This window comes from Cervus elaphus, chromosome 2, assembly GCF_910594005.1.
Source record: "Cervus elaphus chromosome 2, mCerEla1.1, whole genome shotgun sequence".
Taxonomy (NCBI): domain Eukaryota; kingdom Metazoa; phylum Chordata; class Mammalia; order Artiodactyla; family Cervidae; genus Cervus; species Cervus elaphus.
The window spans coordinates 22,368,377-22,512,555 of record NC_057816.1 but is presented as its reverse complement, the minus strand read 5'-3'; the positions used below and the strand labels follow the sequence as shown (position 1 = coordinate 22,512,555).

Genomic DNA, 144,179 nt, shown 5'->3' with positions numbered 1-144,179 from the left:
GTTGCTGAGCAAGTGAGTCAGTGTCTTTTCATGCTGCACAACAAACCAGGTTACAAACCAACATGTATAGTATGCTCATTTTTACTAAAAAAAAGAAACATATATTAATGCACATATATGTTAATGCATATATGCATAGAAAAATATCTAGTGGAACATACCTAGCAATTTTAGATTTTCAGTCATTAGAATAAATGAGTTGATTTTGCTTATCTGTATGTTTATTTTCTACAGTACAGATATATTGCTTTTCTAATTAAAAAAAATTCTGGAAATATAGCAATAAGATCCCTCCTTGACCTTAATGTACTAAATTAAGTTTACTTAAAATATGAAGTGCCACAAGGACATAAGTTACAGCAAGACAGCTGGAAATCAAAATAAACAGACGGTCACAACTCCTGGGTTCTGGGATCAATTCTACTTTTCACTTGTATGACCTTGGGTGAATTGTGCAACTTGAGTCATGTTTCCTAGAGCAGGGGTTTGCAAGAGTTTACAGGAAGGATGAGATAGTAAATATTTCTTAGGATCTCTGTGGTCACTTCTCAGCTCTGTCATTCTACCACAAAAGCAACATTAATGAAGCATAAAGGAATGAATATGGCTTCACTCCAATGAAACTTTATCCCCAGAGGGATGGGATGGGGAGGGAGGTGGGAGGGGGTTCAGGATGGGGAACACATGTAAATCCATGGCTGATTCATGTCAATGTATGGCAAAAACCACTACTGCAAAGTAATTAGTCTCCAACTAATAAAAATAAATGGAAAAAAAAAAAAAACAGGTAGTGAGCTGGATTTGACTGTTTTCTGAAGCCTGTCCTGGAGAGTATTTAATATTATGTAGCATCTCTCTCCCTTGTTTTTCCTATGCTCTCCTCATACTCAGAAATGAAGAGTAAACCTCAGTAGTTTGCAGCTGCAACATTGCCACAGACCTGCAATTGTATGGATTTTTATAAGCTTACAGACCAAGGGAGAGGAAAGGGCATACAGATTTTAAAACAGCAGAACTAGGTTCAAGTTTCAAGTCACCACGGGTAAGTTTTGGGACCCTGGGGGAAGCCTTAAAACTTCTGCACATCAACCTGGAGCTAATACAGTATGTGTTAGTCACTCAGGTGTTTCCAACTCTTTGCAACCCCGTGGACTGTAGCCCACCAGGCTCCTCTGGCCACGGAATTCTCCAGGCAAGAATACTGGAATAGGTAGCCATTCCCTTCTCTCTTAATGAGAATCTACTGTTTTTTCCGGGGAACTCTACTCAACAGTCTGTGGTGACGTAAATGGGAAGGAAATATTAAAAAGAGTGAATATATGTGTACAAATAACTGATTCACTTTGTTCTATGGCAGAACTAACAACACTTTAAAGCAGCTATACTCCAATAAAAATGTATTTCAAAAAAATGAATGGTACCTCAGTTCCACTGAAATCCAGCAGGACCCAATTCTAGGAAAAACTCATTAAGTGACTATGTTCATTGCTCCTGAAAGTTGATGCTTCCTTGTAAGATAAGTGCATTATCTCTGTCCTTCCATGAGTTTTACTTTCAAATGCTCCAGAAAGTGTTTCTTCCTTTCCTTCTCTATTCTGCAATCAGCCCTCATAATTTGTTGTAAGAATTCAAATTGTACCTAACACAATCTGTATTATTGTTTTACTGTTCAGAGAGAAATAATTGACTATTTTGAGTATTTAAAAAAAGAATATTTGAAAGTAAAATGTTTACATAATTTGCTTCAGATCACATAGTGACAGTCAAAGCTGGAATTTAACCTCACTGTGTATGACTTTTGAGTCTATAGCTACTACCACACTAAATGTCAAACATAATATTTTAACACAATTATGCCCTTTATATAAAAATACAATCCATAATATATTAATTCCACTAGTAAAAACCATAAGGGAAGACAGTATATTAATCATTTTTTTAAAGTAATGCACCACATAGTTTAAAATTCAAATGCTACTAAAAGAGTAGTCAAGAAAACTAATGGTTACCTTCCCCAAGCAGCCCCACATCCACTCTGCTATCCAGAGGAAACCCCTTTAAAGTATGTTTCCTCTGGTATTCACTTCTGTTTCCCCATTATATGCTTATCATACACTTTGAGGATTTTATTATATTAGACATTATTCATGGCAGCAGCAGCAGCATAATGTGTGCTAAGTCACTTTAGTCGTGTCCAATTCTTTGCTACCCTATGGACTGTAGCTTGCCAGGCTCTTCTGTCCATGGGATCTCCAGACAAGAATCCCTGAGCGGGTTGCCACGCCTTCCTCCAGGGGATCTTTCCAACCCAGGGATCAAACTCACATCTCTTACTACATCTCCTGCGTTGGAAAACAAGTTAGTTACCACTAGCACCACCTGGGAAGCCCCTAAGTCATAATAGTTATTAAAAAATATTTCTTGAATGCATTACCTCCACTTAATGTAGATGCAGAATTATCTAACACTCCCCCACCTCAGTACCCCTCCCTATTCTTCCAAAACACTTATAATATAATTTTTGGTTCTCAGTACTTCATGCCTACAAGATTAGAACTATGATAATGCAGACTTCATTATCATACTTAATTCTGTAGAGAATCATCACTGCAGAGACAAATGTTTACTTTGGATTGTGTTTCCTTATTTGTACTACTTGTAAGTTTTCTGGAATCGTAATAATTGCCCAATAATAAGTACCTCTCCTTTATATTTTCACATCCTCCATAGTATCTAAGTACTCATTACTATTATTTTCCAAATGTCCCAACATTTGAGACAATCCACCAACTTCATTTCTCTACTGAAGGCCTCCACACTCTGTTCTTTCTGGACTTGCTCTCCTAGAGTTCCCTTTGCAGCTCTCTTGTGGTGAGTCCCCTCTATCCCAGGTCCCTGTCTTCACACTGAGATGTCTCATCTCATATTTGCTTTTTGTATTTTGTTTATGACTCTCTCCTTTCTCTTCTCTCTCTCTCTCTCTGGCTAGACATTTTTTCCTTTATTGATATTTTCAGACTGTTTTTCATTTCATTTATTTCTTTCTTCTGTTTATCAGTTTCCTTGATTTATATGTTTATTTTTTCCTTAATTGTGATTATTTTGTAGCTTATTAGAGTGGAAACCTAGATTAATGATTTTAGAATTTTCTTTTGTTCTAAAGTGTCACTTAATGACAAGTTCCACTATTAGAATTGTTTTATTTTATTTTTTTGTATTATACTATTTTATTTTATTTTTTGTGTGTTCTTTTTATTTTTATTCTTTTTTTCCATTTATTTTTATTCATTGGAGGCTAATTACTTTACAATATTGTAGTGGTTTTTGCCATACATTGACATGAATCAGCCATGGATTCACATGTGTTCCCCATCCCGATCCCCCCTCCCGCCTCCCTCTCCATCCCATCCCTCTGGGTCTTCCCAGTGCTCCAGCCCTGAGCACCCATCTCATGCATCCAACCTGGGCTGGTGCAGCATTCCAAAATTTTTTATTGATTTTTCTTCTTGTTCATTCAGTTCAAAATGTTATTTTCTAATTTAATTTATGATTTCTTCTTTGACCCATGTTTAATTTTCAAGTATATGATAATTTTCTAGATATCTCACCATAAAGTATTCGTAGTTTGTTTTGATAAAGGTACATACTGTGTATGATTTCAACTTTTTAAGGGTACTGGGGTTTGTCTTAAGGCTTCCCAGGTAGCTCAGCAGTAAAGAATCTAAATGCCAATGCAGGAGACCAGGGTTTGATCCCTGGATCAAGAAGATCCCCTGAAGAAGGAAAAGGCAACCCACTCCAGTGTTCTTGCCTGGAGAATCCCATGGACAGAGGAGCCTGGTGGGCTACAGTCCATGGGTTCACAAAGAGTCAGACAGGACTGAGCACACACATGCGTGTGGTTTGATTACTCAGAATAGGCTTTATCCTGAAAAGTGCTCCATGTGTACCTGAAAGATTGTGTATTCTGGGTGCAGAATACAAAATGTCAATTTGTGAGTGGTTTTTGTGTTGTTACTTATTTTTCTACTAGTTCTATCAATTAATTTTTTTTAAAAAAAGAGTATTGCAATCTTGAACTAACAATGGACTTTATACTCTCCTTTCAGTTCTGTCATTTGGGTTCATGTGTTTTGAAACACTGTTAAAAGGTAAAATTCTTTGTGAGTTTTATGTCACCTTAATGAATTAACTTCTTTATCATTATGAAATGCCCCTCATTATTGCTAGTAATATTTCTTGCTTTGAGATCTGCTTTGATTAATGCTGATATAGTCAGTCTGGATTTCTTTTGATTGATATTTGCATTGTATATTTCTTCCATACTTAAAGTTTTAACTATTGGTATGGCTTCCCTAGTAGCTCAGTTGGTAAAGAATCTGCCTGCAATGCAGGAGACCCAGGTTCAATCCCTGGGTCAGAAAGATCCCCTGGAGAAGGAAATGGCAACCCACTCCAGTACTCTTGCCTGGAGAATTCCATGGACAGAGAAGCCTGGCAGGCTACAGTCCATGGGATCACAAAGAGTCAGACATGACTGTACAACTATGTCCATCTATATTTAAAGTAGGTTTCTTGGTAAAGAGTATAATTGGGTAATACCTTTTATCTAGTCTAACAAAAATTTGCATTTTAATTAGAACATTGAAGGTCTTTCCATTTAATTCAGTCATCAATGTGGTTGAGATTAGGTCTACCATCTTGCTACTGGTTTTCTACTTCTACCAATTGCCCTTTATGACAATTTTTCTTTGACTCTTCTGTACTAATTGAGTGTTTTGATGGTTATATTTTATCTACACTATTGGATTATTAGCTGTAACTCTCCCTTTTACTATTACTTAGATGTTGTTCTAGGTGTTAACAATATTTATTCTTTCTGGGTTTGTCCAACTGGAGGGTAGCATGAAATATTTCTACAGGCAATTCCTACAGGTAAGCTGATGTAGTCACTGGGATCATGATGTATTTTTCCCTCCTCTAAGGAATCATTTGTGTGCTGCCTGTGTTCAAGTGTCTGGAAATAGTTGTCTCATATATCTTGTCTGATCTTCTAGTTGTTTATGGTGTAAATACAGTTCCTGTATGAGTTCACCGTTTGTGGCAGGAAGTGAAAGTCCACACATTAACTTTTTTTTAAACAACAAAGCCAGCTCTAGATCCAGATCACCTGGTTCCTATTTCAACTCTCTTCTCATGATAGATACCTTGTCTAAGCTTTAAATTCATTCATTTCCAATTCATTATAATGAATAATACAATGAAAATGTCTTTATTCTCACAAAATTTATACTACAGTGAACATCAACCCAATATGTTCCCTACCCATGTATAAATTATATTCTCTCTTGTCACACATATATCACATCTTTATCCATTCATCTGTCAATGAACTTTTAGATTTATCCCATGTCTTAGCTATTATAAATACTGCTGCTATAAATATTGGGTTGCATGTATTTTTTAATTAAATTTTCCTCCACATATATGCCTAGGAGTGGAATTGCAGGCCATATGGTGGCTCTGATTTTAGTCTTTAAGGAACCTCCATACTGTTTTCCATAGTGGTTGTACCAATCTACATTCCACCAACAGAGTAGCATGGTTCCCATTTCTCCAGTGTGTATTATTTATAGACTTTTTGATGAAGGCCATTCTGATGGGTATGAGGTGATATCTCTTTGTAGTTTTGACTTGCATTTCTCTAATGATTAGCAATGTTGAGCATCTTTTCATGTGCTAGTTGGGCATCTATATGTCTTCTCTGGAGAACTGATTATTTAGATCTTCTGCCCATTTTTTTTTATTGGGTTGTTTGTTTTTTTCAATATTGAGGTATATAAATATATATATTTATATATTTTGGAAATTAAGCCCTTGTTAGTTGCTTTATTTGCAGACTTTTTTCTCTTGTTCTGTAGTTTATCTTTTCATTTTATTTGGTTTCCTTTCTTGTACAAAAATGTTTAAATTTTTTTTCCATTTATTTTTATTAGTTGGAGGCTAATTACTTTACAATATTGTAGTGGTTTTTGTCATACATTGACATGAATCAGCTAGTCCCATTTATTCATTTTTCCTTCTGTTTTCATTACTCTGGGGGACAGATCTAAAAAGATATTGCTGTGATTTAGGTCAAAGAGTGCTCTGCCTTCCTCTAGGAGTTTTATAGTATCCAGTCTTACATCTAGATCTTTAACCCATTTTGAGTTTATTTTTGCGTATGGAGATAGTGTTCCAATTTCATTTTTCACATTTAGCTGTCCAGTTTTCCCAGCACCAATAGTTGGAGAATCTATCTTTTAAAACTCCATTGTATAGTTTTGCATCCTTTGACATAAGTTAACTGACCATTAGTGCACTGGTGTATTTCTGAGCTTTCTATTTTATTTTGTTCCTTTGATCTCTGTCTCTTTTTTTGTGCCAGTACCATGCTGTTTTGATTATTTTGTAGTATAGTTTGAAGTCAGAGAGTGTGATTTCTCCAACTCCATTCTTCCTTCTCAGGATTGTTTTGGATAGTTGGGGCCTTTCAGTTTAGTTCAGTTCAATCTCTCAGTCGTGTCTGACTCTTTGCGACCCCATGAATCGCAGCACGCCAGGCCTCCCTGTCCATCACCAACTCCCAGAGTTTACTCAAACTCATGTCCATCGAGTTGGTGATGCCATCCAGCCATCTCATCCTCTGTCGTCCCCTTCTCCTTCTGCCCCGAGTCCCTCCCAGCATCAGGGTCTTTTCCAATGAGTCCTTTGGGTTTCCATAAAAATTTTAAAATTCCGTGTTCTATTTTTGTGAAAAATGTCATTGACAGTTTGATAGAGTTTGCATTGAGTCTGTAGATAGCCTTGAGTAGTATGGTCATTTTGACAATACTGATTCTTCCAACCCAAGAATATGATATATCTTTCCATTTTTGTCTTAAGCTTCTTTCATCAATGTCTTACAGGTCTTTTGCCTCCTTAGGCAGACTTATTCCTAGGTATTTCACTCTTTTTTATGTTATGGTAAATGGGATTGTTTCCTTACTTTCTCTTTCTGATCTTTTGTTGGTGGTGCATAGAAATGCAACAGATTTCTGTATATCAATTTTGTATCCTGAAACCTTAATGAACTCATTCAAGAGCTCCAATAGTTTTTTGGTAACATCTTCAGGATTTTCTAAGTATAGTATAATGTTATCTGCAAACTGAGCATAAATAAATGAAATAGAGGTTAAAAACAATAGAAAAGATTAGTGAAATGAAAAACTGGCTCTTTGAAAAGGTAATCAAAATAGATAAAACATTAACCAGATTCATCAAGAGAAAAAAAAAGGACTCATTCTATGAGTTCACGCTCACCCTGATACCAAAAGCAAACAAAGATACCACAAAAAAGAAAACTACAAGTCAATATCACTGATAAACATAGATACAAAACTCAACAAAATACCAGCAAACCAAATCCAACAATGCATTAAAAGATCATACAACATGACCAAGTAAGATTTATCCCAGGGAATCAAGGATGGTTCAGTACTCACAAATCAATCAATGTGATATACCATGTTAACAAATTGAAATAAAAATCTTCTTGTCATATCAACAGAAGAAAAAATAGCTGTTTACAAAGTTCATCATCCATTCTTTATGTTGATAATGTATTTCAACATAATAAATACCATATATGACAAACCCACAGATCACATCACACTTAATGGTGAAAAGCTGAAAGCTTTACCTCTAATATAAGGAACAAGACAAAGATGTCCACGCTTTTATTCAAAAGAGTGACTTTTATTCAACACAGTTTTGAAAGTCCTAACTGCAGTAGACAGAAAAGAAAAAAATAAAAAGAATTCAAATTGGAAAAGAAGAAATAAAACTATCACTGTTGGCAGGACTTGCTTAAGACAAACTTTAAACTGCCATTTTGACTTAGATATACCAAGATTCCTTCCAGGAAGTCTCTTAGGCATCTATATATTATTAACATCAGCTAAAAATCTTCTCTATACTGATTAGATTGACTCTAAAGATGGACAAACAGTAAGTATTAATCTAGAAATAACAACATAGAAAGAGAAAAATGATGAAGCAACAGGAGAGACAGTGAATATTCTAGAGGATATACTCGATGTGAGGAGAAAAAGTGACCAAGAGCATCTGACAAATAGGGACCCCAAGATTTAAGGATAAGCAAAGAAAGGAATAAGAGAAAAGGTACACACCCCATTGAAATAATGTTGCTCTTGATCTGTTAGTTGTACTATATTCTGTTTCTATGTCCACCTACTTCTAAGCCTGGCCCAACCTGAATTTTTCCTGAGTCCTTTCAACACAGTGGAGAGCAGTCTCAAACTCTTCCTCAGGAGCTTCATTTAATGCAGTATAAACTGCTTTCCATGCCAAAATTTCAAGCTACAAAGGCATTCTGGTTACAATAAGAACAAAACTTAATTATTAAAAACCTTTACTGCCATTAGTTGAATTTTGCCACCTGCCCAGAAATATCAGTTCAGTTCAGTCCCTCAGTTGTGTCTGACTCTTTGCGACCCCATGGACCACAGCACGCCAGGCTTCCCTGTCCATCACAACTCCCAGGGCTTGCTCAAATTCATGTCCATTGAGTCGGTGATGCCATCCAACCATCTCATCCCCTGTCGTCCCCTTCTCCTCCTGCCTTCAAGCTTACCAGCATCAGGATCTTTTCAAATTGATTCAGTTCTTCTCCTCAGGTGGCCAAAGTATTGGAGTTTCAGCTTCAGCATCAGTCCTTCCAATGAATATTCAGGAATGATTTCCTTTAGAATGGACTGGTTGGATCTCCTTGCAGTCCAAGGGGCTCTCAAGAGGCTTCTCCAACACCACAGGTCAAAAGCATCAATTCTTTGGTGCTCAGCTTTCTTTATAGTCCAACTCTCACGTCCATGCATGACTACTAGAAAAACCATAGCTTTGACTAGAAGGACCTTTGTTGGCAAAGTAATGTCTCTGCTTTTTAGTATACTGTCTAGATTGGTCATAGCTTTTCTTCCAAGGAAAGTCTTTTAATTTCATGGCTGCAATCACCATCTACAGTGATTCTGGAGCCAAAAAAATTAAGTCTGACACTGTTATCATTGTTTCCCCATCTGTTTGCCATGAAGTGATGGGACCAGATGCCATGATCTTAGTTTTCTGAATGTTGAGTTTTAAGCCAGATTTTCACTCTCTTCTTTCACTTTCGTCAAGAAAGCTCTTTAGTTCTTCTTTGCTTTCTGCCATAAGGGTGGTGTCATCTGCATATCTGAGCTTATTGATATATCTCCCAGCAATCTTGATTCCAGCTTGTGCTTCATCCAGCCCAGCATTTCACATGTTGTACTCTGCATATAAGTTAAATAAGAGGGTGACAATATCCAGCCTTGAGGTACTCCTTTTCCGATTTAGAACTAGGCTACTGTTCCACGTCTGGTTCTAACTGTTGTTTCTTGACCTGCATACTGATTTCTCAGAGGCAGATCAGGTGGTCTGGTATTCCCATCTCTTGAAGAATTTTCCAGTTTGTTGTGATCGACACAGTCAAAGGCTTTAGCATAGTCAATAAAGCAAAAGTAGATGTTTTTCTAGAACTCTCTTGATTTTTCATTGATCCAATGGCTGTTGCCAATTTGATCTCTGGTTCCTCTGCTTTTCAAAAACCAGCTTAAACATCTGGAATTTCATGGTTCACGTACTGTTGAAGCCTGGCTTGGAGAATTTCGAGCCTTACTTTGCTATCATGTGAGATGAGTGCAATTGTGCAGTAGTTTGAACATCCTTTGTCATTGCCTTTCAGAAACATAGCACTCAATAAGCAGAAAATCACAGTAAATTAAAATTAATGTAAGTAGAAGCCTGACATCATTCTTTTTTAAATCTCATCAGGTGATATATATGTGTAACCAGAACTAAGAATAACTGTCCTAAGACCTCAGGTTCAGTGAAAAATTATGACAAATTCCAGAGGTCTAATGAAAATGTACAATTGTATAGCAACAATATTTGGAAAATATTGAGTTGGCAAATAGTTTGTTTGGGTTTTCCACAACATCTTACAGAAAACCCTGAACAAACATTTTAGCCAACCCAATATTTCATGTATATTTTTCCATTATATTTTTAACTTTGGAAATTGATATTGTAACTCCATATAGTCTCAAATGTGGAAACTGATTTGTCATTCAGTAATTGGAAGGGCTCTATCATCCCACACTATCTGGATTTGAGGTAAGGTGACCTCGTGCTTTCATTTCCTGGGGAGTATTTTGGGATTGCAGAGATGGTAAGGGACTTTCTCTTTCTGGAGCAAAATTCAACTCTGGACTCATAAATAAAACACACTTGTAGTTACCTACAGGGTACTTGGATAACATGAGAGTGGAAAGGCTCTATAGGGGCCCCTATTTTCTCCAACTTCATATTCTTCAAACCATGCCATAATTGTAGGAATCCTAGAAAACATTAGAAGGGTGGAAGAGACAAAAAATCAGAAAAAAAAATGAGTTCAAGATCACTCACTCAGGAACAGAAGCTGACACCCAGCCACACCAGAAAGGTTCATACATGGTTTTTTCTAAGTATCTTCAGGGGCTGCTGCACCAATGCTCAGCATCCTTAAATAAAATGACTTGGTATTATGAAGTCTGTCAGCCCTCTATGTCCTGGATCCATGGCTGATTGAATCCTGGGATGTGTAACTGGTTGATACCAAGGGCTGACTGTATATACATTTTCATAAGTTCTTATTTCTTTTCTCCACAGAGCTCCCAACCAGAGGAGAATGGCTGCACAAAACCACTCCACAGTGACAGAGTTCATTCTTGGAGGTTTAACAAATCAGCCAGAGCTCCAGCTACCCTTCTTCTTCCTCTTCCTTGGGATCTACTCAGTCACCATGATAGGGAACCTGAGTGTGATAACACTGATTTGTCTGAATGCTCAGCTTCATACACCCATGTACTATTTTCTCAGCAGTCTGTCACTATTAGATCTCTGTTACTCCTCTGTCATTACCCCTAAGATGCTGGTGAACTTTGTGTCAGAGAAGAACATCATCTCCTATGCAGGGTGCATGTCCCAGCTCTACTTCTTCCTGGTGTTTGTCATTGCTGAGAGTTACACACTGACCGTGATGGCCTATGACCGCTATGTTGCCATCTGCAGACCTCTGCTTTACAACATCATCATGTCTCATCGAGTCTGCTCCCTCCTGGTGGCTGCAGTCTATACCATGGGGCTCATTGGCTCAACCATAGAAACTGGCCTCATGTTAAAACTATCTTATTGTGAGCACCTCATCAGTTATTACTTCTGTGATATTGTCGCACTCGTGAAGCTCTCCTGCTCCAGCACCCATCATATTGAGATAACAACTTTCTTTTTGGCTGGATTTAACATCATATTCACCAGCTTAACAATCTTTGTTTCCTATGCTTTTATTCTCTCCAGCATCCTCCATATCCACTCCACAGAGGGAAGGTCCAAAGCCTTCAGTACATGCAGCTCCCATCTTGCAGCTGTGGGATTATTTTATGGATCTACCACATTCTTGTACTTAAAACCCTCCACAGGCAGTTCCCTGGCCCAGGAGAATGTGGTCTCCCTGTTCTACACCACAGGGATACCAATGCTGAACCCCCTAATCTACAGCTTAAGAAATAAGGAAGTGAAGGCTGCCATGCAGAAAACACTAAGGAGAAAACTCTTTGGGTGCAAATGTAATTATTCTTTTTCAGGTTGAAAATTTGTTAGAGAAATATAGAGGAGAAGCCCTGTAAAAACTTACATACATATAATGGAAGAACAATCACTTGTCAACATAACTCATTGAATGTATTTGCTAACTTTTTCCTATTTGCTTTGTCCCTCTCACATCTCTCATGTCTCACCTGGCTTGAATCTTTCTGGTTTCAAGTGGTGTTCTGTTTTTGTTTTATTTTGTTTTGCTTTGTTTTGTTGAGACCAGTTATTTGGTTGGTTGGTTTATTTATGATTTCAGTTCAGTTCAGTGGCTCAGTCGTGTCCAACTGTTTGCAACCCCATGAATCTCAACATGCCAAGCCTCGCTGTCCGTCACTAGCTCCCAGAGTTTACTCAAACTCATGTCCATAGAGTCGGTGATGCCATCCAGCTATCTCATCCTCTGTCATCCCCTTCTCCTCCTACCCCCAATCCCTCCCAGCATCAGGGTCTTTTCCAATAAGTCAACTCTTCGCAGGAGGTGGCCAAAGTATTGGAGTTTCAGCTTCAACATCAGTCCTTCCAATGAACACCCAGGACTGATCTCCTTTAGAATGGAGTGGTTGGATCTCCTTGCAGTCCAAGGGACTCTTCAAGAGTCTTCTCCAACACCACAGTTCAAAAGCATCAATTCTTCAGCACTCAGCTTTCTTCACAGTCCAACTCTCACATCCATACATGACCACTGAAAAAACCATAGCCTTGACTAGATGGACCTTTGTTGGCAAAGTAACATCTCTGCTTTTTAATATGCTGTCTAGGTTGGTCATAACTTTCCTTCCAAGGAGTAAACGTCTTTTAATTTCATAGCTGCAATCACCATCTGCAATGATTTTGAAGCCCAAAAAAATAAAGTCTGACACTGTTTCCACTGTTTCCCCATCTGTTTGCCATGAAGTGATGGGACCAGATGCCATGATCTTAGTTTTCTGAATGTTGAGCTTTAAGCCAACTCTTTCACTCTCCTCTTTCACTTTCATCAAGAAGCTTTTTAGTTCTTCTTCACTTTCTGCCATAAGGGTGGTGTCGTCTGCATATCTGAGGTTACTGATATTTCTCCTAGCAGTCTTGATTCCAGCTTGTGCTTCTTCCAGCCCAGTGTTTCTCATGATGTACTCTGCATATAAGTTAAATAAGCAGGGTGACAATATACAGCCTTGACATACTGTTTTTCCTATTTGGAACCAGTCTGGTGTTACATGTCCAGTTCTAACTTTTGTTCCTGACCTGCATACAGATTTCTCAAGAGTCAGGTAAGGTGGTCTGGTATTCCCATATCTTTCAGAATTTTCCACAGTTTATTGTGATCCTCACAGTCAAAGGCTTTGGTGTAGTCAATAAGCAGAAATAGATGTTTTTCTGGAAGTCTCTTGCTTTTTCAATGATCCAGCATATGTTGACAATTTGATTTCTGGTTCCTCTGCCTTTTCTAAAGCCAGCTTGAACATCTGGAAGTTCATGGTTCACGTATTGCTGAAGCCTGGCTTGGAGAATTTTGAGCATTATTTTACTAGCGTGTGAGATGAGTGCAACTGTGTGGTAGTTCAAGCATTCTTTGGCATTACCTTTCTTTGGGACTGGAATGAAAACTGACCTTTTCCAGTCCTGTGGCCACTACTGAGTTTTCCAAATTTGCTGGCATTTTGAGTGCAGAACTTTCACAGCATCATCTTTCAGGATTTGAAATAGCTCTACTGGAATTCCATCACCTCCACTAGCTTTGTTCATAGTGATGGTTCCTAACGCCCACTTGACTTCACATTCCAGAATGTCTGGATCTAGGTGAGTGATCACACCATCATGAGTATCTGGGCTGTGAAGATCTTTTTTGTACAGTTCTTCTGTGTATTCTTGCCACCTCTTCTTAATATCTTCTGCTTCTATTAGGTCCATACCATTTCTGTCCCTTATCGAACCCATTTTTGCATGAAATATTTCCTTGGTGTCTCTAATTTTCTTGAATAGATCTCTAGTCTTTCCCATTCTATTGTTTTCCTCTATTTCCTTGCATTGATCACTGAGGAAGGCTTTCTTATCTCTCCTTGCTATACTTTGGAACTCTGCATTCAAATGGGAATATCTTTCCTTTCTTCCTTTGCTTTTCGCTTCTCTTCTTTTCACAGCTATTTGTAAGACCTCCTCAGACAGCCATTTTGCTTTTTTGCATTTATGCTTTGCTCTCTGGTAAACATGTATCTTGACTATTGCATAAGTTTAGAACATCTAGCAATGAGTTCCATACTGTTCATGGGGGTCTCATGACAAGAACACTGGAGTGATTTGCCATTCCCTTCTCCAGTGGACCACGTTTTGTCAGAGAGCTATCCATTGATTTATCCACGACTAATGTTGGGAGAGATTGGGGGCAGGAGGAGAAGGGGACAACAGAGGATGAGATGGCTGGATGGCATCACCGACTCAATGGACATGAGTTTGGCTAAACTCCAAGAGTTGGTGTTGGGCAGGGAGGCCTGGTGTGCTGTGGTTCATGGGGTCGCAAAGAGTCAGACACGACTGAGCAACTGAACTGAACTGAAGCCCTTGAGAGTACACAGACAAATAGAGATGAATTCAGAAGTCATAAGAAATAGCAAATAGTCTCTTTCTCACCCAGATTTATCCCACTTTTTTCTTTTATTGTACTTTTATTGTGTCCTTATACCTGCCACAATTATTGTTTTCCTAAAATGTCCTTCAGCTGAAAATTTATTTCCCCTCCTTTTCCTCTGTAGAGGCAAAACCTTAATGGATTGTCTTTTGCTGCAAAGCTTAATATGACAGTTAATACACAGAAAAGGTAACCAAGTACCCTTGACCCATGTGTCTGATCTCCATTTCTGCCATGATTATTTAAATGGTCCCTTCACCCATTTATTACTATCACCATCAGGATCATCACTGAATTATCACCATCACATCTCATAGTCATCGATGCCAGGCTAACATCTAAGTGTTTCATGGAATTAAGTTCATTTTAAATTAAGTTCATTTCTCAGATGAGGAAACTTTAAGTTAAGTAATCTCAGATAACATAGCTGCTAAACAATTAACACTGAGATTCACACTGATAGATCATCATCCCCCCTCTCTTGACCAACAGTATCTCTGTGTATCCTACTATTTTTAACATAATTTTAAACTTTCAATGTCTAACTTTTCCTTCCATTATCTTCCCACAGCTTCCAGACATCAAAGGAATATTAGACATCCTTGTAGTCTTTTCTCCACACTAAATAACATTCTGCAATCTCTGCCTATATGACTTAGTAAACCAGTTGCCCTGGTACAAAATGTCTTTCAGCATTTGACTGAAACAATGAGTTATTTGCCTTGCACTGCAAATATTTGAGGGCATTTTTTTTCATTGTCATTCATAATTTTTTAAATAATACTAAGCTAATTATAAGTCCTTTGTCATTTTAATTATTTTAGATACAATATTTCATAACTTAGATGCAGAAAAATGAACAATTCTAAATTTCTTAAGCAGAAAGGATTTAACACAGGAAACTAAATGTTCAGATATTTTTCTTGCTATTTTTAACAGCTTTTTTAAGAAAAGTCTAAAGTGCACAGCAAAAGTGAGCAGATGGCATGTACTTCCCATATATTCTCTGCCCGCCATTCATGCATACTCTCCTGCATTGACAACAGCCCCCATGCGAGTGGTACAGTTTTCACAATTGGTGGACCTACATTGTCACTTCATCATCACCCAATGCCCATAATACATGTTGAGTCAGTATTGTCATTTTATACATTTGGACAAATGTATAATAATGTATATCCATTATTTCCATGACCATTATAGTATCATACAGTGTAGTTTCACTATCCTAATACTCCTCTCTGCTATACCTACCCAATCTTTTCTCCCCCAGAACTCTGGCCACCACTGACCTCCCTGCTGATCCATACTTTAGCCCTTTCAAAACTGTGACAGAGTTGGTTTCTTTCACTTAGTAAAATGGATTTAAATTTTCTCTATGTCTTTTCATGTCTTAACAGTTCTTTTCTTTTTAGCCCTGAATAATATTCCATTGTCTGGATTTATCATAGTTTATTTATCCATTTCTCACCTGAAGGCTATGTTGGTTACTTCCAAGTTGGGGCAATTATGAATACAGATGCCATAAACACCTGTGTGCAGGTTTTGTGTGGACATAGGTTTCAACTCTTTTATAAAAATACCAAGAACCCCAGTTTCTGAATTGTGTATTATAACAATATGTTTAGGTTTGTAAGAAACTGCCAAACTGTCCAAAGTGGTTATACCATTTTCCATTCTAACCAGCAATGAATAAGTGTTCCAGTTACTCTGCATTCTTGCCAGCCACATGGTATTTTCAGTGTTCTTCATTTTGGTTATTCTAATAAGTATGTAATGGTATCTCATTATAGTTTTAATTTGCAGTTTACTGATGGTGAGTGATATGGGGCATCACTTCATATGCTTATTTGCAACCTGTATATCTTCTTTTTTTAATTTATTTCATTTTAATTGAATGATAATTGCTTTACAGAATTTTCTTGTTTACTGTCAAACCTCAACATGAATCAGCCATAGGTATACATATATCCCCTCCCTTTTGAACCTCCCTCCCATCTCCCTCCCCATCCACCCCTCTAAGTTTATACAGAGCCCCTGTTTGAGTTTCCTGAGCCATACAGCAAATTCCCATTGGCTATCTATTTTACATACGGTAATGTAACTTTCCATGTTACTCTTTCGATCCATCTCACCCTCCCCCCCCCTCCCCATGTCCATAAGTCTATTCTCTATGTCTGTTTCTCCATTGTACCCTGTAAGTAAATTCTTCATACCATGTTCTAAATTTCATATATATGCATCAGAATATGATATTTATCTTTCTCCTTCTGACTTATTTCACTCTGTATAATAGGTTCTAGGTTCATCCACTTCACTAGAACTGACTCAAAGATGTTCCTTTTTTGATTGAGTAATAGTCCATTGTGTATATGTACAACTTCTTTATCCATTCATCTGTCAATGGACATCTATATTGCTTCCATGTTCTAGCTATTGTAAATAGTGCTGCAATGAACAATGGGATACATGTGTCTTTTTCAATTTTAGTTTCCTCATATGCCTAGGGGTGTTATTGCTCTGTCATATGGTGGTTTTATTCCTAGTTTTTTAAGGAATCTCAATATCATCTTTCATAGTGGCTTTATCACTTTACATTCCCAAAAAGAGTGCAGGAGCATTCCCTTTTCTCCACCCCTCTCCAGCATTTACTGTTTGAAGATGGCCATTCTGACTGGTGTGATGTGATATTTCAATGTAGTTTTGATTTGCATTTCTCTAATAATGAGCGATGTTGACTATCTTTTCATGTGCTTGGTAGCCATCTGTATGTCTTCTTTGGAGAAATGTCTGCTTAGGTTTTTTACCCACTTTTTGATTGGGTTGTTTGTTTTTCTGGCATTGAGTTGTATGAGCTGCTTGTATATTTTGGAAATTAATCCTTTGTCAGTTGTTTCATTTGCTATTATTTTCTCCCATTCTGAGGATTCTCTTTTCACCTTGCTATTAATTTCCTTTGCTGTGCAAAAGCTTTTAAGTTTAATCAGATCCCACATGTTTACTTTTGTTTTATTTCCATTACTCTAGGAGGTGTGTCATAGAGGATCTTGCTTTGATTTATGCCATCGAGTGTTCTGCCTATGTTTGCCTCTAAGAGCTTTATACTGTCTGGTCTTACATTTAGGTCTTCAATCCATTTTGAGTTTATCATTGTATATGGTATCAGGAAGTGTTCTAATTTCATTCTTTTATATGTAGCTGTCCAGTTTTCCCAGCACCATTTATTGAAGAGGCTCTCTTTGCCCACATCATACATTTTTGCCTCCTTTGTCAAAAATACGGTACCCATAGGTGCATGTGTTTATTTCTAGGCTTTCTGTCTTGTTCACTTGGTCTATATTTGTGTTTTTGTGTCAGTACCATACTGTCTTGATGACTGTAGCTTTGTAATATAATCTGAAGTCAGGAAGGTTGATTCCTCCAGCTTCATTCTTCTTTCTCAAGACTGCTATTGGCTATTCAGGCTATTGGCTATTCAGGATCTTTTGTGTTTCCATATGAATTGTGAAATTTTTTGTTCTAGTTCTGTGAAAAATGCCATTGGTAATTTGATAGGGATCACACTGAATCTGTATATTGCATTTGGTAGTATAGTCATTTTTACAATATTGATTCTTCCTACCCAGGAACATGGAATATCTCTCCATCTGTTTATGTCATCTTTGACTTCTTACATTAGTGTCTTATAATTTTCTGTCTACAGTTCTTTATCTCCTTAGGTAGGTTTATTCCTAGATATTTAATTTTTTTGTTGAAATGGTGAATGGGATAGATTCCTTAATTTCTCTTTCTGACTTTTCATTGTTAGTATATAGAAATGCAAGTGATTTCTGTGTATTGATTTTGTATCCTGCAACTTTGCTAAATTCACTGATTAGCTCTAGTAAATTTCTGATACTATATTTAGGGTTTTCTATGTACAGTAACATGTCATCTGCAAACAATGAGAGCTTTACATCTTCTTTTCCAATCTGGATTCCTTTTATTTCTTTTTCTTCTCTGATTGCTGTAGCTAGGACTTCCAGAGCTATGTTGAATAATAGAAGCAAAAGTGGACACCCTTTTCTTGTTCCTGATCTTAAGGAGAATGCTTTCAGTTTTTCACCATTGAGAATAATGTTTGCTGTAGGCTTATCATATATGGCCTTTCCTAAGTTGAGGTAGATTCCTTCTATGCCCATTTTTTGAAGAGTTTTAAGCATAAATGGATGCTGAATTTTGTCAAGGGCTTTTTCTGCATTGATTGAGATTATCATATGGTTTTTATCTTTCAGTTTGTTAATATGCCCTTTTACAGCAGCACGGGGGAATCCCATAGCTTACCCAATTGATTCTCAGCTGTAGTAACTTCGGAACCATTCTGAGGGTAACAGGCAGGAAGTTTTTACAAAAAATTACAGGTTTTTTTTCTTGTAATTGATATCTACTCTCATAGCATTGTGATCAGAGAAGATGCTTGATACGATTGCAATTTTCTTAAATTTACTGAGTTTTGATTTGTGACCCAAGATGTGGTCTATCCTGGAGAATGTTCCATGTGCACTTGAAAAGAAGGTATATTCTGCATTTGAATGGAATGTTCAAAGATATCAATGAGATCCATCTCATCTAATGTATCATTTAAGACTTGTGTTTCCTTATTAATTTTCTGTTTTGATTATCTGTCCATTGGTTTGAGTGGGGTGTTAAAGTCTCCTACTATTATTGTGTTATTTTCCATTTCTCCTTTTATGTCTGTTAGTGTTTGTCTTATGTATTGAGGTACTCCTATGTTGGGTACATAGATATTTACATTTTTTTAATTTATTTATTTTAATTGGAGGCTAATTCCTACTTTACAATATTGTAGTGGTTTTTGCCATACATTGATATTTACAATTGTTATGTCTTCCTCTTGGATTGATCCCTTGATCATTATGTACTGTCCTTCCTTATCTCTTTTAATCTTCTTTATTTTAAGATCTATCCTGTCTGATATGAGGATTGCTCCTCCAGATTTCTTTTGATTTCCATTTGCATGGAATATATTTTTCCATTCTCTCACTTTCAGTCTATTTGTGTCTTTAGGTCTGAAGTGGGTTTCTTGTAGACAGCATATGTGTATGGGTCTTGTTTTTATATCCATTCAGCCAGTCTGTGTCTTTTGGTTGGAGCAGTTTACAAAACCCACTTACATTTAAAGTAATTACTGATATGTATGTTCCTATTGCCATTTTTTTAATTGTCTGGGGTTGATATTGAGATCTTTTTTCTTCTCTTGTATTTCTGGACTATATAAGTCCCTTTAACATTTGTTGTGAAGCTGGTTTGGTGGTACTGAATTCTCTTAACTTTTGTTTGTCTGAAAACCTTTTTATTTCTCCATCAATTTTAAATGAGATCCTTGCCGGGTACAGTAATCTTGGTTGTAGATTATTCCCTTTCAATACTTTAAATATACCCTGCAATTCCCTTCTGGCCTGCAGATTCTGCTGAAAGATCAGCTGTTAAGCATATATGGTTTCCCTTGTATGTTACCTGTTGCTTCTCTCAGGCTTCTTTTAATATTCTTTCTTTGTGTTTAGTCTTTGTTAGTTTGATTAGTATGTATCTCAGCATGTTTCTCCTTGGGTTTCTCCTGTATGGGACTCTTCGTGCCTCTTAGACTTGATTGACTATTTCCTTTTCCATGTTGGGGAAATTTTCAACTATTATCTCTTCAAAAATTTCCCCATACCCTTTCTTTTTCTCTTCTTCTTCTGGGACCCCTATAATTTGAAGGTTGGTGCATTTGATATTGTCTCAGAGGTCTCTGAGACTATCCTCAGTTCCTTTCATTCTTTTTACTTTATTCTGCTCTTCATAAGTTACTTCTACCATTTTATCTTCCAGCTCACTGACTTGTTCTTCTGCTTTAGATATTCTGCTATTGATTCCTTCTAGGGTATTTTTAATTTCAGTAATTGTGCTGTTTGTCTCTGTATGTTTATTCTTTAATTCTTCTAGGTCTTTATTAATTGATTCTTGCATTTTCTCCATTTTGTTTTCAAGGTTTTTGATCATCTTTACTATCACTATTCTAAATTATTTCTCAGGTAGTTTGCCATTTCCTCTTTATTTATTTGGTCTTCTGTGTTTCTAGTTTGTTCCTTCATTTGTGTAGTATCTCTCTGTCTTTTCACTATTTTTTTAACTTATTGTGTTTGAGGTCTCCTTTTCCCAGGCTTCAAGGCAGGTTGAATTCTTTCCTTGAAGAAAATTGAATTCTTTCTTCCTTTTGGTTTCTGCCCTCCTAAGGTTGGTCCAGGTTTCTGTAAGCTTCATATAGGGTGATATTTGTGCTGAGTTTTTGTTTGTTTTTCCTCTGATGGGCAAGGCTGAGTGAGGTTGTAATCCTGTCTGCTGATGATTGGGTTTGCATTTTTGCTTTGTTTGTTGTTTAGATGAGGCATTCTGCATAGGGTGCTACTGGTGGTTGGCTGATGCTGGATCTTGCATTCAAGTAGTTTCCTTTGTCTGAGTTCTCACTATTTGATACTCCCTAGGGTTAGTTCTCTGGTAATCTAGGGTCTTGAAGTCAGTGCTCCTACTACAAAGGCTCAGGGCTTCATCTCTGGTCACAAGTGATTTGCTAAGGCATTAAGTGAGATTAAAACAAATACACAAAAACCAAAGATGAAACCCAGGCAAATGGCAGTTACAAAATCAGGCAAATAATAATTAAAATAATGGAATATACACATAAACAGGTACACCCATAAGCAAAGTCAAAACAGTCCAACTTAAAAAAAGTATAGTAGATTGACCCAGCAAACAAAGGAAATCAAAAATTATATTTAGAAGTTAGAACAAAACTAACTAAAGCAAAAACTGGAAAACAAAACTAAAACAAGGTGCCAAATGGAGAATAAAGCAATGAAAACAAAACTAACAGATATGTTGAGAGGAAAGGAAAGAAAGAAAGAATAGATATGCAAAGTTAAATAGAGGTAGATGAAGAAGATTAATATACATTAAAGATTAACTGCAAGAACAGTTAAGGAAAAGAACAGTAAGAAAGGTGAACAAAGGAATACAGGTAGAAAAAATGTAATAGGCTTAAAAAATTAAAATTATTTTAAAAAAAGAAGAAAGAAAAAAGGAGGAAAAAAGGAAAACTCCACAGAAGTGCAAAAGCCCAATGTAGAGGCAGAGTTTTATAACAGAAGAAAAAGTGTGATTGAATATACACATATACATATATACCCATAGGCAAACTCAAAACAGTCCAACAAAAATATAGTACAATAGATTGACCTGGCTAATAAAGGAAACCAAATTTATATCTACCAGAATAAAACACTAACTAAATAAAGCACAGAACTAAAGCACAAACTGAAAAAGAAAACAAATGCAAGGTGCCAATTTGGGAATAAAGCAATGAAAATAAAGCATATGTTGAGAGGAAAGGAGAAAAATAAAAGAAAGAAAGATTATCTAGATATGCAAAGTTTAATAGAGGTAGATAAAGATTTATATATATTAAAGATTAACTGCAAGGGGAAAAGAATAGTAGGAAAAGCAAAAAAAAAAAAAATAGGAATAAATGTAGAAAAAATAATAGGTTTTAAAAACTAAAATTAATAAAAGAGAAAAAAAAAGAGGAAAACTCCATAGAACTGCAAAAACCCAATGTAGAGGCAGAGATTTATAACAATAAAAAATGTGACTGAGAAAAAAATTTTTAAAGCTCAAAAGCATAATTGGATTTCATACTGCCTATAAAATCAGAGGGAGGGGATGGAGAGGGAGGTGGGAGGGGGGTTCAGGATGGGGAACACATGTAAATCTATGGCTGATTCATGTCAATGTATGGCAAAAACCACTACAATATTGTAAAATAATTAGCCTCCAACTAATAAAAATAAATGAAAAAAAAATCAACAAATACAACAGGGGGTGGGGGAAGGGAAAAAAAAGAAAAAAAATCCAGAAGGTTCTACAGAACAAGTCAAAAAATAAGAATAATAAATGTTTTTCTTGAGTCACTGCTGCCAGAGTCCTTTCCATTGCTTGGAGTCACAGTCCCCTCTCCAGGATGCCCTCCAACACTCTGCTGATCTCTGGACCTGCTGTGGGGGCAGCTCAGAGTCTAATCTGGTCCTAATCCTGTGTGTTCTTGCCTCCAATGTCCACAGCCATCAGAACTAGTGCGTTTTCTTTCATGGGAGCTCTCAGTGACCTTTTATATATTCCATAGACACAGGGTCTGTCTAGTTGATCGTGTGGATTTAATCTGCAGCTTGTACAGCTGGTGAGAAGGCTTGGGGTCTTCTTCCTTAGCCACACTGCCCCTGGGTTTCAACTGTGGTTTTATTTCCACCCCAACATGTGGGTCGTCCACTGGGGTTTGCTCCTGAGGCTGCCCTGGAGGACTTGGGTTTGCCTCTGTGAGGGCCAGGTGTGGAGGTGATGCAGCTGCTTCGGTCACAGGGGTTCTGACAGCACCAGGTCCTCAGAGGCATTGGCAGCTAGGGCAGCAGGAGATATAATGCTCTGGAAGGGTATGGCAACCAATATTGGCCAATACGCTCCAGTATTCTTGTCTGGAGAACCCCCCTCCCTGAGAAGCCTGGCAGGCCACAGTCTACAGGGTCGCAAAGAGTCAGACATGACCGAAGCGACCCTGCGTGCATAGACACAAGACTTTTTTTGCTGTGGCAGCTCTGCCCCAGTGAAAGTTGAGCGTGAAGGTGACACAGCTGCTTGGCTTTCAGGGACCCTGGTGGCGCCAAGTGTGCAGAGACACAGACTGCCTCCCCTGCAGGAGTTATGGCCCTATCCGGGTCTTTTCGAGCCTCTTGTAGCTGGTGATCAGAAGGCCTCTTTGGCTAGTCTTTCTCTGTAGCTCCACCCTCATGCACTTAGAGGGTTCCCTTCCCTGGGATCCTTTCTCTGTTGTTTGGCACCTCAGGCATATACAGGGGCCCCCCTGACCGGGGTTCTACTCTAGATTGGTGCATAATGCACTTAAAGGGGCACCTGGGTGGGGTCCTACTCTGTAGTTCAGTGCCTCAGGCATCTGATGGGCCAGCCTCTCCATTGTTCAGCTGCTGATGCTGGTGTGTGGGGGAAGAGAGGCTATGGTGATGGCTCCACCCCTTACATGTGACTCAGCAGTATTGCCTTGCTTCCAAGGCCGCCTGGCTTTCCTCCACAGGCATTTCCCACCACAATTTCCTCCTTCACATCCCCTCAATCCGTCTCTCTGCAGTCAACAGCACCTCTCGCCCTGGGATTGCTCCACACTCCCTAAACTCCAGATCCCAGCCGCTGCACCTTCCAGAAGACCAGCGTCCCTGTCCATGTTATGTATGGCTGCATCAAAGACAGTCTGATTCTCATTCTATTTAGGCTTCCACAGATCAGCTGTTTCACTCTCAGCCTTAAATGTTTCTCCTCTGCCTCAGACAATTGCCCCAGTGTGGGGACTGGACCCCTGCTTCAGTTCCCCCACCCACTGAGGGCAGGTCCAGTCTTACTAACACTCCTGTTTTTCCCCCAGTTCCTTCATCCTACTGAGTTTTGCCTGGTTCTATATATTCTTTCCCACTGGTCGGGTACTCCTGTCCGCTGTCAGCTAGTGTTCTGCATGCGCTTCTGAAGGTGTATTCCTGATGTATCCATGGAGAGAGATGTACTCCATGTCCACCTACTCCTCCGCCATCTTGTTCTCCTTCTGGATATCTTCTTTGATGATATATCTTCCAAGGTCTGAGAGATGAGTCTTTGCCAAGACTCTGGGGAATAGCAGGATGGACAGGTAGAACACAAGAGTATTTTTAGGACAGTGAAACAACTTTGTATGTCACTATAAATGTTTATATATGTATCACTATACATTTGTCAAAATCCACAAAATGCACAATGCCAAGAGTGCCCTAATGTAATCTATGGACTTGGGTGGTGATGATGTATCAATGTGGGTTCATAAATTATAACAAATGTGCAACTCTGATGAGGGATGCTGATAATGGGAGAGGCTATGCCTATGAAGAGGCAAGAGATATGTGGGAACTCTCTGTACGTTCAGTTCAATTTTGCTTTGAGCCAAAAACTGCTCCAAAGAAAAATAATGTCTTTTTTTGAAAATGGTTTTTATATTCACAGTTACCAAGAGAAGAAAGCATGCCATACCATGACAGCTAAACACAGAAGCACAGGATTGGTCAGGAAGCAAAAAGAGATGAGGTAACTGGACAAGAGACTTTACTGTGTTTTCCACATGGAATAATGAGCAGGGCAGACTAAGCAGGTTTAGGATTGGCTAGTTTGAGTAATTTCAGCTGGTTCTCGAACACAAGGGCTGTCCCCAGTTGTCTAAAAACTGAATTTGGCTTAATTAGGGCAGATGGATAGTGGCCCAGAGTTTGAGAGCACAGTAAATGGGGTTGTTGGGTGTATGGGTCCAGCAGTGGTTGGTTTGAATTTGAAGCTACACTCATAAATGAAGGAATTCATCACAACTATGCCTGCTTCATAAGAAATGCTAAAAAAAAAAAAAAGAAAAAAAATGCTAAGAAGCATTCTTCAAGCTGATGAAAAGGCACTAATTAATAACATGAAAATGTTCAAAAATACACAAGGTAATTGTAAATGTAAGTATATAGTCAAACTTAGAATACTATTATGATATAATATGGTGGTACCCAAGCCACTAAACTCTAGTATAAAGGTTAAAGGACAAAATTATTAAAATAACTATAGCTACAATATTGTGTTAATGGATTATTGTTGTTGTTCAATCTGTAAGTAGTGTCTGACTCTTTACAACCCAATGGACTGCAACCTGCCAGGCTTTCCTGTCCTTCATTATCTCCCTGAGTTTGTTCAAATTCATGTCCATTGAGTCAATGATATTAATAACCATCTCATCCTCTGTCACTCCTTTCTCCTTTTGCCTTCAATCTTTCCCAGCATCAGGGTCTTTTCCATTGAGTCAGCTCTTCACATCAGGTGGCCAGAGTATTGGAGTTTCAGCTTCAGCATCAGTCCTTCCAATGAATATTCAAGGTTGATTTCCTTTAGGATTCATTGGTTTGATCTCCTTGCAGCCCAAGGCATTCTCAAGAGTCTTCTCCAGCACCACAGTTTGAAAGCATCAGTTCTTCAGCACTCTGCCTTCTTTGTGGTCCAACTCTCACAACTGTACATGACTACTGGAAAAACCATAGCTTCAATCATATGGACTTTGGCAGGAAGCTGATGTCTCTGCTTTTTAATATGTTATCTAGGTTTGTCATAGCTTTCCTTCCAAGAAGCAAACATCTTTTAATTTCATCTTACTGATATACAATATGCTAATTGATATGAAAAGAACTAAGCTGTGACAGCAGGGGAGCGAGTAAAAGGGTAAAGTTTGTGTGCACACTTGAACTTAAGTTGCTGTCAGCATAAAACAGACTGCTATATCTATAAAATGTTTTATGAATGCCTCATGTAACCGCAAAGCAAAAAAACTAAGAGATACACAAAAGATAAAGTGAAGGAAGTCAAAGTACACCAGTATGGAAAATTATTCAAAAAGGAAAGTAGCCAGAGAGGAGAAAAGGTGCAAAAGAGCTACAAAATAGTCAGAAAATGATGATACCGTTAGTAAGTTGTTACCTATCAACTATTACTCTTAATGTAAATGAATTAAATTCCCCTATCAAAAGGCATAGAGTAACTGGATGGATAAAAAAAAAAAAAAAACTCAACTATATGATTCCTGTAAGGACTCACTTCAGGTTTACTGACACACATGGAGTCAAAGTGAAAGGAAGGGAAAAGATACTTTATGCAAGTGAAAAACAAAAGGGCAATGGTAGCTATACTCATATCTGACAAAGTGAAAGTGAAGTCGCTCAGTCGTGTCCGACTCTTCGCGACCCCATGGACTGCAGCCCACCAGGCTCTTCTGTCCATGGGATTTTCCAGGCAAGAGTACTGGAGTGGGTTGCCATTGCCTTCTCTGCAATATCTGACAAAGTACACATCAAATTTAAAATGACCACAAGGGACATAAAATTGTCATTATATAATGACAAGGGGATAATTCATCAAGAGAATATAATAACTATAAATTATATGCACTAAATATCCAAGCATCTAAATATATTAATCAGATACTAACAGATCTGAAGGGAGACATTGACAACAATACATGGTTATGACATCCCACTGCCAATAATGGATAGATCACCCAGACAAAAAAGTAAAAAGGAAATGTCAAACTTGACCTATGCTTTAGATTAAATTGTCCTAACGGACATCTACAGAATATACCATCCCACAGCAGTGGAATACTTGTCAAATGCACACAGAACATATTCTAGGATATATCACATGATAGTTCATAAAGAAGCCCTAGGAAATTTTAAAAGACTGAAATCATACAAAGCATCTCTTTTATCCACATTTGAATGAAACTAGAAATCACTAACATGAGGAAAGCCATAAAATTCACAAATATGTGGAAATTAAACAGCATACTCCTGAAATACCAGTGAGTCGAAGAATAATCTTGTTTAAATCTTGAGATAAACTGAATGGAAATACAACATACCAAATCTTATTGGCTATAACAAAAGCAGTTCTAAGAGTGAAATTTTTTCCTGTTTATTTTTATTGAAGTAGAGTTGATTTACAATCTTGTGTTAGTTTCTGGTGTACAACAAAGTAATTCAGATGGATGTATAGATAAATATAGATTGTGTGTGTGCTCAGTAGCTTTAGTCTTGTCCGACTCTTTGCAACCCTATCGACTGTAGACTGCCAGGCTCCTCCGTTCATAGGATTTTCCGAGTAAGAATACTGATGTGGGTTGCCATTTCCTTCTCCAGAGGATCTTCCCGACCCAGGAATTAAACCTGAATCTCCTGTGTCTCCTGCATTGCAGGTGGGTTCTTTACTGCTGAGTCACTTGGAAAACCATAAATATGGCTTTCTCAGATTTGTCTTGATTATGTCTTATTACAGTATATTGAATGTAGTTCCCTGTGCTATATAGTAGGACCTTCTGATTTATCTATTTAAATATAGGAGTTTTTGTGTGCTAATCCTAAACTCTTAATTTATCCCTCCCCTCTTACCCCTTGGTGACCATAGGTTTGTTTCTATGTCTGTGAGTCTCTACCTTTTTGTAAGTGAATTTATTTGTATTATATTTAAGATTCCATATATAAATGATATCCTATGATATTTATCTTTCAATTTGACTTGCTTCACTTGTAAGATAATCTCTAGGTCCATCAATGTTGCTGCAAATGGCATTATTTCATTATTTGTAATGGCCGAGAAATATTCCATTGTCTCTCCTGAGGAAATAATCAGAAATCTAGACAAAATTTTAACACAAACTAATAATTATAGCATTATTTATAATAATAAAACATTGGAGTGCCTGACACAATTTTAATTTTTAACAATAGGAGAAAGATTTTTTAATGACATATTTACATGATGAAACCCTTGAAAAAGTATGATTCAAAAGTATTTATTGATAAGTAAATGCTCCCATAATGAGAAATCCAACTGTATTTTATAACATGACATACATACAGAACATGATCACACTGGAAGAAAATGTTATACTCCAGATAAGATCCTCATTTCCTGGTCTCTGAATGGTGGAGTGTGTCAGTTAGCTATTGCTATATGAGTCTCAGAAAGTCTCATTGGTGTACAGCAATGAATATTTGTTGCTCACATGTCTACAAGATCATTGTGGTGGTGCATCTTGTCTGGTATATGTGCCTATATGTATATATGTATATTGTATATATAAATGTACAAAGATATATGTTTGAATATAGACATATTCATAAGGAATAGCAACAACTGTTGCTTCTAAGGAGAATTCAGGGATGGAATAACTAGAGGGGAAGCAGACATGTCTTCACTGCATAACCTCCACTTGTGTTGTTTAATTGTTTACCATGTGCAAGAATGACTTGGTCAAAATGTTTTCAGTGTATTTTAATAATATTTAATATAAGAAAGAGCAACCCACTTCAGTATTCTTGCCTGGAAAACTTCATGGACAGAGGAGTCTGGCAGGCTACAGTCTAGGGAGTTGCAAAGAGTCGGACGCAACTGAACAACTAAGCATGTACACAAAATATAATTTTAAAATGAAAATTAGAAAAGACTCAATTTTTCTCATGAATAAGGAAGTTCTTGAAAGGTGAAGTGATATGCTTCATGCAAAAAGCAAAGGAAGTGCTGATAACTAGATGAAAGAGTTCCAGCAGGAAAGGAACTAAGATTTATTAAGTGCCTGCCGTTTAATTCTCTCAAAACCTCACAAAGTCAAAACCTCACTTTTAAAAACAGAGAAATTAATATTTAAACACATTAAGTAATTTTCTCAAAGTCACACAACTATCAGCTGAGCTTACCAGACTATTACAAAACCAACTCCATTACAAGGCTCACAAATTGATGCTTCTCCCTCTGGTATCTTTTGAAAGGGTCTTAGTCACTTCATCCACTAGGCACATAAACCACACATTCAAAAGTTCTCCTGAATTCAATTCTCATTCCCTGTTGCACACTGAGTTAAGCAAAACCTTCCCCCAGCACTCTCAGTTTTATAACTTTGATCTAAATGGCAAACTAACCACACATTCAAAGTTCCCTTTTTCCCAAAGGAAGAGAACCTTCCCAAGGAAAAGCTCATATGACAAAATGCCTCTTCAGCATTTAACATGTTAATAATACTTTTCCAAAGAACTTTCCTTTATTACTAATTAATCATTGAGACCCAAGGTGTTCTGATGTATTCTATACCACTTTACCCAGTGTTTTAGGTGTATAAAACAGTCGAAGTGAATTATCTCTTTCCGATACATGACTGCATGAGAAGATTAGTGCAATCTGTAGTGCCTTAAAATCCTGTGGAAATGACCTCTTCTAATAATCAGCTGCTTAGTACTTCCATGATAACTAACTAAATCCCCAAATTATTTACTCCTCTTTTATAACTTACAGACTCTAAGTAGTCTATCCCGAGCCACAGACTCTTTCCATCAGAGCTAAATACCCAAACTAACCCTTAAATGACTCTAAATTCTGACTCTCTTAGTCTTGAAATAATCTAAGAAATTTTCCAATCAAGCATCTTTATAACCCTTAAACTAACAGAAATTCTAATTCACTAGCCTGGGTCCCTCAGCTTCTACACATAACCACAGGCGTTACCATGCTTCACCTGCTATCTGGGACCTACACACTTGATACCCACACACCACATTTTTAAGACAATTCTGTTGTCATTTGGCCAGGATCAAGTTTAGCAAACATTTGTTTCCTACTCTTGTGAAAAAATATAATATTCAAAACTTATATACTGATAATTTATATTAAATAACTGTAACTACAGTCAGATTTTAATATACTTATATATCATACTTTCAAAATGAAATCTGCAAGGGCAACAAGGAAATGACACAAGAACACAGGGCACAGAGGGAAACGAAGTAGATTGAAATTCAGGCCTGGATTCCAGTCCCAGCTATGGCACCAGCTCTGTGGCCCTGGAAAACATCTGTAATATTTCTAAGTCTCCAAGTTTGTTAAATGAGGAGACTAGATTAAATGGTTTATAAGACCCATTCAAGATTAAAAGATCTATGATTGTAGAGCATATGCATAAGATGATATTAGAATATTCAGGGTGGGTCATGGGACAGGGGAAATAGATCTGAACCAAACCCTCAGTGCTCACTCACTTCAGTTGTGTCCAATTCTTTGCAACCCTGTGGTCTGCAGCCCAACAGGCTCCTCTGTCCATGGGATTCTCCAGGAAAGAACACTGGAGTGAGAATTATCAGAGAAATGCAAATCAAAACCATAAAGAGGTATCATCTCATGCTGGTCAGAATGGATACTAACAAAAAGTCTACAAACAATGAATGCTGGAGAGGGTGTGGAGAAAAGGGAGCCCTCCTACACTCTTGATGGGAATGCAAACTAACACAGCCACTATGGAGAACAGTGTGGCAATTCCTTAAAAAACTGGAAATAAAACTGCCATATGACCCAGCAATCCCACTGCTGGGCATACACCCCAAAGAAGTCAGAATTTAAAGAGACACACGTACCCTAATGTTCATCGCAGCACTGTTTACAATAGCTGGGACATGGAAGCAACCTAGATATCCATCAGCAGACGAATGGATAAGAAAGCCGTGGTACATATACACAATGGAGTATTACTTAGCCATTAAACAGACGCATTTGAGTCAGTTCTAATGAGGTGGATGAAATTGGAGCTTATTATACAGAGTGAAGTAAGCCAGAAAGAAAAACACCAATACAATATATTAATGCATATATGTGGAATTTAGAAAGATAGTAACAATGACCCTATATGTGAGACAGCAAAAGAGACAAAGATATAAAGAACAGACTTTTGGACTCTGGGAGAAGGCAAGGGAGGGATGATTTGAGAAAATAGCATTGATACATGTATATTACCATGTGTGAAATAGACGACCAGTCCAAGTTTGATGCATGAAACATGGCACTCAAAGTCGGTCTACTGGGAAAACCCAGAGGGATGGGATGGGGAGTGTGGGAGGGGGGCTCAAGATGGGGGGACACATGTGCACCCATGGCTGATTCATGTCAATGTATGGCAAAAACCCACCACAATATTGTAAAGTAGTTAACCTCAAATTAGTTCTTTACCACTAGTGCCACCTGGGAAGCCCAAAGTGAAAGTGAAAGTGTTAGTTGCACATCCAGACACAAAGACTTAAAATTTTCTGTACAAGAGAGGGAAAAAAATGGAATTTACATCCTTCATTGAAAACACACACAAGCTAAAAAACAAAACATTTTATCTACTTCTTCAAATACTACTCCTTACTCAAGAAATTAATTTTCCCCAAGGTTTTCCTCAGGGCAACTTTGACGTCCTTGTTCCTCAAACTGTAGACCAGTGGGTTTAACATGGGCACCACAATGGTGTAGAACAGGGAGGACACTTTCCCTTGGTCAAGGGGCAAAACAGAAGGTGGTTTGAGATACACAAAAGCCCCAGAACCAAAGAAAAGGAAAACCACAATTATGTGGGAGCTGCATGTACTGAAAGCTTTGGACCTGCCCTCAGTGGAGTGAATGAGGAGGATGCTGGAGAGGATTAGAGCATAAGAGATGGAGATGGTGACAGTGACCATTCCAATAACAGTGGTCACAACTATGAAGACCACCAGTTCGTGCACATAAGAGCTGTTGCAAGCTAGCTCAAGGAGAGGAGGGATATCACACATGAAATGATTGATGAGGTTGTCAGCACAGAAGATCAGGCTTGCTATGCTTCCTGTGTGGGCCATGGCCCCTGAAAACCCCATCACATACACACCCAACAAAAGGAGTAAGCAGACCTTAGGAGACATGGTGACTGTGTACACCAGTGGCTTACAGATGGCAACATAGCGGTCATACGCCATCGCTGACAGAACGAAGGACTCAGAGATGACAAAGAAGCAGAAGAAACACAGTTGAGTCAAACACCCTGCATGCAAGATGGTGTTCTTCTTTGAGACAAAACTCATCAGCATTTTGGGAGTGATGGTAGTGGAGTAACAGAAGTCTATGAAGGAGAGGTTGAAGAGGAAGAAGTACATGGGGGTGTGCAGGCGAGAGTTCAACCCAATCAGCGTTATCAAGCCCAGGTTCCCCACTACGGTGACCATGTAGAAACCTAGACACAGGAAGAAGAGGGGGATCTGGAGTCCTGGCTGGTCTGTTAAGCCTGTGAGGATGAATTCTGTCACCGAAGAGTTCTCAGCTGCCATTCTCCCCTGGGGAAAAGGTGGTCCATGGGGAAAAGAAAAGAGAACCATTTTGAGAGAAACACCACTACCACCCTCCCAGTACCCACCTCACATTCTTGAGAATGAAATCCACAGAGACATTTGAGCTTTAGTGTGGAAGGAAGGTTTTTACTGTTTGCTATGGAGCTACTTTAATAGCTAAGGGACTTGAAATTCCAGAGAACAAGAGGTTAGACTTTGCCTCCAGAGTGACCACATGGCACTTCTAGAAGAAGCAGAAACATATTCATATTCCAGTTCATTCAAAAATAAGAGATGTCTTTTAGATCTTTAAGTCAGTCCATTTTCTGTGCCCTCTCTCTCCTACTTCTGTTTGACACTGGGGACTTTCCCTTGACTGGCAGAAGACACTGTGACTTCTCAGAGCTCCCATCTCTGGGTCAATGTTGACAAATAAAGAAGGAGAGCTCATATTTTTCCAGGATCTCCTGTCTCTAATGGCTTTAGGTTTAATGATAATTTTTCAAGCTAACATTTATTTCAGTGGCTACTGTGTGAAGCTGTGTACTAAGAGCTATGTGACAATGCTATTATCCACATTTTGCAGATGAGAAAGCTGAGTTAAGTAACTCACCCAAAACTCAGCCCTAAAACTACTGAGTAGCTGCCAGAAGGTGAACTTGGGCAGTCTGACTCACAGTTTGCACTGGTAACCACCGTGTTACATGACTGACCAGTGCCAAACACGTACTCACCTTCCTTTAGATTAGAGCTGTAATGCCATACCCCACTGTCTCTTGTCCACAACTGTCCTGGGAAAGAAAATGACCATAGTGAATTGAAGATGGCTGCTTTGAGCTCAGAACTCTCTCCTCACAGTCTGGTCCTAAGAATCAGAATCTCTGATTTATCTTGTATCTCATTCTGCTTTGAAGAGCATGTTTCCAATTACTGGTTTGCTCAAAACCCCTCCAGCTACGAGGAAGGAGACAGCGCCTTTGTTTTATTAGGATTGTGGATCTCAGTGACTTGATTATTCAGAGATTCCCTCAAGACCATTTCCTGAGAGATTACTTTCCCAGGGATAAAAATGTTTGCTTATACCCTTGATATTACTTGCTTTGGTTTTTAAAGACAGTTTCTTTCAGCAAACAGTTATCTGGGAAAAAAATCATTGTGAAAAATGACCATTTCCTGAATATCCATTACTGTGCCTGACAAAGACCTTTTACACTTTCTGGCTGCCAAGATTGAAAACATCATGCACATATATTCTATTTCTCATAATAATGATATTCATTTTAAAGGTAAGTTGCTCACAGAGACAATGTTTTTCCAGGCCACGTGCCTGGGTCTGTCTAAATTTAGGACCCTATATATAATCACTATAACTTCCTCTTGTTAAGGGTCACTGGAATCCTTAAAGCAGGGTCCCTGCCTTCTGAAATCTGGCAATTTTGGGGAAAGTAACAAATAAATATGAAATGACTTCAATAAAAACAAGAAGTGAATATGTCAAGAAACAATTAACGCTAAGGGTTATCTATTATAATTTTTTTTTTTGGAAGGTGTGTTTGTTTATTTTTCCCCCATTTATTTTTATTAATTGGAGGCTAATTACTTTACAATATTTTAGTGGTTTTTGCCACACATTGACATGAATCAGCCATGGAGTTACATGTGCTCCCCATCCCAATCCCCCTCCCACCTCCCTCTCTACCCAATCCCTCTGGGTCTTCCCAGTGCACCAGGCCCGAGCACTTGTCTCATGCATCCAACCTGGGCTGGTGATCTGTTTCACCCTTGATAATATACATGTTTCAATGCTGTTCTCTCAAAACTTCCCACTCTCGCCTTCTCCCACAGAGTCCAAAAGTCTGTTCTGTACATCTTTGTCTCTTTTTCTGTTTTGCATATATGGTTATTGTTACCATCTTTCTAAATTCCATATATATGCGTTAGTATACTGTATTGGTGTTTATCTTTCTGGCTTACTTCACTCTGTATAATGGGCTCCAGTTTCATCCATCTCATTAAAACTGATTCAAATGAATTCTTTTGAATGGCTGAGTAATATTCCATGGTGTATATATACCACAGCTTCCTTATCCATTCGTCTGTTGATGGGCATCTAGGTTGCTTCCATGTCCTGGCTGTTATAATTTACAGTAAGGTACGCTTCCCAGGTGGCTCAGACAGTGAAGAGTCTGCCTGTGATGCAGGAAAATCAGATTCAGTCCCTTGGTCAGGAAAATCTCTGGGAGAAGGAAACCCACTCCAATATTCCCACCTGGTAAATCCTGTGGACAGAGAAGCCTAAAGGGCTACATTCCCTGTGGTTGCAAAGAGTCAGACAAAACTGTGCAACTAACACTTTCACTGTTCACTTTCATTCAATAGTGTCTTCATATTTCATTCATTCTAGGAATAACTGCACTGTCCAGCAAACAAGAAGATTTCTCTGATTCTCTGCCCTTATCTTCTCATAGGGTGTAAGTCTAGTAGTAGCAAAGGTTCTCTATCAAGTACTTCGTCTTAGCATCTGTCAGAAGCAGCTTTTCTCTCAATTAAAACTCCCTTTGGCTGTCCCTACCTTCCACCCACTTTTAATCGAGTGCTCCTCTCTATTGACTTTCTAGCTTCTCAAGTTCTCAGGCTGAATCCTCGTAGATCAGATTCCCAATCCAGGGATATCTCCAGATTTGTTCTTCCTCTTTGGTTTGCTTTTCTGTCTTGTGTCTTCTACTTCTCAACATAAACTTCTGCCTTGTCAAAAATTGTCATTAGATTAAAGCCTCAATGCACTAGTGTTGTTGTTTTACTGAATGATGTCAGATGATGCATGACTGTAGGTGAGATTTTCAAAGTTGAGGTGCTTGTGGAAGAAATTATATATGGAAATTGATACAGTCACTATGAAGGACGTTATGGAGATTCCTCAAGTAGGAGTAAAACTATCCTATGACCCAGTAGTCCCACTACTGGGCATATTCCCTGTGAAGACCATAATTCACAATACACAGTGGAAACAGTGGCAGACTTTATTTTTGAGGACTCCAAAATCACTGCAGATGGTGACTGCAGCCATGAAATTAAAAGACACTTGCTCCTTGGAAGAAAAGCTACGACCAACCTAGACAGCATATTAAAAGGCAGAGGCATTACTTTGCCAAGAAAGGTCTGTCTAGTCAAAGCTATGGTTTTTCCAGTAGTCATGTATGGATGTGAGAGTTGGACTATAAAGAAAGCTGAGCGACAAAGAATTGATGCTTTTGAACTGCGGTGTTGGAGAAGACTCTTGAGAGTCCCTTAGACTGCAAGGAGATCTATCCAGTCCATCCTAAAGGAAATCGGTCCTGCATATTCATTGAAAGGACTGATGCTGAAGTTGAAACTCCAATAGTTTGGCCACCTGATGCGAAGAACTGACTCACTGGAAAAGACCCGGATGCTGGGAAAGATTGAAGATGGGAGGAGAGGGGGACGAAAGAGGATGAGATGGTTGGATGGCATCACTGACTCAATGGACATGAGTTTGAGTAATCTCCAGGATTTGGCGATGGACAGGGAGGCCTGGCGTGCTTCAGTCCATGGGGTCGCAAAGAGTCAGACACACCTGAGCAACTGAACTGAACTGAACTGAACCCCAGTGTTCATTGCTGCAGTCTCCCCTGTCCTTTACTATCTCCAGGAGTCTGCTCATACCCATATTCGTTGAGTCAGTGATGTCATCCAACCATCTCATCCTCTGCTGCTCCCTTCTCCTCTTGCCCTCAATATTTTCCAGCAATAAAGTGTTTTCCAATGAGTTGATTCTTCACATAAGATGGCCAAAGTATTAGAGCTTCAGCTTCAACATCAGTCCTTCCAATGAATATTCAGGGTTGATTTCCTTTAGGATTGACTGGCTTGATCTCCTTGCTGTCCAAGAGACTCTCAAGAGTCTTCCCCAGCACCACAGTTCAGAAGCATGAATCCTTCAGCTCTCAGCCTTCTTTATGGTCCACCTCTGACACCTATACATGACTACTGGAAAAACCATAGCTTTGACTAGACACACCTTTGTTGGCAAAGTCATGTCTCTGCTTTTTAATATACTGTCTATGTTTGTCATAGTTTTTCTTCCAAGGAGTAAGTGTCTTTTAATTTCAAGGCTGCAGTCACCATCTCAGTGATTTTGGAGGCCAAGAAAATAAAGTCTGTCACTGTTTCCATTGTTTCTCAAGCTATTTGCCATGAAGGGATGGGACCGGATGCCGATTACTCAGCTATAAAAAGAAACAAAATTGTCTGTTGTAGTGATGTGGATGAACCTAGAGTTTGTCAAACAGAGTGAAGTAAGTCAAAAAGAGAAAAATATATATTAATGCATATGTATATATGGAGTCTAGGAAAATGGTACTATCTGCAGGGCAAGAATAGATACAGATGTAGAGCATGGACTTGTTGAACAGTGAGGGAAGGAGAGGGTGGGATGGGATGAGCTGAGAGAGTGGGACTGACATGTGTACCCTACTGTGTGTAAACAGACCGCTGGTGGGAGGCTCCTGCAGGGCACAAGGGGCTCAGCTCAGTGCTCTGTGATGACCTAGAGGCGCGGGGTGGGGGATGCGGGAGGGAGCCCATTGGGTGGGGATATATGTATATATATGGCTGACTCATGTTGTTGTATAGCAGGAATTAACACAGCATTGTAAAGCAATTACCCTTCAATTAAAAATTAAAAAAAAAAAACATTTTAAAGAAACTTACCACAGAAATAATGAAAGAATTTGGTTATGGAGCTTCCTCAGGGCTCATCTTTGTTACTAGTAACACCTCAAAGGTCTTCAAAACAAATTTTTATCTTAAGCTTTACATTTCAGGAACAAATGTACTATTTTAAAAAGAAAATCTGCCTGTACAAGGCTATAAAATCTACAATTTCCCAAGGATGAAAGATAAATCAAGATTATGAGGTGAACTGACATAAAAGGGGATTAATCAGGGAAAAAACTAACATCATCTCAAGTCCAAACTGTGTGGCTTAATATGTTGGAGCAGGGAGATGATTCTTAACACAATAAAACATCTCCATGGACAAGAAAAAGTGTTTCTGAAAACAGAAGTATTAGACAAATAGAAAACAAAGATTGAAGGGATTAAATGCAATTTATAGACCTTTACTGAAAATGAAAACCACATACTTTCTCTAAAAAGTGTTTCAGAACTTTACAAAGCCTTTTCCTAACAACTTCATTTAAGTGTCTAGCTCACATCTGGAAGGGATGTGTTACTGTGGAAGGAGCCAAATCTAATTGTACTGATTATACTGCCTTGAACCAATCCTGACTGTACTTCCTTGTACAAGATGCTAAGTTCTCTTTGCTGGTGTTCCCCCCTTTACAGCATGGCAACATTTAAAACTGATTTGTCTGTGTCACAATATTGTTCATGAATTACATCAGATGTTTTAAACCAAGTGGATATTCTGATGTCCTGTTTACTTGATACCATTGACAACTTCATTTTCTTTTTTTTTTTTTTTTTATTATTTTTTTTTCCAGTAGGTTTTGTCATACATTGATATGAATCAGCCATGGATTTACATGTATTCCCAATCCCGATCCCCCCTCCCACCTCCCTCTCCACCCGATTCCTCTGGGTCTTCCCAGTGCACCAGGCCCGAGCACTTGTCTCATGCATCCCACCTGGGCTGGTGATCTGTTTCACCATAGATAGTATATATGCTGTTCTTTTGAAATATCCCACCCTCACATTCTCCCACAAAGTTCAAAAGTCTGTTCTGTATTTCTGTGTCTCTTTTTCTGTTTTGCATATAGACAACTTCATTTTCAAGACACCTTAACTTTCCACCTTTCCTCCAACTTCTGGCCACTTATTTTCATTCTCCTTCAAGATTCCTTATTCTACCTGTCCATAAGTGTTAATAACAACAGATCCTCAACTTCTTTCCTCTTGTCCTACTCACTTTTTCTGAGCCATCTCATCTACTTGCTCACACTGAATAAATTGAAAGTACAATCTATATTTCTAGGTGGGATTTTACACCTATAACACCAGCAACCCACTGCACATCTCCACCTGAATGCCCCATAGACACCTACAACTCAATACACTGAAAACTTATTATTTTCCCTCTAAAGTGGCTCCTGCTACACTACCCTGATCAGAATATGGTGCCATTTTTCTGCTTGCTTCCTCCTCTCCATCATAATTAAATCATTATAAGTCGATTATGTCTTTTAAATGATTTATGCCAGTGGCCTGAAAATCAGTTACTGAAAATAATTCACCAACTGGACAGTTTGCTGAGAGCTAATTCACTGAATAGCCAGTATGTAAAATGGCCAATTTAGTATGTTTAGTTTTACTTTCAGGTTTTTTTATGCAATAGGTATTCATTTCATAAAATTAGAAACTATAGGTAAAGTGAAAGTTTAAATTACTGTAAGCTGTTATCTTTTTTAAACAGCTTAAAAGAAGAAAACACTGTTTATAATAGCCAGTACATGGAAGCAACCTAGATGCCCATCAGCAGATGAATGGATAAGGAAGCTGTGGTACATATACACCATGGAATATTACTCAGCCGTTAAAAAGAATTCATTTGAATCAGTCCTAATGAGATGGATGAAACTGGAGCCCATTATTCAGAGTGAAGTAAGCCAGAAAGATAAAGAACATTACAGCATACTAACACATATATATGGAATTTAGAAAGATGGTAACGATAACCCTATATGCAAAACAGAAAAAGAGACACAGAAATACAGAACAGACTTTTGAACTCTGTGGGAGAAGATGAGGGTGGGATGTTTCAAAAGAGCAGCATGTATACTATCTATGGTGAAATAGATCACCAGCCCAGGTGGGATGCATGAGACAAGTGCTCGGGCCTGGTGCACTGGGAAGACCCAGAGGAATCGGCTGGAGAGGGAGGTGGGAGGGGGGATCGGGATGGGGAATACGTGTAAATCTATGGCTGATTCACATCAATGTACGACAAAACCCACTGAAATGTTGTGAAGTAATTAGCCTCCAACTAATAAAAAGAAAAAAAAATAAAATAAAATCTAAAAAAAAAAAAAAGAAGAAGAAAACAAGCTTTTTTATATTTAAACACATATTTACTATTCCCAACAATCTTCATTCCTTTGCGTATACTCAAATATCCATCTGGGGTCATTTTCCTTTAACATTTCTTATAGGGAAGACATGACAGCAATGAATTCTCTAAGCTCTTACTTTTCTGAAGGAAAATAAAATTTACTTCACTTTAATTTTGAAGAATATTTTCTCTGTATATAGTTCTGGATAGACAGGTTTTTATTTTAGCATTTTAAACATATTGTCTCGTTGTCCTTTGGTGTGTATTCTTTATGACAAGAAGTCAACAATAATCTTCATTTTTGGTCCTCTATGAAATTTGTCTTTATAAGCTGGTTGGTATAATATTTTTTTTAAAAAACACTGATTCTAAGCAATTTGATTATGGTGATATTTGATGTTGTTTTCTTTGTGTTTATTCAGCTTGAGCTTCATTGAGCCTATCCTGCGGGTTTATAGTTTTCTTCAAAGTTGGAAATTTTCAGCCATCTTTGATTCTAATATTTTCTCTAACCCATGCCAGTCTTTGGGTCCAGTTAAGCTACATTGGATCACTTGATACAGTACCACAAGGCACTGAGTCTGTTTATTTTTGAATCCTTTCTCTCTCTCTCTCTTTCAGCACTGTCTCTTGCCAGATATTCAAGTTTTTAAATTATTTCTTCCATAGTGTCTACTGTTCTGTTAAGGTCATCTACCAAATTTTCTTTTCACATGAAGCATTTTCAGTTATTCGTGTTCCATTCGGTTTTCTTTTGTAGTTTCCATTTTTTCACTCTGTTACATTCTTATTTTCCTTAACACCCTTGAGTGTGTGTATAAGGCCTTTTTAAAGTTCTTGTTGACTAATTCCAATATTTGTATAATTTCTGGTATGTTTCTACTGGCTGACTTTTGCCCTGGTTGTGATTTGCTTTCTTTTTTTTTTTTTTTTTTTTGCTTTTTGTACTGATTTTTATTGGATTCTAAACATTATGACTATAACATTGTTGAACTTCTAAATTATCTTGCTCTCCTTTACAAATTTTAATGGCTTATTTTATGACCATTAAGTCAAGCATATAAGCTTAATCTTTTTGAAGTTTCTAAGATTTTTAAAAGAAGGTCTAATTTAGAGTTAGACAAATTTAGTACTACTCCTAAACTATTATCTTTCATGGGCCTGTACTGAATTTTCCTTCAGGTTTCAGTAAGCTGGATGGTGCAAGTTCAGATATCTCCAGGCTTTCTGTGAGTTCTGGGAATCATTCAGCTTCCAAATCAGCAGTAGTTATTATTAACTTGGCCTCATGGAACTTCACCCTATACATTCACAGTTTAGTATTAGCTGAAGAAAAAAGAGGACTGTTTTCATGTTTCATGGCTATTCTACCCAAAGCAGTCTATAGATTCAATGCAATCCCTATCAAGCTACCAACGGTATTTTTCACAGAACTAGACCAAAGAATTTCACAATTTGTATGGAAATACAAAAAACCTCGAATAGCCAAAATAATCTTGAGAAAGAAGAATGGAACTGGAGGAATCAACCTGCCTGACTTCAGACTCTACTACAAAGCCACAGTCATCAAGACAGTATGGTACTGGCACAAAGACAGAAATATAGATCAATGGAACAGAATAGAAAGCCCAGAGATAAATCCACGAACCTATGGACACCTTATCTTTGACAAAGGAGGCAAGGATATACAATGGAAAAAAGACAACCTCTTTAACAAGTGGTGCTGGGAAAACTGGTCAACCACTTGTAAAAGAATGAAACTAGAACACTTTCTAACACCATACACAAAAATAAACTCAAAATGGAGCTCTTTCTTTACCTAGTTCGTGTCCTCTTCCTCATAAGTTTGAAGTGACTAAGCCTCCTGTGTTCTGATCTCTGATTCTACAACTAGTAGCAATTTTGTGCTTTGCTTGGGCAACCCCTCTGGTGGCAGAGTCTGACTAGACTGCCAAAATGAAAGCTTGGGCAATTATAAGACTTACCTGATTTGTTTTCCTTCCATCACAGATACCAGCCCAGAGATGCCTGTTGTCAGACATCTAAAGAATGATATCTACTTTTCCAGTCTGGTTTTACAGTAGGAAGGTGAGTCTGGTATGAGTTACTCAGTCATGGCTGCATGAAGACTTCATTTAGTTTTGACTGGATTTTAGTGACTACTAAATATTGGGGACAAACAAAAATACCAAGCAGTCAAAGAAAAATATGTGCATGAGAAGATATGCCTGCAACAGAGTAGGCACTCGGTATTATGAATACTTAAATAATATATTTAATGTAGTAATCTACTTCTTGAATGTATTTTTCCTGGGTGTATACATAAGAATATATGTGTGTATGAAGAAACAAACTCAAAATTAATTAAAGATCTAAATGTAAGACAATAAACTATAAAACCCCTAGAGGAAAACATAGGCAAAACACTCTCTGACATACATCACAGCAAGATCCTCTATGAACCACTTCCCAGAATAATGGAGATAAAAGAAAAATAAACAAATGGGACCTAATTAAACTTAAAAGCTTTTGCACAATGGAGGAAACTGTAAGCAAGGTGAAAAGACATCCTTCAGAATGGGAGAAAATAATAGCAAATGAAGCAACTGACAAGCAATTAATCTCAAAAATACACAAGCAGCTCATGCATCTCAATACCAGAAAAATAAACGACTCAATCAAAAAATGGCCCAAAGATCTAAACAGACATTTCTCCAAAGAAGACATACAGATGGCTAACAAATGCATGAAGAGATGCTCAACACCACTCATTATCAGAGAAATGCAAATGAAAACCACAATAAGGTACCATCTCATGCCATTCAGAATGGCTGCTATCAAAAAGTCTACAAACAATAAATGCTGGAGAGGGTGTGGAGAAAAGGTAACCTCTTACACTGTTGGTGGGAATGCAAACTAGTACAGCCACTATGGAGAAAGGTGTGGAGATTCCTTTAAAAACTGGAAAAAGAACAGCCATATGACCCAGCAATCCCACTGCTGAGCATACACGCTGAGGAAACCAGAATTAAAAGAAACATGTGTACCCCAGTGTTCATCACAACACTGTTTACAATAGCTAGGACATGGAAGCAACCTAGATATCCATCAGCAGATGAATGGATAACAAAGCTGTGGTATATATATGCAATGGAATATTACTCAGCTATTAAAAAGAATGCAGTTCTAATGAGGTGGATGAAACTGGAGCCTATTACAGAGTGAAGTAAGTCAGAAAGAAAAACACCAATATAGTATATTAACACATATATATGGAATTTAGAAAGATGGTAATGACAACACTATATGTGAGACAGCAAAAGAGACAAAGATATAAAGAACAGACTTCAATACTCTGTGGGAGAAGACAAGGATGGGATGATTTGAGAAAATATCATTGAAACATGTATATTACCATATGTGAAATAGATGACCAGTCGAAGTTTCATGCATGAAACAAGGCACTCAAAGCCAGTGTACTGGGACAATCCAGAGGGATGGGATGCGGAGAGAGGCTAACAGGGTTCTGGATGGGGGACGCATGTACACCCATGGCTGATTCATGTCAATGTATGGCAAAAACTACCACAATACTGTAAAGTAAGTAGCCTCCAATTAAAATAAATAAACCAGTTTAAAAATTAAAACAAAAAAAAAGAAATTATATGTGGAAACTTACAGTGGTAATAATGAAAAATATTTTGATTGTGCCGCTCCCTCAGGACTCATCCTTGTTACAAGTATACCCTCAAAGCTCTTGAAACAAATTTTTATCTTAAGCATTACATTTCAGGAACATGTGTCCTATTTCATAAAGGAAATATCCCTGTGCAAAACTATAAAATCTATAATTTCCCAAGAATGAAAGATAAATCAAGATTGTGAGGTGGATTGAAATATTTTTAAAAAGATTAATAAAGATTAAAAGTAATATCATCTTCAAGTCCAAGGTGTGTGGTTAAATTATTGGAGAAGGGAGAGGATAACACAATAAACACATCTCCATGACAAGAAGATGTCCCAAAGAAAGGCAATGCCAAAGAATGCTCAAACTACCACACAATTGCACTCATTTCACATGCTAGTAAATTAATGCTCAAAATTCTCCAAGCCAGGCTTCAACAGTACGTGAACCATGAACTTCCAGATGTTCAAGTTGAATTTAGAAAAGGCTGAGGACCCAGAGATTAAATTGACAACATCTACTGGATCATCGAATAAGCAAGAGTTCCAGAAAAATATCTATTTCTGCTTTACTGACTATGCCAAAGCCTTTGACTGTGTGGATCACCACAAACTGTGGAAAATTCTGAAAGAGATGGGAATACCAGGCCACCTGACCTGCCTCTTGAGAAATCTGTGTGCAGATCAGGAAGCAACAGTTAGAACTGGACATAGAAAAACAGACTGGTTCCAAGTCAGGAAAGGAGTATGTCAAGGCTGTATATTGTCACCCTGCTTATTTAACTTTTATGCAGAGTACATCTTGAGAAACACCAGGCTGGATGAAGCATCAGCTGGAATCAAGATTGCCAGGAGAAATATCAATAACCTCATATATGCAGATGACACCACCCTTATGGCAGAAAGTGGAGAGGAACTAAAGAGCCTCTTGATGAAAATGAGAGAGAAGAGTGAAAAAGTTGGCTTAAAATTCAACATTCAGAAAACTAAGATCATGGCATCTGGTCCCATCACTTCATGGCAAATAGATGTGGAAACAGTGGAAACAGTGTCAGACTTTATTTTGGGGGGCTCCAAAATCACTGCAGATGGTGATTGCAGCCTTGAAATTAAAAGATGCTTACTCCTTGGAAGAAAAGTTATAACCAACCTAGACAGCATATTAAAAAGCAGAGACATTACTTTGCCAAGAAAGGTCCATCTAGTCAAAGCTATGGTTTTTCCAGTAGTCATGTATGGATGTGAGAGTTGGACTATAAAGAAAGCTGAGCGACAAAGAATTGATGCTTTTGAACTGTGATGTTGGAGAAGACTCTTGAGAGTCCCCTGGACTGCAAGGAGATCCATCCAGTCCATCCTAAAGGAGATCAGTCCTGAATATTCATTGGAAGGACTGATGCTGAAGCTGAAATTCCAATGCTTTGGCCACCTGATGCAAAGAACTGACTCTTTTGTTTTCTATGAAAGTCTATAAATTGCAAATAACCTCTTCAATCTTTGTTTTTTATTTGTCTAATACTTTTGCTTTAAAAAACATTTCTTCTTGTCATCAGTTCAGTTCAGTCGCTCATTCGTGTCTGACTCTTTGAGACCCCATGGGCTGCAGCCCACCAGGCCTCCCTGTCCATCACCAACTCCCAGAGATTACTCAAACTCATGTCCATGGAGTCAGTGATGCCATCCAACCATCTCATCCTCTGTTGTCCCCTTCTCCTCCCATCTTCAATCTTTCCCAGCATCCGGGTCTTTTCCAATCAATCAGTTCTTCGCATCAAGTGGCCCAACTATTGGAGTTTCAACTTCAGCATCAGTCCTTCCAATGAATATGCAGGACTGATTTCCTTTAGGATGGACCGGATAGATCTCCTTGCAGTCCAGGGGACTCTCAAGAGTCTTCTCCAACACCGCAGTTCAAAAGCATCAATTCTTTGTCGCTCAGCTTTCTTTATAGTCCAACTCTCACATCCATACATGACTACTGGAAAAACCATAGCTTTGACTAGACAGACCTTTCTTGGCAAAGTAATGCCTCTGCCTTTTAATATGCTGTCTAGGTTGGTCGTAGCTTTTCTTCCAAGGAGCAAGTGTCTTTTAATTTCATGGCTGAAGTCACCATCTGCAGTGATTTTGGAGTCCTCAAAAATAAAGTCTGCCACTGTTTCCACTGTGTATTGTGAATTATGGTCTTCACAGGGAATATGCCCAGTAGTGGGACTACTGGGTCATAGGATAGTTTTACTCCTACTTGAGGAATCTCCATAACGTCCTTCATAGTGACTGTATCAATTTCCATATATAATTTCTTCCACAAGCACCTCAACTTTGAAAATCTCACCTACAGTCATGCATCATCTGACATCATTCAGTAAAACAACAACACTAGTGCATTGAGGCTTTAATCTAATGACAATTTTTGACAAGGCAGAAGTTTATGTTGAGAAGTAGAAGACACAAGACAGAAAAGCAAACCAAAGAGGAAGAACAAATCTGGAGATATCCCTGGATTGGGAATCTGATCTACGAGGATTCAGCCTGAGAACTTGAGAAGCTAGAAAGTCAATAGAGAGGAGCACGCGATTAAAAGTGGGTGGAAGGTAGGGACGGCCAGAGGGAGTTTTGGGGTTTTTTTTGGTTTTTGTGTTTTTTTTGGTTTTTTTTGTTTTTTTATTAGTTGGAGGCTAATTACTTCACAACATTTCAGTGGGTTTTGTCATACATTGATATGAATCAGCCATAGATTTACACGTATTCCCCATCCCGATCCCCCCTCCCACCTCCTTCTCCACCCGATCCTCTGGGTCTTCCCAAAAGGGAGTTTTAATTGAGAGAAAAGCTGCTTCTCACAGATGCTAAGACGAAGTACTTGATAGAGAACCTTTGCTACCACTAGACTTACACCCTATGAGAAGATAAGGGCAGAGAATCAGAGAAATCTTCTTGTTTGCTGGACAGTGCAGTTATTCCTAGAATGAATGAAATATGAAGACACTATTGAATGAAAGTGAACAGTGAAAGTGTTAGTTGCACAGTTTTGTCTGACTCTTTGCAACCACAGGGAATGTAGCCCTTTAGGCTTCTCTGTCCACAGGATTTACCAGGTGGGAATATTGGAGTGGGTTTCCTTCTCCCAGAGATTTTCCTGACCAAGGGACTGAATCTGATTTTCCTGCATCACAGGCAGACTCTTCACTGTCTGAGCCACCTGGGAAGCGTACCTTACTGTAAATTATAACAGCCAGGACATGGAAGCAACCTAGATGCCCATCAACAGACGAATGGATAAGGAAGCTGTGGTACATATACACCATGGAATATTACTCAGCCATTCAAAAGAATTCATTTGAATCAGTTTTAATGAGATGGATGAAACTGGAGACCATTATACAGAGTGAAGTAAGCCAGAAAGATAAACACCAATACAGTATACTAATGCATATATATGGAATTTAGAAAGATGGTAACAATAACCATATATGCAAAACATGAAAAAGAGACACAGATGTACAGAACAGACTTTTGGAGTCTCTGGGAGAAGGTGAGGGTGGGATGTTTTGAGAGGACAGCATCAAAACATGTATATTATCAAGGGTGAAACAGATCACCAGCCCAGGTTGGATGCATGAGATAAGTGCTCGAGCCTGGTGCACTGGGAAGACCCAGAGGGATTGGGTAGAGAGGGAGGTGGGAGGGGGATTGGGATGGGGAGCACATGTAAATCCATGGCTGATTCATGTCAATGTATGGCAAAAACCACTACAATATTTTAAAGTAATTAGCCTCCAATTAATAAAAATAAATGGGGGAAAAAATAAACAAACACACCCTCCAAAAAAAAAAATTATAATAGATAACCCTTAGCGTTAATTGTTTCTTGACATATTCACTTCTTGTTTTTATTGAAGTCATTTCATATTTATTTGTTACTTTCCCCAAAATTGCCAGATTTCAGAAGGCTTTAAGGATTCCAGTGATCCTCAACAAGAGGAAGTTTAATCTAGTGATTATATATAGGGTCCTAAATTTAGACAGACCCAGGCACATGCGCTCTGAAACACATTGTGAACAACTCACCTTTAAAATGAATATCATTATTATGAGAAATAGAATATATGTGCATGATGTTTTCAGTCTTGGCAGCCAGAAAGTGTAAAAGGTCTTTGTCAGGCACAGTAATGGATATTCAGGAAATGGTCATTTTTCACAATGATTTTTTTCCCAGATAACTGTTTGCTGAAAGAAACTGTCTTTAAAAACCAAAGCAAGTAATATCAAGGGTATAAGCAAACATTTTTATCCCTGGGAAAGTAATCTCTCAGGAAATGGTCTTGAGGGAGTCTCTGAATAATCAAGTCACTGAGATCCACAATCCTAATAAAACAAAGGCGCTGTCTCCTTCCTCGTAGCTGGAGGGGTTTTGAGCAAACCAGTAATTGGAAACATGCTCTTCAAAGCAGAATGAGATACAAGATAAATCAGAGATTCTGATTCTTAGGACCAGACTGTGAGGAGAGAGTTCTGAGCTCAAAGCAGCCATCTTCAATTCACTATGGTCATTTTCTTTCCCAGGACAGTTGTGGACAAGAGACAATGGGGTATGGCATTACAGCTCTAATCTAAAGGAAGGTGAGTACGTGTTTGGCACTGGTCAGTCATGTAACACGGTGGTTACCAGTGCAAACTGTGAGTCAGACTGCCCAAGCTCACCTTCTGGCAGCTACTCAGTAGTTTTAGGGCTGAGTTTTGGGTGAGTTACTTAACTCAGCTTTCTCATCTGCAAAATGTGGATAATAGTATTGTCACGTAGCTCTTAGTACACAGCTTCACATAGTAGCCACTTAAATTTAAGTGCCAGCTTGAAAAATTATCATTAAACCTAAAGCCACTAGAGACAGGAGATCCTGGAAAAATATGAGCTCTCCTTCTTTATTTGTCAACATTGGCCCAGAGATGGGAGCTCTGAGAAGTCACAGTGTCTTCTGCCAGTCAAGTGAAAGTCCCCAATGTCAAACAGAAGTAGGAGAGAGAGGGCACAGAAAATGGACTGACTTAAAGATCTAAAAGATATCTCTTATTTTTGAATGAACTGGAATATGAATAAATTTCTGTTTCTTCTAGAAGTGCCATGTGGTCACTCTGGAGGCAAAGTCTAACCCCTTGTTCTCTGGAATTTCGAGTCACTTAGCTATTAAAGTAGCTCCATGGCAAACAGTAAAAACCTTCCTTCCACACTAAAGCTCAAATGTCTTTGTGGATTCCATTCTCAAGAATATGAGGTGGGTACTGGGAGGGTGGTAGTGGTGTTTCTCTCAAAATGGTTCTCTTTTCTTTTCCCCATGGACCACCTTTTCCCCAGGGGAGAATGGCAGCTGAGTACTCTTCGGTGACAGAATTCACCCTCACAGGCTTAACAGACCAGCCAGGACTCCAGATCCCCCTCTTCTTCCTGTGTCTAGGTTTCTACATGGTCACCGTAGTGGGGAACCTGGGCTTGATAACGCTGATTGGGTTGAACTCTCGCCTGCACACCCCCATGTACTTCTTCCTCTTCAACCTCTCCTTCATAGACTTCTGTTACTCCACTACCATCACTCCCAAAATGCTGATGAGTTTTGTCTCAAAGAAGAACACCATCTTGCATGCAGGGTGTTTGACTCAACTGTGTTTCTTCTGCTTCTTTGTCATCTCTGAGTCCTTCGTCCTATCAGCGATGGCGTATGACCGCTATGTTGCCATCTGTAAGCCACTGGTGTACACAGTCACCATGTCTCCTAAGGTCTGCTTACTCCTTTTGTTGGGTGTGTATGTGATGGGGTTTTCAGGGGCCATGGCCCACACAGGAAGCATAGCAAGCCTGATCTTCTGTGCTGACAACCTCATCAATCATTTCATGTGTGATATCCCTCCTATCCTTGAGCTAGCTTGCAATAGGTCTTATGTGCATGAGCTGGTGGTCTTCATATGTGTGGCTATTGACATTGGAATGCCCATTGTCACCATCTCCATCTCTTATGCTCTAATCCTCTCCAGCATTCTCCGCATTCACTCCACTGAGGGCAGGTCCAAAGCTTTCAGTACATGCAGCTCCCACATAATTGTGGTTTTCCTTTTCTTTGGTTCTGGGGCTTTTGTGTATCTCAAACCACCTTCTGTTTTGCCCCTTGACCAAGGGAAAGTGTCCTCCCTGTTCTACACCATTGTGGTGCCCATGTTAAACCCACTGATCTACAGTTTGAGGAACAAGGATGTCAAAGTTGCCCTGAGGAAAATCTTGGGGAAAATTAATTTCTTGAGAAAGGAGTAATATTTGAAGAAAAAGATGCAATGCTTTGTTTATCAGTGTTTTCAATGATGAATGCAAATTCCAGTTTTTTTCCCTTTTATATATAGAGAGAACTTTAAGTCCTTACATTTAGATCAATGTTTAGTACAGACCTATTTTCCATGTCCCTTAACCCACCTTTAGTGTTCCAAGACTATTTTATGAAAATTTTCTACAAGCATTGATAATTTAATTGTGAATGGGTTAAATTATATGTAACCCATTAGATCTATAATTTATACATACTTTAACCTAATCTCCTCAATAGCAGATGTTGGAGACTTAGAAGTATTATATATGTTTTCCAGGCCCATACAGCTAACTGGTGCCACAGTTGGGACTGGAATCAAGTCCCTTGAATTCTAATTTACTTTGTTTTCCTTTATGCTATGCTTTCTTGCTTCATTTTGTTGCTGCCCTTGCAGATTTCATTTTTAAGTATGATATATCAGCATATTAAAGTCTGATTCTGCTTATAGTAATTTACTTTACTTCACAACATGTCATTTTTGAATATTGCATTTTGACCAATGACAGTAGAGCTATGTTAAAATTGTGGTGTGGGGGTGGCAAGTATGTAAGTCTGAGATACTAGGTGAAGCATGGTAATTCCTGGTTATGCATGGCAGCTGCAGGAACTGGCCTAGTGATTATGAACTTCTGTAGGTTTAAGGGTTAGAAAGATGCAAGATAGTAACAATAACCCTATATGCAAGACAGAAAGACACAGATGTATAGAACAGACTTTTGGACTCTGTGGGAGAAAGCAAGGCTGGGATGACCTGAGAGAATAGCTTTGAAACACGTATATTATCTGTGGTGAAACAGATCACCAGTCCAGGTTAGATGCATGAGACAAGTGTTCAGGGCTGGTGCACTAGGATGACCCAGAGGGATGGGATGGGGAGGGAGGTGGGAGGGGATTTCAGAATGGGGAACACATGTAAATCCATGACTGATTCATATCAATGTATGGCAAAAACCACTACAATATTGTAAAGTAATTAACCTCCAACTAATATAAATAAATGACAAAAAAAAGGAAAAAAAAAAAGAAAGATGCTGAGTGGAAAATTTCAGACATCATTTCAAGACTAAGAGAGTCAGATTTCATAATTTTTTCCTAAGAATTATTTTGGGTGTTTTAGCTATGATGGAAAACTGTGGCTCAAGATACTCAGCTAAGTGTAAGTACTAATAAAGAAGTAAATAATTTGGGGATCTAATTAGTTATCAAGGTAGTACTGAAAGTATCTGATTATTAGAAGAGGCCATTTCCACAGAATTTTAAAGCACTATAGATTACACTGATCTTTTCATGCAGGCATGTGTGGGAAATAGAGTCTTCCTCTAGACTGGTTTATGAATCTACAACATTGAGCAAAGGTGTCCAGAATGCATCAGAACACTTTGATCTCAATGACTTATTAGTGATAAAGGAAGGTTTTTTGGAAAAGTGCCAACATGTTAACAGCTGAGGAGTCACTGTCCTGTGAGTTTTTCTTTGGAAAGAGTCTCTTTTGGGAAAAAGGCAACTTTGGATGAGTGACAGAGTTTGCCATTTAGTTGACACAGATCAAGGGTGGTAAAGTTATAAAACTGAGAATGCTGAAACACTAATTATGGGACCTGAGCACCTGAAGATTTTGTTATCCAAGGTGGGTCCTGAGACCAATCTTCTGCAGGTGCTGAGGGATGACTATGCTTCAGTGTGGAAGTTTGCATTATTGGTCAGAATTCTCTCACTCAGTTAGTAGTATTATGGATCTATATCTTGCCATGGTTTCATTTTAGGTAGCATATATTTCTGTGCCTCACTGATGGTCAGCTAGGACACGTGAGCCATTTTGGTCAATCAGATATTAGCAGATGTGCTGTAAGCAGGTGCAAGGATGCGTGAGCAAGGGATGCGTTTGCCAGGTGGGACTTGGCCTCTCATGCTTCTGTCTTGAGAAGAGCCTCTCTTAGGCAATTGCTACTGCTTCTAACTGATTCTCACAGCAAACACATGTGGAGTAGTTTTTTTTTCCCATTTAGTGACTTTAATATAATCACAGTTGTGTAATTATTACACAAAGATTTTATTTTATTTTACTTTTTGTATTAATAGAAAATCAGTTTAATTTTTAATTTTAATTTTATATTGGAGTAGAGATGATTAACAGTGTTGTGTTAATTTCAGGTGTAGAGCAAAGTGACTCAGTAACATGTACACATCTATCTATTCTTTTTCAAATTCTTTATCTGTTTAGACTGTTACAGAGCATTGAGGAGAGTTCCCTGTGCTATATAGTAGTTTCTTGTTGGCTATCTATTTTATTTAGTTTTATAATTAATTTTTATTGTAGTATACTTGCTTTCCAATGTTGTGTTAGTTTCTATTGTACAGCAAAGTGAATCAGCTATACATATACGTATATCCTCCTTCTCTTAGGAGTTTCCTCCCAGCTAGGTCACCACAGAGCACTGAGTTCCCTGTACTACACAATCAGTTCTCCTTTGTTATGTATTTACACAGAGCATTGATCGTGTATATGTGACGTTTCCAATCTCTCAATTCCTCCCATCGCCACCTTCCTCCTTGGTATCAATATGTCATTTTCTACATCTGTGTCTTCACTTCTGCTTTGCAACTATGATCACCTGTACCATTTTTCTAGATTCCACATGTGCTTTAACGTATGATATTTGTTTTTCTCTTTCTGATTTACTTCACTCTGTGTGACAGTTCATAGGTCCATCTACGTCTTCTCAAATGACCCAATTTCATTCCTTTTTATGGCTGAATAATATTCCATTGTGTATATGTACCACATCTTCTTTATCTGTTCCTCTTTTGAAGGGGATTTAGGTTGTTTCCAAGCTATTGTATTTTGCTATAGCAACTGCAATGAACTAAGATAGACTTGAGTAGATATTTTTCAAAAAATAACATATAAATGGTCAACAAGCAACTGAAAAACTGCTCAATATTACTAAACACCAGACAATGTAAGTTGAAAGTAAGTCACAATGAGGTATAACCTCACACTTATTATGATGGCTACTGTTAGAAAAGAATCCAGAAAACAGCAAGTGTTAGTGAAGATACAGAAAAATTGGAACCCTTGTCTGTTACTGGTGAGTCTGTAAAATGGAGTAACCACTATGGAAAACAGTATGGAGGTTCCTAAAAAAATAAAGAATAGAAGTACAATAGGATCCAGTATCCGACTTCTGCAATGTATCTAAGAGAGTTGAAAGTAGGATTTGCATACCAACGTACATGCAGCTGTATGCGCAACAGCCAAGAGTTGGGAGCAACCCATATGTGCATCAGTGGTGAATGAATAACAAAATTTGATGCATACACACAACAAAATAAACATTCATCTTTTAAAAGTAAGGAAATCCTGCTATAATGCTACAATATGGGAGAACTTGAGAATATTATGCTAAGTGAAATAAGCCAGCCACAAAAAGACAAATTTTGTATGATTCCACTTATATAAGCTATTTGAAATAGTCAAATTCATAGGAAGAGAAGTAGAACGGTGGTTACCAGGGGCTGCAGGGAGGAAGAAAAGGAGAATTGTTGTATAATGGGAATAGAGTTTCAAGCTCACAAGATGAAAAATTTCCAGAGATCTTTTTCACAACAATGTACATATAGTTAACACTGCTAAACTGAACTATGCACTTAAAATAGTGAAGGTAGAAAATATTATGTTATGTGTGTTTTTTTAACCACAATAAAAAATAAATAAAAAATAAACCTAATATGGTGTTAAATAAATTATGTTCTCATTTCCTACCTGGACAAACTACTTCAACAACCTTGGAAGGCCTGATTAGAATCCTAGGAGACTTTGAAGTCCCAAGCCAAAAGGCAGTTGCTCAGGGACAGCCACCCTATTCTAGGCACCTGCCCATGGGCCACAGCTTACTCTTGCTGCTCCTCATTTCCACTTCTTTTAAAATGTGAGGGGGTGACACATACACAGCATAAACACCTCCAGTCCACGTGCCCAGTTCTCGTCCTCATCCCCTGCATACAGTTTCTGCCTGATCTCCCCTTGGAGTGAACACATCCACAGTATAGTTGTGTCTGCTGCTGGGAGAATGGACTCATAATACAGGCCTGAATAGATCCTTGAAGCTGAGGAGTCATGCTCCAAGCAAATATCTATGTGTGATCTTTTGAACCAGAGCATAAGCGATACAAGAGTTTTCCTTGCAGGCCTGGCAGGCCACAGGGGAACGCTCCAGCTGGGTTTAGCCTTCCAAGTAGAGAAAAGGAAATACCCTACTCCAGTCTATTCTGGCTGCTTCCCTGGTGGCTCAGATGGTAAAGAATCTGCCTGCAATGCCAGAGACCTGAGTTCAATCCCAGGGTTGGGAAGATCCCCTAGAAAAGGAAATGGCTACCCACTCTAGTATTCTTGCCTAGAGAATCTCATGGACAGAGGAGCCTGGCAGGCTGCAGTCCATGAGGTCACAGGGAATTGGACATGACTGAGCAACTAAGCACCTTAGGACCAGCCCACTCTAGCCATCCTGTCCAGGTTTACATTATGTTCAGTGGCGAATTCTAGCAAATATTTTAAAAAGAAATAATATGCATTTTGTAAAATTTTTCTTGGATGATATAACCAGAGGAATTACTTCCAAGAACATTCTATAATGTCAACATTACCTTACATCTAAAAGTAGACAAAGACAGTATATAAGAAAAACTAACAAAAACTATAGACTAATCTCTCTTATAAACACAGATATAAAAATCTTCAACAAAATATCAGCAAATAGAATCTAACAGTATAGAAAAAAATTATACACCTTGACTAAGTGGTATTTTTTCCAGTTATGCAAGATTGTTTCAACATTTAAAAATCAGTTGATGTAACTCAACCGATAAATGGTTTAAGGAAGAAAAATCACATGATCACACCAATGGGTGCAGAAAAGGCATTTGATAAAGTCCAAAACTCATGCATGATAAAACCTCTCTGTAAACTAACAGTAAAGAGGAACTTTCTCTGCTTGAAAAAGAAAACCTACACAAAACCTAAAGTTAACATCATACTTAATGATGAAAAACTTGAAGCTTCCCCACTAAGATTAGGAGCAAGGCAAGGATGTCACTCTCATGACTGCTTTTCAATATAGTATTGGCCCTCGGTAATCAGTAAGACAAGAAAAGGAAATAAAATGTATACAGATCGGGAAGAGAGAAATAAAACTGTCTTTGTTCATAGATGGCATAATTGTCATGCAGAAAATCTAAAAGAATCAACAAGAAAACTCCTGAAACCAAAAGTGATTATAACAAGGTGGAAGGATGTAAGTTAACATAGAAAACTCAATTGCTTTCCTGTATCAGCAAAGACCATGTGAAATTTAAAGTTACAAACACAATCCCATTTACATTAAGTTCAGTTCAGTTCAGTCACTCAGTCATGTCCGACTCTTCACGACCCCATGAATCGAAGCACGCCAGGCCTCCCTGTCCATCACCAACTTCCGGAGTTTAATCAAACTCACGTCCATCGAGTCAGTGATGCCATCCATTTACATTAGCACCCCACAAAATGAAATGCTTCAGAATAAATCTAGCAAGATATGTGCAAAATCTTTATGAGGAAGACCACAAAATGCTGATGAAATAACTGAAAGCATAACAAAATTGATGGAGTTACTCCATGTGTGTGAACCTGAAGACTCAATATTTTCATGATTTCACTTCTTCTGAACTTGATCTATAGATTCTATACAATTCCAGTCAAAGTCCCAGTAGGTTATTTGTGGATAATGACAACCTGATTACAAATTTTATACAGAGAGACAAAAGACAGAATTTCCAACTCACACTGAAGAAGTAGAACTGAATTAAAAGTTGGATGACTGACACTACTCAATATCATGACTTACTATTGATCTAAAGTGATAGTAATCGTGTATAGTAGGCAGGTTAGACAAAGAAATCAATGGAATAGAGATCCTAGAAATAGACACACATGAATATAGACAACTGATCATTGACAATTGACCTTTGTAAAGAAAAACAAACAAACAAACAATTGAGCCAAGATAGTGTTATTAAAGAATGGTTCTGTACAACATGTAAGAAAATGAATCACACAAGAGTTTGCATTGCTTACAAAAACTAACTTAAAATATCCCAAGCTTAAATGTAAAATAAAAAACTGTAAAATTCCTAGAAGGTAACTGGATAAATCTAGGTGACCTTGGGTGTGGCAATGACTTTTTAGGTACAAGACGAAAAGAATGATTTATAAAACAAGGAATTGAGAAGCTGGACTGCAATAAAATTAAAAATTTCTACTCTACAGAAGGACATTGTCAAGAGGATGAAAAGACAGGCTATAGTTTACATGAAAATATTTGCAAAAGATATATCTGATAAAGAGCTGTTATCTAAAATATTTAATACAAAGATTGGATGAACTTTGAGTATATGATGCTAAATAATGTAAGTCAGCCAAAGAAAAACAAATACTGCATATCACTTACAGATGGAATCTGAAAACATCAAACTTGTAGAAGTAAAATGGTGGTTACTTGGAGGGTGGTAAGGATATAAGACAGATGTTTAAGGCACAAACTTGCAATAAGTAGTAAGTAAGTCCTAGAGATATGATGTACAACACAGTGAAAATAGTCAACAATGTTGTATTACAGTCCTCAAACTTGCTAAGAGACTAAAACTCAATCATTTAAACCACTAAAATGAATTGATAACTATCTAATGTATTGCTGTTATTGTTCAGTCACTCAGTGATGTCTGACTGTGACCCAATGAACTGTAGCACACCAGGCTTCCTTGAGAGAGGTGTTAATTATTGCTATAATGGCAATCATATAAAAATATATCAGACTAACATGTGTACACTTTAAATTCACACAATGTTATATGTCAAATATATTTCAACAAAAATATGGAAAATAAAGAAACAACCTGATTAAAAAATGGGCCAAAGACTTTAGGAGACACCTAACACAGAAGATATACAGATGGCAAACAAGCATATGAAAAGATACTCCACAACACTTGTCATCAGGAAATGCAAGTTGAAACAGGAGTCACATACTACTACACACCTATTAGAATGTGCTGGTAAGGATGCAGAGTAACATGAATTCATCCACTGCTGGTGAGAATGAAAAATGGCACAGTCACTTTGGAAGACAGTTTGGCAGTTTCTTATCAAACTAAACATACTCTTATCACACAATCCAAAAACTGTGCTCTTCAAAGACAAAAATATGGATCAATGGAACAGAATAGAAAGCCCAGAGATAAATCCACGAACCTATGGACACCTTATCTTTGACAAAGGAGGCAAGGATATACAATGGAAAAAAGACAACCTCTTCAACAAGTGGTGCTGGGAAAACTGGTCAACCACTTGTAAAAGAATGAAACTAGAACACTTTCTAACACCATACACAAAAATAAACTCAAAATGGATTAAAGATCTAAATGTAAGACCAGAAACTATAAAACTCCTAGAGGAGTTTTATGTCAGAGAGCAAAACACTCTCCGACATAAATCACAGCAAGATCCTCTATGACCCACTCCCAGAATATTGGAAATAAAAGCAAAAATAAACAAATGGGACCTAATGAAACTTAAAAGCTTTTGCACTACAAAGGAAACTATAAGTAAGGTGAAAAGACAGCCCTCAGATTGGGAGAAAATAATAGCAAATGAAGAAACAGACAAAGGATTAATCTCAAAAATATATAAGCAACTCCTGAAGCTCAATTCCAGAAAAATAAATGACCCAGTCAAAAAAATGGGCCAAAGAACTAAACAGACATTTCTCCAAAGAAGACATACAGATGGCTAACAAACACATGAAAAGATGCTCAACATCACTCATTATTAGAGAAATGCAAATCAAAACCACAATGAGGTACCATTACACACCAGTCAGGATGGCTGCTATCCAAAAGTCTACAAGCAATAAATGCTGGAGAGGGTGCAGAGAAAAGGGAACCCTCTTACACTGTTGGTGGGAATGCAAACTAGTTCAGCCGCTATGGAAAACAGTGTGGAGATTTCTTAAAAAACTGGAAATAGAACTGCCATATGACCCAGTAATCCCACTTCTGGGCATACACACTGAGGAAACCAGATCTGAAAGAGACACATGCACCCCAATGTTCATCGCAGCACTGTTTATAATAGCCAGGACATGGAAGCAACCTAGATGCCCATCAGCAGATGAATGGATAAGGAAGCTGTGGTACATATACACCATGGAATATTACTCAGCCATTAAAGAGAATTCATTTGAACCAGTCCTAATGAGATGGATGAAACTGGAGCCCATTATACAGAGTGAAGTAAGCCAGAAAGATAAAGAACATTACAGCATACTAACACATATATATGGAATTTAGAAAGATGATAACGATAACCCTATATGCAAAACAGAAAAAGAGACACAGAAATACAGAACAGACTTTTGAACTCTGTGGGAGAATGTGAGGGTGGGATATTTCAAAAGAACAGCATGTATACTATCTATGGTGAAACAGATCACCAGCCCAGGTGGGATGCATGAGACAAGTGCTCGGGCCTGGTGCACTGGGAAGACCCAGAGGAATCGGGTGGAGAGGGAGGTGGGAGGGGGGATCGGGATTGGGAATACATGTAAATCCATGGCTGATTCATATCAATGTATGACGAAACCCACTGGAAAAAATAATAATAATAATAAAAAAAAAAAACGGAGACATTACTTTGTCAACAAAGGAAAAAAAAAAAAAGAATTCATTTGAATCAGTTCTAATGAGATGGATGAAACTGGAGCCCATTATACAGAGTGAAGTAAGCCAGAAAGATAAAGAACATTACAGCACACTAACACATATATATGGAATTTAGAAAGGTGATAACGATAACCCTATATGCAAAACAGAAAAAGAGACACAGAAGTACAGAACAGACTTTTGAACTCTGTGGGAGAAGGTGAGGGTGGGATGTTTCGAAAGAACAGCATGTATACTATCTATGGTGAAACAGATCACCAGCCCAGGTGGGATGCATGAGACAAGTGCTCGGGCCTGGTGCACTGGGAAGACCCAGAGGAATCGGGTGGAGAGGGAGGTGGGAGGGGGGATCGGGATGAGGAATACGTGTAACTCTATGGCTGATTCATATCAATGTACGACAAAACCCACTGAAATGTTGTGAAGTAATTAGCCTCCAACTAATAAAAAAAAAAAAAAAAAAAACCTGTGCTCTTTGGTATTTAACCAAAGGAGCTGAAACCTATGTCTGCACAATTATCTCCTCATGCTGTGTTCTTAATTGTCAAAACTTGGAAACAATCAAGATGTCCTTCAGTTGGTAAATGGAAAATAAACTGTGGTATATCCAGGCAATAAAATATTACTCAGTGCTCAAAAGAAATAAGCTATCAAGCCATAAAAAGACACGGAGGAAACTTAAATGCATAGTACAAAGTGATATAAGTCAAATCTACAGCAATCTGGAGGAGGCAAAACCAAGGAACCAAGGAAACAGTAAAGAGATCAAAGGTTGTCATGAATTTTGCGGGAGGGAGGGATGAACAGGTAGAGCACAAGAGAGTTTTTAGAATAGTGAAACTATAGTAATGACCAGTATATAATGTTCATACATATAATGACTATATGTCATTACATAGTTGTCCAAACTCACAATGTACAACACCAAGAGTGAACCCTAATGTAAACTATGGTCTTTGGATGATAATGATGCACCAATGTGTGTTCATCTATTGTAACAAATATACTGCTCTCATGGAGGATGTTGTTAAAGGAAGAAGCTGTGCATGCATGGGGTCAGAGAGTATATGGGAAATCTCTGTATCATTTGCTCAGTTTTTCTGTGCACCTAATATAGAAACTCTATTAAACAAAGCACAAAAAAATTACTATGAGCATTTAAATCTCAGAGTGTTAAATCTCAGAGAAACTCAGAATTATTCATTTTTCCATGTCTGAGTGAGGACTGAGGTATTGCACCTAAAATAAAATGACAAAAAACTAATCACCATTTTACTATTATTTTAAAATAATTATGAATTACAATTAAAAGAATGCCCACAAATATTTTGCTGTGCAAAAGAATTAATTCTTTAACATGAATCCTTGATATTGCTTTGATCAAATGATGGAAGACATTTTATCTAGTGCTGATTGGACTTACTGAGTCAGCTTGACTGGTATCACAGAATGTCAGTTATTGAGGAAGGATAAACACTGCAGGAATGTCGAATATTCCTTGGTTGTCTGGGAAATGTGGGAAAATAATGGCAAAAAAAGGTATTGTCAGGAAAAGTTTGAAACTGAGAGGTTATGATTATGCCAAGACTGATAGGCTGAATAGAGAGACCTTTGGCCAAGAGAAGGGGTCGGGGGGCGGGGGGTATGATGAGTTGTGGGTTTGAATATCAGTGTTAATTGTTTACCAACTGTGTCATCTGGAGAAAGTTATTTAACCTCTCTAAAGCTAAGTTTCCTCATCTGAGTAAATGAGATAATTTAGCAAAACACTCAAACAATTGACTAGCATCCAAAAGTGTTAGATATGGTGATGATGATACTTTGCTTATGATGGTGATTATGGCATTAATTGAATGAAGGAATATTTAAGTAACCTTGGCAGTAATAAGTAGACAGTAACAGCGTAATAAGAGAGAAAATGGAGAAATCTGGTTGAGAAAGACTATTTGCTACTTCTTGGTGACTTTCAAATTCCTCTCCATTTGTCATGTGTACTACAAGTTTAAATTAGTATTAGTTTGGATAACATATTCTTTATAGAAGAGGATAAATCAATGACCAACCCTCTTAAACTCATTGCTGAAAGTTCTAATTTATGTTATGTTCCAGTCAAGATGGATACATATTTGTCAGAGGGCCAAGGACAAGCAAAAGGAAAAAAAAACAAAAATTAAAATATCCCTAAGGGAAGAAAATGTGAACTCAAAACCAGCAAGCAGACACAAGAGACATGAGAGATGTGAAAGGGAGAAAGGAAAGATGGAAAAAATTCAATCAGTCATGTTGAGATGCGGCTGGTCTCCATTCACGTGTGTGTGAATTTTAGAGGATTACTCCCCTATATTTCTATTCCACTCCCAACCTGAGGAATAATGACATTTGCATTCAAAGTGTTTTCACCTCAGAGTTTTCTGGATGGCAGCCTGTACCTCCTTATTTCTCAAGCTGTAGATCAGGGGGTTCAGCATGGGGATCACTGTGGTGTAGAACACGGAGACCACGTTCTCCTGGGCCAGGGAACTGGCCGTGGAGGGTTTCAAGTACATGAAGGATGCAGACCCATAAAATAATCCCACAGCTGCAAGATGGGAGCTGCACGTGCTGAAGGCTTTGGATCGTCCCTCTGTGGAGGCAATATGGAGAATGCTGGAGAGGATGAAGGCATAGGAAACAAGGACTGTTAAGCTGGTGACTACGATGTTGAATCCAGCCAAACAGAAAGTTGTCATCTCCATGTCATAGGTGCTAGAGCAAGAGAGCTTCAGGAGGGCGATGATGTCACAGAAGTAATGACTGATGAGAAAGTCACAATAGCGCAGCTTCAACATGAGGCCTGTCTCTATCGTTGATCCAATGAGTCCCATGGCATAAATCCAAGCCACCAACAGGGAGCAGACTCCTTGAGACATGATGATGTTGTAATGCAAAGGTCTGCAGATGGCAACATAGTGGTCATAGGCCATCACGGTCAGTGTGTAACTCTCAGCAACAATAAACACCAGGAAGAAGTAGAGCTGGGACATGCACCCTACATAGGAGATGATGTTCTTCTCTGACACAAAGTTTGCCAGCATCTTAGGGGTGATGACAGAGGAGTAGCAGAGATCCACGAAGGACAGATTACTGAGGAAATAGTACATGGGGGTGTGAAGCTGAGCATTCAGACAAATCAGAGTTATCATGCCCAGGTTCCCTACCATGGTGACAGAGTAGATCCCAAGGAAGAGGAAGAAGAGGGGGAGCTGGAGCTCTGGTCGACTTGTTAAACCTCCAAGAATGAACTCTGTCACTGTGGAGTGATTTTCTGCAGCCATTCTCCTCTGTTTGGGGGCCCTGTGGAGATAAGAAAGAAGAGCCTGTGAAAGGCTGTATAGAGTCAGCCCTTGGTACCAGTTGGATACACATCTGAGGATTCAATCAACAGCATCCAGGACTCGAAAGGCTGTCTTCATTGTATTGTGTCATTTAAAAAGTTTTTAAATGTTATATTGAAGTATAGTCAATTAACAATGCTGTGATAGTTTTAGGAGGACAGCAAAGGGGCCATACATATACATGTATCCGCTCTCCCCCAAACTTATAAGAATGTTGAGCATGGCAAAGCAGCTCCTGCAGATCCTGAGGAATGACTGTGTAGGAGACTTTCTGGTAAGGCAAGGTATCAGCTTCTGTTCCTCAGTGAGTGATCTTGAACTCACATTTTCCTAGTTGTTTATACCTTCACTCCTTCTTCCCTGGTGGCTCAGATGGTAAAGAATCTGCCTGCAGTGAAGGAGACGCAAGTTCCATCCTTGGGTCAGAAAGACTCCCTGGTGAAGAGAATGGCAACCCACTCCAGTATTCTTGCCTGGAGAATCCAATGGACAGAGGAGCCTGGTGGGCTACAGTCCATGGGGTTGCACACTGTTAGACATGACTGAGTGACTAACACTACTTACTCCTAATATTTTCTAGGGTTCAGATAATTTTTACATGGCTTGAAGAATATGAAGGTGGGGATAAAACGGCCACCCCTAGAAATTTTAACACCCTCCTGTTTCTCGTGTTTTATTTCTAGGTTTACAGTTGAATGTTACTCCAGAAAGAGAAAGTCTTTTGGCATCTATGTAATCTCAAAATAATGCCCATAAGATAAAAACATGTGGTTACCTTATCCTACACTGAGATAGTGTGGGCTGGTAGTTAGAGCCCTTTCAATCACTGAGTGACAAATGAGTTTCCACAGTTGAGAATTCAATGGAGTTACAATATCAATTTCCAAAATTAAAAAATGTGATGGAATAATATGCATGAAATATTTTCCAAATACTCAATTGTTACACAAATATAAAGTTTCATTAAGCATCTGAGTTTTCATTGAACCTGAGGTCCTAGGATAGTTATTTTTAGTTTTGGTTACACGTAAAAGTCACCTGATGAGATTTAAAAAATAGTATGTCAGGTTCTGACTTACAGTCATTCTGACCTACTGGCATTTTCTAGACACTGAGTCCTCTGTTTGTGGGCAGGTGGCAACGTTCACCTGAAGGCAGTAAAGATTTTTTCTTTAACTTTTTGTTTATTGCAACCAGGTGGTTTTGTAGCTTGAAATTGTGGCTCTGAAAGCAGTTTATCCTGAGTAACATAAAGCTCCTGAGGAAGAGGTTGAGATTGACTGCTCTCCCTTGCATTGAAAGACTCAGGAAAAATTCATGTTGGATCATGCTTAGGAGTCGATGGAAGTAGAAATAGAATACAGTGCACCTCGCAGATCAAGAGCAAAGTAATTTCAGTGGTACATGGACATTTTCCCTTGTCCCCATTTTTGCTAAATCCTGCTGTCCTTAGTGGCCAGCTGATCCGTGGCCACTTTCTTTCCTTATACCAAATGTATCCTCTAGAATAACCAGTCTCTCTTGTTGCTTCATCATTTTTCTATTCCTTGTGTTGATTTCAAAATGACTACTCATGGTTTTCTGTTTTTGGAGTCAACCTATGATCAATGGAGAGAAGATTTTTAGCCATGGCCATTATATGCAGATGCCCAAGAGGCTCCCTGGAAGGAATCTTGGTACATCTAAGTCAAAAAGGCAGTTTAAAATTGGTCTTGAGAAGCAGTTCCTGTCACTGGGTATCATATCTCCTTGTTATGGCTTTTCTTCAATTTTCCTTTTCACCCAATGAGAAAAAAACTGAAGGAAACATAATTTATAAGAGCATAGAGTACTTTTCTTCTGGTAAACTGACTTCTGGAAGTAATTTGGTAGATTCTATTGAGAAATTGTCAGTGGTAAATGAAAGCCCCTGGAAGATCACCTCTCTGACTCCAGTTAAAGTTTCCCAAATTCTAAATATAATTGGTCATTGGATGAAATAACCACTTAAAACTATCCATATCTTAGTTTTTGTTATTTCAATTTATGGGTGAGCAGGTGAGTGAAAATGATATATATTTTTTTAGTCTGAAAATTTCACAACATATTTAAAGTACTCAAAAATTAGTGAGTGGGCTTCTTACTTCCACCCATGAAGGGTGAACTCATACTGGAATTGTATTTACACCATAAACAACCAGAAAACCAGACAAGGCACAGTGAACAATCATTTCCTGACATCTGACAACAGGCAGTACCAAACTGATTCCTGAGAGGAGGGAAAAATATATAGTGAGCCCAATGATTGCACCAGTGATTCCACGCCACATTCCAGGTGAACAGATCCAGATAGAATGAATATTATAAAATGTAGGACAACAAGTAAATAATAAAAAATCTATAGCTAATAAGCTAATAATGGAGATAAAATATAACCATCAAAACTGTCAGTCTAAAAGAAGGGAAGGAAAAAGAAAAAGTGGAATAAAGGGCAGTTGCAAGATGGCAGATTTAAGCTCAAACATTTTGATGACTGATTTAAATACAAATAGTTTAAATAGTCTAAGGAAAATGCAGAGATTTTCACTGTGAATAAATGCCATTACCCAACTGTATGGTTTTCCAAGAAATCCACTTTGAATACAAAGAAAAAATATACCATGCAAATATCAAGGCAAAGAAAGCTAGAGTGACTATATCAGCAGTGAGCAAAGTAGATCTGAAAGCAGGAAATATTACTAGAAATAAGGAGTAACAATTCAGATTGATAAAGAAGCCAGTTGATTAAAGTGACATGAGACTTCTAAACGAGTTCACTTATCAACAGTGTTTCAAAACACATGAACCAAACTGACAGAAAGAAAGAATATACAGGTCCACCATTAGAGACTGCAATACTCTTTTAATTAGTTGACAGAACTAGTAGAAAGATTAGCAATGACAGAGAAAATACCCACAAACTGACATTTTTGGAACTCTCCGCACAGGAGCAGCAAAATACACAATCTTTTAGTTACATGTGGAAAAACCTATTCATAATAAAACCTATTCTGGGCACTAAAACCGCCATACCTTTGTAAAGCTGAAATCACATACACCATTTACCCATACCAAAACAAACTATAAATAATTTATAGAGTGATATCTAGAAAATCATCAGCTATTTGAAAATTAAGTGCTGAGATTTTCTTTTACTCATTTGATAAACTATAAATCTTAAGAACTGAGGTATTAGATAGCAAAGAGACAAGATTAAAATCAAACTGCCAAACCATGGCTGATTCATGTCAGTGTATGACAAAACCCACTACCATATTGTAAAATAATTAGCCTCCAACTAATACAAATAAATGAAAAAAAAAATCAAACTGCCTTTCTCTGACTTATTTATTTTTTTATTAACGTGTCATTGACCTACAGCACTATGTTAGACCAAGGTTGAACGGTTGAGATTTTAAGCCTTCCTTAAAAGTCACAGGGCGCTTCCCTGATGGCTCAGATGGTAAAGAATCCCCCTGCAATGTAGGAGACACAGGTGATGCAGGTTCGATTCCTGGGTTGGGAAGATGCCCTGGAGGAGAGCCTGGCAACCCATTCTTGCCTGGAGAGTCCCACGGACAGAGGAGCCTGGGGGGCTAGAGCCCATAGGGTGGCAAAGAGTTTGGTGTGACTGAGCATGCACACAAAGGCCACAAAACTGCTTTCCTGATAGAATGGCAGAAGTTGAGGAGTAGCAACAGAGATCTTATGGACTGCAGAGCCTAAAGTAGTTACTATCTGATCCTTTCTGGAATCATTAGCAAACTCCTGTTCTTGGAAACTGACACTCAAATTACACAATTCACCCAAAGTCATATGGCTATGACAAGTAGAACTGAACCCAGAACTCAGGAGTTGTAGCCATGAGTCTGTTTTGCTTTTACCATACTGTGCTGTCTGGCTATAACTTGTTTCTTTGTGAAACTTTATTTTTATATTTTAGGTAAACTTAATATAGTACATTAAGGCCAATGAAGGATCTTATTGCTATATCTCCAGAAACTTTTTTTAAGAGTACAAAAGTAATATATCTGCATTGTAGACAAGTAAAACACAGATGAAAATCAAATTGTCATATTCTATCAACTGAGAATCTAAAATTGCTATTTATGTTCGACTAGATCTTCTTCTATGCATATATGTATTTACAAATGTGTGCATTAATATACAGGTTTTTTCTTTTTTAGCCAAAGTGAGCATACTATACTGGTATAGTTTGTTGGTTTATACTGGTTGGCTATACTGGTATAGCAGGTTGGTTTGTAACCTGCTTTGTGCTGTAGCATTAAAAAACACTGACTGACTTGTTCAGCAACAGTAATATCACTTCTGTTCATTTTGGTACTGAAGATAAGGAAATCTGCATTATAATAAAATTTATACCTTAAATTATTGGCAGTAAGTTATTTAACTTTTCAATAATAGTAATAGAAGTTTGAATTGTGTTTCAATTTTTTGAAAAATGTATAAGTGATTTTCATCTAGATAATGACAACAGATTTAAAACATATCTTACATATCTTCTTCCCTCAAATCAGAATCTCCTAAAATGATATAGAACAGAAGATTCACAAACATCTCTGTACTAGCAATCAAAGTTCCAGAAAACAGAATATTGTTATGAAGTAAAGATTTTAATTCCTGTCTTTTGATGTAAACACCTTTTCTATTGAATACAAAATCATGGGCAACAGTGATATTATTTCTGTAATCTTCTAGCTAATTTATAAATGACCCCTAAATTTCTTGTTAGTTGCTAAAAATCTTACTAGTAGTTTTATCAGCTCGCCAGAAGCTAAGAACTTCTGCTAACGAAAGCAATCAGAATTATAAAGGCAAATATATTTCCTTTCCAAGTGAGGGGAAAAGTTCTGAGAAGGGAGACATATGATTGAAAATAGTGTGTATAAAAGGTCTGTAGTAGAAAAAGGAATTCATGGAAGATACCTTGTTCTCATCTTACACAACTGCCTTAAAACCATAACTGAAAATCCGTGTTGAGGAAAACTGAAACATTGTTACCTGGAAATCTTAAGAGGTACTTGGCTTTCCAGTGCTCAAGAAATAAATATCAGAAAATAGAAAGCTACAAGATTTACATCTATTTTCAGTTAATGGGACCAACCAGTCATAGAAATGGGTCACAGAGACTGGGGCACTGGGTATTTTTATGTGTAGGTAGACACTCTCCTGGAATGCCTGCTCCAGAGACTGGGTCCTCAATGAACAATTAGTGTGTGTTTCCACTTGCTCTATGAAAACTATGTTACCTCCCAGGTGTGTTAATTTTTCTTCCACTGGGAGAGTTATCCTGCCTGGTAAGTCTGGTACCTAATGCTAGAAGCTGGACATTTTTGGCTTCATTATCATTATCTTCACCATGACCACTTCAGTCATTACCATGAATATCATCATACTTTCACCAATATCATTGCCTTTGTCATTAGTCACTGCCATCCTGGTTTGGTATGCACCATTAGTTTTTCACCTACATGTACAATGAACTGTACTTATAGTCTTTATTATAAAAAAGCTTTATTTTATATCTTTTATATTTGACATTTCTCCACAAATTCCCTAAGTTTACTTTTAAAAAGAAAACCTGTTTAATTTTAGTTAACTGCTTTTTTTCATTGAAATGGAATAAATTTTATTTAGTTTTTAGTAACTAACCTTGATTACTTTGCTTTTATTTTCTATTTTTTAGCTTTACTACAATATGATTGACAAATAAAAATTACATATATCTCAGTTGCACATGTGATTTTTATAAGTATGTGATTTGACATACATACATATTGTGAAATGATTACTGCAATCAAAGTAATAAACATATCCCTCATCTCACATAGTTACCTTTTTGTGTGAGCCAAGAACACTTAAAATATACTCTCTTAGCAAATTTTAGGCATTCAATACAGTAGCGTTAACTATAGGCACCATATTGTACATTATATTCCACAGACTTATTGAGTTCTGTGGAACTGTACAAATTGGAAATTTGTACCCTTGACCAACATCTCCCCATTTCCCCCATGCCCAGTCCCTGGTGACCACCCTTCTTATATTTAAAGGTAAATCAATACTTAACGCTACCCATGTCTGGGCACTCAAAAGATCTTTTCATTTTTCTTAATGCCCAATAATTTTGCTAGAGTCTGGTTGGCAGGTTTTCATTCTGAGTCAGTATTCTTTGACATGGTGTGTTCCTTTTCAGAACAAGTTTCAGTCCTTTATTATTTTTTAACCTCAATGTCCATTGAGTCGGTGATGCCATCCAACCGTCTCATCCTCTGTCGTCCCCTTCTCCTTCCACCTTCAATCTTTCCCAGCATCAGGGTCTTTTCAAATGAGTCAGTTCTTCGCATCAGGTGGCCAAAGTATTGGAGTTTCAGCTTCAGCATCAGTTCTTCCAATGAATATTCAGGACTGATCTCCTTTAGGATGGACTGGATGGATCTCCTTGCTGTCTAGTGAACTCTCAAGAGTCTTCTAAAACATCACTGTTCAAAAGCATCAATTCTTTGGCACTCAGCTCTCTTTAGAGTCCAACTCTCACATGCATACATGACTACAGGAAAAATCAAAGGCTTAACTAGATGGACCTTTGTTGGCAAAGTAATGTCTCTGCTTTTTAATATTTGGTCATAACTTTTCTTCCAAGGAGTAAACATCTTTTAATTTCATGGCTGCAATCACCATCTGCAGTGATTTTGGAGCCCAGAAAAAATAAAGTCTGTGATTGTTTCCACTGTTTCCACATCTATTTGCCATGAAGTGATGGGACCAGATGCCATGATCTTAGTTTTCTGAATGTTGAGTTTTAAGCCAATTTTTTCACTCTCCTCTTTCATTTTCATCTAGAGGCTCTTAGTTCTTCTTCACTTTCTGCCATAAGAGTGGTGTCATATGTATATCTGAGGTTAATGATATTTCTCCCAGCAATCTTGATTCCAGCTTGTGCTTCATCCAGCCTGGCATTTCTCAAGATGTCCTCTGCATATAAGTTAAATAAACAGAGTGACAATATACAGCCTTGACGTACTTCTTCCTGATTTGGAACCATTCTGTTGTTCTATGTCTGGTTCTAACTGTTGCTTCCTGACCTGCAGACAGTTTCTCAAGAGGCAGGTCAGGAAGTCTGGTATTCCCATCTCTTTCAGAATTTTCCACAGTTTGTGGTGATCCACACAGTCAAAGGCTTTGGCATAGTCAATATAGCAGAAATAGATGTTTTTCTGGAACTCTCTTGATTTTTTGAGGATCCAACAGATGTCAATTTGATCACTGGTTCCTCTGCCTTTTCTAAAACCAGTTTGAACATCTGGAAGTTCACGGTTCATGTACTCTTTAAGCCTGGCTTGGAGAATTTTGAGCATTACTTTACTAGTGAAGCAAGTGAGAAGCCCTACTCTGAGGGGTGACGTCACATGTCTTACGGCAGAAACTCTGTCAGGGATTTATACCAACCCACCGATGGACTTCCCTGGTGGCTCAGATGGTAAAGTGCCTGCCTGCAATGCCAGAGACCCGGGTTCAATCCCTTTGTCGGGAAGATCTCCTGAAGAAGGAAATGGCAACCTGCTACAGTATTCTTGCTTGGAAAATCCCATGGACTGAGGAGCCTGGCAGGCTACAGTCTATGGGGTCACAAAGAGTCAGACAAGACTGAATGATTTCACTCTCACTTTCACTTTTACTACCGTGTGAGATGAGTGCAATTACGCAGTAGTTTGAGCATTCTTTGGCATTGCCTTTCTCTGGGATTGGAATGAAAACCGACCTTTTCCACTCCTCTGGCCACCGATGACTTTTCCAAATTTGCTGGCATATTGAGTGCAACACTTTCACAACATCCTCTTTTAGGATTTGAAATAGCTAGGCTGGAATTCCATCACCTCCACTAGTTTTGTTCATAGTAATGCTTCTTAAGGCCCACTTGACTTCACGTTCCAGAGTGTCTGGATCTAGGTGAGTGATCACACCATCGTGATTATTTGGGTCATGAAGATCTTTTTTGTACAGTTCTTCTGTGTATTCTTGCCACCTCTTCTTAATATCTTCTGTTCCTGTTAGGCCCATATCATTTCTCTCCTTTATTGAGCCCATCTTTGCATGAAATGTTCCCTTGGTATCTCTAATTTTCTTGAAGAGATCCCTAGTCTTTCCCATTCTATTGTTTTCCTCTATTTCTTTGCGCTGATCACTGAGGAAGACTTTCTTATCTCTCCTTGCTATTCTTTGGATTTTAGTGACTGCTAAAATATTAGAGACAGACAGAAAGAAAGACCAGTAGCAGTCAAGGAAAAATATGTGCATGAGAAATTGTCAGGGAATGTTTGACGGGAGGATTCCTACATGCTGTCTCTCATGAGTCCTTTGTCCCTCTTCAAGCGGAACAGCACGCTGCTCCCAGGGACTGAGGTCATTGTGTGAGGCAAGCATGAGTCTCCTTTAGTAAACATTCTCCTTAGGACAAAACAGCTTAATCTCCTTCCCCTTACTTGAGATATAGATTGTCTCCTGACCTTGTGACTAACATTACCCCTTGTTCCCTTGGTAACGGTGCTGTACATTTGGTTTCTGATCTCTATCATTCCCGAAAGAAGTTTCTTGTACTGCAGCCTATATATACTCATAAAAAAATCATTAAAGCACCTTTGCTCCATCAGAGCTTAGGTCCCCGGGTCTTTTTTGTTTCTCTCTCTCTCTCTTTCTCTCTTTCACTTTCTTATCGTCGACTCCGCACCACAAGATTCCGGTCCATTAAAGGACCCCAACAAGAAAATATATCTGAGATAGAGTAAGCACTAGGTATTATAAATAGTTAAAGAATATCTTTAATGTAGTCAAAATGTTAGAGAATACATACTTTAGGAATTTACTTTCTGAATGTATTTTTCATGTGTGTGTGTGTATGTGTGTGTGTGTGTGTGTGTATTGCTTTCATGCTTAGTTGCTAAGTCATGTCCAACTCTTTGGGGCTCCATAAACCATAACCTGGCAGGCTCCCCTGTTCATGGATTGCCCAGGCCAGAATACTGGAGTGAGTTGCCATTTCCTTTTTCAGGTGATTTTCCTGACCCAGGAATCGAATCCACATCTGCACTGGCAGGCGGATTCTTTACCAACGAGCCACCAGGGAAGCCAAAAATTGCTTACAGAGAAGCTTATCAGGTGATATTGAGAATAGCAGCAGAAACTGGGAGTAATTTAACTCACTCCAACAGCAGGTGAATTTAAGAGTGCTAAAATAATGTCTGAAGGGGGCGCATCATTCTGTGGATCTAGAATCTCAAATCTAATCACGTAGAACTCTTCTAAGGAACAAACAGCTATGTTGATAAGAAACAGATAACATCTTAACAGAAACCTATTTGGGAAAAGAGGGACAATTTAAAATCAAAAAGAAAAGAAAGACAATTCAAGAGAAATCTTTAACTTCAAAGCTAGACAAAAATGATCCAACATACACAGAAAAGAACAGAAACCCAGAAATATAATGAAAGCAAGGGAACAAAACAAATACTAAAATTTAGAGTTTATAAAACTTCTCATTAGGTTAAAAAATAATAAAGGACTGAAACTTGTTCTGAAAAGGAACACACCATGTCAAAGAATACTGACTCAGAATGAAAACCTGCCAACCAGACTCTAGCAAAATTATTGGGCATTAAGAAAAATGAAAAGATCTTTTGAGTGCCCAGACATGGGTAGCGTTAAGTATTGATTTACCTTTAAATAAAAGAAGGGTGGTCACCAGGGACTGGGCATGGGGGAAATGGGGAGATGTTGGTCAAGGGTACAAATTTCCAATTTGTACAGTTCCACAGAACTCAATAAGTCTGTGGAATATAATGTACAATATGGTGCCTATAGTTAACGCTACTGTATTGAATGCCTAAAATTTGCTAAGAGAGTATATTTTAAGTGTTCTTGGCTCACACAAAAAGGTAACTATGTGAGATGAGGGATATGTTTATTACTTTGATTGCAGTAATCATTTCACAATATGTATGTATGTCAAATCACATACTTATAAAAATCACATGTGCAACTGAGATATATGTAATTTTTATTTGTCAATCATATTGTAGTAAAGCTAAAAAATAGAAAATAAAAGCAAAGTAATCAAGGTTAATTACTAAAAACTAAATAAAATTTATTCCATTTCAATGAAAAAAAGCAGTTAACTAAAATTAAACAGGTTTTTTTTTTTTAAAAGTAAACTTAGGGAATTTGTGGAGAAATGTCAAATATAAAAGATATAAAATAAAGCTTTTTTATAATAAAGACTATAAGTACAGTTCATTGTACATGTAGGTGAAAAACTAATGGTGCATACCAAACCAGGATGGCAGTGACTAATGACAAAGGCAATGATATTGGTGAAAGTATGATGATATTCATGGTAATGACTGAAGTGGTCATGGTGAAGATAATGATAATGAAGCCAAAAATGTCCAGCTTCTAGCATTAGGTACCAGACTTACCAGGCAGGATAACTCTCCCAGTGGAAGAAAAATTAACACACCTGGGAGGTAACATAGTTTTCATAGAGCAAGTGGAAACACACACTAATTGTTCATTGAGGACCCAGTCTCTGGAGCAGGCATTCCAGGAGAGTGTCTACCTACACATAAAAATACCCAGTGCCCCAGTCTCTGTGACCCATTTCTATGACTGGTTGGTCCCATTAACTGAAAATAGATGTAAATCTTGTAGCTTTCTATTTTCTGATATTTATTTCTTGAGCACTGGAAAGCCAAGTACCTCTTAAGATTTCCAGGTAACAATGTTTCAGTTTTCCTCAACACGGATTTTCAGTTATGGTTTTAAGGCAGTTGTGTAAGATGAGAACAAGGTATCTTCCATGAATTCCTTTTTCTACTACAGACCTTTTATACACACTATTTTCAATCATATGTCTCCCTTCTCAGAACTTTTCCCCTCACTTGGAAAGGAAATATATTTGCCTTTATAATTCTGATTGCTTTCGTTAGCAGAAGTTCTTAGCTTCTGGCGAGCTGATAAAACTACTAGTAAGATTTTTAGCAACTAACAAGAAATTTAGGGGTCATTTATAAATTAGCTAGAAGATTACAGAAATAATATCACTGTTGCCCATGATTTTGTATTCAATAGAAAAGGTGTTTACATCAAAAGACAGGAATTAAAATCTTTACTTCATAACAATATTCTGTTTTCTGGAACTTTGATTGCTAGTACAGGGATGTTTGTGAATTTTCTGTTCTTTATCATTTTAGGAGATTCTGATTTGAGGGAAGAAGATATGTGAGATATGTTTTAAATCTGCTGTCATTATCTAGATGAAAATCACATATCTTTTTCAAAAATTGAAATACTGAATTTTGAAAAAATTCAAAATTCTGTTACTATTATTGAAAAGTTAAATACCTCACTGCCGATGATTTAAGGTATAAATTTTATTATAATGCAGATTTCCTTATCTTCAGTACCAAAATGAACAGAAGTGATATTCCTGTTGCTGAATAAGTCAGTCAGTGTCTTGTAATGCTACAGAACAAAGCAGGTTACAAACCAACATGTATAGTATGCTCACGTTGACTAAAAAATAAAAAACCTGTATATTAATGTACACATTTGTGAATACATATATGCATAGAAGAAGATCTAGTAGAACATACATAGCAATTTTAGATTTTCAGTTGATGGAATATGACAAATTGATTTTTGTCTGTGTGTTTACTTGTCTCCAATGCAGATATATTGCTTTTGTACTCTTAAAAAAAGTTTCTGGAGATATAGCAATAAGATCCTTCATTGGCCTTAATGTACTATTTTAAGTTTACCTAAAATATAAAAATAAAGTTTCACCATGGCTGATTCATGTCAATGTATGACAAAACCCACTACAATATTGTAAAGTAATTAGCCTCCAACTAATAAAAATAAATAAATAAAAAAATAAAGTTTCACAAAGAGACAAGTTATAGCCAGACAGCACAGTATGGTAAAGGCAAAACAGACTCATGGTTACAACTCCTGGGTTCTGGGTTCAGTTCTACTTGTCATAGCCATATGACTTTGGGTGAATTGTGTAATTTGAGTGTCAGTTTCCAAGAACAGGAGTTTGCTAATGATTCCAGAAAGGATCAGATAGTAACTACTTTAGGCTCTGCAGTCCATAAGATCTCTGTTGCTACTCCTCAACTTCTGCCATTCTATCAGGAAAGCAGTTTTGTGGCCTTTGTGTGCATGCTCAGTCACACCAAACTCTTTGCCACCCTATGGGCTCTAGCCCCCCAGGCTCCTCTGTCCGTGGGACTCTCCAGGCAAGAATGGGTTGCCAGGCTCTCCTCCAGGGCATCTTCCCAACCCAGGAATCGAACCTGCATCACCTGTGTCTCCTATATTACATGGGAATTCTTTACCATCTGGGCCATCAGGGAAGCCCCCTGTGACTTTTAAGGAAGGCTTAAAATCTCAACCTTCCAACCTCGGACTATCATAGTGCTGGAGGTCAATGATATGTTAGTAAAAAAATAAATAAGTCAGAGAAAAGTAGTTTGATTCTAATCTTGTCTCTTTGCTATCTAATACCTCAGTTCTTAGGATTTATAGTTTATCAAATGAGTAAAAGAAAATCTCAGCACTTAATTTTCAAATAGCTGATGATTTTCTAGATATCACTCTATAAATTATTTATAGTTTGTTTTGGTATGGGTAAATGGTGTATGTGATTTCAGCTTTACAAAGGTATGGCGGTTTTAGTGCCCAGAATAGGTTTTATTATGAATAGGTTTTTCCACATGTAACTAAAAGATTGTGTATTTTGCTGCTCCTATGCGGAGAGTTCCAAAAATGTCAGTTTGTGGGTATTTTCTCTGTCATTGCTAATCTTTCTACTAGTTCTGTCAATTAATTAAGAGTATTGCAGTCTCTAATGGTGGACCTGTATATTCTTTCTTTCTGTCAGTTTGGTTCATGTGTTTTGAAACACTGTTGATAAGTGAACTCGTTTAGAAGTCTCATGTCACCTTAATCAACTGGCTTCTTTATCATTCTGAAATGTCCTCCTTATTTCTAGTAATATTTCCTGCTTTGAGATCTACTTTGCTCGCTGCTGATATGGTCACTCTAGCTTTCTTTGCCTTGATATTTGCATGGTATATTTTTTTCTGTACTTATAATTTTAGCAATTAAAGTCTTTATGTTCAAAGTGGATTTCTTGGAAAACCATACAGTTGGGTTAGTGACATTTATTCACAGTGAAAATCTCTGCATTTTCCTTAGACTATTTAAACTATTTGTATTTAAATCAGTCATCAAAATGTTTGAGCTTAAATCTGCCATCTTGCAACTGCCCTTTATTCCACTTTTTCTTTTTCCTTCCCTTCTTTTAGACTGACAGTTTTGATGGTTATATTTTATCTCCATTATTAGCTTATTAGCTATAGATTTTTTATTATTTACTTGTTGTCCTACATTTTATAATATTCATTCTATCTGGATCTGTTCACCTGGAATGTGGCGTGGAATCACTGGTGCAATCATTGGGCTCACTATATATTTTTCCCTCCTCTCAGGAATCAGTTTGGTACTGCCTGTTGTCAGATGTCAGGAAATGATTGTTCACTGTGCCTTGTCTGGTTTTCTGGTTGTTTATGGTGTAAATACAATTCCAGTATGAGTTCACCCTTCATGGGTGGAAGTAAGAAGCCCACTCACTAATTTTTGAGTACTTTAAATATGTTGTGAAATTTTCAGACTAAAAAAATATATATCATTTTCACTCACCTGCTCACCCATAAATTGAAATAACAAAAACTAAGATATGGATAGTTTTAAGTGGTTATTTCATCCAATGACCAATTATATTTAGAATTTGGGAAACTTTAACTGGAGTCAGAGAGGTGATCTTCCAGGGGCTTTCATTTACCACTGACAATTTCTCAATAGAATCTACCAAATTACTTCCAGAAGTCAGTTTACCAGAAGAAAAGTACTCTATGCTCTTATAAATTATGTTTCCTTCAGTTTTTTTCTCATTGGGTGAAAAGGAAAATTGAAGAAAAGCCATAACAAGGAGATATGATACCCAGTGACAGGAACTGCTTCTCAAGACCAATTTTAAACTGCCTTTTTGACTTAGATGTACCAAGATTCCTTCCAGGGAGCCTCTTGGGCATCTGCATATAATGGCCATGGCTAAAAATCTTCTCTCCATTGATCATAGGTTGACTCCAAAAACAGAAAACCATGAGTAGTCATTTTGAAATCAACACAAGGAATAGAAAAATGATGAAGCAACAAGAGAGACTGGTTATTCTAGAGGATACATTTGGTATAAGGAAAGAAAGTGGCCACGGATCAGCTGGCCACTAAGGACAGCAGGATTTAGCAAAAATGGGGACAAGGGAAAATGTCCATGTACCACTGAAATTACTTTGCTCTTGATCTGCGAGGTGCACTGTATTCTATTTCTACTTCCATCGACTCCTAAGCATGATCCAACATGAATTTTTCCTGAGTCTTTCAATGCAAGGGAGAGCAGTCAATCTCAACCTCTTCCTCAGGAGCTTTATGTTACTCAGGATAAACTGCTTTCAGAGCCACAATTTCAAGCTACAAAACCACCTGGTTGCAATAAACAAAAAGTTAAAGAAAAAATCTTTACTGCCTTCAGGTGAACGTTGCCACCTGCCCACAAACAGAGGACTCAGTGTCTAGAAAATGCCAGTAGGTCAGAATGACTGTAAGTCAGAACCTGACATACTATTTTTTAAATCTCATCAGGTGACTTTTACGTGTAACCAAAACTAAAAATAACTATCCTAGGACCTCAGGTTCAATGAAAACTCAGATGCTTAATGAAACTTTATATTTGTGTAACAATTGAGTATTTGGAAAATATTTCATGCATATTATTCCATCACATTTTTTAATTTTGGAAATTGATATTGTAACTCCATTGAATTCTCAACTGTGGAAACTCATTTGTCACTCAGTGATTGAAAGGGCTCTAACTACCAGCCCACACTATCTCAGTGTAGGATAAGGTAACCACATGTTTTTATCTTATGGGCATTATTTTGAGATTACATAGATGCCAAAAGACTTTCTCTTTCTGGAGTAACATTCAACTGTAAACCTAGAAATAAAACACGAGAAACAGGAGGGTGTTAAAATTTCTAGGGGTGGCCGTTTTATCCCCACCTTCATATTCTTCAAGCCATGTAAAAATTATCTGAACCCTAGAAAATATTAGGAGTAAGTAGTGTTAGTCACTCAGTCATGTCTAACAGTGTGCAACCCCATGGACTGTAGCCCACCAGGCTCCTCTGTCCATTGGATTCTCCAGGCAAGAATACTGGAGTGGGTTGCCATTCTCTTCACCAGGGAGTCTTTCTGACCCAAGGATGGAACTTGCGTCTCCTTCACTGCAGGCAGATTCTTTACCATCTGAGCCACCAGGGAAGAAGGAGTGAAGGTATAAACAACTAGGAAAATGTGAGTTCAAGATCACTCACTGAGGAACAGAAGCTGATACCTTGCCTTACCAGAAAGTCTCCTACACAGTCATTCCTCAGGATCTGCAGGAGCTGCTTTGCCATGCTCAACATTCTTATAAGTTTGGGGGAGAGCGGATACATGTATATGTATGGCCCCTTTGCTGTCCTCCTAAAACTATCACAGCATTGTTAATTGACTATACTTCAATATAACATTTAAAAACTTTTTAAATGACACAATACAATGAAGACAGCCTTTCGAGTCCTGGATGCTGTTGATTGAATCCTCAGATGTGTATCCAACTGGTACCAAGGGCTGACTCTATACAGCCTTTCACAGGCTCTTCTTTCTTATCTCCACAGGGCCCCCAAACAGAGGAGAATGGCTGCAGAAAATCACTCCACAGTGACAGAGTTCATTCTTGGAGGTTTAACAAGTCGACCAGAGCTCCAGCTCCCCCTCTTCTTCCTCTTCCTTGGGATCTACTCTGTCACCATGGTAGGGAACCTGGGCATGATAACTCTGATTTGTCTGAATGCTCAGCTTCACACCCCCATGTACTATTTCCTCAGTAATCTGTCCTTCGTGGATCTCTGCTACTCCTCTGTCATCACCCCTAAGATGCTGGCAAACTTTGTGTCAGAGAAGAACATCATCTCCTATGCAGGGTGCATGTCCCAGCTCTACTTCTTCCTGGTGTTTGTCATTGCTGAGTGTTACATGCTGACAGTGATGGCCTATGACCGCTATGTTGCCATCTGCAGACCTTTGCTTTACAACATCATCATGTCTCAAGGAGTCTGCTCCCTGCTGGTGGCTGGGGTCTATGCCATAGGATTCATTGGTTCAACCATAGAGACCGGCCTCATGTTGAAACTATCCTATTGTGATTTCCTTATCAGTCATTACTTCTGTGACATCCTCCCCGTCATGAAGCTCTCTTGCTCTAGCACCTATGACATTGAGATGACAACTTTCTGTTTGGCTGGATTCAACATCGTAGTCACCAGCTTAACAGTCCTTGTTTCCTATGCCTTCATCCTCTCCAGCATTCTCCATATTGCCTCCACAGAGGGACGATCCAAAGCCTTCAGCACGTGCAGCTCCCATCTTGCAGCTGTGGGATTATTTTATGGGTCTGCATCCTTCATGTACTTGAAACCCTCCACGGCCAGTTCCCTGGCCCAGGAGAACGTGGTCTCCGTGTTCTACACCACAGTGATCCCCATGCTGAACCCCCTGATCTACAGCTTGAGAAATAAGGAGGTACAGGCTGCCATCCAGAAAACTCTGAGGTGAAAACACTTTGAATGCAAATGTCATTATTCCTCAGGTTGGGAGTGGAATAGAAATATAGGGGAGTAATCCTCTAAAATTCACACACACATGAATGGAGACCAACCACTTCTCAACATGACTGATTGAATTTTTTCCATCTTTCCTTTCTCCCTTTCACATCTCTCATGTCTCTTGTGTCTGCTTGCTGGTTTTGAGTTCACGTTTTCTTCCTTTAGTGATAGTTTGGTTTTTGTTTTTGTTTTTTCTTTTACTTGTCCTTGGCCCTCTGACAAATATGTATCCATCTTGACTGGAACATAACATAAATTAGAACTTTCAGCAATGAGTTTAAGAGGGTTGGTCATTGATTTATCCTCTTCTATAAAGAATATGTTATCCAAACTAATACTAATTTAAACTTGTAGTACACATGACAAATGGAGAGGAATTTGAAAGTCACCAAGAAGTAGCAAATGGTCTTTCTCAACCAGATTTCTCCATTTTCTCTCTTATTACGCTGTTACTGTCTACTTATTACTGCCAAGGTTATTAAAATATTCCTTCATTCAATTAATGCCATAATCACCATCATAAGCAAAGTATCATCATCACCATATCTAACACTTTTGGATCTAGTCAATTGTTTGAGTGTTTTGCTAAATTATCTCATTTACTCAGATGAGGAAACTTAGCTTTAGAGAGGCTAAATAACTTTCTCCAGATGACACAGTTGGTAAACAATTAACACTGATATTCAAACCCACAACTCATCATTCCCCCCGCCCCCCGACCCCTTCTCTTGGCCAAAGGTCTCTCTATGCAGCCTATCAGTCTTGGCATAATCATAACCTCTCAGTTTCAAACTTTTCCTGACAATACCTTTTTTGCCATTATTTTCCCACATCTTCCAAACAACCAAGGAATATTTGACATTCCTGCAGTCTTTTCTCCTTCCTCAAAAACTGACATTCTGTGATACCAGTCAACCTGACTCAGTAAATCCAATCAGCATTAGATAAAATGTCTTCCACCATTTAATCAAAGCAATATCAAGGATTCATGTTAAAGAACTAATTCTCTTGCACAGCAAAATATTTGTGGGCATTCTTTTAATTGTAATTCATAATTACTTTAAAATAATAGTAAAATGGTAATTAGTTTTTTGTCATTTTATTTTAGGTGCAATACCTCAGTCCTCACTCAGACATGGAAAAATGAATAATTCTGAGTTTCTCTGAGATTTAACACTCTGAGATTTAAATGCTCATAGTAATTTTTTTGTGCTTTGTTTAATAGAGTTTCTATATTAGGTGCACAGAAAAACTGAGCAAATGATACAGAGATTTCCCATATACTCTCTGACCCCATGCATGCACAGCTTCTTCCTTTAACAACATCCTCCATGAGAGCAGTATATTTGTTACAATAGATGAACACACATTGGCACATCATTATCATCCAAAGACCATAGTTTACATTAGGGTTCACTCTTGGTGTTGTACATTGTGAGTTTGGACAACTATGTAATGACATATAGTCGCTATATGTATGAACAGTATATAGTGGTCATTACTATAGTTTCACTATTCTAAAAACTCTCTTGTGCTCTACCTGTTCATGCCTCCCTCTCACCGAATCCATGACAACCTTTGATCTCTTTACTGTTTCCTTGGTTCCTTGGTTTTGCCTCCTCCAGATTGCTGTAGATTTGACTTGTATCACTTTGTACTATGCATTTAAGTTTCCTCCGTGTCTTTTTATGACTTGATAGCTTATTTCTTTTGAGCACTGAGTAATATTTTATTGCCTGGATATACCACAGTTTATTTTCCATTTACCAACTGAAGGACATCTTGATTGTTTCCAAGTTTTGACAATTAAGAACACAGCATGAGGAGATAATTGTGCAGACATAGGTTTCAGCTCCTTTGGTTAAATACCAAAGAGCACAGTTTTTAGATTGTGTGATAAGAGTATGTTTAGTTTGATAAGAAACTGCCAAACTGTCTTCCAAAGTGACTGTGCCATTTTCCATTCTCATCAGCAGTGGATGAATTCATGTTACTCTGCATCCTTACCAGCACATTCTAATAGGTGTGTAGTAGTATCTCACTCTCATTTCAACTTGCATTTCCTGGTGACAAATGATGTGGAGTATCTTTTCATATGCTTGTTTGCCATCTGTATATCTTCTGTGTTAGGTGTCTCCTAAAGTCTTTGGCCCATTTTTTAATCAGGTTGTTTCTTTATTTTCCATATTTTTGTTGAAATGTATTTGACATATAACATTGTGTGAATTTAAAGTGTACACATGTTAGTCTGATATATTTTTATATGATTGCCATTATAGCAATAATTAACACCTCTCTCAAGGAAGCCTGGCGTGCTACAGTCCATTGGGTCACAGTCAGACACCACTGAGTGACTGAACAATAACAGCAATACATTAGATAGTTATCAGTTCATTTTAGTGGTTTAAATGATTGAGTTTTAGTCTCTTAGCAAGTTTGAGGACTGTAATACAATATTGTTGCCTATTTTCACTGTGTTGTACATCAGATCTCTAGGACTGACTTACTACTTATTGCAAGTTTGTGCCTTAAACATCTGTCTTATATCCCTACCCACCACCCCCCAAGTAACCACCATTTTACTTCTACAAGTTTGATGTTTTCAGATTCCATCTGTAAGTGATATGCAGTATTTGTTTTTCTTTGGCTGACTTACATTATTTAGCATCATATACTCAAAGTTCATCCAATCTTTGTATTAAATATTTTAGATAACAGCTCTTTATCAGATATATCTTTTGCAAATATTTTCATGTAAACTATAGCCTGTCTTTTCATCCTCTTGACAATGTCCTTCTGTAGAGTAGAAATTTTTAATTTTATTGCAGTCCAGCTTCTCAATTCCTTGTTTTATAAATCATTCTTTTCATCTTGTACCTAAAAAGTCAGTGCCACACCCAAGGTCACCTAGATTTTTCCAGTTACCTTCTAGGAATTTTACAGTTTTTTATTTTACATTTAAGCTTGGGATATTTTAAGTTAGTTTTTGTAAGCAATGTAAACTCTTGTGTGATTCATTTTCTTACATGTTGTACAGAACCATTCTTTAATAACACTATCTTGGCTCAATTGTTTGTTTGTTTGTTTTTCTTTACAAAGGTCAATTGTCAATGATCAGTTGTCTATATTCATGTGTGTCTATTTCTAGGATCTCTATTCCATTGATTTCTTTGTCTAACCTGCCTACTATACACGATTACTATCACTTTAGATCAATAGTAAGTCATGATATTGAGTAGTGTCTGTCCTCCAACTTTTAATTCAGTTCTACTTCTTCAGTGTGAGTTGGAAATTCTGAGTCTTTTGTCTCTCTGTATAAAATTTGTAATCAGGTTGTCATTATCCACAAAATAACCTACTGGGACTTTGACTGGAATTGTATAGAATCTATAGATCAAGTTCAGAAGAAGTGAAATCATGAAAATATTGAGTCTTCAGGTTCACACACATGGAGTAACTCCATTAATTTTGTTATTCTTTCAGTTATTTCATCAGCATTTTGTAGTCTTCCTCATAAAGATTTTGCACATATCTTGTTAGATTTATTCTGAAGCATTTCATTTTGTGGGGTGCTAATGTAAATGGATGGCATCACCGACTCGATGGACATGAGTTTGAGTAAACTCTGGAAGTTGGTGATGGACAGGGAGGCCTGGCGTGCTTCGATTCATGGGGTCGTGAAGAGTCGGACATGACTGAGTGACTGAACTGAACTGAACTTAATGTAAATGGGATTGTGTTTGTAACTTTAAATTTCACATGGTCTTTGCTGATGCAAGAAAGCAACTGAATTTTCTATGTTGACTTACATCCTTCCACCTTGTTATAATCACTTTTGGTTTCAGGAGTTTTCTTGATGATTCTTTTAGATTTTCTGCATGACAATTATGCCATCTATAAACAAAGACAGTTTTATTTCTCTCTTCCTGATCTATATACATTTTATTTCCTTTCCTTGTCTTACTGATTACCGAGGGCCAATACTATATTGAAAAGCAGTCATGCGAGTGACATCCTTGCCCTGCTCCTAATCTTAGTGGGGAAGCTTCAAGTTTTTCATCATTAAGTATGATGTTAACTTTAGGTTTTGTGTAGGTTTTCTTTTTCAAGCAGAGAAAGTTCCTCTTTACTGTTTAGTTTACAGAGAGGTTTTATCATGCATGAGTTTTGGACTTTATCAAATGCCTTTTCTGCACCCATTGGTGTGATCATGTGATTTTTCTTCCTTAAACCATTTATCGGTTGAGTTACATCAACTGATTTTTAAATGTTGAAACAATCTTGCATAACTGGAAAAAATACCACCTACCTGCCTTAGTCAAGGTGTATAATTTTTTTATATATTGTTAGATTCTATTTGCTGATATTTTGTTGAAGATTTTTGCATCTGTGTTTATGAGAGAGATTAGTCTATAGTTTTTGTTAGTTTCTCTTATATACTGTCTTTGTCTACTTTTAGATGTAAGGTAATGTTGACATTATAGAATGTTCTTAGAAGTAATTCCTCTGGTTATATCATCCAAGAGAAATTTTACAAAATGCATATTATTTCTTTTTAAAATATTTGCTAGAATTCGCCACTGAACATATGTAAACCTGGACAGGATGGCTAGAGTGGGCTGGTCCTAAGGTGCTTAGTTGCTCAGTCATCTCCAACTCCCTATGACCTCATGGACTGCAGCCTGCCAGGCTCCTCTGTCTATGAGATTCTCTAGGCAAGAATACTAGAGTGGGTAGCCATTTCCTTTTCTAGGGGATCTTCCCAACCCTGGGATTGAACTCAGGTCTCTGGCATTGCAGGCAGATTCTTTACAGTCTGAGCCACCAGGGAAGCTGCCAGAATGGACTGGAGTAGGGTATTTCCTTTTCTCTACACGGAAGGCTAAACCCAGCTGGAGCGTTCCCCTGTGGCCTGCCAGGCCTGCAAGGAAAACTCTTGTATCGCTTATGCTCTGGTTCAAAAGATCACACATAGATATTTGCTTGGAGCATGACTCCTCAGCTTCAAGGATCTATTCAGGCCTGTATTATGAGTCCATTCTCCCAGCAGCAGACACAACTATACTGTGGATGTGTTCACTCCAAGGGGAGATCAGGCAGAAACTGTATGCAGGGGATGAGGACGAGAACTGGGCACGTGGACTGGAGGTGTTTATGCTGTGTATGTGTCACCCCCTCACATTTTAAAAGAAGTGGAAATGAGGAGCAGCAAGAGTAAGCTGTGGCCCATGGGCAGGTGCCTAGAATAGGGTGGCTGTCCCTGAGCAACTGCCTTTTGGCTTGGGACTTCAAAGTCTCCTAGGATTCTAATCAGGCCTTCCAAGGTTGTTGAAGTAGTTTGTCCAGGTAGGAAATGAGAACATAATTTATTTAACACCATATTAGGTTTATTTTTTATTTACTTTTTATTGTGGTTAAAAAATACACACATAACATAAAATTTACTACCTTCACTATTTTAAGTGCATAGTTCAGTTTAGCAGTATACTGTTGTGAAAAAGATCTCTGGAAATTTTTCATCTTGTGAGCTTGAAACTCTATTCCCATTATACAACAATTCTCCTTTTCTTCCTCCCTGCAGCCCCTGGTAACCACCGTTCTACTTCTCTTCCTATGAATTTGACTATTTCAAATAGCTTATATAAGTGGAATCGTACAATATTTGCCCTTTTGTGGCTGGCTTATTTCACTTAGCATAATATTCTCAAGTTCTTCCTTATTGTAGCATTATGGCAGGATTTCCTTACTTTTAAAAGATGAATGTTTATTTTGTTGTGTGTATGCATCAAATTTTGTTATTCATTCATCATTGATGCACATATGGGTTGCTCCCAACTCTTGGCTGTTGCGCATACAGCTGCATGAATGTTGGTATGCAAATCCTACTTTCAACTCTCTTAGATACATTGCAGAAGTCGGATACTGGATCCTATTGTACTTCTATTCTTTATTTTTTTAGGAACCTCCATACTGTTTTCCATAGTGGTTACTCCATTTTACAGACTCACCAGTAGCACACAAGGGTTCCAATTTTTCTGTATCTTCACTAACACTTGCTGTTTTCTGGATTCTTTTCTAACAGTAGCCATCATAATAAGTGTGAGGTTATACCTCATTGTGACTTACTTTCAACTTACATTGTCTGGTGTTTAGTAATATTGAGCAGTTTTTCAGTTGCTTGTTGACCATTTATATGTTATTTTTTGAAAAATATCTATTCAAGTCTATCTTAGTTCATTGCAGTTACTATAGCAAAATACAATAGCTTGGAAGCAACCTAAATCCCCTTCAAAAGAGGAATAGATAAAGAAGATGTGGTACATATACACAATGGAATATTATTCAGCCATAAAAAGGAATGAAATTGGGTCATTTGAGAAGACGTAGATGGACCTATGAACTGTCACACAGAGTGAAGTAAATCAGAAAGAGAAAAACAAATATCATACGTTAAAGCACATGTGGAATCTAGAAAAATGGTACAGGTGATCATAGTTGCAAAGCAGAAGTGAAGACACAGATGTAGAAAATGACATATTGATACCAAGGAGGAAGGTGGCGATGGGAGGAATTGAGAGATTGGAAACGTCACATATACACGATCAATGCTCTGTGTAAATACATAACAAAGGAGAACTGATTGTGTAGTACAGGGATCTCAGTGCTCTGTGGTGACCTAGATGGGAGGAAAATCTTAAGAGGAGGACGATATACGTATATGTATAGCTGATTCACTTTGCTGTACAATAGAAACTAACACAACATTGGAAAGCAAGTATACTACAATAAAAATTAATTATAAAACTAAATAAAATAGATAGCCAACAAGAAACTACTATATAGCACAGGGAACTCTCCTCAATGCTCTGTAACAGTCTAAACAGATAAAGAATTTGAAAAAGAATAGATAGATGTGTACATGTTACTGAGTCACTTTGCTCTACACCTGAAATTAACACAACACTGTTAATCATCTCTACTCCAATATAAAATTAAAATTAAAAATTAAACTGATTTTCTATTAATACAAAAAGTAAAATAAAATAAAATCTTTGTGTAATAATTACACAACTGAGATTATATTAAAGTCACTAAATCGGAAAAAAAAACTACTCCACATGTGTTTGCTGTGAGAATCAGTTAGAAGCAGTAGCAATTGCCTAAGAGAGGCTCTTCTCAAGACAGAAGCATGAGAGGCCAAGTCCCACCTGGCAAACACATCCCTTGCTCACGCATCCCTTGAACCTGCTTACAGCACATCTGCTAATATCTGATTGACCAAAATGGCTCACGTGTCCTAGCTGACCATCAGTGAGGCACAGAAATATATGCTACCTAAAATGAAACCATGGCAAGATATAGCTCCATAATACTACTAACTGAGTGACAGAGTTCTGACCAATAATGCAAACTTCCACACTGAAGCATAGTCATCCCTCAGCACCTGCAGAAGATTGGTCTCAGGACCCACCTTGGATAACAAAGTCTGCAAGTGCTCAGGTCCCATAATCAGTGTTTCAGCATTGTCAGTTTTATAACTTCACCACCTTTGATCTGTGTCAACTAAATGGCAAACTCCATCACTCATCCAAAGTGGCTTTTTCCCAAAAGAGACTCTTTCCAAAGAAAAACTCACAGGACAGTGACTCCTCAGCTCTTAACGTGTTGGCACTTTTCCAAAAAACCTTCCTTTATCACTAATAAGTCATTGAGATCAAAGTGTTCTGATGCATTCTGGACACCTTTGCTCAATGTTGTAGATTCATAAACCAGTCTAGAGGAAGACTCTATTTCCCACACATGCCTGCATGAAAAGATCAGTGTAATCTATAGTGCTTTAAAATTCTGTGGAAATGGCCTCTTCTAATAATCAGATACTTTTAGTACTATCTTGATAAGTAACTAGATCCCCAAATTATTTACTTCTTCATTAGAACTTACACTTAGCTGAGTATCTTGAGCCACAGTTTCCCATCAGAGCTAAAACACCCAAAATAATCCTGAGGAAAGAATTATGAAATCTGACTCTCTTAGTCTTGAAATGATGTCTGAAACTTTCCACTCAGCATCTTTCTTCCCCCCCCCCTTTTTTTTTATTTATTTATATTAGTTGGAGGCTAATTACTTTACAATATTGTAGTGGTTTTTGCCATACATTGATATGAATCAGTCATGGATTTACATGTGTTCCCCATTCTGAAATCCCCTCCCACCTCCCTCCCCATCCCATTCCTCTGGGTCATCCTAGTGCACCAGCCCTGAGCACTTGCCTCATGCATCTAACCTGGACTGGCGATCTGTTTCACAATTGATAATATACATGTTTCAATGCTATTCTCTCAGATCATCCCACCCTTGCCTTCTCCCACAGAGTCCAAAAGTCTGTTCTATACATCTGTGTCTTTCTGTCTTGCATATAGGGTTATTGTTACTATCTTGCATCTTTCTAACCCTTAAACCTACAGAAGTTCATAATCACTAGGCCAGTTCCTGCAGCTGCCATGCATAACCAGGAATTACCATGCTTCACCTAGTATCTCAGACTTACATACTTGCCACCCCCACACCACAATTTTAACATAGCTCTACTGTCATTGGTCAAAATGCAATATTCAAAAATGACATGTTGTGAAGTAAAGTAAATTACTACAAGCAGAATCAGACTTTAATATGCTGATATATCTTACTTAAAAATGAAATCTGCAAGGGCAGCAACAAAATGAAGCAAGAAAGCATAGCATAAAGGAAAACAAAGTAAATTAGAATTCAAGGGACTTGATTCCAGTCCCAACTGTGGCACCAGTTAGCTGTATGGGCCTGGAAAACATATATAATATTTCCAAGTCTCCAACATCTGCTATTGAGGAGATTAGGTTAAATTATGTATAAATTATAGATTTAATGGGTTACATATAACTTAACCCATTCAAAATTAAATTATCAATGCTTGTAGAAAATTTTCATAAAATAGTCTTGGAACACTAAAGGTGGGTTAAGGGACATGGAAAATAGGTCTGTACTAAACATTGATCTAAATGTAAGGACTTAAAGTTCTCTTTCTATACAAAAGGGAAAAAACTGGAATTTGCATTCTTCATTGAAAACACTGATAAACAAAGCATTGTATCTTTTTCTTCAAATATTACTCCTTTCTCAAGAAATTAATTTTCCCCAAGGTTTTCCTCAGGGCAACTTTGACATCCCTGTTCCTCAAACTATATATCAGTGGATTTAACATGGGCACCACAATGGTGTAGAACAGGGAGGACACTTTCCCTTGGTCAAGGGGCAAAACAGAAGGTGGTTTGAGATACACAAAAGCCCCAGAACCAAAGAAAAGGAAAACCACAATTATGTGGGAGCTGCATGTACTGAAAGCTTTGGACCTGCCCTCAGTGGAGTGAATGCGGAGAATGCTGGAGAGGATTAGAGCATAAGAGATGGAGATGGTGACAATGGGCATTCCAATGTCAATAGCCACACATATGAAGACCACCAGCTCATGCACATAAGACCTATTGCAAGCTAGCTCAAGGATAGGAGGGATATCACACATGAAATGATTGATGAGGTTGTCAGCACAGAAGATCAGGCTTGCTATGCTTCCTGTGTGGGCCATGGCCCCTGAAAACCCCATCACATACACACCCAACAAAAGGAGTAAGCAGACCTTAGGAGACATGGTGACTGTGTACACCAGTGGCTTACAGATGGCAACATAGCGGTCATACGCCATCGCTGACAGGACGAAGGACTCAGAGATGACAAAGAAGCAGAAGAAACACAGTTGAGTCAAACACCCTGCATGCAAGATGGTGTTCTTCTTTGAGACAAAACTCATCAGCATTTTGGGAGTGATGGTAGTGGAGTAACAGAAGTCTATGAAGGAGAGGTTGAAGAGGAAGAAGTACATGGGGGTGTGCAGGCGAGAGTTCAACCCAATCAGCGTTATCAAGCCCAGGTTCCCCACTACGGTGACCATGTAGAAACCTAGAAACAGGAAGAAGAGGGGGATCTGGAGTTCTGGCTGGTCTGTTAAGCCTGTGAGGATGAATTCTGTCACCGAAGAGTTCTCAGCTGCCATTCTCCCCTGGGGAAAAGGTGGTCCATAGGGAAAAGAAAAGAGAACCACTTAGAAACAAGACCACCAACCTCCCAGTACCCACTGTCCATTCCTGAGAATGGAACCCACAGAGATATTTGAGCTTTAGTGTGGAAGGAAGGTTTTTACTGTTTGCTATGGATCTACCTTCATAACCCTAGTGTCTTTAACTTCCAGAGAACAATAAAGAGGCTAGACTAGGCCTCCAGAGTGAGAACTGGCACTATTTGAGAAAGCAAAAAGCAGAAAACTCATTCAAAAATAAGAGATATCTTTTAGGTCTTTAAGTCAGTCCATTTTCTGTGTTCCCTCTCTCCTGCCTCTGTTTTGGTTGCTGACACTTGGGGACTTTCCCCAGAATGAATCCTGACTAGCAGAAGGTGCTCTGACTTCTCAGAGCTCCCACCTCTGGGTCACCGGTATCACATCAAGAAAGTGAGGTGACATTTCTTCCAAAATCTCCTAACTCTAATGGCCTTAGGTTTAATGATAATGTTTTTAAGCTAGCACATATTAAGTGGTTACTTATGTGTACTAAGAGCTATGTGACTATATTTTTATCCCCATTGTGTAGATGAGACAACTGTTAAGTAACTCATCCAAGTCCCAAAACTGCAGAGTAGCAGCCAGAAGGTGAATGTGGGCAGTCTGACTCTCCTGGTTTGCACTGGAAGCCACCACATTACATGACTGACCAGAGCAAGGCACACGCTCCCCTTCCTTTAGTGTAGGACTCTAATGCTGTACTTCAGCGTCTCTTGTCCACAGTGGTCCTGGGAAGAAAGTGATCACATCAGTAGAAGAGGACAGCTTTGAGTTCAGAACTCTCTCCTCCCAGTCTGGTCCCGAGAATCATAACTTCTCATTTATCTTGTATCTCTTTCTGCCTTGAAGAACTTGATTTCCAATTACTGACTTCCCAAAAGACCCTCCAGCTACAAGGGAGAATATAGTGCCTTTTCCTGACTAGTGGATAACAGGAGAATAGGCAGTTTTATTAGGATTGTAGATCTCACTGACTTGATTATTCAGAAACTCCCTCAAGATCATTTTTTGAGAGATTATTTTCCCAGGGGAAGACATGTTTGCTTATACCCTTGACATTGCTTAATTTGACTTCTAGAGACAGTTTCTTTCAACAAACACAGATCTGGTACAATTAAGAGAAAAATCATTGTGATAAAAATGACTGTCATCACCATTTCTTGAATATCCAATACTGTGCATAACACAAATCCTTTACACTGAGTTCTGGCTGCCAAGATCGAAAACACCATATATTATTTATTTCTCACAACACTGATATTCATTTTAAAGGTAAGTTGCTCACAGAGACAGTGTGTTTCAGAGCCCACATGCCTGGGTCTATCTAACTCCAGTTATTTATTTTGTAATCACTAGTCTAAACTTCCTTCTGGTGAGAGCTGCTGAAATCCATAAAGCAGTGTCCCTGCCTTCTCAAATCTGGCAATCTGTTGGAAAGTAACAAATATGCAATGACTTTTAATAAAAACAAGAAGTGTATCAAGGAAAGATTAACCCCGAGGGCTATTTATACTTTTAAAATTTAGGGTAGGACACTCAGTAATGTATTCATATTCCAATTCATTCCAAGAAGAACTTCACTGCATCTAGTTTTAACAAGGAAATTTTTGTGATTCCCAACCCTTATCCTCTCATGAGGTGTAGGTTTAATGGTAAAAAAGAATCTCTATCAGGTAACTGCTTTCAACTTCTGCCAGGAGCAGCCTTTCTCTGAATTAAAACTCCCTTTGGCTGTCCCTGCCTTCCACCCACTTTACATCAAGTGCTCCTCACTATTGCCTTTCCAGCTTCTCAGGCTCACAGACTGAATCCTGGTAGATAAGAGTCCCAGTGCAGTGATACATCCAAATTTGTTCTTCCTCTTTGGTTTGCTTCTGTCTTTGTCTTCTCCTTCCCAAAACAAACTTCTGCCTTGTCAAAAATTGTTTATCCTTTGTCTTGATCTTTCAATCTTTTCTTACTTTCTTTAATATCAAGCCTACATACTCAGAATTTTGACCTGAAAAGACTCAGGAAATTACTAAATCCAGTGTTTCACAAACATGGCTAAGCACCACAATTTCCTAAAGTGTTTATTAAAAAAGAAACTCTGAGACAAGTGAGGGAAATTAACAGATATAAACTTCCAGTTGCAAAATAAATGAGTCATGGGTACAAAATGTACAGTCTGGGGAATATAGACGATAACTATAGTATCTTTGTATGGTGACATGTTGTAGTTTGACTTACTGTGGTGATCACTTTGAAACATACAGAAATATCAAATCACCATATGGTGTAACAGGAGCTAACATAGCTTTGTAGGTCAGTTACACTTCCAAAACCAACAAATTCATAGAAAAAAAGATCAGATTTATGGTCACTAGAGTCAGGGACTGGGGCAAGGAGTTGGGGTAGAGTTGGATGAAGACAGTCAAAAGGTACAAAGTTCCAATTATAAGATGAATAAGTAGTAGGAATATAATGTACAGTATGATAAAATTAACACAGCTGAATGTTATGTATGAAAGTTGAAAGTAAATTCTGAGTGCTCATCACAAAAACTTTTTTTTCCTATTTCTTTAAAGTCATATCTATATGAGATGATAATTATCTGTAAGTGATGATAAGTTATCACTAAACTTATTGTAATAATCATTTCATAATATAAGTCAAATAAATATGCTGTATACCTTAAATATATACAATGCTGTATGTTAGTTATAGCTCAATAAAACTAAAAGAAGGAAAGAGGAAAAATTCTGGGCTCCACCCACATCCTCTGAATCAGCATGTCTGTGGGTATAAATGGCAGCCATATTTTTAAACCTCCTCTAGTGGTTCCAATGCCAGAAACTTGCATATCCACAGAACTGATACTTATCCACATCTTAGAGGTACAGAGAAGATACAAGAGAGTAAAGCCAGTTGCCCAGAGTCACAGATCTAGTTCACATCTCCAGGTTTCCGGCCTCTCCTGGCCCATGTTTCCATATGACCTCCAGCTTGGCAGGCACACAAAGAACAAACTATTAGGAAGTAAGCAATCAGACTTCTGATTTCAAGTATAACAGAATAGCTACTATTACACTTACCCTGTGACCGTAAGCAACTATCAGACTGGAAATAATATAAAGCAACTATCTGCAAGCTTTGGGAAGCAGACAACACAGAGATGAAATTCTCGAGCAAAGGCAAGAATGTCAGATGACTGACACATTCATCCTAACTTTCTCCCTACTGACAATTTCCAAACAGAGCATAGTGAAGGGGAACCCAAGCAAATGACAACAGTCTCTATGAGTAGAATAGATAAAGATCAAAGCTCAAGGATGCTAAGATAGCTGAAATTTGTGGGGCGAAGTATGGAGAGGAAGAAGCCAAAGATAAAGACCTTCAGGCATTTGCATACCAGGAATTAGGATGACGTCTGAAACTGATACCTTCGAAGTAAGAACTAGTCTTCAGACTAAGGGCAAAACTGAACTGGATCCATCTTAGCAAAGTCTGAATTCAGATCTCAACAGGATCAAGGTGATCTAGTAAATTACCAGCATCCAAGGACAAACTCCAACATTCTGTAGAGAAGAATAACATAATCCACAGTCTCTACAGTATATTCATGATGTCCATCATCATAAAATGAAAAATTACTATAAATACAAAGAAACAGGAAATTATAATCTATTATCAAGAAATAAAAATAGAGCTGTCATATGATCCCAGAAATCCTACTCCTGGGCATATATCCAGAGAAAACCGTAATTTGAAAAGATACGTGCACCTTAATGTTCATTGTAACACTATTTACAATAGCCAGGACATAGAGGAAACCTAAATGTCCATCAACAGAGGAATGGATAAAGAAGATTTGGTATATACAAACAATGGAATATTACTCAGCCAGAAAAAGAATGAAATAATGCCATTTGCAGCAACATGGATGGACTTAGAGATTGTTGTACTGAGTAAAATACACCAGACAGAGAATTATAAATATCATATGATGCTTTTTATGCATGGAATCTTAAAAAATGGTAAAATGAACTTATTTACAAAGCAGAAAAAAAGTCACAGATGTAGAAAACAAGCTTCTGGTTACTGGAAGGAAGCGGGATGGGGGGAAATAAACTGAGAGATTGGGATTGACATGTATGCACACTACTACATATAAAATAGATAACTAATAAGGACCTGCTGTATAGCACGGGGAACAATGCTCAACACTCCGTAATGACCTATATGGGAAAAGAATCTAAAAAAGACTGTTACACATATACATATTATTTCCTTTGCTGTACACCTGAATCTAACACAACATTATAAATCAACTATACTACAATAAAATTTTAAAAGAAACAGGAAATATGACTCATACTCAAGAAGAAAAAATATTCAGTAAAATCAGATCCACATATGACCTGAACATTGCTATTAGCAAAGATTTTAAAGTAACTTCTGTAATTATTTAGTATTTAAACTTAGTTGAAAGAAATACAAAATTGACTAACAGACGGCAAATTCCAACAGATCTATTAAAACAGTAAAAATACAGGAAATTTTCCCCAAAAATTCAAAACTGAAAAATACAGTATTGGAAATAAAGAATTCATTAGGTTGACTTAATAGCAGGCTCAGCACAGCCTTCTTTTCTTATACAAAGAAAAGAGAAAAAGTCTAAAAGCAATCACGATAGAAGGGACATTGCTTTCAAAGGAGCAAAAAATATAACTGACCTGTTACTTAAAAACAAAAGTCAAAGAACACTGAAGTTACATCTTTAAGGCTGAAAGAGAAAAATCAGTTTCATATTCTATATGTGGTAGAATATTCTTCAAAATAAAAAAGACAGAGAAAATTTCAAACAAATTAAAGGTGAAATAATTTGTCCCCAGTAAGGTCTACACTACCACAAAAAAAAAAAAAAAAAAATGAGGGACAGGAGGGATCAGTTCAGTTCAGTCATTCAGTTGTGTCCGACTCTTTGCAACCCCATGGACCGCAGCACTCCAGGCCTCCCTGTCCATCACCAAATCCCGGAGTTTACTCAAACTCATGTCCTTTGAGACGGTGATTCCATGCAATCATCTCATCCTCTGTCGTCCCCTTCTTCTCTCGCCTTCAGTCTTTCCCAGCATCAGGGTCTTTTCAAATGAGTCAGCTCTTCACATAGTGTGACCAAAGTATTGGAGTTTCAGCTTCAACATCAGTCCTTCCAATGAACACCCAGGACTGATCTCCTTTAGAATGGACTGGTTGGATCTCCTTGCAGTCCAAGGGACTCTCAAGAGTCTTCTCCACCACAGTTCAAAAGCATCAATTCTTTGGCACTCAGCTTTCTTTATAGTCCAACTCTCACATCCATACATGACTACTGGAAAAAACATAGCCTTGACTAGATGGACCTTTGTTGGCAAAGTAATGTCTCTGCTTTTTAATATGCTGTCTAGGTTGGTCATAACTTTTCTTCCAAGGAGTAAGTGTCTTTTTATTTCATGGCTGCAGTCACCATCTGCAGTGATTTTGGAGCCCCCAAAAATAAAGTCTGACACTGTTTTCACTGTTTCTCCTTCTATTTGCCATGAAGTGATGGGACCAGATGCCATGATCTTTGTTTTCTGAATGTTGAGTTTAAGCCAACTTTTTCATTCTCCTCTTTTCCTCTGGGTCTTCCCAGTGTAAAGTGAAAGAGGAGAGTGAAAAAGTTGGCTTAAACTCAACATCCTCTTTCACTTTCATCAAGAGGCTTTTTAGTTCTTCTTCACTTTATGCCATAAGGGTGATGTCATCTGCATATCTGAGGTGATTGACATTTCTCCCAGCAATCTTGATTTCAGCTTGTGCTTCATCCAGCCTAGCATTTCTCATGATGTAATCTGCATATAAGTTAAATAAGCAGGGTGACAATATACAGCCTTGCTGCTGCTGCTGCTGCTGCTAAGTTGCTTCAGTCATGTCTGACTCTGTGCGACCCCATAGATGGCAGCCCACCAGGCTCCTCTGTCCCTGAGATTCTCCAGACAAGAGTACTGGAGTGGGTTGTCATTTCCTCGTCCAATGCATGAAAGTGAAAAGTGAAAGTGAAGTCGTTCAGTCATGTCCGACTCTTTGCGACCCCATGGACTGCAGCCCACCAGGCTCCTCTGTCCATGGGATTTTCCAGGCAAGAGTACTGGAGTGGGGTGCCATTGCCTTCTCTATACAGCCTTGACATACTCCTTTTCCTATTTGGAACCAGTCTGTTGTTCCATGTCCAGTTCTCTTTTGCTTCCTGACCTGCATACAGGTTTCTCAAGAGGCAGGTCAGGTGGTCTGGTATGCCCATCCCTTTCAGAATTTTCCACAGTTTATTGTGATCGACACAGTCAAAGGCTTTGGCATAGTCAATAAAGAAGAAATAGATGTTTTTCTGGAACTCTCTTGCTTTTTCAATGATCCAGCAGATGTTGGCAATTTGATCTCTGGTTCCTCTGCCTTTTCTGAAACCAGCTTGAACATCTGGAAGTTCACAGTTGAAGCCTGGCTTGGAGAATTTTGAACATTACTTTGCTAGCATGTGAGATGAGTGCAATTGTGCGGTAGTTTGAGCATTCTTTGGCATTGCCTTTCTTAGGGATTGGAATGAAAACTGACCTTTTCCAGTCCTGTGGCCTGGAAAATTTGCTGGCATATTGAGTGCAGCACTTTCATAGCATCATCTTTTAGGATTTGAAATAGCTCAACTGGAATTCCATCACCTCCACTAGCTTCATTTGTAGTGATGTTTCCTAAGGCCCACTTGACTTCACATTCCAGGATGTCTGGCTCTAGTGAGTGATCACACACACCATTGTGATTATCTGGGTCATGAAGATCTTTCTTGTACAGTGTTCTGTGTATTCTTGCCACCTCTTCTTAATATCTTCTGCTTCTTTTAGGTCCATACAATTTCTGTCCTTTATTGAGCCCATCTTTGCATGAAATGTTCCTTGGTATCTCTAATTTTCTTGGTATCTCTAATTTCTCTAGTCTTTCCCATTCTATTGTTTTCCTCTATTTCTTTGCACTGATCACTGAGGAAGGCTTTCTTATCTCTCCTTGACAGGAGAGATACATGGCTCCAAATGAAGGATCAGATCTGCAGGAAGGAATGGAGAGCACCGAAAATGATAAATGTGTGGGTACATATAGAAGGCTATTTTTTAAATTTATTTGAATATTTTGAGGAGTCAAATTACTTCTGCTTATGTATAAGGTTGGTTGATTTTTTTTTTCACAGAGTTGCTAAGGCAACTCAGTGTGAAAAGAAAGTTCTCAGTGAATGATTCCGAAACACCTAGATGTTAATACACAAAGAAAATTGATCCTTGACTGTTGTCTCACAGGACAAATTAATCTGAAAAAGTATACCAGGAAGGTACAAAGAAGAGTTTAGAAAGCTAGGCCTAAACATAATTATTAGCCAATGAGTAACCTCTAGCAGTCTTTGAATAAGAGAATGGCATTCACTGATTCATTCAACAAATATTAATTGAGAAACTACATGTTTGGCACTGTTCTAGAAACTGCAGATAAAGCACAAAAGTCATTGAGCTTTTACTCTAGTAAGGGGAAGACCGACAATAAATAAAAGAAAGAAGTAACTTATGTAATACTTTAGAAGGTAATAGGAGCTATAAAATACAAAGCAAGGGATGTGGGTTGTAAGTTTAAAGAGGATGGTAGATTAGTTGAAGGTTACATTTGAGCAAAGACTTAAAAGACTATGGGGTGCTCTTAAAACATCAGCTATTCTAATGGACCAATGCATTATTGTCCTGTGCTTCAGATGAATAGACTTCACCCTTAGCCCTGGCTCTAATGTAGAAAGTTCTGTACATAGTGACAAGTTCAAGAGACCAGAAGACATTTATGAGTTTTTATAAAAAATCACAAGTCACACACTGAACATCACTGTTCACACACATTTCTGGTCTTTAAACAACCAATACCAGCTCTTCAAATTCCCTTTTCAAATCAGTTCACAGAAAGAGATCTTATACACTCCTTTGTATATAGACTAACTGGGTTTGTGCATGGTCACCTACACTCAAAATTATTTCGTAGATCATTCATGATATTTTTAGCAAAGGGGAAAAAACTATTTCGAGAAACTCAAGCCCCAGTGAGGGCTTCCCTGGTGACTCAGATGGTAAAGAATCCACTTGCCAAGCAGGAGATGTGGGTTCAGTCTCTGGGTCAGAAAGATCCCCTGGAGAAGGAAATGGCTATCCACTCCAGTATTCTTACCTGGAAAATCCCATGGACAGAGGAGCCTGGCGGGCTACAGTTCATAACTACAGTTCATAGTCGCAAAGAGTTGGACATGACTTAGTGACTCACAAACAAACAATTCCTCAAAGCTCTTCAAAACAAATTCTTAAGCGTTAGATTTCAGGAATATGTGTACTATTTCATAAAGAAAATCTGCTTGTACAATACTATAAAATCTAGAATTTCCCAAGGATGAATGAGAAATCAAGATTGTGAGGTAGACTGAAATATTTAAAAAGGGATTAATCAGGAAAAACTAAGGTGATCAAGCCCAAGGTGTGTGGTTTAATATGTTGGAGCAGGGAGATGATTTTAAACATAATAAAGACATACCCATGGACAAGGAAAAATGTTTCTAAAAACAAGAGTATTAGACAAATAGAAAAAAAATTGAATAGACTGTCTGTAATTTACAGACCCTTACTGAAAAGAAAAGTCACACACTTTCTCTTTAAAGTGTTCCAGAATTTTACAAAGCCTTTTCCCAGCAACTTTATATTCTAGTGGCTAGCTCACATCAAGAAGGAATATGTTACTATGGAAGGATCCAGATCTAAAGATCTGATCTGATTGAACTATCTAGAATAAGACACTAAATTCTCTTTGTCTCGTATTCCCCCTCTAGAGAATAGCAATATAAATCTGATTTGTCTGTGTCACAATGTTGCTGATGAATTAAACCAGATGTTGCTAAACCCTGTGGGTTTTTTTAGTCCTGTTTTACTGGACACTGTAGACAACTTCATTTTCAAGACATTTTCATGAACTTTCTGGTTTTCCTCCAGCTGAATAGAAGGTCCATTTTTGCAAACATACCTTACTATTTTCTTAGGATAAAGTCCTGATTGTGCAATTGTTGAATCTAATAATGTACTCTTTATTAAGGCTTTTCAGAAATACTGCTGATTGTACTTAAGAAACATTTTCCCAATATACATGCCCCTATAAGCAATAACAACCTACAACAAATAGCAACCTACAACAAAGGTCCGTCTAGTCAAGGCTATGGTTTTTCCCAATATACATGCCCCTACAAGCAATAACAACCTACAACAATACCAACTTACAACAAAGGTCTGTCTAGTCAAGGCTATGGTTTTTCCAGTGGTCATGTCTGGATGTGAGAGTTGGACTATAAAGAAAGCTGAGTGCTGAAGGATTGCTGCTTTTGAACTGTGGTGTTGGAGAAGACTCTTGAGAGTCCCTTGGACTGCAAGGAGATCCAACCAGCCCATCCTAAAGGTGATCAGTCCTGGGTGTTCATTGGAAGGACTGATGCTGAAGCTGAAACTCCAATACTGTGGCCACCTGATGTGAAGAGCTGACTCACTGGAAAAGACCCTGATGCTGGGAAAGGTTGAGGGCAGAAGGAGAAGGGGACAGAAGATGAGATGGTTGGATGGCATCATCGACTCAAAGGACATGGGTTTGGGTGGACTCCGGGAGTTGGTGATGAACCGAGAGGCCTGGCATGCACAACTCATGGGATTTCAAGAGTCGGACATGACTGAGCGACTGAACTGAACTGAACAAGCAATAAAAGAGAGTACCTTTTCCCCCAACATCCTGCCTAACAGTAGCTATTATCATTCAAAAAATTTTCAGCCACACTTGGATTTCATTATTTAATTCACACTTTTTATTACTGGGGATGTAGGCATAGGGTACATTTGTTTGTCAGCCATTTCTATTTTTCCTCCTTAAATCAACTTTACTGATTTAAATAGAATAAATTATTAAATTTAACTATTGTATCTGAGCAATTTGTATTACCACAAGAAGCCTCCTTATGCACTTATAATCAGTCTCCCCTCTCCACCTGAACTCAAGCAATCACTAACTTATTTTCTGTAATAATTCATTGGTTTTACCTGATGTTTTACAATTTGATATAAATATACTACTACAAATATACTTTTTTGTGTCTGAGATCTTTTACCCATCTCTGTGTTTTTTAACCCCTAAATATTGTTGTATATATTCATAATACACTTCTTTTTATTGATTAGCAGTAATCCATTTGTAGTAATGGACAGTGGATTGTCTATGGGAACATGCAATATTGCACATGTGATATTGTTCTACAAGTTTGTAAAATGTTCCTATTGGGGGAAACTGTGTGAGAGTACACAGTATCGCTCTATACTATTTCTTGTACCTCCAAGTGAATCTACAATTACCTTGAAAGAAAAGTTTAATTTAAAAATCTCATTATAGTCATTTTCATAGGTGATATATTACTGAATGCATTCTTGAGAAGTGCATATTCTTATAAACATATTTCCCTTATGAATGAGAATATATGAGAGGAGAGTTCTCATTAACTTGGCACAAAAGTAACTGCAGTCTGCATTGTTGAAATTTGTTGTTTGATGTTGGAATACATTCTTATTAATATCAGTCTATATTCTTGTGCCCCTCAACCTCCAGCCATTCTACACTGTCAGGCTACAGGTGCTAAAGAAGGGTGACAAATTTAGCATTCCTTATCAATTAACATTTCTTTACTGAAATTATAACTTTTAACAAAAATATTTCAATATTTTTTAAATGTTTTAAAATAAACATTTCAAGCCTAGTTGATTATGCCTTATAGTGAATAACTAATAATGAGTAATCTTCATAATGATAGTGACTGATGATGATGAAGGCAATGACCGAGGTGGTCGCGGCTGTGGTGGAAGTGGTGGTGGTGATGATGATGATGGAGTGATTGGTGGTAAATTACTTAAATGGAAGGACTAAACACTAAGTTTCTCAAGCAGCAAGTTGACATCCCCAATAAAAGGAAAATTAACACACCTGGGGAAAAAAAAGAAAAAAAGCATGGCTCCCAGCACAGGTTTAAACCAAGACTCTAATTGCTCTTTACTGAGAACTCCAGTCTCTGAAGTAACTACATCCCAGGAGAAGTTCCACCTGTATATATAAAAAGACTCTCCCCAAGTTTCCCAATCCCAGGGACCTATTATTCATGATAGGCCAGCCCCTTTGAGTAAATTTAGGACTAGATATAAATCTATATGGTCCTCTCATTTCCTGATATTTATTTCCTGACTGTTGAAACCAAGTCTTTCACTAATATTTCCAGGAGATTATGTCTCATTTTTCCTTAACACAGGTACTTAATTATGATTTAAAGCAACTATATCAGAAAAATATTTCTTTCATTAACTTCTGTATCTAATGAAGCTATTTTCAACCATATGTTTACCTTCATCTCTAAGTAGTTTTTCTTTGTGTGCTGTGTTCTTATGGGCAGCAATCCTGAGCCTCTGATGGTCTGGTAGAACTGGAGGTAATAATTGTGGTGACTGATATTAAGTGTGGGGTCATATTTTCCTATTTTATATTACTAGATGGTAAGGGAATCAATAACTAAGTCAATGTTGTCTAGGATTTTCCCATCTGCACGACATTCAATGAAAGCTGTTTACTGTACTGCTCTGAGAAGCACTTTGATTTCTGGTAATGGTATGTTCTAGGTGGATTTTCTATATTTCTTAATATTTCAAGGGGTGGAAACTGAACAGAAGGGGATATATAGATATGATATTTTCAATCTGTTGTTGCTACCTAGAGGAATTTTTCTCCTTTGTAATAAATGAAAATAATATCTAAAAATCTTAGCTATCTCTGACAGTAGTTATTATGAAGTTAACAATTGAACCACCAATAATGTAACATTTAAAGTTTTCAGTGCAATGCAGCTTTTCTTGTCTTTATCCCACATCTTAAGGATTTAAAGACTCTTATACCTACAAAAGGGCATCCAGTGGTTCAATGGTAAAGAATCCACCTGCAATTCAGGAGCTGCAGGCCACACGGGTTCGATACCTGGGTCAAGAATATGCTTGGAAGAGGGCATGGCTACTTGCTCCAATATCCTTGCCTGGAGAAATCCATGGACAGAGGAGCCTGGCTGGCTATAGTCCATAGTGTCACAAAGAGTCAGACACAAGTGAAGTGACTGAGCACGCGCTCATATACCTAGAGAAACATATATAACTAGTGCCAGAGTTATTACTGTTATAGGAATCAAAAGCACTTACATTAGAAGCAGGTTAAAAATGTTTTTTAAAAAATATATGTATGCTTATACACATGTATTTTATACACACACACACACATATATATACATATATATACACATATATATACATATATATATATATATGTATATACACTTAAATACATGTATGGAGTAGGAAATGGCAACCCACTCCAGTATTCTTGCCTGAGAATTTCTGGGACAGAGAAGCCTGGCAGGCCACAGTCCATGCAGTTGCAAAGAGCTGGACACAACTGAGTGACTGAGCACAATACACATGTAAGTACATATATGCATCAAAAAATCTAAAATGATAGTCATGAATGCTGCTAGCCTCCAAGGAACAAGAAAGTGGTATTATATTTTTGCTTATTTGTGTTTCTTATTTTCTACAATGCGCATATACTGCCTTGATAACTTTTTAAAATACATCTGAAACTGACAATAAAATCTATCCTTTATGTCCAAAATTCAATATATTAAGTTTACTAAGTAATAATAAAGTGCTACACACAAAATAACCTACAGCAAACAACACAGTTCACTGACAATGAAACACACTGGTGGTCAGAAGTCTGAGGTTTTAGACCCAGTTCCATGTCTTGCTTGGCTTTATGACTTAGGGTAGTTGAATTTTTAGGCTTCATTTTCCTAGAGAAGAGGGAGATAATAGCATTCGTATTTTTTATATGCTGTGCGCAAGCTAACACATCCAGTGTAAAACACATTCCACCACAACAGTGCTCCGGGCAGATTTCTAAGGCTACACACTTGGGCCAATGGAAGAGCTCATGATCAGAGGAAAGCAAGTCCTTGATAATTAGGAAGCCTCGGGAAAGTCACTTTTGTCTGGCACTGTGGTTTTCTCAATGTGAACATGGGTTTAAAACTTCTGCTCTTAGACATATTTATCTACATACCCAAGATTTGTGGGAGAAGTTAATGAGACTGACCTCTGAAGAGCATTATACATAAGATAGTAACTGTATAAGTAAGCAATTAAAACAGTGAAAATTAAAGGGTTTTAGCTTAAGAAATACTTGTCAGACAAGGGATATCTATAGATATACTCAGCAATGATAATCCATGCTTCTTACAGAAGCATGTCTATAATTTCAGTACTTTGTCATTAAGGAGATAATGGGGCCATGGTTTGATACTATTATCTGAAAATAGACCTAAAAATAATAATAATAATATTGAGAACTTACTCTAGACTATAGAAGGTACCACAGCCCAGGCTTCATGACAGATATATTTTAATGGGAACCTCTGTGAGTGGAAAGCAACCATCAATACTTTTTAAATGCTCCAGGTGATTATAAATACAAGAAATGTTGAGAACAATTGCCTTGGGCACGATATGATAAAAATCTAAGAACAAATTCCAGACACACAATGACAACTCACATTTTTATAGGAGCTAACTTCTTGAAAAAATATTTCTAACTATGCGATATCCCATACTACTTTTACAATCAACTTTGGAATTAGTATCACTATTATTAATATCTTCATCTTTCAGTTACAGAAATTGACCTGTAACTAAAAGATACAGATATAGTAACCATTTCACCCTAGTATTGCATCAATTTGAGATAAGTATTCATAAGTTCAAAATAAATGAATACTTAAGACTTGCATACCACAGGGAAATTTCATTTCTGAAGCAAATACATCTCCAACTACAAAATATGAATTCTATGCTTATTACCTACAGGATTGAAGTTTTCAGGTTTGAGCCTGCATCAGCCTTTCCTGGAGACAGTATGATACACAAATCACTGCGTCCCATCCCAGAGTTCCTACCTTGGTAGGTCTGGGGTGAGGCCTGAGAATCTGCATATCTGATGTCTTCAAGTGATGCCAATGATGCTGGCCCAGGGACTAGACTTTAAAACTCACTACTCTAAGATATTTCAGAAACATGAATGTTGCAAAAGTTCTAGATCTCGCCCCCTTTTCCTCTCATCTCCATGATCTTTGAGATACCTAGCGTCTGGTCTTCCTTCCCCCCCCAAAAAAAACAGCAGGATAAAGGAGCATTCATCAGGAAGGATCCCAGGATCACTCAGCTGGCCTGAGATGCACAAACTAGTTTGATCAAACAAAGCATGATGTGGGCTTTCACAGAGATCTTCGTTTCTGTCCCCACAGGACACCTAACCAGAGGAGAATGGTTGCAGAAAATCACTCCACAGTGACAGAGTTCATTCTTGGAGGTTTAACAAATCGACCAGAGCTCCAGCTCCCCCTCTTCTTCCTCTTCCTTGGGATCTACTCTGTCACCATGGTAGGGAACCTGGGCATGATAACACTGATTTGTCTGAATGCCCACCTTCACACCCCCATGTACTATTTCCTCAGCAACCTGTCCTTCGTGGATCTCTGCTACTCCTCTGTCATCACCCCTAAGATGCTGGTGAACTTTGTGTCCGAGAAGAACACCATCTCCTATGCAGGGTGCATGTCCCAGCTCTACTTCTTCCTGGTGTTTGTCATTGCTGAGTGCTACATGCTGACCGTGATGGCCTATGACCGCTATGTTGCCATCTGCAGACCTTTGTTTTACAACATCATCATGTCTCATCGAGTCTGCTCCCTGCTAGTGGCTGGGGTCTATGCCATAGGATTCATTGGTTCAACCATAGAGACTGGCCTCATGTTGAAACTGTCCTATTGTGATTTCCTTATCAGTCATTACTTCTGTGACATCCTCCCCCTCATGACGCTCTCTTGCTCTAGCACCTATGACACTGAGATGACAGTCTTTGTTCTGGCTGGATTCGACATTGTAGTCACCAGCTTAACAGTCCTAATTTCCTATGCCTTCATCCTGTCCAGTATCTTCCACATCAGCACCACAGGGGGAAGGGCCAAAGCCTTCAGCACGTGCAGCTCACACTTTGCAGCTGTGGGGATTTTCTATGGAACAACCGCCTTCATGTACTTGAAACCCTCCACGGCCAGTTCCCTGGCCCAGGAGAACGTGGCCTCCGTGTTCTACACCACAGTGATCCCCATGCTGAACCCCCTGATCTACAGCTTGAGGAATAAGGAGGTAAAGGCTGCCATGCAGAAAACTCTGAGAGAAAAATGTTTTGATACAAATGCTATTACCCTTTTTCAATTTTAAAAATAAGTTGTTTGGGATCCCAGAGGGAAGCCCCTGAATGCTCCCCACCCGGGATGGGAAATCCTCCCTTCTCTGCATGGCTGGGTGACTGCACCTGCCTCTTTCCCTCTTCCTTTGCCCCCTCCTCATTCTTTACCTCATTTCTATATGAAGCTAGCTGATATCAAGTTCTTTTTTTATTATTTGGGGTCTATTTTCCTTCTTCTGTCCCTTTGGTAAACTCTATTATCTCTATTGTAATTTAACACAAATTTTAGACTTTCACAGGCTCACAGATATAGAGAACAAACCAGTGATTACTACCACAGAGAGGAAAGGAGGGAAGGCAAGATAAGGGTAGGGGATTAAAAGACACCAACCGCTACGTATGAAATGAATAGGTAACAAGGATGTGTAGTACAGCACAGGGAAACATAGCCATTAGTTTACAGTAACTTTAAATGCAATAAAGTATAAAAATATTGAATCACTTCGTTGTACATCTGAAACTAATTTAATATTGTAAACCAGCCATACTTCAATAAAAAGTAAACTTTAAGCATTGAGTTTGAAAGTCAACCACTTTTTTATTATCTTCTATGTAGAAAATATTACTCAATTTAGTTCCTCCTTTTTGCACTTGGGAGTATACAAGGCAAAGATAGGTGGATTGAAAGTCACCAACAAGTGATGCCCAGAGCATTTCTCATCTAGACTTCCTCCTCTCCAATCTCTCACTCCTTTCTCCTGATCTCTACCAAAGGACTTGTACTTGATTCCTTTATGTGACTTTCTTAGTAACAATAATAGTAATGCCAGCCACCAACATGTTTAGGGAGGCTTACTCTGAGCTAAGCAACTCTTCTAAAAGGTTTATATGCATTATTTCAATTATACATCACAACAGTTTGGTGTATTGTTTTCCCCATGTCATTGTGGAAAGTGGAAACTTGGTTTAGTAACTTTCTCAAGATCACACAGCTGTTAAACAAAGACACTGAGATTCAAATCCAAGTCTAAGTGACTTCAGAACTCACACTCTTAGCTCTCAAAAGTCCCCTTTGCTTTAGGCTGGCACATCGCCTTCTGAACAGCCTGCCCTTTCAATTTCACATGCCTCCTAAAACCAGTTCCTCAGATCCCCACCTTTGGTCATCTGCCCTAGCCCCTTCCTATTTGTAGACAGCTTCTTTGGTAGAACTAAGGGAAGATTACACTAGAGTGACACTCTGGTTTGCCTGGCACTTCACCACTTTTAGCACTGGAAGCCCACACCCTGGAAAATCCCTTGGTCCCACACAAACCAAGATGGTTGGTCACCCAGATTATCCATTGCTGCAAGCCCTCTTGTCCTGCTTAATTAACTCAGAGATCTACCGCCAACCTCACCCAGTAAATCCAGTGGCAATGAGACAAAGTTTCTCCCCACTCCCCTTACTTTATGCCAATATCAAGGATACATATCTTAGACTCAGCAGCCTGATATAATGCAAACACCTTGTACAGTGTAGATATCTTCTTGTCATTTCTAGCTAGTTTTGGTATTCTATTGTTTATATCAGTGGTTTATTATGGGAAACTGGAATAACTCTAGTTTTCTCAAGCAGAAATGGCATTAACAGAGGAAATGACTTGGTAAGTTTTTTTGAATGACTACAGAAAGGGTGAGGATGCCCCTCAAAGTGACTTCACAGCAGATGTGATCTACTCGTCAAGAAGCTCCAGCTTCCACTGTGATCAATGCCACCCTGACAAGTGGCCCTCATACTCACAAAATCAATAAACAGTAACTGAACCCAGGGATTGAACATCACCTGGCAAGTTGTTACAGACACAAACTTGAGGTTCCTGCTCCCCACCGACAGAATTACTGGGTGGGCCCCAGCAATCTATATTTTAATAGATCTCCTGTTGATTATGATATACACTAAAAAGTGAGATCCTCCTCATTCCCACCCTTAAAATTTCATACAAAAAACATTTCATTAGTGAGAACTAATTCACTTTGGCCACCTGATGTGAAAAGCCTACTCACTGATGCCAGGAAAGATTGAGGGCAGGAGGAGAAGGGGACGACAGAGGACGAGTTGGTTGGATAGCATCACTGACTCAATGGACATGAGTTTGAGCACGTGCAGCAGTCCATGGGGTCATCAAGAATCAGACATGACTTAGCAACCAAACAACAGGAAAATTCACATCCATGACTATAGCTACAATGCAATTTGGAATATGGAATTTTCAGCTTTTTAACCTGACTAGAAGGAGGGTAGAATGGATATTGAGAGAGCCATTCCAAAGTGTCTACTCTACCTATTTTTCATGGGGAGGAGGGCACCCCAGACTGGAATGTAGTGTTATAATAATCTGTTTTGAACCTTATGCCCCTGCACCATCTTCCTGCTGAAAAGAAAACAGCACTTCTTTTTCCTGCTTTTCTTATACATTTTCCTGTTTATCTGAATATATAATGATTTTTGATATGATGCTGCAGATTTGTTGACTTTCTTGACTGTTTTTTGTTTCTTTAAAATGTCTTTAAGTTTATTTTGGCAGCCAGTTAAGCTACTTGAGTGTCTTGATGTTTCTGAGGCTTAATATTTAAGTTTTGTTAGTACATATCAAGTATAGCTTTTATTCTAGAACAAATTTAGCACTAATGTTAAGATATAAAACTTCTGAGCACTCTAGGGAATGCTACAGGTTTTAAAGTTAATCTCCTTACTGGCTTATTGTTAGTCAGTAAGTCTTGTCTGATTCTTTGCAACCCCATGGACTGCAGCATACCAGGCTTCCCTGTCCATCAGTATCTCCCAGAGTTTGCTCAAACTCATGTCCATTGAGTCGGGGATGCCACCCAACAAACTCATTCTCTGTCACCCTCTTCTCCTACTGCCCTCAACCTTTCCCAGCATCAAGATCTTTTCCAATGTGTTGGGTCTTCACATCACGTGGCCAAACTATTGGAGCTTCAGCTTCAGCATCAGTCCTTTCAATGAATATTCAGGGTTCCCAGACCTGTGTAACTCTGATAATCACTTATTAGCTTAAAGTTTCCAGGTATTTATTCTTTGCCCAACTTTATGGAGATCTATCTTAGAAACATGTGGCCTAGACAAAACTCAGGCAAAGACACAAGAACTCATTTCTGTCCTTCTTTCCCTGTGACTTCCTATGCTTCACCGCCCATTCCAACTACTTCCACCTCCCAACATTTTGCTCCACTCTTCTCAACTCATCAAAAATGTTGTCCTTTGTTTTCATATACCTTCTTTGGGCCATGATCTAGAAAGTGTCCCCAGACAAATAGGATAAATATAAAGCTCCTGTCATTTGTTCCTCTTCTGTCTTGGGTCATAATTCAGCATCAATGTTGTCCAGTGTCTGAAAGCACTTATTTTATATGTATCTTCCAGTTTTTAATTGCTTGTGGTGGATGGCTTACGGAAAGAACACAATTCAGTCCATAGCACACACCCACAAGTGAAAGAATATTATTACATTCTACAAAAATGAGTTAAGACATATTTCAAAAATGATACAAGGTGTGAAAGAATAACAAAACTCAGAAAAATGCAATAATTGTGCAATAACTCAAGAAATTACTAGAAATAAAAGGAAAATTAATTTAGGAAATTAAATTGAATTAGAAGTCATAGAAGAGCCAATAAACACAACAGATGATACTTTAGGAGAACCAGAAGGTGGAAAGGGGGGATTAAAAGAAAAAGAAAGAAATGAAGAAATTTATGGGAAGAAACAAATGTGAATACCAGGCAAAGGAGATCTAATCTTTGGTGAGTAGAAGTCACAAAGAAGAAAAGTAAAGCAAGGGACAGAACAAACAATGAAAACTATAATTCAAGGAAAATTTTCCCAGTTTTAAATAGAGATACATACAGATATAGAGAAAGAGATGGAGATGGATATTTGAAGGACATATTGAAACGAAACATCACACCTAAGAAAACTGCTGTAGAATGAATATCAGAACATATCCTCAAAAAATTATTGAGAACCACACAGTACAAACTTTTGAGTTCTTGTTGAAAGACCTATAAACAATAACTAACCCAGAAGCAATGAATCCATTTAGTGCCTAATTTGTAGCCTTGAAACACCACTGCATGCCTGCATGCTCAGTTGCCCAGTAGTGCCAGACTCTGCTGCCCCATGGGCTCTAGCCCACCAGGCCCCTCTCTCCATGGGATTTCCCAGGCAAGAATACTGGAGTGGCTTGCCATTTCCTCCTCCAGGGGATTTTCCCAAGCCAGAGGTCAAACCTGTGTCTCTTGTGTCTCCTGAATTGCAGGTGTATTCTTTACCACTGTGCCACCTGGAAAGCCCTTGAAATACCACATCAGGACTAAAAGTAACCAAGTATCTTGGAGAAATGGTTGATTTCTAGTCTGAAATTTATGAAAGAAGTTCAGAACATTTGTCATATCAGCTAGTAATTAATATTAGAGACTAACTGTACTGTGTCCAAAAGACTTAAGAGAAAAACTGAAAAGAATTCCACAGGACAAAGGCTGAAAATTTTGATCAACAAAAGGATAATAATTTCAAGGGAAAAAAATAATAATTTCAATGGACTGAAACACATAAGATATGATTAAATTAGTGAGATTATAAAGATACTACCCAAAAAAATAACCAATCATCTTTAGAAGATAATAAGAAACCAAGTTATTTTAAAATTAAAAAATGAAGGTGATGTGTTTTTATATGAACTGTGGTGGTGGATACTCAAATTTGTGCATGTAAAATATTTGCAGTGAAGTAAATGTACACACCAAGAAACGATTATAAATAAAACTGAGGAAATCATAATAAGATCAGTGGATTGTCTATGGCAATGTGTGGTATTCCACATATGATAATTTGGAAAATGTTACCATTGCAGAAAACTGCACAAAGTGTACACAGTATCCCTCTATATTATTTCTCAACCTACATGAGAATCTACAATTATCTTAAGAGGAAAAGTCTAATTTGAAAATCATCATTAGCAACATTTTCATAAATGATATATTCCTGAATGTATTCTTGACAACTGCATATTCTTATAAACGTATTTCTGTTATGAAAGATAACATATGAGTGAAGAGTTCTTATGTCTTCCTACTTATGCTTCTCAACTCCTGCCATTCTAACACCGTTGGTCTACAGGTGCAGCAGCGGGGTGACAAATTTGGCATTCCTTATAAATTCATATTCCTTTACTGAAATTATACAGTGTGTTTTATTAAAAAACCTTGAGTCTGTATTAAACCCTTTAAAATAAACATTTTAAGTCTATTGATTATGCTTCATGATGAATAACTAATGATGTGTGACAAGCTTAATGGTAGTGATTGATAATGGCAATGATGGTAACAACAGAGGTGGTTGTGGTGGTGGTGTAGTGTGGGTTCTGGTAGTGGGATGATGATGATAGAGTTGTTGGATGTATAATATTTTAAAGGAAGCATTAGACTATAGTTCCCCAAGCAGAAAGATGACCCTCCCAATAGAAGGAAAATTAACACACCTGGGAGACAAAAAAAAAAAAAAACATGATTCCTGGCACAGGTGCAAACCAAGACTAATTGCTCCTTTACTAAGGTCTCCAGTCTCTGAAGTGACTGCCTCCCAGGAGAAGTCCTACCCATGCATATAGATGGCACTTCCTGTTTCTTCTCTTTATATATATATATAAAAAGAACCCCAAGTCTCCTAAGCTCAGGGACCCATTTTTCATGACAGTGCTGGTCCCTTTGAGTAAATTTAGGACTAGATGTAAATCCAAATGGTCCTCTCATTTTCTGATATTTACTTCCCAACTGTTGAAACCAAGGCATCCTCTATAGTTTTCAGAGGACTCTGATCCATTTTTCCTCAGCACAGGTACTTAATTATGACTTACGGCAATTGTATGAGGCATATATTTCTTCCATAAACTTCTGTTTCTAATGTAGTCTATTTGCAACTCTGTTTATCTTCATCTCTAAATGGTTTTTCTTCACATGCTGTGTTCTTATGGGCAACAATCCTGAGCCTCTGATGGCCTGGTAGAACTGGAGGTAGTAACTGTAGTGACTGATATCAAATATGGGTTCATGTTTTCCTATTTTATATTATTAGGTGACTATGAGAATCAATAACTAAGTCAATGCTGTCTAGGATTTTCCCATTAGCACTTCACTAAGTAAATGACATTCACTCTGTACTGCCCTGTAAAGCATTTTGATTCCTGGTATATTCCAGATGGATTTTCTCTTAATATGATTTTTATTGTTTTCAGAGGTGGAAATTGAGTAGAAGAGAATATGTTAAGATATTTTAATCTATTGTTGCTACGTAGAGGAACTTTTTCTGCTTAGTAATAAATGGAAATGATATTCAAAAGTCTTAGCTATCTTAATACTCTCTCTTGATTAGTTATTATGAAGTTAACAATTTAAACAATAACTTAAAATGTAAATGCAGGTTTTCTTGTCTTCACACCATATCCTTAGGATTTAAAGATTCTTACCCCTAGATAAGAAATATAGTGTCAGAGTTATTATTATTATTATTACAGGAGTCAAACAACACAACATATTTTAAAGTGCTGCAGTTAAAAAAGTAGGCTACGACATTTTTTTAATACACATGTGCTGACACACATAGGTACATGTATGTATTGAAAAAATATAAAAAATAGTCTAGACTATTGTTATTCTCCAAAGAGCAGGAAAATGACACTGTATTTTTGTTTATTTGTATTTCTGATTTCGTACAATGCGCATGTACTGCCTTGGTAATTTTTTAAAATATATCAGAAATTGACAGTAAAATTTATCATTTGTGTACAAAAATTCAATAAATTAAGATTGCTAAATAATAACAAAGTGCTACACACAAGACAACCTACAGCAAAGCAACATAGTTTACTGAAAACAAAAGCAGACTGATAGTCAGACGTCCTGAGTTTTAGACCCAGTTCTGTGTCTATAACTTATTTAACTTTTAGAGCTTCTGTTTCCTAGAGAACAGGAACATAATACAACATTCCTCTTTTTTATATGCTGTGCACAGTCTAAGACATCAAGGATAAAGCAAGTTCAACCACAACATTTTTTAGAACTGTAAGTGTGCAGATTGTAAGGCTACACGCTTGGGCCAAGGGAAGAGCTTATGATCAAAGAAAGCACTTCTGCCTAAAAATATTATTTAGCATTTGAAAGAAAAATAATAAAATCAGAAGAATAAATATTCAGTAAACACAAAAGAAAAAAAAAAAGCACTTTCAGTTCCCAGTCCTTGGTTATTAGGAGGTGTCGGAAGAGTCACTTTGTGTCTGGCATTTCAGTTTTCTCAATATGAGAGAGGAATGAAAATTCTATGCTAAACACATTTGTCTTTCTACTCAAAACTTTTCAGAGGAGTTAATGATATTGACTTTTGATGAGCATTACACAAAAGCTGAAAGTGATAGTCACTTAGTCGTATCCAACTCTTTGCATCCCCATGGACTGTAGCCCACCCCGTTCCTCTATCCTTTTGATTTTTCAGGCAAGAATACTGGAGTGAGTTGCCATGTCCTCCTCCAGGGGATCTTCCTGACCAAGGATGGAACCTGTGTCTCCTGTGTTGCCTGCACTGCTGGAAGATTCTTTACCGTCTGAGCCACCAGTGGAGGTCTTCCCCCAATGGGTCAGCAGGAAAAGGATCAACCTACAGTGCCCAAGGCACAAGAGACGCGGGTTCCATTCCTGGTTGGGAAGATTCCCCTAGAGGAGGAAATGGCAATGCACTCCAGTATTCTTGCCTGAAAAATCCCATGAACAGAGAAGCCTGGCGGGCTACAGTCCAGTGGATTGCAAAGAGTCGGACATGACCGAGCAACTAAGCACAGCAGCACACAAAAGTTAGCAGCTGTATAATGAGCAAGGAAAATAGTGCAGACTTAGGGCTTTAACTTAAAACATAGATAGATAGATAGATACAGATATCAGGAAAGGGACATCTATAGGTATCCTATCCTGCAAGGATGAGCCATGTTTTCTTACAGCCATGTCTATAATGTCAAGACTTGGTCATTAAAGAGACAATGGCTTGATATTATGATCTGAAAATAAAAACAACAATAGTGAGAAGAGCTATTGAGTACTTCCTCTAGACCAGCAGTCCCCAGTTATTTTGGCACCAGGGACTGGTTTCATGAAAGACAATTTTTCCACAGATGAGAGTCAGGGTGGGGGTAGGGATGGTATGGGGATGATTCAAGTGCATTGCATTTATTGTGCACTTTACTGCTATTATTAATACATCAGCTCCACCTCAGATCATCAGGCATTAGATCCCAGAGGTTGGGGACTCCTGCTCTAGACAATACTAAGTGCCAGGACCAAGGCTTTACCACAGACTGATTAAATGAGAACTTCTGTGGACCAAACACAGCCATCAATACATTTTAAATGTTCCAGTTGGTTATAATTATACAGAGTTGAGAATGATTGCTTTAGAGCCTGAAGTACAGGAAAAAACTAAGAAAGAATTTTTGACACCTAATGACAATTCATATTTTTTTTATAGGAGCTGACTTCTTGGAAAAAAAAATCTCTAACTATGCATTATCCCATATTATTTTTACAACCACCATAGCTCTTGATATCACTAATTTCTTCATTTTTAGATGCAGAAATTGACTTATAACTCAGTGATACTGTTGTAACTACTGTATCACCTAAAACTGCATCAATTTGAGATAAGCTATCATATGTTCACATTCAGTCAATATCTGGGCCTTGCACTGATGACAGGGGAATTTCATTTCTGAAGCAAAGTACATCTCCAACTACAAAATATGAATGCTAGCACTTATTACCTACAGGATTGAGGTTCTCAGACTTGAACCTGCCTCAGCCTCACCTGGAGACAGTATGATACACAGATCACTGGGCCCCATCCCAGAGTTCCTGACTTGGTAGATCTGAGGTGAGGCCTGAGAATCTGCATCTCCAATGTCTTCAGGTGATGCAATCAATGCTGGTCCACAGACTAGACTTTAAGACCCACTGCTCTAGGATATTTCAGAGACATGAATGTGATAAAAGTTCTGGATCTTGCCCCATTTTTCTTCTCATCTCTATGACCTTTGAAATACTCAGGGTCTGGTCTTCCTCCCAAAATAAATAGCAGCATTAGGGGTCATTCATCCAAAAGGATCCCAGAATCACTCAGCTGGCCCTAGATGCTCAAAATTAGCTTCACCAAGCAGTGTAAGAAGCAGCCTTTCATGCAGTTCTTCTCTCCCATCCCCACAGGGCCCCCAACCAGAGGGGAATGGCTATGGAAAATCACTCTACAGTGGCAGAGTTCATTCTTCAGGGTTTGACAGACCGGCCAGAGCTTCAGCTCCCACTCTTATTCCTCTTCCTTGGGATCTACTTGGTCACCATGATAGGGAACCTGGGTGTGATAACACTGATTTGTCTGCATGCCCACCTTCACACCCCCATGTACTATTTCCTCAGCAACCTGTCCTTCGTGGATCTCTGCCACTCCTTTGTCACCACCCCTAAGATGCTGGTGAACTTTGTGTCAGAGAAGAACATCATCTCCTATGCAGGGTGCATGTCCCAGCTCTACTTCTTCCTGGTGTTTGTCATTGCTGAGTGTTACATGCTGACCGTGATGGCCTATGACCGCTATGTTGCCATCTGCAGACCTTTGTTTTACAACATCATCATGTCTCATCGAGTCTGCTCCCTGCTGATGGTTGGGGTTTATGCCACGGGTTTCATTGGCTCAACCATAGAGACTGGCCTCATGTTGAAACAGTCCTATTTTGAGCACCTCATAAATTATTACTTCTGTGAAATGCTCCCCATGATGAAGCTAACATGCTCTAGCACCTACCATGTTGAGATGACAGTCTTCTTTTTGGCTGGATTCAACATCATAGTCACCAGCTTAACAGTCCTAATTTCCTATGCCTTCATCCTGTCCAGTATCCTTCACATCAGCACCACAGGGGGAAGGGCCAAAGCCTTCAATACATGCAGCTCCCACTTTGCAGCTGTGGGGATGTTTTATGGAACAACTGCCTTCATGTACCTGAAACCCTCCATGGCCAGCTCCCTGGCCCAGGAGAATGTGGCCTCCATGTTCTACACCACTGTGATCCCCATGCTGAACCCCCTGATCTACAGCTTGAGGAATAAAGAGGTAAATGCTGCCATGCAGAAAACTCTGAGAGGAAAACTGTTCTAAGTCAAATGTTATTATTATTCTTTCTCAGTTTTAAAAATAAGTTGTTTGGAATCCCAGAGGGAAGCCCTCTGAATGTTCGCTCAGCTGGGATAGGAAACAGCCCCTTCTCTGGATGACTGGGTGACTGCTCCTGTCTCCTTCCCCTTTCTTCCCACCCTCTCTTTCCTCTCATTTCTGTTTGAAGCCAGCTGATGTTGAGTTCAAGTTTCCTCTCATTGGGAAACATTTTCTCTATTCTGCCACTGAAAGATGAACTCCCCAGGTTGGTAGGTGCCCAATATGCTTCTGGAGATCAGTGGAGAAATAACTCTAGAAAGAATGAAGAGATGGAGCCAAAGCAAAAACAACACCCAGTTTTGGATGTGACTGGTGATGGAAGCAAGGTCCGATGCTGTAAAGAGCAATATTGCATAGGAACCTGGAATGTTAGGTCCATGAATCAAGGCAAATTGGAAGTGATCAAACAGGAGATGGCAAGAGTGAACATCGACATTTTAGGAATCAGCAAACTAAAATGGACTGGAATGGGTGAATTTAACTCAGATGACCATTGTATCTACTACTGTGGGCAAGAATCCCTTAAATGAAATGTAGTAGCCATCATAGTCAACAGAAGAGTCTGAAATGCAGTACTTGGATACAATCTCAAAAACGACAGAATGATCTCTGCTCATTTCCAAGGCAAACCATTCAATATCACTGTAATCCAAGTCTATGCCCCGACTAGTAATGCTGAAGAAGCTGAAGTTGAACAGTTCTATGAAGATCTACAAGACTTTCTAGAATTAACACCCAAAAAAGATGTCCTTTTCATTATAGGGGACTGGAATGCAAAAGTAGGAAGTCAAGAGATACCTGGAGTAAGAGGCAAGTTTGACCTTAGAGTACAGAATGAAGCAGGGCAAAGGCTATTAGAGTTCTGCCAAAAGAATGCACTGGTCAAAGCAAACACCTTCTTCCAACAACACAACAGACGACTCTACACATGAACATCACCAGATGGTCAACACCGAAATCAGATTGATTATATTCTTTGTAGCCAAGATGGAGAAGCTCTAAACAGTCAGCAAAAATAAGAACAGGAGATGACTGTGGCTCAGATCATGAACTCCTTATGGCCAAATTCAGACTTAAGTTGAAGAAAGTAGGGAAAACCACTAGACCATTCAGAAATGACCTAAATCAAATCCCTTATGAATATACATTGGAAGTGAGAAATAGATTTAAGGGACTAGATCTGAGAGTGCCTGATGAACTATGGATGGAGGTTTGTGACACTGTGTAGGAGACAGGAAGCAAGAGCATCCTAAAGAAAAACAAATGCAAGAAAGCAAAATATCTGTCTGAGGAGGCCTTAAAAATAACTATGAAAAGAAGAGAAGGCAAAAGCAAAGGACAAAAGGAAAGAATTTGAGTGCAGAATTCCAAAGAATAGCAAGGAGAGATAAGAAAGCCTTCCTCAGTGATCAGTGCAGAGAAATAGAGGAAAACAATAGAATGGGAAAGACTAGAGATCTCTTCAAGAAAATTAGAGATACCAAGGGAGCATTTCATGCAAAGATGGGCTCAATAAAGGACAGAAATGGTATGGACCTAACAGAAACAGAAGATATTAACAAGAGGTGACAAGAATACACAGAAGAATTGTACAAGAAAGATCTTCACGACCCAGATAATCACGATGGTGTGATCACTCACCTAGAGCCAGACATCCTGGAATGTGAAGTCAAGTGGGCCTTAGGAAGCATGACTATGAACAAAGCTAGTGGAGGTGGTGGAATTCCAGTTGAGCTATTTCAAATCCTAAAGGATGAGGCTGTAAAAGTACTAGACTCAATATGCCAGCAAATTTGGAAAACTCAGCAGTGGCCACAGGACTGGAAAAGGTCAGTTTTCATTTCAATCCCAAAGAAAGGCAATGCCAAGGAATGCTCAAACTACTGCACAGTTGCACTCATCTCACACACTAATAAAGTAATGCTCAAAATTCTCCAAGACAGGCTTCAACAGTAAGTGAACCATGAACTTCTAGATGTTCAAATCAGTTTTAGAAAAGGCAGAGGAATCAGAGATCAAATGGCCAACATCTGCTGGATCATCAAAAAAGCAAGAGAGTTCCAGAAAACATCTTTTTCTACTTTATTGACTATGCCAAAGCCTTTGACTGTGTGGATCACAACAAACTGTGGAAAATTATGAAAGAGTTGGGAATACCAGACCACCTTACCTGACTCTTGAGAAATCTGCATGCAGGTCAGGAACAAAAGTTAGAACTGAACATGGAACAACAGACTGGTTCCAAATAGGAAAAAGAGTACATCAAGGCTGTATATTGTCACCCTGCTTATTTAACTTATGTGCAGGGTACATCATGAGAAATGCTGGGCTGGTTGAAGCACAAGCTGGAATCAAGATTGCAGGGAGAAATATCAATAACCTCAATAAGATATGCAGATGACACCACCCTTATGGCACAAAGTGAAGAAGAACTAAAGAGCCTCTTGATGAAAGTGAAAGAAGAGAGTGAAAAAGTTGGCTTAAAGCTCAACATTCAGAAAACTAAGATCGTGGCATCTGGTCCCATCACTTCATAACAAATAGAAGGAGAAACAGTGGAAACAGTGGCAAACTTTATTTTTGGGGGGCTCCAAAATCACTGCAGATGGTGATTGCAGCCATGTAATTAAAAGACGTTTACTCCTTGGAAGGAAAGTTATGACCAACCTAGATAGCATATTAAAGAACAGAGACATTACTTTGCCAACAAAGGTTCATCTAGTCAAGGCTATTGTTTTCCCAGTAGTCATGTATGGATGTGAGAGTTGGACTACAAAGAAAGCTGAATGCCAAGGAATTGATGCTTTTGAACTGTTGGAGAAGACTCTTGAGAGTCCCTTGGGCTGCAAGGAGATCCAACCAGTCCATTCTAAAGGAGATCAGTCCTGGGTGTTTTTTGGAAGGACTGATGTTGAAGCTGAAACTCTAGTACTTTGGCCACCTGACGCAAAGAGCTGATTCATTTGTAAAAACCCTGATGCTGGGAAAGATTGAAGACGAGAGGAGAAGGGGACGACAGAGGATGAGATGGTTGGATGGCATCACCAACTCAATGGACATGAGTTTGAGTAAACTCCAGGAGTTGGTGATGGACAGGGAGGCCTGAAGTGCTGCAGTCCATGGGGTTGCAGAGTCAGACACGACTGAGCAATTTAACTGAACTGAACTCTCTACTGTCATTTAACATATGCTTTAAACTTTCACAGACTCACAGAGAGCAAACAGTGGCTATGGGTTGGGGTGGTGGGGACAGACATGAAGGCCAGGAGAGTAATCTCACAAATACAATGTATAAAATAAATTAGGAATAAGGATGAATGCTACCACACGGGGAAATAAACCCATTACTTTATAGTAATTTTAAGTGCAGTAACTATAAAAAATACTGAATGACTGTGCTGTATGTCTGAAAGTAATATAATATTGTAAATCAACTACATTTCAATTAAAAATTAAACTTTCATCATTGAGTTTTAAAGTCATTTAGGGTTTTTTTCTAATCATTTAGTTTAGAAATTATCAAAATTTAGTTCTTCTGTGTAGAAAATATTGCTCAACCCAGTTCCTCCTTCTATGCACTTGGGAATACACAAAGAAGAGAGAGATGAATTTGAGAGTTTTAACCAAGAAGTAATACATGGAGCTTTCTCATCTAGACTTCGTCATCTCCTCTCTTTCACTCCTGTCTAATTATTTCTGATGAAGAACTTCTACCTGGTCCCTTTATGTGACTTTTTAGTCACCATAATAATGCCAACCACTACCATGTTTGGGGCACCTACTCTGAACCACACAGTTCTAAACACTTTGTATGCCTTATAAAATTACACTTCACAACAGTCAGGTACCACTGTTTTCCCCATTTCACTGTAGAATTTGGTGTAGTAATTTGCTCAAGGTCACACAGCTGGTAAACAAGGACATGGGCATTCAAATCCAGGTATATGTGACTCCAGAGCCCACACTCTTGGCTCTCAGTCATCATGCCCTTCGCTTTACACTGGTGTTCCCCCATACCAGTCTTTAAATCCTGCCCTAATTGTACTCTTCCAATTTCAAAGGCCTCTTGAAATCAGTTCCTCAGGCTCTCAACTTTCATCTTCCCTAATTTCTTCACATGTATAGGCAAATTCTTTTTGTATCTAATGAAACTTTATGCCAGAGTGACCAGCTCACCAGTTCACCAGACACTTTACCAGTTTTAGTGCTGGAAGCCCCCACCCTGGGAAACCCCCCAGTTCCAGAAAAAAACAGTATGATTGGTCCCCAGATTACACGTTGTTGCAACTCTTTTGTCCTGCTTTATTAGCTGATTCATCTACTGCAGACCTCATTCAGTTAATACAGTGGCAATGGAACCAAATTTATCTCCACTCTTCTTGCTTTATCCAATAGCAAGGATACATGTTTTAGACTCAGCTGCCTGATATAATGCACCAGACTGATAGAGACGTCTTGTCATTTCTAGCTAGTTTTGGTATTGTCTCATATCAGTCAGTGGTTTACTATCAAAAATGGGTATAACTCTAATGTTCTTAAGCAGAAAGGCAGTGAATACAGGGACTGACTTGCTTGCAGTTTATTGAATGACTAGAGAAAGGGTGAGGCTGCCTGCAAAATGACTTCACAATAGATAAGACCCACAGCTGCCATTATGACCACTGCCACATGTAAAATGGCCTCATACTTACAAAATTATTAATAAACAGCTGGACTCTGGGATAGAGCATTACCTGGAAACTTGTTAAAGATGCAAATTTGGGGTTTCTGCTGCCAGAAGACAATGCTAAAAGAAGCCCTGTTCACAGTCACAGCTTGCCCCATCCACTTCACACCTTTTCTTCTATCCCACTCCACACACAAGGTATCCATCTGTACCTTGACACACACCCATTCCCTGGTCATCCTTTGCTCTGGGGGTGAACAGCCAGCTGTGTGGGCTTCCTTTGGGCAGTGGCCCTTGGGAAGAGTCCCATCAGCAAGTACAGGGTATGCGGGCATGGAATTCTGTATCCCAACGCTGAGAACAAAGTCCAGAAGGAGGTGCACAGACTCTGGTGGACACCCCTTGGGTCCATCCACACCCTGGGGAGGGAGAAAGCCAGAGAAGGGCAAAGGACAGGCACGTCTCACTCAGTCTGAGGAGGTTACTACGGCTACTGTGCAGAAAGGTGACCTTGCTTGTATGTTTGTCCATAGCTGCTGCTTCTCTACCCAGCTGGCAAGTCCCACAGTTACAATGTTTGTGTTCCTCATATTACAGTTTACAAAGCATCTTAATCTTTAGAGGGAATTTCAATTTATATGCAGAAAACCATTCTTTGTGGGAAAGTCATATTAAATTGAAGACATATTTTATTTCTGCTTTCTTGGAGTACAGCATTTTTCACTTATTATGAGTGGCATGGGGCTTTCCTGGTGGCTCAGATGGTGAAGAATCCACTTGCAATGTGGGAGAACTGGGTTTGATCCCTAGGTTGGGAAGATGCCCTGGAGGAAGGCATGGTATTATGCCCTAGTGGCTCCCTGGGAAAGAATCCACCTGCAATGTGGGAGATGTGGGTTCAATCCCTGGGTTGAGAAGATCCCCTGGAGAAGGGAACAGCTACCCACTCTAGTATTCTGGCCTGGAGAATTTCACAGACTGTATAGTCCAGGGGGTCACAAAGAGTCAGACAAGACAGCAACTTTCACACACACGAGCGGCCTAGTGTTTTCTTTAAAAGAAAAGAAGGCTATGTGAGTGCATATTTCATCTTCTTGTTCATTTTTAATACCATCAGAGACAGAAAGAATATATACAGAGAGAGTGCTCTCTGAGATGTGTCCTCTGAGAAGTGCACTCTGCCTAAACCTCAAAGGGCCTGTTCTTTTTTTGCCTATAATTGGCAATGTTGTAGGGCTTCCCTGGTGGCTCAGATGGTAAATACTGCAATGCTGGAGACCTGGGTTTGATCCTTGGGTTGGGAAGATGCCCTGGAGAAGGGAAGGGCAATCCACTCCAGTATTCTTGCCTTGGAAATCCCATAGACAGAGGATCCTGGGGTCACAAAGAGTCAAATATGACTGAGCGACTACCACTTGGCAATGTTGTATCATATACTTAAAATTTTGCTAATAGGGTGGATCTTATTTTAAGTGATCTTATCACAAGAAGAATAACAGTAAAGAATGAAGGAGGGAGGGAGGAAGAAAAAAGAAATGGTTTAGATATGATGCACATGTTTCTGGCATTGATTACGGGGAGAGTTTCACAGGTGTATACTTCTCTCCAGAATAAAATTGTATACATCATGTACAGCTTTGTGCATGTCAATCATGCCTCAATAAAAATGGTTTTTTATAAAAATGAGGGAAGCATATTAATACTCAAAGTCAATCAGTAATCACAATCTTGTAGATCATCTATATACCATTTACAAATAAAAGAAATGGGGCTAAGTCACATGTCCAAAGTGTGGAATCTCCCCCTCTATCCCTGAACTCAAGCAGCCACTGACTTACTTTCTATCAATATACTATCTATCAATATAAGAATTGATTAGTTATGACTGACTAGAGGATACAGTATGTACCTTTTTGTGTCTGGTATGTTTTGCTCAACACAGACCTTTGAATTCCTTCATTTTGTTGTGTGTATTAGTTATACATTTCTTTTTGATTAGTAGTAATTTATTGCCTGAATATATCAGGCACTATATCTAAATATATTTATCAAATATCTAAAATATATAAATTTTATATAATAAACATCTAAGAATGGAATTGTTTGATGATAGAACAGTTTATGTCTATCATAAACTTCCCAGGTGGCTCACCTGTAAAGAATCTGCCTTCATTGCAGGAGATGCTGGGAGATGCTGGTTCAATCCCTGGGTCAGGAAGATCCCTTGATGGAGGACATGGCAACCCACTCCAGGATTCTTGCCTGGAGAATCCCATGGACAGAGGAGCCTGGTGGGCTACAGTCCATGGAGTCGCAAAGAGTCAGACATGACTGAAGCAACTGAGCACGAGCTTGAGACCAGTTTATTAGAAACTGGACACAAACAGATGGAGAAATATACCGTGTTCATGGATTGGAGGAATCAATATTGTCAAAATGACTATACTACCCAAAGCAATCTATAGATTCAATGCAATCCCTATCAAGCTACCAATGGTATTTTTCAGAGAACTTGAACCAATAATTTCACAATTTGTATGGAAATACAAAAAACCTCAAATAGCCAAAGCAATCTTGAGAAAGAAGAATGGAACTGGAGGAATCAACCTGCCTGACTTCAGACTATACTACAAAGCCACAGTCATCAAGACAGTATGGTACTGGCACAAAGACAGAAATATAGATCAATGGAACAGAATAGAAAGCCCAGAGATAAATCCACAAACCTATGGACAGCTTATCTTCGACAAAGGAGGCAAGGATATACAACGGAAAAAAGATAACCTCTTTAACAAGTGGTGCTGGGAAAACTGGTCAACCACTTGTAAAAGAATGCCCAATAATTTCTAAGAAACGATCTGATTTCATTTTCCAACATCAGTGTATGAGAGGTTCACTTGCCCTGCATTCTCAACAAACTTGATATTGTCAGATTAACATCTCTAAGTGAATATAAAGTGTTCTGTCAATGTGTTTTCAATTTCATTTAACTAATACCTAATGATAATCAGCAAATTTTCATATGTACCCTGATTATTTTAAATTATTCTTTATAGTGTCTATCCAAATTTTTAGTTCAATTTTAATTAGTTATTTGTCTTCTTGATTAGTGAATTTATCAGAGCTCTCATATGATCTGAATACAAGTACTTTGACATATCTTCCCCTGTCTGTCTTGTCTTTTCACTTCTTCAGCAGTCTATTTCAAAGAATAGAAGGTTTTATTCTTAAGTCCAGCTGTCAGCTTTTGTCTTTTATAGTGGGTATTTTTGTGCTTATTCTAAATTCCCATAGCCTGTACCAACATCATGATAATTTTCCTTTTTCCCCAGAAGATTTAAAGTCTTAAATCTAATATCTGTTTAGTTACAACTTTTTAACTTGAAAGAAACTTAACATATGCAAAGTAAACAGAATAGTTTGCTAAATAGTCATATTCCCAACACCCAGCTCAACAATTATCAATATTTTATGCTTCTTTGATTATCTCTATCTCCATCCAATATAGTACATTTTAGCCATTGTATCTTCAAGTATTTTTGTTTCCTCCCTTCCTTCTGGGATTCTAATTACACAGGTGTTGAGACCACTTGAGATTGTTCTACATGTTATGGAATTTGTTCTGTCATTGAACTTTCCTTCTTCAATGTCCAATCTGCTATTAAGTCCATCCAAAAAATTTCACTTCATATTTTTCATCTCTGAAAGTATACTTTAATTCTCTTTTATACCTTCCATATTTCTTTACATTACATTCACATCTTCATTAAAATCCTTGGGTAAATAAATAAAGCTGTTTTTAAATTCTTATCTAATATCACCAAACAGATATTTCTATTTGCACATATTTTCTCCTGCTTTTCTTTTTTTAACTAATTTATTTATTTTAATTGGAGGCTAATTACTTTACAATATTATAGTGGTTTTTGCCATACATTGACATGCATCAGCCATGGGTGTACATGTATCCCCCATCCTGAACCCCCTCCCACCTCCCTCCCCATCCCATCCCTCAGGGTTGTCCCAGTGCACCGACTTTGAGTGCCCTGTTTCATGCATCTAACTTGGACTGGTTATCTATTTCACATATGGTAATATACATGTTTCAATGCTACTCTCACAAATCATCCCACCCTCGCCTTCTCCCACAGAGTCCTAAAGTCTGTGCTTTACATCTGTGTCTCTTTTGCTGTTTCGCATATAGGGTCATCATTACCATCTTTCTTAAGTATATGCATATATATGCATTAAATACTGTATTGGTGTTTTCCTTTCTGAATTACTTCACTCTGTATAATAGGCTCCAGTTTCATCCACCTCATTAGATCTGATTCAAATGTGTTCTTTTTAATAGCTGAGTAATATTACATTGTGTATATGTACAACTTTTGAACTGTGGTGTTGGAGAAGACTCTTGAGAGTCCCTTGGGCTGCAAGGAGATCCAACCAGTCCATCCTAAAGGAGATCAGTCCTGGGTGTTCATTGGAAGGACTGATGCTAAAGCTGAAACTCCAATACTTTGGCCACCTGATGCAAAGAGCTGATTCGTTTGAAAAGACCCTGATGCTGGGAAAGATTGAAGACAGGAGGAGAAGGGGACAACAGAGGATGAGATGGTTGGATGGCATCACCGACTCAATGGACATGAGCTTAGGTAAACTCCAGGAATTGGTGATGGACAGGGAGGCCTGGTGTGCTGCAGTCCGTGAGGTTGCAAAGAGTCGGACACGACTGAGCGACTGAACTGAACTGAACTGAACCACAACTCTCTTACCCATTCATCTGCTGACGGACATCTAGGCTGCTTCCATGTCCCAGCTATTGTAAACAGTGTTGTGATGAACACTGGGGTACATGTGTCTCTTTCAGATCTGGTTTCCTTGGTTGTAGGCCCAGCAATGGCATTTCTGGGTCGTATGGCAGTTCTATTTCCAGTTTTTTAAGAAATCTCCACACTGTTCTCCATAGTGGCTGTACTAGTTTGCATTCCCACCAACAGTGTAAGAGGGTTCCCTTTTCTCCACGCCCTCTCCAGCATTTATTGTTTGTAGACTTTTTGATAGCAGCCATTCTGACTGGCGTGTAATGGTACCTCATTGTGGTTTTGATTTGCGTTTCTCTGATAATGAGTGATGTTGAGCATCTTTTCAAGTGTTTGTTAGCCATCTGTATGTCTTCTTTGAAGAAATTTCTGTTGAGTTCTTTGGCCCATTTTTTGATTGGGTCCTTTATTTTTCTGGTATTGAGCTACCGGACTTACTTGTATGTTTTTGAGATTAATTCTGTCAGTTGCTTCATCTGCTATTATTTTCTCCCAATCTGAAGGCTGTCTTTTCACCTTGCTTATAGTTTCCTTCATTTTGCAAAAGCTTTTAAGTTTAATCAGGTCCCATTTGTTTATTTTTTCTTTTATTTCCATTAATCTGGGAGGTGGGTCATAGAGGATCCTGCTGTGATTTATGTCAGAGAGTGTTTTGCCTGTGTTTTCCTCTAGGAGTTTTATAGTTTCTGGTCTTATACTTAGATCTTTAATCCATTTTGAGTTTATTTTTGTGTATGATGTTAGTGTTCTAGTTTCATTCTTTTACAGGTGGTTGGCCAGTTTTCCCAGCACCAGCTGTTAGAGATTGTCATTCCTCCATTGTATATTCTTGCCTCCTTTGTTGAAGATAAGGTGTCCATAGGCACGTGGATTTATATCTGGGCTTTCTTTTCTGTTCCATTGATCTATATTTCTGTCTTTGTGCCAATAGCATACTGTCTTGATGACTGTAACTTTGTAGTAGAGTCTGAGGTCAGGCAGGTTGATTCCTCCAGTTCCATTCTTCTTTCTCAAGGTTGCTTTGGCTATTTGAGGTTTTTTTTATTTCCATACAAATTGTGAAATTATTGGTTCAAGTTCTCTGAAAAATACCATTGGTAGCTTGATAGGGATTGCATTGAATCTATAGATTGCTTTGGGTAATATACTCATTTCCACCATATTGATTCTTCCTATCTATGAACATGATGCATTTCTCCATCTATTTGTGTCATCTTTGATTTCTTTCATCAGTGTTTTATAGTTTTCTATATATAGGTCTTTTGTTTCTTTAAGTAAATTTATTCCTAAGTATTTTATTATTTTTGTCACAATGGTGAATTGAATTGTTTCCTTGATTTCTCTTTCTGTTTTCTCATTGTTAGTGTATAGGAATGCAAGGGATTTCTGTGTGCTAATTTTATATCCTGCAACTTTACTATATTCATTGGTTAGCTCTAGTAATTTTCTGGTGGTGTCTTTAGGGTTTTCTATTTTTAGGACCATGTCATCTGCAAACATTGAGAGTTTCACTTCTTCTTTTCCTATCTGGATTCCTTTTATTTCTTTTTCTTCTTGATTTCTGTGGCTAAAACTTTCAAAATATGTTGAATAGTAGTGGTGAGAGTGGGCACCCTTGTCTTGTTCCTGACTTTAGGGGAAATGCTTTCAATTTTTCACCATTGAGGATAATGTTTGCTGTGAATTTATCATACATGGCTTTTATTATGTTGAGGTATGTTCCTTCTATGCTTGCTTTGTGGAGGGTTTTTACCATAAATGGATGTTGAATTTTGTCAAAGGCTTTCTGCATCTATTGAGATAATCATATGGTTTTTTTGTTTTTGTTTTTGTTTTAGAGCCTTTTTTTTCCTTTGAAACAATACTTTTTATTTTATTTTTTCCCAATTATTTTTATTAGTTGGAGGCTAATTACTTTACAATATTGTAGTGGTTTTTGCCATACATTGACATGAATCAGCCATGGGTTTACATATGTTCCCCATCCTGAACCCCCCTCCCACCTCCCTCCCCATCCCATCCCTCTGTGTCATGCCAGGGCACCAGCCCCAAGCACTTGTCTCATGCATCCAACCTGGACTGGTGATCTGTTTCACACTTGATAATATACATGTTTTGATGCTATTCTCTCAGATCATCCCACCCTCGCCTTCTCCCACAGAGTCCAAAAGTCTGTTCTATACATTGGTGTCTATTTTTCTGTCTTGTATATAGGGTTATCGTTACCACCTTTCTAAATTCCATATATATGCGTTAGTGTACTGTATTGGTGTTTTTCGTTCTGGCTTACTTCACTCTGTATAATGGGCTCCAGTTTCATCCACCTCATTAGAACTGATTCAAATGACCCAGCAATCCTACTCCTGGGCATACACATCGATGAAACCAGATCTGAAAGAGACACGTACACCCAATGTTCATCACAGCACTGTTTATAATAGCCAGGACATGGAAGAAACCTAGATGCCCATCAGCAGACGAAAGGATAAGAAAGCTGTGGTACATATACACCATGGAATATTACTCAGCCATTCAAAAGAATTCATTTGAATCAGTTCTAATGAGATGGATGAAACTGGAGCCCATTATACAGAGTGAAGTAAGCCAGAAAGATAAACACCAATACAGCATACTAACGCATATATATGGAACTTAGAAAGATGGTAACAATAACCCTATACGCAAAACAGAGAAAGAGACACAGATGTACAGAACAGAATTTTGGACTTTGTGGGAGAAGGTGAGGGTGGGATGTTTCGAGAGAACAGCATCGAAACATGTATATTATCTAGGGTGAAAGAGATCACCAGCCCAGGCTGGATGCATGAGACAAGTGCTCGGGCCTGGTGCACTGGGAAGACCCAGAGGGATGGGGTGGAGAGGGAGGTGGGAGGGGGGATTGGGATGGGGAATACATGTAAATCCATGGCTGATTCATGTCAATGTATGACAAAACCCACTACAATATTGTAAAGTAATTTGCCTCCAACTAATAAAAATAAATGGAAAAAAAAAGAAAGAAAGCAAGCTGTGGTACATATACACAATGGAATATTACTCAGCCATTAAAAAGAGTCGATAGAAATAAATTTTAAAAAATAAAAATAAAAAGAATCATACAGTTTTTATCTTTCAATTTGTTAATATTGTTTATCACATTGCTTTTCAAATATTGAAGAATCCTTGCATCCCTGGGATAAAGTCATGATGTATGCTCTTTTTAATATGTTGTTGGATTCTGTTTGCTAGAATTTTGTTAAGGATTTTTGAATCTATGTTCATCAGTTATATTGGCCTGTAGCTTTCTTTTTTTGAAGCATCTTTGTCTGGTTTTGGTATTAGGGTGATGGTGGCCTCATAAAATGAGTTTGGCAGTTTACCTTTCTCTGTAATTTTTTGGAAGAGTTTGAGTAAGATGGGTGTTAGCTCTTCTCTAAATTTTTGGTAGAATTCACCTGTGAAGCCATCTGGTCCTGGGTTTTTGTTTGTTGGAAGATTTTTTTATTGCACTTTTGATTTCTGTGCTTGTGATGAGACTGTTAAGATTTTCTATTTCTTCCTGGTTCAGTTTTGGAAGGTTATACTTTTCTAAGAATTCGTCCATTTCTTCCAAGTTTGTCATTTTATTGGCATATAGTTGCTGATAATAGTCTCTCATGAAATAAAGAGTTATTTCTCTGTTGTCTCTTGTGATTTTTCCATTTTCATTTCTAATTTTGTTGATTTGATTCTTCATTTTTTTCTTGATGACTCTGGCTAATAGTTTGTCTATTTTATCTATCTTCTCGAAGAACCAGCTTTTAATTTTGTTGATTTTTGCTATAGTCTCCTTTGTTTGTTTTTTTTCATTTATTTCTGCCCTAATTTTTATTATTTCTTTCCTTCTACTAACCCTTGGGTTTTTCATTTCTTCTTTTTCTAGTTGATTTAGGTGTAAAGTTAGATTATTTATTTGATTTTTCTCTTGTTTCTTGAGGTAAGCTTGTATTGCTATGAACCATCCCCTTAGCACTGCTTTTAATGAATCCCATAGGTTTGGGGTTGTTGTGTTTTCATTTTTATTTGTTTCTACGCATGTATTGATTTATTTTTTGATCTTCTGTGATCTGTTGGTTATTCAGAAGCGTGTTGTTTAGCCTCCATATGTTTGTATTTTTAATAGTTTTTTTTCCTGTAGTTGACATTTAATCTTACGGCATTGTGATCAGAAAAGTCCCTTGCTTTTCTTATACATTTCTTTGCTTATTAGAATATCTAATTTTTGACAGGATGCTGGAGATTTGTTGAATGTCTTAATTGTTTTTTGTTTTTCACAGTGTCTTGAAGTTTATTTTGGCAGTCAGTTAAACTTTGTGCAGATTGTCTTGCTGTTTTTGAGTCTGTATTTAAGTTTTGTTAGTGCAGCATTTATTCAAGAACTAATTCAGAACTGATTCTAAGATATAAACTTCTTGGCTCTCTAGGGAATGCTACAGGTAGGTTTTCATGGAGAGTTCCTTACTGGGTGGTTGGAAGACAACCATCCCACAGACCTGTGTAGCTCTGATAATCAATTATTTAGCTTAAATTTTCTTGCTATTTCTTCTTTGCCCAGCTTTGTGGAGTTTTACCTTAGAAATGCATACCCTAAACAAAGCTCAGACAAGACACAAGTATATCTATATGGAGATTTCTAGATTTCTTCCTCTGTGGCTTTTCATGCTTCACTCGCCATTCCAGCTACTCCAGCCTCCCAACGTTGGTCTCTCTTAGTTTACCAGAAATGTGTGCTCTGTTACCATATACCTTCTCTGGGCTACGATCTCAAAAGGGTCCCCAGACCAAGAGCCAGGGTGGACATAGGGTTCACCTCATCTATTCCTCTTCTGCCTTAGGTCATAAGTCAGCATTACCTGGTGTCCAGTGTCTAAAAACAATTATTTTATATATGTTGTCCAATTTTTAATTGCATATGGTGTGTGACTAATGGAGAGAACAATCCAAAGCAAGTCCCCTCAAATGAATGAATACAATACACTCTATCAAAATGAGCTAAGACACATTTTGAAACTGATTCAGGTAATGAAAGCAACAAAATTCAGAATTAGGAAAAATTCAGTAATGATACAATAATTCAAGAAATTCCTAGAAATGAAAGAAATAATAATTTAAGAAATTAAAAGTAATAGAAGAGCAAATAAATACAACAGATAATGCTTTAGGAAAAACCGAACATGAAAGAAGGGAATGAAGAAAAGAAAAAAATGAAGAAACTTATGGAAAGCAACAAATGTAGATATCAGGCCAAGAAGATTTAGTCTATGGTGAGCAGGAGCCACAAGGACAAAACCAAAGCAAAAATAAAAAATATAATTCAAGGAACTTTTCCCAGTGTTAAAGAGATATTGATTTAGATATCTGAAGTGACATATTAAAAAGAAGCATCACACCTAGTTAAAATGCGGAAGAATGAATGTCAAAACATATCCTTATAAAATTATTGAGAACCATGTAATACAAATTTTTGAGTTCTTTTTGAAAGACCTAGAAACAATTACTAACCCAGAAACAAAAAGCCCCTGTAAAATCTAGTTTGTAACCTTGAAACACCATTTTACCACTAAAAGAATACAAATATCTTGAAGAAAGTGTTGGTTTCTGGTCTAAAGATTGGAATATATGAGAGGAGATCAGAACACCTTGTCATATCAGACAATATTTAATATTAGAGACTAATAACACCATATCTAAAAGACTCAAGAGAGAAAATAAAGAGAATTCCACAGGCCAAAGACAGAAAATTTTGAGCAACAAAAGGATAGTAGTTGTAATGGAGTAAAACACAAAAAAATACAATTAAATTAGTGAGAATATAAAGATACTAAAGAAAAATAGAAAATCTTTGGAGGATAATAAGAAACCAAGGTACTGTTTTAAAATTAGAAAATGAAGGTGATGTGTATTTATATGAACTATAGTGATGGATATTCAAATCTGTGCCTATGATAAATTTGCATCAAAGTAAATGTATACACACAGAAATGAGTATAAATAAAACTATGGAAATCTGAATAAGATCAGTAGATTGTCATAACATGCAGAATCCTGTATGTGATACCGTATTATAATTTTGCAAAATATTCCCATTAGGGGGAACTGCATAAGGTACACAGGATCTCTCTATATTATTTCTTATACCTATGTATGAATATACAATTATCTCAGAAGATAAAGTTTAGCTTAAAAATCTTCATTAGCTAATCTTCATAACATTTTCATCAATGATATATTGCTGAATATGTTCTTGAAAACTGCATAGTCTTATAAATATATTTCCCTTAAGAATGAGATTATATAAGTGAGGACTTCTATGTCTACCTTCTTATGCCCCTCAATTTCCTGCCATTCTACCACTGTTGGTCTACAGTTGCAGCAACAGGGTGACAAATTTAGCATTCCTTATAAATTCATATTTCTTTATGGAAAGTATACAGTTTGTTTTATTGAAAAATTCAAGTATGTTTTGAACTCTTTAGAATAAGCATTTTAAGCCTAGTTGATTATGCCTAATAGTGAATAGCTAATGATGAGTAACAACCATAATGGTAGTGACTGATGACGATGTTAATGGTAATGACCGAGGTGGTGGTAGTGGTGATTGTGGTAGTGTTGGTGGTAATGATGACAGTGATGATGACGATATGGTTATTGGTTGTAAAATGTTTTAAAGGAGGGCATTAGACTATAGTTTCCCAAACAGCAAAGTGACTCTACCAATAAAAGGAAAATTAACACACCTGGGAGACAAAAAACATGATTTACAGCAAAGCGGTGAACCGAGACTCTAATTGCTCCTTAACTCAGGTCTGCAGTCTCTGAAGTGACTGCATCCCAGGAGAAGCTGTGACCATACTTATATAAATAGGCAGACCTCTGAGTCTCCCAATCTGTGAGATCTATTTTTCATGGCAATGCTGGTCCCTTTGAGTAAATTTAGAATTAGATATAAATCCATAGGGTCCTCTCACTCCTTGATATTTATTTTCTGACCTTTGAAATTTAGGCATCCTCTGTAATTTCTGGGAGACTGATACATTTTTTTCCTCAGTACAGTACTTAATTACAATTATAAGCAATTGCACAAGGAAAATAAATCTTCAATGAACTCTTGTTTATAATTCAGGAGATTTTCAACCATATGCTTACTTCATGTCTAAGTATTTTTTCTTTTTGTGTTGTTTTCTTATGGGCAGTAATCCTGAGCCTCTGATGGTCTGCTAGAACTGGAGGTAATACTTGTAGTGACTGATATCAAGTATGGGGTCATGTTTTCCTGTTTTATGTTATTAGATGATTGTGGGAGAAAATAATTCTCAGTGCTATCTAGGGTTTTCCCATCAGCACTGCACTAAGTAAATGGTGTTCACTTTGTACTGCTCTGTAAAGCCCCTTGATTTATAGTAATGGTATATTCCAGGTGGATTTTTCCACGTTTCAAGAGGTAGAAATTGAGTAGAAGGGGATATGTAAGATATTTTCAATCTATTGTTGCTACCTACTTTTCTCCTTTGTAATAAATGGAAATAATATTGAAAAAATCTTAGCTATTTCTGATAGTAATTATTATGAAGTAAACAATTTAACCAACAATAATTTAACATGTAAAGTTTACAAAGGCAATGAAGACTTTCTTGTCTTCACACCACATCCTAAAGATTCAAAGACTCTTACACTTAGATAAGAAATATCGTTAGTGCCAGAGTTATTATTCTTATAGAAATAATTTATGAATAATAAGTTATTGTTCTTATAGGAAGCAAATGACACAACACATTTTGAAGTGCTACAGTTAAAAAATATGTTACAAAATTTTTTTAATACTATATGCAGATACACATGTAAGTATATATACACTGATAAGATGTAAAAAGACAGTCTAGACTGTTGTTAGTCTCCAAGGAGCAGGAAAAGAGCATTGTATTTTTGCTTCCTAGTGTATCTGATTTCTTACAATGCACATATAGTGCCTTGATAATTTATTTAAAAATCTGAACTTGTTAATACAATTTGTCATTTATGTCCAGAAATTCAATAGATTAAGTTTACTAAATAATAACAAAGTGCTGCATACAAGACAACCTACAGCAAAGCAACATAGTTTACTAAAAACAAAATAGACTGGTAATCAGAAGTCCAAAGTTTCATAACCAGTTTTGTGCTTATAAATTTAGCTTTTAGAGGATAAGTTTCCTAGAAAATAGGACAATAATGCAATATTCTTCTTTTTTTATTAGCTTTGCACAATCTAACACACCAAGGATAAAGCAAGTTCAACCACAACATTGCTTACAGCTCTAGGTGTGCAGGTTTATAAGGCTATACACTTGGGCCAAGGGAAGAGCTCATGATCAGAAGAAAGCAGTTTCAGTTCCAAGTCCTTGATAATTAGGAAGCCTCAGGAAAATCACTTCTGTCTGGCACTTCAGTTTCCTTCATATGGACATAGGAATGAAAATTCAACTCTAGACATATTTTCCCTTATACACAAAACTTGTGGGAGGAGTTAATGAGACTGACTTTTTTTTTTTTTTTTTAATTTTTTTATTAGTTGGAGGCTAATTACTTCACAACATTTCAGTGGGTTTTGTCATACATTGATATGAATCAGCCATAGATTTACACTTATTCCCCATCCCGATCCCCCCTCCCACCTCCCTCTCCACCTGATTCCTCTGGGTCTTCCCAGTGCACCAGGCCGGAGCACTTGTCTCATGCATCCCACCTGGGCTGGTGATCTGTTTCACCATAGATAGTATACATGCTGTTCTTTTGAAACATCCCACCCTCACCTTCTCCCACAGAGTTCAAAAGTCTGTTCTGTATTTCTGTGTCTCTTTTTCTGTTTTGCATATAGGGTTATCGTTACCATCTGAGACTGACTTTTGATGAACATTGCATAAAAGTTAGTAGCTGTAAAAGTGAGCAAAGAAAATAGTGCAAATTTAGGGTTTTAGCTTAAGAAATATTTATTTCAAAAAAGGGATATCTATAGCAATGATGATCCATGCTTCTTACAGCCATGTGTATAATGTGAATACTTTGTCAATAAGGAGATAATGGCTTTATATTATGATCTGAAAATAAAAACAACAACAATAGTAAGAGTAGCTATTGAGCCCTACTCTAGACCTATGGTCCCCAATCTTTTTTATATCAGGGAATGGTTCTGCGGAGGACAATTTTTCCACAGACCCGGGTAGCAGGGGGATGGTTTTGGGATGATTCAAGGACATTATCTTTATTGTGCACTTTAACATTATTACATCAAGTCCACCTCAGATCATCAGGCAATAGATCCCAGAGGTTGAGGTCCCTTGCTCTAGACGATGCTAAGTGCCAGGACTGAGGTCTCAGCACAGATGGATTAAATGAGAACCTCCATAGGCCACGAAGAATTCCACACACCTAATGACACATCACATTTTTATAGGAACTGGCTTCTTGAAAAATATTTTCTAACTATGCATTATCCAATATTATTTTTACAATCACCTTAGGAATTGATATCAGTAATTTCATATTTCAGATACAGAAACTGACTTGTAACTCAGTGATGTTGTTGTAACTACCATATCACTCTGACACTACATCTGTTTGAAACAAGTTTTCATATGTTCACAACCAGTGAATATTTAGGATTTCCATAGACCACAGGGAAATTTCATTTCAGAAGCAAAATACATCTCCAACTACAAAATATGAATTCTACTGCTTACTATCTCCAAGATTGAGGTTCTCAGACTTGAATCTGCATCAGCCTCACCTGGAGACTGTATGATACACAGATCACTGGGCCCCATCCCAGAATTCCTGACTTGGGAGATCTGGGGTGAAGCCAGAAAATCTGCATCTCCAGTGTCTTCAGGTGATGCAAGCAATGCTGGTCCACGGACTAGACTTTAAGACCCACTGCTTTAGGATATTTCAGAGACATGAATTTGGTAAAAAAAAAAAGTTCCGGATCTTGCCCCGTTTTTCTTCTCATCTCTATGACCTTTGAAATACTCAGGGTCTGGTCTTCCTCCCAAAACAAACAGCAGGATGAGGGAACATTCATCAGGAAGGATACCAGGATCACTCTGCTGGTCCCAAATGCTCAAAACTAGCTTCACCAAGCAGTGCAAGAAGCAGCCTTTCATGCAGTTCTTCTCTCCCATCCCCACAGGACCCCCCAACCAGAGTAGAATGGCCACAGAAAATCACTCTATAGTGACAGAGTTCATTCTTCAGGGTTTGACAGATCGGCCAGAGCTTCAACTCCCACTTTTCTTCCTCTTCCTTGGGATCTACTTGGTCACCATGGTAGGGAACCTGGGCGTGATAACACTGATTTGTCTGAATGCCCACCTTCACACCCCCATGTACTATTTCCTCAGCAACCTGTCCTTCGTGGATCTCTGCTACTCCTCTGTCATCACCCCTAAGATGCTGGTGAACTTTGTGTCAGAGAAGAACACCATCTCCTATGCAGGGTGCATGTCCCAGCTCTACTTCTTCCTGGTGTTTGTCATTGCTGAGTGTTACATGCTGACCGTGATGGCCTATGACCGCTATGTTGCCATCTGCAGACCTTTGTTTTACAACATCATCATGTCTCAAGGAGTCTGCTCCCTGCTGGTAGCTGGGGTCTATGCCATAGGGTTCATTGGTTCAACTATGGAGACTGGACTCATGTTGAAACAGTCCTATTGTGAACAACTCATCAGTTATTACTTCTGTGAAATCCTCCCCCTCATGAAGCTAACCTGCTCTAGCACCTACCATGTTGAGATGACAGTCTTCATTTTTGCTGTATTCAACTTCATAGTCACCAGCTCAACAGTCCTAATTTCCTATGCCTTCATCCTGTCCAATATTCTCTGCATCAGCACCACAGAGGGAAAGTCCAAAGCCTTCAGCACATGCAGCTCACACTTTGCAGCTGTGGGGATTTTCTATGGAACAACCGCATTCATGTACTTTAAACCCTCCACGGCCAGTTTCCTGGCCCAGGAGAACGTGGCCTCTGTGTTCTACACCACAGTGATCCCCATGCTGAACCCCCTGATCTACAGCTTGAGGAATAAGGAGGTAAAGGTGGCCATCCAGAAAACTCTGAGGGAAAAATTCTTTTGATACAAATGTTATGATTCTTTCTCAGTTTTAAAAATAACTTGTTATGATTCTCAGAGGGGAGCAATCCAAATGCTCACCCACTTCGGTTTGGAAACAGTGCCTTCTCTTCATGACTGGATGACTGCCCCTGCCTCCTTCCCTCTTCCTTCCCAACCCTCAGTTTCCTCCCATTTCTGTTTGAAGCCAGCTGATGTTAAGTTGGATGAAGCACAAGCTGGAATCAAGATTGCCAGAAGAAATATCAATAACCTTAGATACGCAGGCAACATCAATCTTATGGCAGAAAGCGAAGAACTAAAAAGCCTCAGTGAAAGTGAAAGAGAAGAGTGAAAAGTTGGCTTAAAACTCAACATTCAAAAAACTGAGATCATGGCAACCGGTCCTATCACTTCATGGCAAAGAGATGGGGAAACAATGGAAATAGTAACAGACTTTATTTGGTGGCGGGGGTGGGACTCCAAAATCACTGCAGATAGTGACTGCTGCCATGAAATTAAGAGATGCTTGCTCCTTGGAAGAAAAGCTACGACCAACCTAGACAGCATTTTAAAAAGCAGAGACACACACAAATACATGGCCAAGATAATAAAGCAAAGATAATACTTCATCACAGAGGATCTGGCAGAAATTAGTGTCACTCTTAAAAAAGTAAAGAATGCAGGGGTGGTAGGAGGACCTCATAATATGTCTATATAACTGACCATTCTGCCCTCTGCAAAAAAAAAAAAACAAACAAACAAACAAAAAACAATAATTTGAAGGTAACAGTGGACTATTTAAACACAAACAAGAAGCAGCCCTGATATCAGGGGCTGTGTCAGATGTGGTATCTTTGCTAGATTCCATTTACTAGAGATTCCACCAACTCTCCAAATAATTCCTCTTTTAAGGTCTAGAATCCTATATAGAAACATATATATGTTGATCTAAATAGTTTTACAGTCTTTCCCCATCTCTCAAGTCATTAACAATCTTAACACAAGATAGGATGATCATCAACCTCAGTGTGTCCAAAGCTTCCCATGATCGGACTTGAGCCATAGACTCTTGAAAGGAATACTGAAAAAATGATGCCCTGGGGGCTTCCCTGATGGCTCATTGGTAAATAATCCATCTGCCAATTCAGGAGACACTGGTTCAACCCCTGGCCTGAGAAGATCCCACATGCCACAGAGTAACTAAGCCCATGCAGCACAGCTATTAAGCCTGAGACCTGCAACTCCTGAGCCCATGTGCCACAACTATTGAAGCCCAAGCGCCCTGGAGCCCGTGCTACACAAGAGAAACCACTGCAGTGAGAAGCCTGGGTACCACAGTTAGAGAGTAGTCCCCACTCACTGCAACTAGAGAAAAGCCTGAGCAGTAAAGACCCAGCACAGCCAAAAAGGAATAAATAAATAAAATTATTTTAAAAATGAAAAAAAAAGAAGCAGAGACATTACTTTGCCAAAAAAGGTCCATCTAGTCAAAGTTATGGTTTTTCCAGTAGTCATGTATGGATGTGAGAGTTGGACTACGAGGAAAGCTGAGCGCCAAAGAATTGATGCTTTTGAACTGGGGTGTTAGAGAAGACTCTTGATATTCCCTTGGACTGCAAGAAGATCAAACCAGTCAGTCCTCAACACAATCAGTTCTGAATATTATTCTTTGGAAGGACTAACGCTAAAGCTGAAACTCCAATACTTTAGCCACCTGATGTGAAGAACTGACTCCTTGGAAAAGATTCTGATGCTGGGAGAGATTGAAGGCAGGAGGGGAAGGGATGACAGAGGATGAGATGGTTGGATGGCATCACTGACTTGATGGACATGAGTTTGAGCAAGCTCTGGGAGTTGTTGCTGGACAGGGAAGCCTGGCATGCTGCAGTCCGTGGGGTCGCCAAGAGTCGGACATGACTGAGTGACTGAACTACTGACTGATGTTAAGTTTCATCTTTTCTCTGTTGAGAAGCTTTTTCTCTATTCTGACCCTTTGGCAAACTCTATTCTCTTAATTGTAATTTAACATATATTTTAAAATTTCAAAGAATCAGAGAACTAACAGTGGCTACTGGGATAGGGGGTGGACCTGTCAGCCAGGGGATTAAGTTCACAACTACTATGTGTAAAATAAAGATGGAATAAGGATGTATGGTACAGCACAGTGAAATAAACCAATTAGTTTATGGTGATTTTAAGTGTATTAACTATAAAAATACTGAATAACTTTGTTGTATGTCTGAAAGTAATAGAATATTGTAAATCAACTACCTTTCAATTAAAAATTAAACTTTCATCATTGAATTTTAGAGTCACTCACTGTTTAATTACCTTCTGTATAAAAAAGATTGCTCAACCCAGTTCCTACTTATTTGCATTTGCATGGGTGTGTGCTAAGTTGATTCAGTGGTGTCCAACTCGGTGTGACCCTATGGAGCATAGCCTACTGGCTCCTTTGTCCATGTCAAGAATACTGAAATGGGCAGCCATGCCCTCCTCCGGGGAATCTTCCCACCCCTGCTATGGAACCCATATCTTTTAGGCATCCTGCATTGGTAGATGGGTTCTTTATCACTAGCTTCACCTGGGAAGCCATATTTGCACTTGGGAGTACACAAAGCAGAGAGCAATGAAACTGAGAGTCACCAAGAAGTAATATTTAGAGCTTTCTCATCTAGACCTCCTCGTCCATTTTCTTTGACTTCTCCCTACTTTTTTCTGCCCAAGAACTCCTACCTGGTCCTTTTATGTGACTTTTTAGTCATGATAATAATAATTCCACCCACTACCATGTTTGGGGCACCTACTCTGAACCGCCCAACTCTTCTAAATGCTTTGTATGCCTTTTTTCAATTACACTTCACAATAGTTAGGTACCACTGTTTTCCCCACTTCACTGTGGAATTTGATGTAGTAAATTGCTCAAGGTCACACAGCTGGTAAACAAAGACTTGGGGGCTCAAACCCAAGTCTAAGTGACTCTGTAACCCACACTCTTGGCTCTCAGTCATCATGCCCTTTGCTTTATGCTGTTGTTCCCTCTGAACAGCAATTAACCCTGCCCTAATTGTGCTCTTCCAGTCTCAAATGTCTCCTATAATCAGTTCCTCAGATTCTCACCTTTCATCTTCCCTAATTTCTTCACATTTATCAGCAACTTCGTATTATAGCTAACTTCCCTGATGGCTCAAACGGTAAAGCATCTGCCTGCAAGGCAGAAGACCTGGGTTCAATCCCTGGATCAGGAAGATCCCCTGGAGAAAGAAATGGCAACCCACTCCAGTACTCTTGCCTGGAAAATCCCATGGACAGAGGAGCCTGGTAGCTCTAGTCCATGGGGTTGCAAAGAGTCAGACATGACTGAGCGACTTCACTTCACTTCACTTCTTTTTATAACTAAGGAAAGTTTACACTAGAGTGACCAGCTCAGCAGTTCACCATACACTTTACCAGTTTTAGCTTTGGAAGCCCCCATCCTGGGAAACCCTTCTGTTCCAATAAACCAGGATGATTGGTCAACAGATTACACGGTGTTACAACTCTCTTCTCCTGCTTAACTCAGGGATCTACCACCTACCTCCACCAGTAAATCCAGTGGCCTTGAGACAAAGTTTCTCCCCACTCCTCTTGCTTTATTCCAATATGAAGGATACACATTTTAGACTTAGCAGCCTGATATAATGCATAAGACTGATAGATACTTCTTGTCATTTCTAGCTAATTCTGGTATTCTCTTGTATCAATCATTGGTTTATTATCAGAAATGGACATAACTCCAGTTTTCTCAAGCAGAAAGGCAGTGAATAAGGGAATGACTTGCTTACAGCTTAATTAATGACTAGAGAAAGGGTGAGGCTACCTCCTAAGTGACTTCACAATAGATATGACCCACAGCTGCCACTGCTGCCATGTAAAATGGCCCTCATACTCACAAAATTGTTAATAAACAACTGAGCTCTGGGATAGAGCATCACCTGGAAACTTGTTAAAGATGCAAATTTGGGGTTTCTGCTGCCAGAACACAATACTTAAAGAAGCCCCTTCCACAGTCACAGGTTGCCCCACCGACCTCACAACTCTTCTTCTGTCCCACTCCACAAGCACTCCACCCATACTTTGACACACAGCCATTCCCTGGCCATCCTTTGCTCTGGGGTGAACAACCAGCTGTGTGGTCTGCCTCTGGGCGATGGGACTTGGGAAGAGCCCTAGAGAATTATGAGCTCTTATATGACCTGAATACAAGCCCTTTGACATTGAACATCTTCCCCTCTCTGTGTCTTGTCTTTTCACTTCTTCAATAGTCTATTTCCAAGAATAGAAGTTTTCATTCTTAAGCCCGGTTGTCATTTTTTGTCTTTTATGGTGGGTACTTTTGTGCTTACTCTAAAATCCCTTAGCCTATACCAACATCATGAAAATTTTCATTTTTCTTCAGAAGTTTTCTAATGTTTGCTTTTATTCTTAAATCAATTATCTATTTAATTACAACTTTTTAATATGAAAAAAAATTAACACATACAAAATAAAGAGAAGAGTTGTCTAAACATCCATATACCCAACACCCAGCTCAACAATTATCAACATTTTGTTCTTTGATTATCTGTATGTCCGCCCACCAAGGGGACTTCCCTGGTGGCTCAGAGGATAAAGTGTCTGCCTACAATGTGGGAGACCTGGGTTTGATACCTGGGTTGGGAAGATCCTCTGGAGAAGGAAATGGCAACCCACTCCAGTACTCTTGCCTGGAAAATCCTGTTAATGGAGGAGCCTGGTAGTCTACAATTCATGGGGTCACAAAGAGTCAGACATGACTGAGCAACTAAACTTTCAAACTTTCCACCCACCAAATATAGTATATTTTAGCCATTGCATCTTCAAATATTTTTTGCTTATTCTCTACCTTCCTGGACTCTAATTACACAGTTGTTTAGACCACTTGAAATTTTTCTACATGTTACTGAGGTTGTTCATTGTTTTTTTGTGTGGTTTAGTTTAATAGTTTCTCTTTCATTAATCTTTTCTTCTTCAATGTCTAACCTGCTGTTGCATGTGTGTGTGCTAAGTCACTTCAGTCATGTCTGACTCTGTGACCCCTATGAACTGTAACCTGTCAGGCTTCTCTGTCCATGGGATTCTCCAAGCAAGAATATTTGAGTGGGTTTCCATTTCCTTCTCCAGGCAGAATGGCCATTATCAAAAAAAAATCTACAAACAATAAATACTGGAGATGGTGTGGAGACAAGGGTACCCTTCTACACTGTTGGTGGGAATGTAAATTGATGCAACCACTGTGGAAAACAGTATAGAGGTTCCTTAAAAAACTAAAAATAGAGTTACCATATTGCCCAACAATCCCACTTTTGAGCATATAGCTGGAGAAAACCTTAATTTGAAAAGATACAGGCACTCCAGTGTTCATCGTAACACTATTTACAATAGCCAGGACGTGGAAGCAACTCAAATGTCCATCAATAGAGGAATGGATAAAGAAGATGTGGTACATATATACAATGGAATATTACTCAGTCACTAAAAAGAATCAAATAGTGCCATTTGCAGCAACATGGATGGACCTAGAGACTATCATACTGAGTTAAGTAGGTCAGACAGAGAAGGACAAATAACATGTTATCACTCATATGTGGAATCTTAAAAAAGAGTACAAATGAACTTATCTATAAAACAGAAATAGAAAACAAAATGGTTATCAGGGGGTGCTGGAGGTAGGTATGAATTGGGAGATTGGGATTGACATATACACAAATATATTAAAAATTGATAATAAGGCCCTACTGTTTAATCAGGGAACTCTACTTAATACTCCACAATGACCTATATGGGAAATAAACCCAAATAAGACTGGATATATGTTTATATGCATAACTGATTTACTTTATACCAGAAGTCAATACAACATTGTAAATCAACTATACTCCAATAATTTTTTTAAATTTACAAATCTCTAGGGCAATTACAGAAACTTTGTCAAAAGTCATAAAAGCTAGCATACTCTAAAATCCCCAAAATAAATAAGAGTGTGCATAAAAAATAAATAAAATGTGCATTAGCAACATTTTCATACATGATATATGACTGACTATATTCTTGAAAAGTATGTAATCTTTTCCACATATTTCTCTACAGAATGAGAATATGTGAGTGAGGAGCTGTTATGTCTTCCTTCTTATGCCCCTCAACCTCCTGCCACTCTAACACTGTTCATCTATGGGTGCAGCATCAAGGTGACAGATTTAGCATTCCTTAAAAATTAACATTTCTTTACTGAAAATATATAGCTTGTTTTAATAAGATATTACAATATGATCTCAAAACCTCTTAAAATAAACTTTTAAACCTAGCTGATTATGCCTTATGGTGAGTAACTAATGATGAGTAACAACCATAGTGATAGTGACTGATGATGGTGTTGATGGTACTAGTGATGGTGCTGGTGGTGATGAGGATGGTGGTGGAATTATTGGTAGTAAAATATTTGGAAGGATGAACTAGACTCTAAGTTTCCCAAGCTGTGAGATGACTCTCCCAAAAAAGGAAATTAACACACTTGGAAGACAAAAAAAAAAACCATGATTCCCAGCAAAAGTGTAAACCAAGGCTCTAAACCAAGCTCCTTTACTAAGGTCTCCAGTCTCTGAAGTGACTGTATCCCAGAAGTTCTGCCCATATATATGTAAACAGACACCCAAGACTCCCAATCCCAGAGACCTATTATTCATGACAGTGCTGGTCCCTTTGAATAAATTTAGGAGTAGATATAAATCTATATGGCCCTCTCATATGCTGATATTTATTTACTAACTATTGAAACCAAGGCATCCTCTATAATTTCCAGGGGTCTCTGATCTGTTTTTCCTCAGCACAGGTACTTAATTATGACTTAAAGCAATTGTATGAGAAATATATTTCTTCCATGAACTCCTGCTTTTAATGCAGGCTATTTTCAGCCATACATTTACCTTCATTTCTAAGTGGTTTTTCTTCATGTGCTATGTTCTTTATGGACAGCAATTCTGAGCCTCTGATGGTCTGGTAGAACAGGAAGTAATAACTGTAGTGACTGATATCGAGTATGGGGTCATGCTTTCCTATTTTATATTATTAGATGATTATGGGAGAAAATAATTAATCAGTGCTGTCTAGGATTTTCCCATCAGCACTTGACTAAGTAAGTGGCATTCACTCTATATTACCCTGTGAGGCACTTTGATTTCTGGTAATAGTATCTTCTAGGTGGATTTTCTATGTTTCTTAATGCTTCCAGAGGTGTAGATTGAGTAGAAGGGGATTGAGAGGTGTAATATCAGAGAGATATTGAGAGAGTAGAAGGGGATTTCCAGAGGTGTAAATTGAGTAGAAGGAGATATATAAGATATTTTTAATCTAGTGTTGCTCCCACGGGGAACTTTTTCTCCTTTGTAATAAATGAAAACAATATTCAAAAAATCTTAACTATGTCTAATAATAGTTATTATGAAGTTAATAACTGAACCACTGATAATTTAACATATGAAGTTTACAATGCAATGTAGATTTTCTTGTCATTACACCACATCCTAAGGATTTAAAGACTTTTCCACCTAGAAAAACATGTATAGCTAGTGCTGGAGTTATTACTATTACAGGACTCAAATGAGAATGTATTTTGAAGTGCTAATTAAAAAGCATGTTATAAAATTTTTTTAAAATATATACATGCTTATACACATGTAAGTACACACATGCTTTGAAAATATCTAAACTGATAGTCATGGCTGCTGTTAGTTTCCAAGGAGTGAGAAAATAGTATTGTATTTTTGCTTATTTGTATTTCTGATTTTCTACAAGGCACATATACTGTCTTGGTAATTTTTTTAAATAAATCTGAAATTGGCAATAAAATCTATCATTTATGTCCAAAATTAATATGCTAAGTTTACTAAATAACAACAAAGTGCTACACACAAGACAACCTAGAGCAAAGCAAAATAATTTACTGAAAACAAAATAGAGAGGTGGTCATAAATCCTGGGTTTTAGATCAGTTCAGAGTCTTGCTAGTTTTATGACTTCAGGTAACTTGTTTAACTTTTAGAGCTTCTGTTTTCTAGAGAATAGGAAAATAATGCAACATTCCTTTTTGTGATATGGTATGCACAATCTAAGATACCAAGGATAAAGCACAGTCAATCACAGCATAGCTTAGAGCTGTAGGTGCGCTAACTTGTAAGGCTACACACTTAGGCCAAGGGAAGAACTCCTGATCAGAAGAAAGCAGTTTCTGTTCCAAGTCCTTGATACTTAAGAAGCCTCGGGAAAGTCACTTCCTGTCTGGCACTACAGCTTTCTCCATAGGAACATGGTAATGAAAATTCTACTCTTAGACCCCTTTCTCCACATACCAAAACTTAACAAGAGTTGTTAATGAGAATGACCTTTGAAAAGCTTTATATGAAAGTTAGTAACTGTATAAGTACACAGTGAAAGCAGGCAAATTCAAGGGTTTTGCTTAAGAAATACATATCAGAAAAGGAATACCTATAGGTATCATATTTAGCAATGATGATTCATGCTTCTTATGACATGTCTGTAATTTAGGTACTTTGTCATTAGGGAGATAATGGGGCCATTGTTTCATATTATGATCTGAAAATAGACCTAACAATAATAATAGTTAAAGCAGCTATTGAGCATTTACTCTGGACTATTCAAGGTGCTAGGGCGCAGACTTCACCACAGATGAATTAATCAGAACCTCTATGGGAGGAACATAGCCACCAATAATTTTTAAATGCTCCAGGAGATTATAATATGCAAGAAATATCGAGAACGATTGTCTTAGGGCCTGAAGTCCAATAAAAAATAAGGACAAAAGAACAAATTCCAGACACCTAGGGGTTTCTCTGGTGGCTCAAAGGGTGAAGAATCTGCCTTCAATGCAAGAGACCTGGATTTCACCCCTGGGTCAGAAAAAAATCCCCTAGAGAAGGGAATGGCCTCCCATTCCAGTATTTTAGCCTGGAGAATTCATGGACAGAGAATCCTGACAGCCTACATTCCATGGGGTCCCAAGAGTTAGACACAACTGAGCAACTAAATGTAGTGCCATTTCACATTTTTATAAGAACTGACTTCTTGAAAACTAATAATTATGCATTATATGTAATTATCCATATTACATTTACAACCACCTTAGGGATTGATATCATTCATTTACTCAACTTTCAATTCAGTAATTGACTTGTAACTCAATGATATTGTTTTAACTACCATATCCCCCTGACACCACATCAGTTTGAGACAGATTACTGTATGTTCACATTAAGTCAATATTTAGGACTTGCCGAAGTGATAGAATTTCATTTCTGATGGAAAATGTATCTCTGATATTAATTCTACTGCTTATTA

At 38.2% G+C, this 144,179-nt stretch overlaps 9 protein-coding genes across 9 annotated transcripts; 6 read left to right on the top strand and 3 right to left on the bottom strand.

Annotated features, from left to right (window-relative positions):
* The first annotated feature begins 10,780 nt into the window (after positions 1 to 10,780).
* Positions 10,781 to 11,743, top strand: LOC122706297 (olfactory receptor 151-like). The gene has a single exon (XM_043921423.1). The coding sequence runs from the start codon at positions 10,784 to 10,786 to the stop codon at positions 11,741 to 11,743; it is 960 nt and encodes a 319-aa protein (XP_043777358.1). The 5' UTR covers positions 10,781 to 10,783.
* A 19,469-nt stretch (positions 11,744 to 31,212) lies between these two features.
* On the bottom strand, positions 31,213 to 32,154 carry LOC122675540 (olfactory receptor 8B12-like). Its single transcript, XM_043874431.1, has one exon. It carries the CDS (start codon positions 32,152 to 32,154, stop codon positions 31,213 to 31,215), a length of 942 nt encoding a protein of 313 aa, XP_043730366.1.
* LOC122675535 (olfactory receptor 151-like) lies at positions 32,111 to 61,343 on the bottom strand. Its single transcript, XM_043874422.1, has 3 exons — positions 60,430 to 61,343; positions 32,889 to 32,945; positions 32,111 to 32,160 (listed from the first exon to the last, which is right to left on the bottom strand). Exons 1-2 carry the CDS (start codon positions 61,341 to 61,343, stop codon positions 32,900 to 32,902), a joined length of 960 nt encoding a protein of 319 aa, XP_043730357.1. The 3' UTR covers positions 32,111 to 32,160; positions 32,889 to 32,899.
* On the top strand, positions 48,282 to 49,375 carry LOC122675546 (olfactory receptor 8B12-like). The gene has a single exon (XM_043874443.1). It carries the CDS (start codon positions 48,288 to 48,290, stop codon positions 49,227 to 49,229), a length of 942 nt encoding a protein of 313 aa, XP_043730378.1. The 5' UTR covers positions 48,282 to 48,287; the 3' UTR covers positions 49,230 to 49,375.
* A 15,954-nt stretch (positions 61,344 to 77,297) lies between the features above and the next one.
* Positions 77,298 to 78,218, top strand: LOC122704922 (olfactory receptor 8A1-like). Its single transcript, XM_043920035.1, has one exon. It carries the CDS (start codon positions 77,301 to 77,303, stop codon positions 78,216 to 78,218), a length of 918 nt encoding a protein of 305 aa, XP_043775970.1. The 5' UTR covers positions 77,298 to 77,300.
* A 9,031-nt stretch (positions 78,219 to 87,249) lies between these two features.
* LOC122704915 (olfactory receptor 8B12-like) lies at positions 87,250 to 92,123 on the bottom strand. The gene is made up of 2 exons (XM_043920023.1): positions 89,066 to 92,123; positions 87,250 to 88,358 (listed from the first exon to the last, which is right to left on the bottom strand). The coding sequence occupies exon 2, from the start codon at positions 88,350 to 88,352 to the stop codon at positions 87,411 to 87,413; it is 942 nt and encodes a 313-aa protein (XP_043775958.1). The 5' UTR covers positions 88,353 to 88,358; positions 89,066 to 92,123; the 3' UTR covers positions 87,250 to 87,410.
* Positions 92,124 to 102,910: 10,787 nt separating this feature from the next.
* LOC122706291 (olfactory receptor 151-like) lies at positions 102,911 to 103,873 on the top strand. The gene has a single exon (XM_043921408.1). The coding sequence runs from the start codon at positions 102,914 to 102,916 to the stop codon at positions 103,871 to 103,873; it is 960 nt and encodes a 319-aa protein (XP_043777343.1). The 5' UTR covers positions 102,911 to 102,913.
* Positions 103,874 to 113,140: 9,267 nt separating this feature from the next.
* On the top strand, positions 113,141 to 114,094 carry LOC122675518 (olfactory receptor 8A1-like). The gene has a single exon (XM_043874404.1). The coding sequence runs from the start codon at positions 113,165 to 113,167 to the stop codon at positions 114,092 to 114,094; it is 930 nt and encodes a 309-aa protein (XP_043730339.1). The 5' UTR covers positions 113,141 to 113,164.
* Positions 114,095 to 133,816: 19,722 nt separating this feature from the next.
* LOC122675496 (olfactory receptor 151-like) lies at positions 133,817 to 134,794 on the top strand. Its single transcript, XM_043874355.1, has one exon. The coding sequence runs from the start codon at positions 133,817 to 133,819 to the stop codon at positions 134,792 to 134,794; it is 978 nt and encodes a 325-aa protein (XP_043730290.1).
* Positions 134,795 to 144,179: the final 9,385 nt, after the last annotated feature.

Coding starts and splice junctions, on each gene's coding strand:
- LOC122675535 (XM_043874422.1), bottom strand. CDS start 61,343: ATGGCTGCAGAAAATCACTCCACAGTGACAGAGTTCATTCTTGGAGGT. Junction 32,946..60,429: donor GCCATCCAGAAAACTCTGAG/GTGAAAACACTT, acceptor TTTCTTTCCCAG/GACAGTTGTGGACAAGAGAC.
- LOC122675496 (XM_043874355.1), top strand. CDS start 133,817: ATGCAGTTCTTCTCTCCCATCCCCACAGGACCCCCCAACCAGAGTAGA.
- LOC122706291 (XM_043921408.1), top strand. CDS start 102,914: ATGGTTGCAGAAAATCACTCCACAGTGACAGAGTTCATTCTTGGAGGT.
- LOC122706297 (XM_043921423.1), top strand. CDS start 10,784: ATGGCTGCACAAAACCACTCCACAGTGACAGAGTTCATTCTTGGAGGT.
- LOC122704922 (XM_043920035.1), top strand. CDS start 77,301: ATGGCTGCAGAAAATCACTCCACAGTGACAGAGTTCATTCTTGGAGGT.
- LOC122704915 (XM_043920023.1), bottom strand. CDS start 88,352: ATGGCAGCTGAGAACTCTTCGGTGACAGAATTCATCCTCACAGGCTTA.
- LOC122675540 (XM_043874431.1), bottom strand. CDS start 32,154: ATGGCAGCTGAGAACTCTTCGGTGACAGAATTCATCCTCACAGGCTTA.
- LOC122675518 (XM_043874404.1), top strand. CDS start 113,165: ATGGCTATGGAAAATCACTCTACAGTGGCAGAGTTCATTCTTCAGGGT.
- LOC122675546 (XM_043874443.1), top strand. CDS start 48,288: ATGGCAGCTGAGTACTCTTCGGTGACAGAATTCACCCTCACAGGCTTA.